This window comes from Taudactylus pleione, unplaced genomic scaffold (genome assembly GCF_031769625.1).
Source record: "Taudactylus pleione unplaced genomic scaffold, aTauple2 ptg000068l, whole genome shotgun sequence".
NCBI classification, from domain to species: domain Eukaryota; kingdom Metazoa; phylum Chordata; class Amphibia; order Anura; family Myobatrachidae; genus Taudactylus; species Taudactylus pleione.
The window spans coordinates 2548928-2693106 of NW_028284470.1; the positions used below are offsets into that span (position 1 = coordinate 2548928).

At 47.2% G+C, this 144179-nt stretch overlaps 1 protein-coding gene across 2 annotated transcripts; it reads right to left on the reverse strand.

Annotated features, from left to right (window-relative positions):
• Positions 1–11644: 11644 nt before the first annotated feature.
• C1QTNF3 (C1q and TNF related 3) lies at positions 11645–120983 on the reverse strand. Of its 2 annotated transcripts, none has more exons than XM_088466962.1 (6): positions 120868–120983; positions 108083–108191; positions 103098–103252; positions 69792–69921; positions 54686–54785; positions 11645–13734 (listed from the first exon to the last, which is right to left on the reverse strand). In XM_088466962.1, the coding sequence occupies exons 1-6, from the start codon at positions 120949–120951 to the stop codon at positions 13575–13577; spliced, it is 738 nt and encodes a 245-aa protein (XP_088323088.1). In that variant the 5' UTR covers positions 120952–120983; the 3' UTR covers positions 11645–13574. The 2 variants fall into 2 exon arrangements, with proteins under 2 accessions (XP_088323088.1, XP_088323087.1); XM_088466961.1 differs by having other exon boundaries at positions 120682–120983.
• Between the last annotated feature and the right edge of the window lie 23196 nt (positions 120984–144179).

Here is a 144179-nt window from a genome sequence, read left to right on the forward strand (position 1 = left end):
TCTCCTAATATCAAGGGGATATCAGTGGGCTACTTGGATTATAAAATATTCTTTACCCTCTCGTCTGCCCACGTCTCCCTTCCTAAACTTTCCCAGCCTCTTTCAACCTATGGCGCATTCTAGATATTGCCAATAGCAACCAATCAGATTCTATAAGGTGCTAGACTAATGTTAAGTAGAATCTGATTGGTTGCTATGGGCAACATCTCCACTTCGAAAAACCCCTAAGACTGAGGCCCTCCCTTTTTATATTTCCCTCTCCCAGGTATTGCTTTTGCACTTCAAGTATAAATTTACCCGGAGATCCAGCAAGGTATGTTACTTAGGCGTTTCTCTCACAAGTCACTACAACACTCTCAGTCGGGAAAATTATCCTTCGCTCATTTTCAGGACCTGTTTAGGTGGCAATCTCTGATAATCTCTTGCCTAGGTGGCATAGCCATCATATAGATGAATCTCCTCCCTCATCTCCTATACCTGTTTCAGACCATGTCGATTAGGGGTCCTGATTTCGTGTTGGCTCAATTGCATAGATGGTTTCTTCAATATGTATGGGAAGGGGAGGGGCTTCCCAGGCATTATGCTATACTGTTATGCATCTCACCTCAGCCAGGTGGTAGTCTAGTTTGCTTCCTCATCTACAATTAGGTGGCTGGCTTTGGAAATGGCAATGTGTACTAGATCCTCATTTATCTCCCTGTTATTCCTTTCCCCTTACAACAGGTCTCACATCCGGTGCTTAGCTTCACTTGTCACCTCTGGGATTACTGCACTCGACATTTTAAACTCCGTTAGTTTCCTTTCCTACTTACTATTCTTTGGGAAACTCCTACCAAGCTGTTATGAATCTAGGGGAAGATTCACCTTAGACTTAAGGTAATAGTGCTGAGAGTTATATGAAGCGATGGGAACAACTGAAAAGGAAGTCCTTGCTGTCAGGAGTAAGGCTGGGTAGCCCAAAGTTGAAGCAATAGTGCTGAGGATTATATGAAGCAATGGGGACAACGGAGAAGATAGTCCTTGTCAGGAGTGAGGCTGGTAGCCCAGTTGCAGCCTTGAGGGCTGATTGATGTTTGGCAAGGTTGTGGTCTGGTAACCAAGTTGCAGCCTTGATGGCTGATTGATACTTTGTGAGGTGATGGTTTGGTGACCACATCGCAGCCTTGTGGGCTGATGTGAACTTGGCTAAGGTGCGGCCTTGGGGCTGAGTTGCAGCCTTGGGGACTGTTGTGAACTTGGCTGAGGTGTGGCCTTGGGGTCGAGTTGCAGCCTTGGGGGCTGTTGTGAACTTGGCTGAGGTGCAGCCTTGGAGCCGAGTTGCATCCTTGGGGGCTGTTATGAACTTGCAAAACAGAAAAACAGCGCTGGATGTTGAGAACATATTATGAAAAACAAGTGGAACGGATTGTGTTAAAACATATAAGAAAAAACAGTTTATTAAAACACAGCTGATATTAAAATCATGCAGATATTACATAAGTAATTACTGAGATGAAATTGTAGATAAATCTCTATAGCAACAAAATTGGACAACACAGGTTTAGTGCTGTAATAGTAAACATCAGGATGAAATTCTCCTAATTCAACAAACACCATTTCCTAGTTTTAGCCTCAATTGTATGGCAGAAAGTCTTAGTGCAACACTTTAGTGCAGTGAAATATGACAGTCTCGTATGGTTACCACTTAAGTCCAACCAAGGGGATTAGTATTACTTCTGCAAGATGGTAGTCCCTTATAACGGAAGAGCTTTGTGGATACGCTGGCTGCGTTCAGGCTGAATGTTGGTTCACTGCAAGTGGAGCAGAGTGTGCCAGGGGAGTTGAGAGAGGCTTGGTCCAGGTGTGTGAAGATGGTATGGAGAAATCCCAATAGTTGAAGAATTGTTCAATGCAGAAAAGGTCCTGATGAGTTTCCCTGTGTGTCCCACAGCTTTATCAAAAAGCTGTGGGACACATGGGGAAACGCATCAGGACCTTTTCTGCATTGAACAATTCTTCAACTATTGGGATTTCTCCATACCATCTTCACACACCTGGACCAAGCCTCTCTCAACTCCCCTGGCACACTCTGCTCCACTTGCAGTGAATCAACCTTCAGCCTGAACGCAGCCAGCGTATCCACAAAGATTATCCGTTATAAGGGACTACCATCTTGCAGAAGTAATCTCTGCTACTAATCCTCTTGGTTGGACTTAAGTGGTAACCATACGAGACTGTCATATTTCACTGCACTAAAGAGTTGCACTAAGACTTTCTGCCATACAATTGAGGCTAAAACTAGGAAAAGGTGTTTGTTGAATTAGGAGAATTTCATCCTGATGTTTACTATTACAGCACTAAACCTGTGTTGTCCAATTTTGTTGCTATAGAGATTTATCTACAATTTCATCTCAGTAATTACTTATGTAATATCTGCATGATTTTAATATCAGCTGTGTTTTAATAAACTGTTTTTTCTTATATATTTTAACACAATCCGTTCCATTTCTTTTTCATAATATGTTTTCAACATCCAGCACTGTTTTTCTGTTTTGCATGTTTTCTTCTTGAGGTTGACTAGCCTCTTATTATACAACTGCTCCAGAAAGGCTATCCTTTGCAGCGCCCATATAGATTTACTTGACAGTTTTTCTATCTTGCTGTTATGAACTTGGCTGAGGTGCGGCCTTGGGGCTGTTGTGAACTTGGCTGAGGTGCGGCCTTGGGGGCTGTTATGAACTTGGCTGAGGTGCGGCCTTGGGGCCGAGTTGCAACCTTCGGGGCTGTTGTGAACTTGGCTGAGGTGCGACCTTGGAGCCAAGTTGCAGCCTTTGGGGCTGTTATGAACTTGGCTGAGGTGCGACCTTGGAGCCGAGTTGCTGCCTTGGGGGCTGTTATGAACTTGGCTGAGGTGCGACCTTGGAGCCGAGTTGCTGCCTTGGGGGCTGTTATGAACTTGGCTGAGGTGCGGCCTTGGGGCCGAGTTGCAACCTTGGGGGCTGTTGTGAACTTGGCTGAGGTGCGACCTTGGAGCCAAATTGCAGCCTTGGGGGCTGTTATGAACTTGGCTGAGGTGCGGCCTTGGAGCCGAGTTGCAGACTTGGGGCTGTTATGAACTTGGCTGAGGTGCGGTCTTGGGGCCGAGTTGCAACCTTGGGGCTGTTGTGAACTTGGCTGAGGTGCGACCTTGGAGCTGAGTTGCAGCCTTGGGGGCTGTTGTGAACTTGGCTGAGGTGCGGCCTTGGGGCCGAGTTGCTGCCTTGGGGGCTGTTATGAACTTGGCTGAGGTGCGGCCTTGGGGCCGAGTTGCAACCTTGGGGGCTGTTGAACTTGGCTGAGGTGTCGTAAAGATAGTTACAGAATGTCCACACAGACACAGAAATGCGGCTGTGACTACTGTAATGATTGATGCAGATTGTTCACTCAGACGCTGAAATGCAACCGAAACTGTAATACACGCTGGACACGAGAAGCTGGAACACACAGGAACAAGAATTCCACACCCAGGAACTGGAAAGCACGAACTGTACTGAATGCTATCACCGGCATCTGATCAACCAGCAAGCGGGAAAGAAAAAGGAGAAGGAACCAATCCGGTCATGGCAGAGATGACAGAGCAGCCAGGTAGGAGGACTTCACAGAGTAGCAGCAAGTCATCCAAGTCTCCTAGCAACGGTCCTGAGAGGCCTGCCCGAAGAACTGTTGTCTGACAAGATGCAGCGGTGGCTTGTGACACAAGCCTCCTGGCCTGTCTTACACATGCTCCCTCCCTTGGCACCGTAGAGGCATTAGTTTGGTACTAGAAGTCTTAGTTAGTGGCTCGTGCTTGCCCTTTCGTCATATTCAATCTAGATTTGAGTTCCCTCAGGCGAATCCTTTTATATGCCTACAGATTAAACACTACTGAGACCCCCCCCCCCCGATGAAGGCACATTGTCCACCATTAGGGGCAGTGTCCTCAGAGCTTCTATTTCCACACTAGTGGAGGAAAATGCTTACAGGGTATATTATAGGTGGGGTCTGGTCCCCAATAGATTGTATAAGAAAACCCTGATTCACCTATAAAGTATGCCTGGAAGGTACAAAGGACATTGCACTGAAATACAATGCTCTATGTTTACCGCCTCAGAGTACATAGAAAACACAAAGTAGTTTGCACAAAGAAATATTTTGTCAGTACTCCTGGGAAACCTTCTTCATCCTTTCCGCTTAAATAATAATGTTCTGCAGATTAAAATGTCATTTATTTGCATGTACAGATGTGACCTCATTTGACTATCCTTCAGGGCGAATATTTACAGTTCATGGCTTTATGTGATATATTAGAGAAAATATGAGATATGGTAAGAACTTACCCTTGTTATCTCTATTTCTACGAAGTCCATAGGGTTCCACAGGATACCTTGGGGTATAGGTGTGACGTCAGTCGCAGGGCACCAAAGAGTTAAGCTTTCAGCCTCCCAGGATGCACTAGGTCCCCCTCCTATACCCCGCCCCCGAGCCAAGGCACCTCAGTTAGTTACCAAGCCATAGGCCGGAGGAGGAGAAGGAAGAGAGAGAACAAAGATCTGGACACATACAAGAATCACATTCTCACCAGAGGGAGACGGAAAACCGGTGACCAGAGCAAAGCCCATCTGCAGCACAGGTGCGACAGGGCGGGAGTCCTGTGGAACCCTATGGACTTCGTAGAAATAGAGATAACAAGGGTAAGTTCTTACCATATCTCATATTTTCTACTTCAGGGTCCATAGGGTATCCACAGGATACCTTGGGGATGTCCCAAAGCAGTATCCTTTAAGGGTGGGGACGCTCCTGTGCAGAAAGGAGAATCCGCCGCCCGAAGGAAGCATCCTGAGAGGCGAAGGTGTCAAACCTGTAATACCTCACGAAGGTATGGACAGAAGACCACGTAGCAGCCTTGCAGATCTGAACTGCCGAGGCACCACGTCGAGCTGCCCACGAAGGACCCACAGACCTAGTGGAATGAGCCTTCAGAGAAGGAGGGACCGGTAGGCCTTCATGAAGATAAGCTTCAGAAATAGCCATACGGATCCAGGCTGCCAAAGTTTGCTTTGAAGCAGGCCAACCCTTTTTACGGAAGCCAAAGAGGACAAACAAAGCGTCCGACTTCCTAAACGAAGAAGTGCGGTCAACATAAGTCCTTAAGGCCCGCACAACATCCAAAGAGGCCTCACCCACGGAAAGACCCGGTGAGTTAAAGGCCGGAACAACTATTTCCTCGTTAATATGAAACTGGGAAACAACTTTGGGAAGAAACTCGGGCCGAGTGCGGAGCACTGCCCTGTTCCCATAAAAAACCAAGAAAGGGGGTCTACAAGAAAGAGCCCCTAACTCAGAAACACGTCTGGCCGAAGCAATGGCCAGAAGGAAAACAGTCTTAGCTGTTAGCCATTTAAGATCCACTGAGCCCAGTGGTTCAAACGGCGGTCCTTGGAGAGCCCTCAGGACCACAGCCAAATCCCAAGGCGCCACAGGTGGAACAAAGGGCGGCTGAATGCGGAGAACACCCTGCATAAAGGTGCGCACATCCGGGATTGTAGCAATCCTACGGTGAAACCAGACAGATAGGGCCGAAACCTGTACCTTCAAAGAAGCAAGGCGAAGCCCATGATCTAGTCCCGCTTGCAGGAAGGCGAGAATCCGAGACAGACGAAACTCCCGCGGTGCATAACCTCTCGGTCGACACCACTGGAAGAACGTATGCCAGACGCGATGGTATATCCTCGCGGAAGACGGTTTCCGAGCTCGTAACATGGTCCGCACCACAGAGCTGGAAAACCCCCGGGACCTCAGCATGGCCGTCTCAACAGCCACGCCGTCAAAGACAGCCGAGTCAGGTCCGGGTGAAGGCAAGGACCCTGAGACAGAAGGTCCGGTCGTAGCGGCAACCGCAGAGGAATGTCCACGGACAGACCCTGAAGGTCTGAGAACCAGTGCCGTCTGGGCCACGCGGGAGCTATCAACAGGAGCGTCCCTCCTTCCTGTTTGAATTTCCGGATTACCCGTGGAAGAAGGGAGACCGGAGGGAACAGGTATGCGAACCGGAACGTCCACCGGACGGACAGAGCATCCACCAGAGACGCCCCTTCGTCTCTTGTGCGAGACCCGTACACCGGCAACTTGTTGTTGTGCCGGGACGCCATGAGGTCGATTTCTGGAAGACCCCACCTGTCCACCAGTAGTTGAAAAACGTCCGGGTGCAGGGACCATTCCCCCGGATGAACGTCCTGGCGACTTAGAAAGTCCGCCTCCCAATTGAGCACTCCCGGGATGAAGACCGCTGATATGGCCGGAAGATTGCGCTCCGCCCAAACCAGGATCCGAGAGACCTCTACGAGAGCCGCCCGACTGCGAGTTCCTCCTTGCCTGTTTATGTAGGCCACGGTGGTAGCGTTGTCCGACTGGACCTGCACCGGGCGACCCTGGAGAAACCGCTGTGCCTGCTGGAGAGCATTGAAGACCGCACGGAGTTCCAAGATATTTATTGGAAGCTCCGCTTCTGTCGGCGTCCACCTGCCCTGGAACAAGTGTGGACCCGAAACTGCTCCCCAGCCCCGAAGACTGGCGTCCGTTGTCAACAGGACCCAATTTGGAACCCAGAACGGACGTCCCTTGTTGAGGTGGGTCGTCTGTAACCACCACGTAAGGGACAGGCGAACCTCCTGGGTGAGCACAATCATCTGGGACTTCAGAGACTGAGTCAGCCCGTTCCACTTGGACAGGATCAGGTGCTGCACAGGTCTGGAGTGAAACTGGGCGTATTCCACCATGTCGAACACCGACACCATGGAGCCCAGTAACCTCATCGCCGAGTGTAAGGACACCCGGCGGCTGTGCAGACAACTGCGCACCCTTGACTGTAAAGCAGAGATCTTGTCCTCCGTCACGAAGATCCTTTGCTGTCCCGAGTCCAATAAGGCTCCAAGATGCAGAATCCTCCGAGACGGGATTAGAGTGGACTTCTGCCAGTTGATTAGCCAGCCGTGCCGTTGCAGCAGTGCAATGGTCAGGTCCAAGTGGCGTAACAGGAGCTCTGGAGATCCTGCCACCAATAACAGGTCGTCCAAATACGGCAACATGCGGACTCCCTGCAGCCGCAGAGAAGCCGCCATGACCGCCATCACCTTGGTGAAAACACGTGGTGCTGTTGCCAGGCCAAAAGGTAACGCCCGAAACTGGAAGTGGTCGCTGCTGATTGCAAACCTGAGGAACTGTTGATGGCGCCAAAGAATAGGGACATGCAGGTAAGCGTCCTGTATGTCCAATGACACCAAGTAGTCCCCAGGTTCCAGCGCCAGAATGATGGACCGTAGGGTCTCCATCCGAAACTTCGGGACCCGCAAAGACTTGTTGAGTGCTTTGAGGTTGAGAATCGGACGATATGACCCATTGGGTTTCTGTACCAAAAATAGATTTGAATAGAAACCCTGGCCCCTCTGGGAGAATGGAACCGCCACTATAACTCCAGCCTGGAGCATAGTGTGCAATACCTTCCGCAGCTCCGTAGCCTTGTTCCGGTCTGATGGGAGACCCGTGGTGAAGAAGCGAGCCGGGGGTCTGTGCCGGAAGGAGAGGGCGTATCCGTGGGAAACCACCTCCAGAACCCAAGTGTCTGTCGTAGTGGTCGACCAACACTGGGCGAACTGTAGCAGGCGGCCTCCCACCCTGGGATCCCCCAAAGGGAGGCCCGGACCGTCAGGCCGCAGGCTTGTCATCTGGCTTGGGGGCCGGACGTCTGGTACTCCATGCCTGCTTCCGGGGCTTGACCGATTTCTTAGGGCCAGCCTGTCGAGGAAACGACTGTGGTTTGGGCCTGCCCTGGGCCCTAGATGACCGAAAGGACGATGGTCCCGAACCAGAAGGAGCAGCGGCCGACGGGAGACAGGCAGATTTGGCTGCCGCCAGCGTGGCCACAATCTTATCCAGATCCGGACCGAAGAGAACTTCTCCGGTAAACGGCAACGCTTCCAGACCTTTCTTGGAATCTGCGTCCGCCTTCCAGGATCGCAGCCACAAGGTGCAACGAGCAGCTACCGCTGCTGAAGAAATTCTAGACACCAGAGTACTAATGTCTAGAGCCGCCTCGTTGATGTAGGTGGCCGAATCACGGAGATTGCCAATCAACTCCGCCTGATCGGCCGGACAGTCGGATTCAAAAGAAGCCTCTAATGAATCCGCCCAGCGCTCCATCGCTCTGGCAACCCAGCAAATGGCCATAGCCGGCCGTGCTGCCCCCCCTGCAAGGGAATAAGCGGACTTCAGGCAGATTTCTACCTTGCGGTCCGTAGCATCCTTAAGGGAGGACATGGATGGCATCGGCAATGTGGCACTACGGACAAGACGGGTCACGTGAGAATCCACCTGTGGAGGGGATTCCCACTTCGCAAAATAATTATCCGCGAACGGATAAGCCACCGCCAGGCGTCTCTGCGGCTGGTATCTTTTGCCAGGTTGTTTCCACGCCTCCTCTAAATGGTCCACCAACTCACCCGAAAGAGGAAAGACTGTGGCATCGCCCTTCACATCTTTGAAAAAGGCATACTTAGATTTAGCCGCTGGGGGAACTTCGTCCTCAATCACCAAGGCTGTGCGGACCGCCCGAATAAGTCCAGGAATATATACTTTGGACTTAGCATCAGCGTCCTTAGTATGGAGAGGTTCCTGATCGTAAGGATCTAGAATCTCCCCATCATCAGACGTCCCTTCGTCATCCTCATAAGGAGCGGACAGAGACGCCACCGGCCTTTTATGAGACCGCATCACAGACTCCCCTTGCAACACATCCGACAAGTGCTGTACAGAACTCGTCAGGGAGTTAACCCACGCTGGCTCCTGAGAACCCGGGAGCGGGGAAATAGGGAGACTGTGGGGTACCACCAATTGTCGTGGGAACCCCTGCATGGGTGACGACACCACAGACTGCTGGGACAAACCCATTGGAGTAAACGCGGGCTGCGGAGCTAACTGGCCCACTAAAGCTGTTAACGCCTGAGCGAAACAAGCCCAGGGCGGCTCCTGTACCGGTGCTGTAACCGTAATAGGCCGCGCCATGGACAAACACTGCCGGCAAAGGCCCTCCGCGCTACCCTCCCCCTCCGCTAACGGTACTTTGCACGTGGTACACTGTAGCCGGAGGGGAAAATCACTTTCAGACATGATGGCACCACGTATGTGACCTCTCTCACCAATTAAGTATTAAATAGGCGAGAGACCACCCTGCAGCACCGCACCGCAAGGGCTTTAGCAGAAAGAACAGGGACAGTAATAAAGCTGACAGTTTAGAGAAGAAAAGATTACAGGCAGCAGCGCTAGCACAGTCACATACAATGCAGAAAAATAACAATTCCTGCACTAACAGCGCTGATCACTCAACTACACAGACACAGGGCCTGGTAGGACACAGCGCTGCATACACAGACCTGACCACAGCGGAGGAGAGGTATGCGGGGGGACCCAGACCACGATGCTTCCTTCCAGCGCTTCCAGCAGCGTTCACCATGCGTTCTGGAGAAGATGGCCGCCGAGGAGCAGAGAGGAGGCTGGCCTGGGGGAGGAGCGCTGCCACAGGACCAGTCGGCAGCATGCAGAGAGGGCTGTGTGCAGCGGGTCAGGCGCCGGCTGTGAGACAGGGAAGGCGCGCTCCCCTGGCATGCATTTAACCCCTGGGACGCCGCAGCGCTACCGCTCTGCTGCGGTCCGCTGTCCCAGGGGGTAGTGGAAGCGCAGGTTGGTCGCCTGGCTCCACGCTGCAGCCAGTCCCCAGGGAGCCCCCTGCCTGGGGACTTAGGACCATGTGATCAGCGGGGACCCACCGCGGGACCCCGCTGCTTACCTCTGTCCCCCTTGAATCCGGCCATGGTCCGGAGCATCTGGGGTCACCGCTAGCTGTGACCCCAGACGCCCACCAGCATCCCCGGATCAGTACCGGCGTTCTGGTACCGGCGGGGTGTAGGGAAGACAGCATGGACGTCAGGACTGACTGTCCATGCTGTTCATCCAGTTGTGCAGCCACAGCTGCATGAAGAATAAGCTTCAGGGGCTCTTCTAGCCCCCACTCCAACAGGTGCACCCGACTCCGGCCGGGCACCAAACTAAACTGAGGTGCCTTGGCTCGGGGGCGGGGTATAGGAGGGGGACCTAGTGCATCCTGGGAGGCTGAAAGCTTAACTCTTTGGTGCCCTGCGACTGACGTCACACCTATACCCCAAGGTATCCTGTGGATACCCTATGGACCCTGAAGTAGAAAAACAACTATCTAATGATTACAAATCAGCGGCGCTGTAGGGAGTTTGCAATTGCGCCTCCTGGAGCTTGCATTGGCGCCTCCTGGAGCTTGCATTGGTGCCTCCTGGAGCTTGCATTGGTGCCTCCTGGAGCTTGCATTGGTGCCTCCTGGATTCAAATGAACCCGGAAATGCTCTGGGAGTGCCCTAAGGCAAAACATCAAACTAGGACCCTGAGCACAATGCAATCCTGATACAAAACGTTTAAAACAAAATGCCGACTTTGGAATATGGGTAGAAAGTTTGGTTCCTGGAACTTTAGTCCTTGCATAGAGAGTTCATGCTGGACACTGCATACAGTGGGGTCTATTCATAGAGCAATGAAAAGCCCTGTTTATCTGAAAAAGGGCCTTTCACTGCTTACAACAATTCATACAGGGGGTTATTCTTTCTCCAGCTACAGTACACCCCCACTTTCTGTATGAATCGCATTACCATACTTTTATATGGTGAATGCGATTCATAGAAGAATGGAAAGCACAGCTTTCCTTTTCTCTGCAGTGTAAAGATTGATGCCATCTCAAGATGGCGTAGTTGGCACAGAGAAACGAAAAGATCAGGGAAGTTGAAAATCTCCCCTGCTCTCTGTCTGGCACTCGGCGTTGGCTCTGCCCTCTTTAGACCAGCGGTCTGACGTGACCTGCTGCAGTCAGTCGCCGGCACATGCACAGGACGTACCTTCTACCGCCTTCACCCTTTGCAGAGAGGACCACAGCTAAAGACAGGACAGACGGAGCCCTGGATACTGCATCGCCGGAAAGGTAAGTATACATAAATTGCAACTTAATCAAGCTGATGCAATATACAGTGAAAAGTAACAATTAATTTACACTAAGCCACTGCATTAATTAAGGGCAACCCTGTGATACCATAATATGCCATCACCCACAGAGTCCTGAGGATGCCATTATAGAAGCGGAGGAAACATACATTTGGTCACCCCTGTCACATTCAGGCAGGTTGTATCTAATAGTGCTCTATCTGGCATGTCAGTTCCTATTCCATCCAGTAAACAGGAAGTAGCTTGTCTGTCAACAATTTAAATATAGATGAGCATTATGGGACCCTGGAAGGCAGGCACTGGGATGTCAGCAACTGTACAAGCTACTTTTTGTGCATGCTGGCAGCACAACTGTACACGTGATGAATTACCACCATGTATACAATTGTACTTCTGGCGCGTCAAATGCTAGAAGTTGTTTTTTGCACTTGCCGACATCCTGGCGCCTCTCTTCTAGGGTCCCCATGATGCTTCCCGTCAGCTGTGGTCTCTTTATGCATTTTGACAGCATGTTAGTTAACCAATAAGTTTACTAACTATCTTGATAACAAATTACTCATACACGTACTATAGTAAGAACACTTTTATTTTTCTGACAAATGTTTTATTTAATGCTTTCAGAAGTACTCTACCTGTATTTGCTCTGAAACACAACACAGTTATCAGTCTTCTCACTTCAGGTGAGATGTAATAAGTCTTGGAGAGAGTGGAGAGATAAAGTACCAACCAATAAGTTCCTAACTGCCACGTGTTTAATAAAAATGACAGGAGCTGATTGGTCGGTACTTTATTTGTCCCCAAGAGTACATATCCCCATTCCTGTCACCTGTGGTCTCTTTATGCATTCTGACTGAACAGTTTGTATATGATTGATAAGCCAAACAGGCCTCATCACTGACTAGCTCCCATTGGCTAGTTTTGGCCAATGAGAGCTAGCTGACAGGAGTCTAGGCACGGGCAAACCTGGCCTGCCTGTCAATCAAAGAGACCCAGCTGATCCCTGTGAGTTTAACCGATCCCCAGCAGCAGAGTTTGGAGCTGGGTAAACTTAATTTTATTGTTTAAAACGGGACACCCGCCCCCCCAGCAGCTTTGGACTGTGCTGCAGCCCCCACCTTGCAACCACCACTGGTCAAAAATATATACATAAAAGTTATCATGCCCTCGTAGACCTCAATATGGTTGAGATGATTTCACATTATATGCAGGTAGATGTTTTGGGAAGCAAAAAAAGAATAACAAGAACACAAATGGGTAGTTTTAACTACTTAACTTTGGATCAGGCATTGTAGTGTGCTTTTAGGGGGAGATGTATCAAACGTTCTAAAGAGGACAAATAGAGAAGTTTGATAGATCTCCCTCTCTATCTTGTACATTTAATCATATCTACCAACATCTGGGAAATGGGAAGAGGGACTCTCCCCTTTCCTGAAGAAGGGTGTGGCCTCGTGGCAAAGGGGCGTGGCATCATGTTAGGCCCTCCCATTTCTATCACTTGGGGTGCATGCCTAGTGCTACCTGATTTGCTGTGCTGACCCCAGACCCCCCCCTCACCCCAACTGTTTAGATGCTGTGCACATGTGAACTGTGCTGTCCCAATAATTCTCCATCACGGGTCACTGTGGCTAGGACAGCGGGACAGTGTCCAGATAGGGGGGTTGGGGGTTATGATATATGTGATCTGTGCTATTATGCATGGCACAGCTGAAATATTCACTGACAGCATGGCAGGGCCGGACTGGCCATCTGGAACTTCTGGCAAATGCCAGAAGGGCCGACGGCCTAATGGGCCGACCGCCTAATGGGCCTATCCGGTATGAAGCCTGGTCGAGCAGCTCCGCCTCCTGGTGCTCTACTCGGCCGGGATAGTGAGAGACAAGGGCAGGTTGCGAGGCCAAGCCCCGTAACTCGCAGCATGCCCCAGTGAAAGTTATCCATGCCCCCTGTGAGATGAGACACATCACTTTTACGCAAGCACTTATGACGTGCTCACAGAGGGCACTGCCACGCTGATCTACAGCCCCAGTCCATCCCTGCAGCCTGGTATGCAGAAAACAATGTCATCACCTCTATCCCAAATATCTTCACTTTGCTCAGGCACCGGTATCCTTTACACATATACTGTATATGTCAATTTTATTATTAGAAACTTGCTTTTTTTTAAGGTTATAGGGGGTATATTATATTTACTATAGTGAGAGTTTTTAGAAGTGGAGATGTTGCCCATAGCAAACAATCACATTCCCAGCTATTATCTTCTAGAAGGTTCTAGATAAATGTTAAGTAGAATCTGATTGGTTGATATGGGCAACATCTCCACTTCTAAGAACCTGCACTTTAGTAAATTGACCCCTTGGTCTTTTATATAGTTGTCGTCGATGTATTTTCCATGGCAACTAGTTTTCCTACGTATGTCGGAATGTTTCTCCCTCTAATTCTACATAATAAATGTGTTCACAACCTGCAAAAAAATAAAAACATAACAGAAGCAATCATAATCCATGTTCTTATTTAGTCTCAAAAAGCAGGAATCCACAGAAAGTGCAGTAACGCTGGTGGTCCCCGTGGAGGGCGCCAGTACCCATTCTAAGCCAGACCTCATCATCCTTCGCCAGTTTGAGCACAGCGCTGTTTCCTGATGTGTCCTGTTTCCCTTTGGACTCATAACTGAAATACAAAGTGGTGCATTAATTCCACAAATATCAACGTCTCATCCATGGCCGATAATATGGGCTATAAAAGATTATAGGGGAGTCGCATCAAACCTCTGAGAGAATTACAGTGGAGAGAGATAAAGTACCAACCAAATAGCTTCTAACTGTCATTCTTCAAACACAGGGTCGTATTCAATTAGACGCGAAAAGCCGAGATCATCGGAAAAGTATCGTGGATCGGGGTTTTTTTGCGTGGCAGAAACTTATCTCCATGTTCAATTCCAGCCAGGATTTGCGTACACGGAAATTCAATGCAATGTAATAGACTAAACAGAGTCGCCTCTGAATAGCAGGAGAAAATAAGTGCAAAATTATTGTTTTGGGGTGCAAAGGTGGGAAAGATCCCTTGGAAAAGCCCCCCAAAGGATAAAAACTTAAGAACACCCCAAAAAAGTACTTTGAATTAGGGGGCGAAAAAGCACAAAATGGGGGGACAAATTCAAAAACTAGCGAAATAAGGTTCTGGGGCTGCTCTAAGAAGGGGTCAAGTGTTTTTGTGGTTACAGATGTTTGTATGGGGGTGGAATTTCACTTTTATTAAAACTTCACTTTTCAAACATTAAAAGATGTTTGCACCCATTGTCAGGTACCCCAAATTTGACAGGACTACTTATTTTCTCCCCAAAATACTGCTTTATGCTATTCATCACCACTTGTGCAAAGACGTTAATAAGAAGCTATTGAAACAACCCTAAAAATAGCTTTATTAGGGCTATTCAGGCACATATACATTTATCCCCAATGTTACTGCATCTTTTTGGGGGGTTCAGGCTGATTTTCCCATTTCTGGCAGCACTTTTGGAATTGAATACAACAAATAGCGGGGGCGCGCACGATAAGTTTCCACATCCAAAACACGCTATGTAGGCTTAAAGTCCGGCATGCAAAACTTTTCCACTGACGCAAAACTAATTGAATACCGCCCACAGCCTGTAACATGACAGTAAGGAGCTGATTTTTATCTTCGTACACTTTGGGGTAAATTTACTAAAGGTTGATTTTGATTAATAAGTGATTTGCATTCGATTTTGCATTTGGGTATTTACTAAAGGCAAAATCAAATGTAAAATCGAACTATAAACAGAGGGCCTGATTCAGAGCCCCTCGTAAGCGGCCGCTCGTTTGCTCTGAGCGATGTTCGCACAACTGTGCATGCGTATAGGTCGTAATGTGCATGCGCAAACCAGTCATTGCGGTCAGAAATCGCGCGCTCGCAAAACAGAGAGGTGCTGCTAATTTGATTGACAGAATGTACCGTTTGTGGGTGGTAACAGGGGAAGGTGCTTGAAAACGGGGAGTGGAGATCCGAATGCAGGCGTGCCTAACGGTCCAAACGGCGTTTAATGGGAGTGCATAATTAGAAAAGGAGCGTCATTGACCACGTCACTTGGTTGTCTTTTAGCTTGAACTGCTCGCAGTGATAGCGGGAAGTAAATCCTACCACAAGCACTGCGAGCAGTTCAGATGCCTTTCGATGTTCCCGATTAATCTAATAAATAACGGAAATGACGTGAGATGCGAACGGCAAAGGGGCGTCTTTACAAAATAGCTAGCGCATTTTTCGGATGCTCGCTCAGACATAGAGGCGTCAACACACCGCAAAGAGCGAGCGCTCAATTTAAATATCCGGCCCCTTTTTAAGAACAAGCGTCCGCAAATAGCGTCTCGGAAAAACATCTGTACTTTTAATAGGCCAACACACAAATCCCTTATTTTCTATGATTCGATTTGAAATCGAACTTCAAATCGAACTTCAAATCCCCTATTGAATAGACCAGCTTCATGCTTTCGATTTCAGCATGAGCAGGTCGAATTTGACACAGATACATGCATACATCATTGAGATGCATGCATGTATCTTACTATAAAATTGCTTAGAAAGAGTTAAATTTAGAAAAAAAATTACGTGGGGTCTCCCCCTAAAACAGAACCAGCCCCAGACTTTTCATAGCCAGTTCTGTTTGTGTAAGTACAGGGAAAAATTGCGTAGGGTTACACTGTACTAAACACAACCAGCACTGGGGTCTGATCCTGTCCTGGTTCTGGAATTACAGGGGAAAAGATTGCGTAGGGTTCTCCTGTAATCTCCAGAACTAGCACCAGACCCTTTCTAGTGGGAGGCTGATGCCACAGCCAGGGACGCTCTTTCACCGGGCCCCCGGGCCGCAGCATTAGCCCTGACCTCTAGTCAGCCTAGGCCAATAAAGTGGTCCCTCTCTCCAGGGCACCCCTGGCCTAGGATGTTCTCTCGGGGCGATCACCGCCACCCCTGGGTGGTGGGTGGTGGGTTGATAGTGTAGGTTTAGTGTAAAAAAATAAGAGTATAAACATTGTCTTTACAGTAGAACTGCAGGTCCCAGCAAGCCTCCCCCGCATGCAGGTACTTGGTTAACCACAAGTACCAGCATGCGGGGCATTAAGGGCCCGCTGGTACCTGTAGTTCACCTGTAAAGAAATGTTTAAATAAACATACACACCATGAAATTAAAGTTTTAATACATACATACACACTCACACATACTCACCTACACATACTTACCTGGACTTGTCCGCTTCTCCCTGTAGGCATCCATGGTCTTCTTAAAATAAATAAATGAATAAAACCGATCCATGCACTGGATAACAACCACGATGGTTGTTACCTCCCGAATGTAGCGCTCAGACACGGCTTCTGCCTTTGTAGATCCATATCTGAGCATTCATTGGCTGAGAGAGGACAGCCTCCACCTTTCTCAGCCAATGAACGGCTCCATCCATTGAAGTCAATGGTGGGAACCGCAAAATAAACTTTAGTTACCCTGCGGCTCTCAATTGACTTCAATGGAGGGAGCCGTTCATTGGCAGGGGCTGACCTCTCTCAGCCAATGAACGCTCACATACGGCTCTATAAAGGCTAGAGCCGCATCTGAGTTCTTCATTCGGGAGATAACAACCATCGTGGTTGTTCTCTGTTGTGTGGCTCGGGTTTATTGATTTTTTTATTTTACAAAGTCCCTGGATGCCTACTTTGGACCGAGGAGGACCAATCCACGCATAGGAGAACATGAGTATGTTTTTTTTAACACAGGTACCGTGTGGATATTCTACTGGAGAAGGGGACCGATGCTACAGGAAATATATAGGTATGAGTTCATGTGTGAGTGCATGTATATTTAATAAACTTATACTGTGTATGGTGTGTGAGTCCTGTGTTTTTTAATATTGCTTTTGCAGTGAAACTACAAGTACCAGCATGCGGGGAAGGCTTGCTGGGACCTGCAGTTCCACAGCAAAAGACAATATTTAAAACTATTTCATATGCACTACACTTACAGTATCAACCCGCCACCCACAACCCAGGGGTGGCGGGGATAGCCCTGGGCTATCAGCCTAGGCCAGGGATGCCCTGGAGAGGGGGACTCTTTATTGGGGGAGTCCTCAACTCCCCTGGGCTGACTAGCGGTCAGGGCTGATGCTGAGGCTGGGGTGAAAGAGCTCCCCTGGCTGTGGTATCAGCCCCCCACTAGAAAAGGTCCGGTGCTGGTTCTGGGAATTACAGGGGAACCCTACGCATATTTTCCCCTGCAATTCCAGAATCAGGACAGGATCAGAGCCCAGTGCTGATTGTGTTCAAGTACAGGGGGAAGCCTACGCAATTTTTCCCCTGTACTTAGACAAGCAGGACTGGCTATGTAAAGTCCGGGGCTGGTTCTGTTTTAGGGGGGACCCCACCTCATTTTTTAAAATAATTTAACTCTTTCGAAGCTTGTTACAGTAAGATACATGCAGGCATCTCACTGATGTTTGCATGTATCTGTGTGAAAACTAACTGTTCATGCTGAAAGTGAAAGTATGAAGCAGTTCTATTCAGTCAGGGATTTGTAGTTCGTTTTTAAGTGGGATTTGCTGTTCAGTTTGTACATGAACATGCCAAATCGAACAGCAAATCACTGTTCAAAACCGAACCAAATCGAATTCGATATAGAAAATACTTTTTAGTAAATGAGGGATTTGAAGAGGGATTTGAACTTTCGATTTGATTCGGTTTGTGGTGAGCTAAATCAAACATCGAATCGAAAGTAAAAATGAATTTTGATAAATATGCTATCTCTATCTCTCCATAGCTTAAGGGTCCTATCCACTACTAGACATTGAAACGAGAGCACGATTACGACATTGTAATCGTGCTGTTGTTTCTATGTCTGTGATGCGCCTACACTGAACATTCAGTCATAGGCACATCCATCATCCCCGCACATGCTGAACCTGACGTGATTGTCAGGTTGACCAGCATATACGGGCGATGACAGATGTTGGAAATGACCATCAGGCGCGTGCATCGCTGGTCGTTTCCGACATAAATGTGCCCGATGCATGCACGATTTGCAGGTGATTGAACTATAACGACGTCGTTATCATTCAATTGCCTGCAAATCTCGCTTAGTGGATAGGGGTCTTTAGTACATCGGCCTCTGTAGTACTTATACATAGGCCGCTCTGACCCTTATGAGGTTGGTACTTTGGCCCTCATTCAGAGTCGGTCGTAAGCGGCCGCTCGGTCCTACGCTTAACGACCGCAAAACTGAAAAAGGAAGCAATCGCACGGCCGGCCGGTCGCAACCAAAGTGACGCCCATACGTGAACAATGTACCTCCTCTAGCTAACGAGTGATAGCAGCTAGCGATCGAGTCAATCGTTGACAGTCGCTGTATGTTAATTTTCTTCTGATGGTTGCGGCCGCTTGTGTTGTGTGCAAATTACTCCAAAAATTACCAAAAAACACATAGAATAAGCCATCCCCATGAAATATATTTATTCTTATTATTCGCTAATGCAAACGCAGCTGAATCAATTACAAGCCAATTAGCAGTGTTATTAGCTACAATAAATGATTATTAGCTGCTTGCATTGTGTGGCTCAAAATAGAAACATCACTCCAAACATCAGTAACATTCGATAGTATCGATTGTACTCTGGGGCTTGAGAGAGCACGTACCCTACCTTAAGCTGTACGATCAGCCAGGCCTCTAAACTGCTCGCAGAGTGACGTTTTACTACTTCCGGCCTTCTATGTCGGTCGTAGCAGGAAATTTATGTACGCCCCTGAAACACCCTGAAAACGGTGAGGAACGCCTGTTTTCAGACCACCACCCCCGTCAACACCCACAAACGGCCTTTCATGTCAATCAACTCTCGGAAGCCACTTCCTGCTCGGAAGCCGTACGATCGACAGCATTTTGGATTGCAAGGTCTCATACGCACATCTGCACAACTATGTATGCATGCATGGTTTGGAAACATCGGATCCGTACGACCAAGCGTCCGCTTACGATTTGACTCTGAATGAGGTCCTTTATCTCTCTCCAAGCTTTTGATAGATACATACTGTATGCCCATTTATTTCCTAAACTGAAATTGAATATAGGCACATTACTGTATTCATTAGGAGGGGGCTTCACGAAATGTACAGTACATTCATAACTGCCAACATTCCAGAATGGAAAATTGAGACCAATTGATCTGATCTGATGTGAATGACTGAAACATTCTCTGTAAAGCACTGCGTAATATGTGTGTGCTATACAAATAAATAACCGGTGGCAGATATTACCTAGGGGCTGCGAGGTTGCGTGCCCGCCCCTCCCCCCACCCAGTAAATTCCTCCACTGTTCAGTGAGCCAGTTCAGTCCACAGTCACGCTGAAGACAGGCAGCCAGAGGGAGGTGTCTCCTCCTGGGACTGCCAGTCTTGTCTGCGATCAGCAGAGAGCGACTTCCAATGGAAGCCCTCCAGGGCTTCTTGGGGCTGCAACCAATGCAGCCCCGAAAGCAGATGTTAGGTGTGCGCATACGCGGCACCACCGCCGCTCATGCACAGGTCCCGATGCCCGCCAGATTCATTGAGCAGGCGCCGGGACCCAGGCTAGCAGCGGCAGCGGCAGCCCCCCCTTAGGCAAGAGGACAGGAGCCGCTGCTGCAAATAACCATTTACAGATAAACATACTGTGTCCCAAAATTAGACAAAACAAACTCAGATCTTCCTAATCTCTGTACGTTTCAGTGGCAAACGCAGGATTTTGAAAGGGGGGTTTCCAAACTGACAGATATATATATATATATATAGTACTTGTGTACTTTACGGACTCATTACCTTATTAAGTGTCCAGCGTCATTCCCTACCATCCAAGTGAGCACAGAGAGGGAATATAACCATGTGGCGAGCGCAGCCGAAAGTTCTCTATAATAAGGTAATGAGTCCGTAAAGTACACAAGTACCATATATATATATATATATATATATATATATACACATATATATATCTCTATCTATCTATCTATCTATCTATCTATATATATATATATATATATATATATATTTTTTTATAGACAGTTCACCATTGCACACACACTGACTACATACTGACACACACACACAAACTGACAGACTACACAATGTCACACACACATCTACTGACACACACACACTGACACACACAAACTGACAAAGACTACACACATCTTTCACTTAAAAAGTTAATGCAGGCAAAGAAATAGAGCATAATTTATTAAAGATTCCCACCTCCCCCACCAACAACCCCCGTCCCCTCACCCGGTAGCCACTCCGCGCTGGCATGACACCACAAACACATCCCCGCCGGCACCTCCTTTCCTCTGCCGCGCATCCCCACATGTAATAAACACACCTGTGGGGCACCGGGGGAAAGCGCCATGGATACAGTCACTGGGCACAGCCTCTCACGATGCACCGTCGGCATAGCCTGGGAAGAGCTACGCACTGCAGCTCTCCCTTCATCAGCTAGCCCAGCCCAGCCAGTGCAAAAAGCCGGCTGCTCCTTCTCTGCGCGCTAATAGAGCGGCGGCCAGGGGGGGTTTCTAGGTACTCGGAAACCTCCCCTGCGTGCGCGGGTGCTTACCAAAGCAACTCGTGTTCCAGACATTTGAACTGTCTTATGAAATCAAAACTTGATTGAGTAATGAAATAACTCTAAGCTGCACAGAAGTAGACAAAACAGTTCTGACTTTTGGGGACTGTCCCACCATCTTGACAATCAGGACTTTTATCCTCACTGCCAGGACTGGTGTTAAGTGCATTCTGCTCAGTCACCAGTGGCTGCCGTTTTAGAAGGCTGGCGGCCACCTCAAAGGGGTATTTATACCCCCTCCCCCCCCACCGCACACCCTGCACCCAAAGCATACTTACCACACTCCAGCAAGTGGGTCCCTCCTCCTATGCGGCGCCATTATCCCAGTGACATCTTTGGGTGGATGGTGCTGCACCATGGCAGCAAAGACTCTGGCCTTTGCTCTCTACTGCGCATGCGCCATTTTCCCAAATATCACTGGGAAGACGATGCTGCAGAGGAGTAGGAACCCGCTTGCGGGAGAAAGGTAAGATGCCCAGTAGAAGGGGGGGTGAGTACGTTACTAAGATGAGGGGGTCCGCTGCACAGGGGAGAGCATGGAGTCCGGACAATCAAATCAGCTCCCAGTAGTTGCTGGTACAAAAAATATATTTTCCCCAAAACTACAGGGGAGAACGTGTCATTCGTTCCTGAATCTGTCACTGCTGCCCATTCTCTGCACTCCCCAGACTCTGTCACTCATACTGTGTCAGACATAAAGTATCGGATGGGCCCCCCATGACTCCCCCAGGCCCTAGGCTCCCACCTAGGTTGCCTTGTTGGTAACCCGGCCCTGGGCTCACATGGTATGCGGATTTGCCAAGTGCCAAAGCTGAGTGGTCTGTAATAATAATAATCTTATAGGGGAGAACAAATGACAATTTCTCACACACTTGTACCATAATAAAGTGTTTTAACTAGGGGTGTGCACCGGCCACTTTTCGTGTTTTGTGTTTTGGTTTTGGATCTGGATTGGTTTTGCTAAAACCACCTTACTGTGTTTTGGGTTCTGGGTTTTGTGTTTTGGATCTGTATTTTTTTGGAAAAAAGCATAAAAACAGCTAAAATCACAGAATTTGTGGGTTTTTCTGTTCCTATGCTATTATTAACCTCAATAACATTAATTTCCACTCATTTCCAGTCTATTCTGAACACCTCACACCTCACAATATTGTTTTTAGGCCAAAAGGTTGCACTGTGGTAGCTGGATGACTATGCTAAGCGACACAAGTGGGCGGCACAAACACGTGGCCCATCTAGGAGTGGCACTCTAGTGGCATACAGGATGGCAGTTTAAAAACTACGCCCCAAACAGTACATAGGGCCTGATTCAGACCCGTTCACCATATGCGTGCGCTCGCAAGAGGCCCGATGTTCTGCGTACGCGCATGCACACACTTCGTTCTGCTTGTGCGTGAACTACTCACTGCGATCGCATACAGCTCGCTCGCCCAGCAAAGGCAGCCCAGGGTAATGAGTGACAGGAGAGGCCATTTGTGGGTGGTAACAGGGGCAGGACACTAATAACGGTTGGAGATGCGAACGCAGGCGTGCCTGGGTGTTTCAACGCCGTTTTAGAGGCATGCATAATAGGCAGCATCATAGTACACGTCACTTGCCATTTTTTTGCACTGATTTCCTTACAATGCTTTCGGTAGGGTAAAGCTACCTCAAGCACTGCGTTAGCATCCGATGGTGCTCGATGTACCAATGTTTTAACACACTTCCTGGAGATGACGTGTTGCTGGTGGGCGGCTCTGCCTGTGTGATTGGGTGTACGCATACATAAAGTGGCCGCACACTAAGACATGGTGGGCGTTCTTATGCCTTGGCCAGTGATCGCTTTCCGTGGTTTCACTTTGAAAAATTTGCATACGCATCTAGCGAGCGTACGTAGATAACGACCGGGTCTGAATCAGGCCCATAATGCAAAGATAAAAAAGAGGTGCAAGATGAAATTGTCCTTGGGCCCTCCCACCCACCCTTATGTTGTATAAACAGGACATGCACACTTTAACAAACCAATCATTTCAGCGCCAGGGTCTGCCACACGACTGTGGCTGAAATTATAGGTTCGTTTGGGCCCCCACAAAACAAGCTGGCAATTAATCTGTCCCTGCACAAACTGGCTCTACGGAGGCAAGATGTCGTCCTCATCCTCCTTATCCACTGATTCCTCACCCTCTTCAGTGTTGTGTACATCCTCATCCTCACAGAGTATTAATTCATCCCCGCTGGAATCCACCACCACAGGTCCCACTGTACTTTCTGGAGGCTGGTCTCCCTGGAAGAATTGATAATTCATTTTGATGAACATCATCTTCTCCACATTTTGTGGAAGCAAACTCCTTGCCTTTCGCTGACAAGGTTCCCGGCTGCACTAAACACTCTTTCGGAGTACACACTGAAGGGGGGGCAACTCAGGTAAAATAGAGCCAGTTTGTACAGGGGCCTCCAAATTGACTCTTTTTCCTGCCAGTACAGGTACGGACTGTCTGACATCCCTACTTGGATGCTGTCACCGATGTAATCTTCCACCATTCTATCAATGGTGACAGTATCATATGCAGTGACAGTAGAAACGTCAGAAATTGTTGCCAGGTCCTTCAGTCCAGACCAGATGTTCAAACTTGGTCCTGTCTGCCCTGCATCACCGCCAGCAGGTTGCTTAGGATACCTAAGTTTTTTCCTGGCAGCCCCAGTTGCGGGAGAAAATGAAGAAGGAGCTGTTGACGTGTCACGATCCGCTTCAGCTGACAGTGTTTTCACCAGTAGGTCTTTGCACCTCTGCAGGCTTGTGTCGGCCGGAAAGAGAGACACCACATAGGCTTTAAACCTAGGATCGAGCACGGTGGCCAAAATTTAGTGGTCTGATTTCAACAGATTGACCATTCGGTTCAATTACCACCAAAGGGCTTCATCCACAAATCCCACATACCGAGCGGAATCGCTCTGTCTTAGCTCCTCCTTCACTTTCTCCAGCTGCTTCTGCAAAAGCCTGATGAGGGGAATGACCTGACTCAAGCTGGCAGTGTCTGAACTGACTTCACGTGTGGCAAGTTCGAAAGGCTGGAGAACCTTGCACAACACGGAAATCATTCTCCACTGTGCTTGAGTCAGGTGCACACCCCCTCCTTTGCCTATGTCATAGGTGGATGTATAGGCTTGAATGGCCTTTTGCTGCTCCTCCATCCTCTGAAGCATATAGAGGGTTGAGTTCCACCACATCACAACCTCTTGCTTCAGGTGATGGCAGGGCAGGTTCAAGAGTGTTTGCTGGCGCTCCAGTCTTCGGCACGCAGTCGCTGAATGGTGAAAGTGAGCAGAAATTTTTCAAACTACCCAAAGCATCTCCTACACGCCCCTGTCACTTTTCAGAAAATTCTGCACCACCAAATTTATTGTGTGAGCAAACCATGGGATGTGCTGGAATTTGCCCAGATGTAATGCCCGCACAATATTAGTGGCACTGTCAGATATCACAAATCCACAGGAGAGTCTAAGTGGGGTAAGCCACTGGGCGATGATTTCCCTCAGTTTCTCTAAGAGGTTGTCGGCGGTGTGCCTCTTACTGAAACCGGTGATACACAGCGTAGCCTGCCTTGGAACGAGCTGGCGTTTCTGATGTGCTGCTACTGGTGATGCTGCTGTTGTTACTGCATAAGGCATCTACCCAGTGGGCTGTCACAGTCATATAGTCCTTTGTCTGCCCTGTTCCACTTTTCCACATGTCCATGGTAAAGTGGACATTGGGTACAACCGCATTTTTCAGGACACTGAGGACACTTTTTCTGACGTTTCTGTACAGTCTCGGTATCGCCTGCCTAGTAAAGTGGAATCTAGATGGGATTTGGTATCGGGGACAAACTACCTCCAATTGTCTAAATCCCACTGTATTAATGGCTGATACCGGACGCATGTCTAACACCAACATAGCTGTCAAGGCCTCAGTTATCCGCTTTGCAACAGGATGACTGCTGTCTTACTTTATCCTCCTCACTAAGGACTGTTTGAGGGTCAAATGTTTAGTAAAAGTAGTGGTGTTTCTACTTCCTCTCTGGGATGATAGGACGACTCCCAGCAGCAGTGGCAGCAGTAGGCGTAGCAATGCAGGATCCACCCGAGGAATCCCGGCTAGGAGAGTCAGTCATGCCAGTGACATGGCCTGCAGGACTACTTCCGATCCTGACTAAGGAGGAAATTGATGAGGAGGGAGTTGACAGTGTGGTTTGCAGGCGCTTGGATACAACAGGACAAAGGGATTTAGGTGTCCCTGGACTGCTTACGGTCTTAGCCACGGTTTCTGAACTTGACAGTAACTTTTTATGAATGCGCTGCAGGTGACGTATAAGGGATGATGGGGGTCAATCAGACCCACTCGCGAGCACAGGATGCTCGCAAGTGGGTCGATGTTCCCCCTCTGCACATGCGCACGACGGAGGGAGCTCCGGCGAGCAACGAGCTTTCCATCACTCCGGGTCTCGTACCAAAGGGGACGTGCTGTCGATGTTGATTGACAGCACGCCCCCTTTGGTGGGCGTGCGGGGGGCGTGCCTGCCAGACGGAGGCGTTCCCATGGGAACGCCTACCGTCTGAAGCCGGCCCCACTGACATCACTAGTGATGTCAGTGGGAGTGATTTTGGCTCTGATAGAGCCAAAATCACTCCAGGGCTTGCGGCAGCGAGACAATACCGCAGGTCTCCGTCACAAGCCCGATGGTCGCGATGGTCAAGACCATCGCGACCATCATCATGGACGCTCGCATATGCTGTGGGTGGTCACCCACAGTTATGCGAGCGGCCAGGAGGCCGCTCCATTTTCATGGAGGAGGGCCCTGATTCAGAGCGAGCGCTCTGGTCAGAGCGTTCGGCTCTGAATCAGGCCCCATGTTCCTAGGTGGGTAACTTCCCTACCCCTACTTATTTCACCTTTACATATGGTACATATGGCAAGACAGTTGTTGTCTGGATTTGGATAGAAATATTTCCAGACCAAAGAAGTGGAATTTTTGGTCTTCTGCCCAGGCATGACCGTGATGGGCTTTTTTCATCCCACGGACAACAACTGTCTCCCCCGGGTGCCTGATTTAAACATTTTAGCCCCGCTCCCTAATAGCGGACCCGGAAATTCCCCGTAAAATCTCCCCGTCCTGCCCACTTCACTATGAAGTGGGCAGGATGCGGGAGACATGCCTACTCTTCCGAGGGTTGTGGGTGGTTACCTGAAAAATCTGGAGCCTCCCGCAACTTCCTGGTATGCGCACTGCGCATGTGCAGATCTAGGGCTGCTATGTTGCTCGTCGCAGTGCCCCAAACGCTGCATCATAATTGACATGCTGCTGGATTTTGGGGTTCGCGAAAGAGTGGCAACAGGAAGAGTTACAGAAAACGGGTGCGCATTGGTCCCGTTTTCTGGGTGTGACGGAGCCGTGCCTGTGTCCCTGAACACAGCTTCACTAGCCCCAGCTGCGTGATTTACCCGGACAACTTGAGTAACCTGATCAGAGGTCTGATGGTCATGTAGTACATCCAATGCTATAGTACCGCCCTTGGACACAACAGAGGATCACAGAAGCCGGCAGTGGACCTCTTTTAATTTAAGGCGCCTGCTGCGTCTTTTGCATACTTTAGCGCACAAAGATGAGGTCGGCGGTGCTCACTCCGTCCATCCACCCCAGAGAACGCAAGCAGCAGCAACGTTCCCAGAGCACAATTAGCATTAGAAACTCAAGGTTGGTGCAACCTCTATAGTCAGAAACGTGAAGTACTTAAATGTTATTTATGTAAGAACCCTGATCAACTAAAGGTCAGCTGACATGTTTGGAATGATTGAAAGAATCAGCTAAAGTAATGTCATTAACAGAAGGTCAAATAAAAGTCCTATAAAGGGGACTGGCAACACTTTAGGTATTGAGGCTGCCTTTAACACCAGCGTCTTCAAAGCATGCATGGTGACCCGAGCCTGGCGCCATGAGTCATATCGCTAATGTTAAAAGCTTTTATTTTCTTTACCAATAAGAAGTAAGATGGAAATAGTTACTTAGGCTAATGAACAGTATATGTTCTCATAAATAATAGTCACCTGCACCGCCCAGTCTACCCTACACTCACCATAATGTATTCTATGTACCTAGGGCCTGATTCAGACCCGTTCGCTATCTGCGTACGCTCGCTGGATGCGTATGCAAATTTGTCAAAGTGACGCCACGGGAAACGATCGCTCGCCAAGGCATAAGCACGCCCACCATGTCTTAGCGAGCGGCCACTTTGTGTATGCGTACGCCCAATCGCACAGGCAGAACCGCCCACCAGAACCACGTCATCTCCAGGAAGTGTATTGAAACATTGGTACATCGAGGACAATCGGAAGTGATCGCAGCGCTTGTGGTTGCTTTACCCTACCGCAAGCTTTGCGAGGAAATCAGTGTAAAAAAAAGGCAAGTGACGTGTACTATGACGCTGCCTGTTAATTATGCATGACTCTAAACGGCATTGAAACACCCAGGCACGACTGCGTTCGCATCTCCAACCCCCATTATTAGTGTCCTGCCCCTGTTACCACCCACAAACGGCCTCTCCTGTCACTCATTACACTGGGCTGTCTTTGCAGGGCGAGCTAGCGGTAAGTAGTTTGCGCACTCACAGAACGAAGCATGCGCATGTGCGTACGCAGAACATTGGGCCGCTTGCGAGCGCACGCATATAGCGAATGGGTCTGAATTAGGGGTTAGCGGGTTCGAATTTCTGAAATCCGAACCCCCCGAGCCCCCACGATCCGAGGCCGATCCGAGTCAGGCTCGACTTTTCCCGCCTGACTCGGATCTGAAATCGATGCAAAACGTCATCATCCCGCCTTCCGGGTCTCGCGGGTTTTGGATCCTATATAAGGTACCCGCGTCGGCACCATTTTCTCACTCGGCTGTGGACAGTGAAGAGGGAGGGTGGGAGTTAGGGCTGGCTGGGCTGTGTAGTGTAGTGTAGTGCAGTGTAGTGTTGTGCTGCGCTGTGCTGCTGTTGTCCATAGGGGCTGTGTCCACTCCTCCAAAGTCCATAGGGGCTGGCTGGACTGTGTTGTGCAGTCAGTTCTCCATAGGGGCTGTGTCCACTCCAAAGTCCTGTGCAGTGTCCCAGTCCTAAAGGGGTGCTGTAGTGTTGTCCAGGGGGTGCTCTGTCCATAAGGGGTGCTCCCCCCAAGTGCAAAAAAAAATAAATATATTTTCTGTGTTTGTGAATTGTGTGCACAGTAGCCGCACGTGCATCAACAAAGTAGTGATAAGCGTGCGCCTGTGTTATAAGTAAAGGGCCGGCTGGCTTGACCGTTAAAGGGTGCTGTAACCCCCAAAGTGCACTCCAAACAAAATAAAGAATATTTTCTGTGTTTGTGAATTGTGTGCACTGTGGCTGCACGTGCATCAACAAAGTAGTGCCAAGCATGCGCCTGTGTCATAAGTAAAGGGCCGGCAGGCTTGACCATTAAAGGGTGCTGTAACCCCCAAAGTGCACTCCAAACAAAATAAAAAATATTTTCTGTATTTGTGAATTGTGTGCACTGTGGCTGCACGTGCATCAACAAAGGAGCAGCGACAAGCGTGCGCCTGTGTCCCATAAGTAAAGAGCCGGCTGGCTCATTTCTTAAAGGGTGGTGTAACCCACAAAGTGCACTAGTCTCCAGCAAAACTAAAAAAATATTTTCTGTGTTTGTGTGCGCATTAGCCACACGTATATATCAAATCAATATAATATAAATGGAGGATCAAACTTTCTCCGATAAAAATAAAATAGGGAAAGATCAAGAACCACTTCCTCCTAGTGCTGAAGCTGCTGCCACTAGTCATGACATAGACGATAACATGCCATCAACGTCGTCTGCCAAGGCCGATGCCCAATGTTATAGTAGACGGCACATACAATCCCAAATAACAAAGTTCAGGAAAATGACCTTAAAATTTTTTTTTAAATCATCTGAAAAGAAACGTAAACTTGCCAATAGGTCTTTCCCTATGTTCATGACTAGTGGTTCAGCTTCACATGACGATGGAAGCCCTCCTCCCACTAAAAAAAATCAAACGAGTTAAGCTGGCAAAAGCACAGCGAAGAACTGTGCGTTCTAAGAAGATATCACAAATCCCCAAGGAGAGTCCAAGTGTGTGGCGGTTGCGATGCCTGACCTTCCCAGCACTGGACGGGAAGAGGTGGCTCTTTCCACCATTTGCACGCCCCCTGCAAGTGCTGAAAGGAGCAACCACAGTCCACTTGCTGATATGCAAATTGAAGATGTCACTGTTGAAGTACAACAGGATGAGGATACTGGTGTAGCTGGCGCTGAGGAGGAAGTTGGCGAGGAGGATTCTGATGGTGATGTGGTTTGTTTAAATCAGGCTCCGGGGGAGACAGTTGTTGTCAGTGGGATGAAAAAGCCCATCACGGTCATGCCTGGGCAGAAGACCAAACATTCCACCTCTTTGGTCTGGCAATATTTCTATCCAATTCCGGCCAACAACTGTCTTGCTATATGTACCATATGTAAAGGTGAAATAAGTAGGGGTAGGGACGTTAACCACCTAGGAACATCCTTCCTTATATGGCACCTGCAGCGCGTTCATAAAAAGTTACTGTCAAGTACAGAAACTTTGGCTAAGACCGTAAGCAGTCCAGGGACACCTAAATCCCGTTGTCCTGTTGTATCCAAGCGCCTGCAAACCACACCGTCAACTCCCTCCTCGTCAATTTCCTCCTTAGTCAGGATCGGAAGTAGTCCTGCAGGCCATGTCTCTGGCATGACTGACTCTCCTATCCGGGATTCCTCCGGAGGATCCTGCATTGCTACGCCTACTGCTGCCGCTGCTGCTGTTGCTGCTGCTGGGAGTCGTTCATCATCCCAGAGAGGAAGTAGAAACACCACTACATTTACTAAACAATTGACCCTCCAACAGTCCTTAGCGAGGAGGATGAAGTACGACAGCAGTCATCCTGAAGCAAAACATATAACTGAGGCCTTGACTGCTATGTTGGTGTTAGACCTGCGTCAGGTATCCGCCATTAGTGCAGTGGGATTTAGACAATTGATGGAGGTAGTGTGTCCCCGGTTCCAAATCCAGTCTAGATTCGAATTCACTAGGCAGGCGATACCGAGACTGTACAGAAACGTCAGAAAAAGTGTCCTCAGTGTCCAGAAAAATGCGGTTGTACCCAATGTCCACTTAACCACGGACATGTGGACAAGTGAAACAGGGCAGACTAAGTACTATATGACTGTGACAGCCCACTGGGTACATGTATCACCTTACGCAGCAACAACAGCAGCGTCACCAGTAGCAGCATCTCAGAAACGCCAGCTCGTTCCAAGGCAGGCTACACTGTGTATCACCGGTTTCAGTAAGAGGCACACCGCCAACAACCTCTTAGAGAAACTGAGGGAAATCATCGCCCAGTGGCTTACCCCACTTAGACTCTCCTGTGGATTTGTGATATCTGACAGTGCCACTAATATTGTGCGGGCATTACATCTGGGCAAATTCCAGCACATCCCATGGTTTGCTCACACAATAAATTTGGTGGTGCAGAATTTTCTGAAAAGCAACAGGGGCGTGCAGGAGACGCTTTGGGTGGCCCGAAAAATTTCTGGCCACTTTCGCCATTCAGCGACTGCGTGCCGAAGTCTGGAGCACCAGCAAACACTCTTGAACCTGCCCTGCCATCACCTGAAGTAAGATGTTGTGACGCGGTGGAACTCAACCCTCTATATGCTTCAGAGGATGGAGGAGCAGCAAAAGGCCATTCAAGCCTATACATCCAGCTATGACATAGGCAAAGGAGGGGGTATGCACCTGACTCAAGCGCAGTGGAGAATGATTTCCGTGTTGTGCAAGGTTCTCCAACCCTTCGAACTTGCCACACGTGAAGTCAGTTCAGACACTGCCAGCTTGAGTCAGGTCATTCCCCTCATCAGGCTTTTGCAGAAGCAGCTTGAGAAAGTGAAGGAGGAGCTAAGATGGAGCGATTCCGCTCGGCATGTGGGACTTGTGGATGAAGCCCTTCATTTGCTTTGCCAGGATTCCAGGGTGGTCAATGTGTTGAAATCAGACCACTAAATTTTGGCCACCGTGCTCGATCCTAGGTTTAAAGCCTATGTGGTGTCTCTCTTTCCGGCCGACACAAGCCTGCAGAGGTGCAAAGACCTACTGGTGAAAACACTGTCAGCTGAAGCGGATCGTGACACGTCAACAGCTCCTTCTTCATTTTCTCCCTCAACTGGGGCTGCCAGGAAAAAAACTTAGGTATCCTAAGCAACCTGCTGGCGGTGATGCAGGGCAGGCAGGACCAAGTTTGGACATCTGGTCTGGACTGAAGGACCTGGCAACAATTTCTGACATGTCTACTGTCACTACATATGATACTGTCACCATTGACAGAATGGTGGAGGATTACATCGGTGACAGCATCCAAGTAGGCATGTCAGACAGTCCGTACCTGTACTGGCAGCAAAAAGAGGCAATATGGAGGCCCCTGTACAAACTGGCTCTATTTTACCTGAGTTGCCCCCCCTCCAGTGTGTACTCCGAAAGAGTGTTTAGTGCAGCCGGGAACCTTGTCAGCGAAAGGCGTAGGAGGCTGCTTCCACAAAATGTGGAGAAGATGATGTTCATAAAAATTAATTACCAACTCTTCCAGGGAGACCAGCCTCCAGAACGTACAGAGGGACCTGTGGTGGTGGATTTCAGCGGGGACGAGTTAATAGTCTGTGAGGATGAGAATGTACACAACACTGAAAAGGGTGAGGATGAGGACGACATCTTGCCTCCGTAGAGCCAGTTTGTGGAGGGACAGATTAATTGCCAGCTTGTTTTGTGGGGGCCCAAACGAACCAATCATTTCAGCCACAGTCGTGTGGCAGACCCTGGCGCTGAAATGATTGGTTTGTTAAAGTGTGCATGTCCTGTTTATACAACATAAGGGTGGGTGGGAGGGCCCAAGGACAATTCCATCTTGCACCTCTTTTTTTTCTTTGCATTATGTACAGTTTGGGGCCTAGTTTTTCAAACTGCCATCCTGTCTGCCACTGCAGTGCCACTCCTAGATGGGCCACGTGTTTGTGCCGGCCACTCGTGTCGTTTAGCATAGCCTTTTGGACATAAAAACACTATTGTGAGGTGTGAGGTGTTCAGAATAGACTGGAAATGAGTGGAAATTAAGGTTATTGAGGTTAATAATAGCATAGGAGCAGAAAAACCAACACATTCTGTGATTTTAGCTGTCTTTATTCTTTTATTTAAAAAAATACAGATCCAAAACACAAAACACAGAACCCAAAACATGGAAGGGTGGTTTTGGCAAAACCATACCAGATCCAAAACACGAAGAAAGATCCAGATCCAAAACCAAAACACAAAACACGAAAAGTGGCCGGTGCACACCCCTAGTCTGAATCAGACCCCTAGCTTTTAAAGCAATCTGAATCATTTATATACAGTATGTTGTAAGGCGCTGCGGAACACTTGTGGCGCCATATAAATAAATTATAATAATAATCATTTAATAATCTCAAAAATGTAGGCAATATTGTGACATTGATAAAAGCTATAGGGTGTGATGTGTGATTCAGAGGTAGATACAGTGTCGATGTTTGCGCAATTATTTGCTACTGTGAAGTTGCGAAAAGTCCTGGAAACCTTTATAGCACTTGTGTTCCCCTGAGTGTACGCAGAGGGCCTGATTAGCCAGTGCACTGCTGAATGCAGATTCCTTATGGTCGGGAATCTGCGCAGGCGACTGACCCGTTCTGCGTATGTGCAGAACGGGTCTGCAATCCCGCACGCTGCAGACTGAGATTCATTGCCAGTCTGCTGCCCTTTCCTGAAACGGAGACATGTTGTCGCTGTTGGGGGGGGTGGGGACATACCAGGCTCTCTGTCAGCTGACAGAGATTTCCTGGCCTCTTTCTCTCATCTACAGCAGCCGGCTTGCGTGACCCCATGGGTCACTTAGCCACCCGATGTTCTCGCTCATTATGCGATGCTGCATTGTACAACGCAGCTCGGATAAGTAATGTATGCGGGCGGCGTGATGCCTCCTGCAGTTTTACCATGCTTGCAATTCCGTCCTCAGCTGAATCAAGCTTCGGGTCCACTTTTGGGCAGGCATTTGAAGCAGTGAAGCAAAACCCTGGGCGTTCCTAGGCGATGCCTGGGAGGAGGCCTGAACAGATTGCAAAAAAGGCCGTCTCGCGAGCGTGTTATGGGAGTGCCACAGGTGTGCCAGTGACCAGCGGCTGCGTTCACAAATGCAGAGCCGCAGCCACAGAGCCCATGTTTAGCCAGAGTCACTGCGCCTGCTAGAGACTGGTGTAAGTGTCAATGGTGAAGACTGCGGTGCGCTGATGGTGAATTGTTTTGGAACCACCAGCAAATTTGCGCTTTCCATGGGGATTGAAAGTGGGTGTCCTCAGGGCTTGTACAGTCCAGTACACGCTATACACAAGGGGAAGGCTGAAGCTGGCATTTGTATATTACAGCCTCTGCGACTCTGCAAAAAGATGCATCCACGCGTGCAATAGCGCCCACCGCTGGTTCAGTATTCTTACCATAAATCACTGATGAAATATAACAATTCATGGGATATATTTATTAAACATCTCTCCCCCAAAGGCCAAGCCAGGGGCATATTAAAAGAGGAAGGGGCCGGGATCACTCCCCGTCCGTGTCCTCCTCCTCTCTCCCTGGCTGCTGTCAGAGCAGCGGTAGACTCCATGCACTAGAGTGTGCCTGGAGTCTACTGCGCATCCGCGGTGATTTCTTACTTTCCCCGATGCCCAAAGCGCTGGGAAAATGGGCCGCGGCTGGCATTTTCCAGGCGTTTTCTGTAGCAATACTTCGTGGGACATCGGAGAAGTAAGTATGAAAAAAAAGTATGGGTGCTCATCCTGCATCCATTACAAATATGCCCCTGGGCCAAGTTGAAATAACAGTTTCTGCATTATTTTGTATAATTGCTATTTAACAAAAGCTGAATGGAAGAGATATCACAGATACAGTATCCATGGTTACCGATATTCTGGCTGCCCCTTCCGGGAGGGAGCAGCTAGATCGGCATGGCAGGCGGCATGGCCAGCACAAGGGGGCAGAGCCGGACAGCTCACTCTCATTTGTGGGCAGAGCAGGGGCAGGGTCTCATCATCGCGTCATTTTGGCCCAGCCCCCGCTATACAATGCTGATATTACAGGCATTGTGAAGCAGGGGGTGGGGCCAAAATGACGTGATTCAGCATGAATCGCGTCACCGCTTTTCCCCGCTGCAGGGTTTCTCAGGTTACCGCAGGGGGGTTAGAGGCTTGCCTGCCTTTCCGGGGGGCTGGGAGTGGCACGCAATTTTCGGGAGGCTCCTGGCCGAATCGGGAGGGTAGGCAAGTGTGTCAGTATCTCCTGCAATCAGCTAAGCAACATGGCTTACCGCAGTCCCCACTTGTTTGAATTTACTGTATCAAGCTCATTGAAGTTTCAAAACTTGGTCCCCCAACCGTTAACGCCATGTTAATATGGCATCAGCCATTGTAGCCTACAGGCTACAATACGGAATTAGTATGATTTACCGGCAGCCGCATGGCGGAAGCCCGGCAGGGGTGCAAATCCCGAAGCTACAAAAGGTAAGTATTAACTATCCTTTTTTTTACCCCCTAACCCTACCCCTCCTTTAGGGGTGCCTAACCCTAACCTCCCCCCCCAAGTGCCTAACCCTAACCCCCCTCTAAGTGCCTAAACCTAACCCCCCTTCACCACAGCCTAAACCTAAGTCTCCCGAGGGGTGCCTAACCCTAACCTCCCCCCCAGGGGTGCCTAACCCTAACCCTGGCCTAACCCCAACGTCCCGGGGGGGTGCCTAACCCTAAGTCCCCCCCCGGGAGCCCCTAAACTAACCCTCCCCCCCCCTCCGTGGCTGTCCGCGCCCGGCTTACCTTCGATCGGTAAGCCGGGTGTTGGGCTCCCGGCGTAGGTCTAATGACAGGCGTCGGGATTTCGATGCCTGGCATTGCGACCGTCGGCTTACTGACTGCATCCCTACAATACTGCAATTGTTTCCAAAGAGGGATCTTTGGATCTTTCAGTAACATGTTACGCTTCCACGTGCACAGCCCCATGGCCGTGTATGCACAGTAGGCCAGGGGCGGGGAACCTTTTTTCTGCCGAGGGCCATTTTGATATATATAACATCATTTGAGGGCCTGGTTCAGGCCATGTCCCTTCTGCATGATATCACACAGGGGCGGGGCCACAATCGCTGGTGATTACAGCAATGCCTGGAGCATCCTGATGATGCTCCAGGAAGCTGTAAGGGCACCACTGTGACCGTCTGAAGCATCCTAAGGACGCTCCAGGGGGCACTGCTGCATAGATTCTGGCTGCAGGGTGCCATTCTAGGCACCCTGCTAGCCAGATGAGGCTAGCAGAAAAAAGCTCAGAGGGCCAGACCAAATGATTCTGAGGGCCTTGTAACGCGCCCCGGGCAGGAGGTTCCCCATCCCTGCAGTAGGCAGACCAGATCGCATGAGTACGGCCCTCGGACAAAGGTGCTCGATTCTGACTTTATGTGGTTACAACGTTTAACTTCAAATCTTTTGATATTTATAGCTTTAAATTAGGGATGTGCAGGCTCGGATAGGTTCGAGTTTGCACGTGGAGTTCGGATTTTTCCCTCCAAAAAAACGGAACTCAGAAAGAGGCAAAACGTCATCTTGCACGGACGAACATCATCATTCCTGGACTTTTGTCCGTGCAAGATGACGTTTAGCCTCTTTCTGAGTTCCGTTTTTTTTGAGGGAAAAATCCGAACTCCGTTTTTTTTGTCGACAGCTCGCCCCGTTTTGTAGGCGGGGCGGGGGGTGGCTACACAAATGGAGGCGTTCCTGAAAGAACGTCTGCCATTTGTGGGCAGCCCCACTGACATCACGAGTGATGTCAGTGGTGCGCTTCCGGCTCTATTAGAGCCGGAAGCTCACTGGGGCTTGCGGCAGACGAGACCCTACCACAAGGGTCTCGTCGCAAGCCCAGATGGTCGCGATGGTCGGGACCATCGTGACCATCACCTGGCTGCTCGTTAAAGCTGTGTGTGGTCACCTACAGCTTAGCAAGCGACCAGAAGGCCGGCTCAAAAAAAAAAACGCCGCTCTGATTCAGGGCCTGAGTCACATGGCCCAAAGTGCATGAACATAAAAGGTAGCAGATACTAATATACCATTTAGGGAAAGGAGAAACCAGTTGCTTTCAAAAAGTAACTCTGTACTAATAGAGTATTAGTCAAATGAATCAAGTATTCATAGGAAGTATTACCTCTGATTACATTACATGTGGTGAAGAAACGCGTCAGTACACATTATTACCATCTTTGAAATTTTATTTTATTACCATTGATTCTTTTGGACCACAGCCTATCACATAAGCAATATATGTATTGTGGGGGATGTAGTTAGCTTCCCGCCCCGCGGCCAGAACACTGGTGCCGGAATCCCGACAGCCGGCATCTCAAACGTAAGTATAGGGGGCCAGGTTAGTTGTTAGCCACAGGGGTGGGGGTTAGGTTTATGCACCATGGAGAGGGGTTAGGCTGCGGGGGGTGGGAGGTTAGTGTTAGGCTGTGGACAGGGGGGCATAGCTTTAGGCACTAAGGGGGGAGGGTTAGGTTTAGGCACTAATGGGTCAGGGTGCAGGGGAGGGAGGGTTAGGATGCAGGAACGGAAGGTTAGGGGATGAAGGGAGGAGGGTTAGGATGATTATGGAGCCCCTGTTGGGATTCTCAGCATCAGGATGCCGCTGTTGGTCTTTTGACAGCTGGCATCTCGACCGCCAGTCTCCCATACCCAACCCGTATTGTGGAGATGGCTGGACAATCAGCATTTGCGATGTCAGGATATTGTACTTATGGGATTTGTTATGCACAGATTTAGATACTTCAACCCAAAGCATTTATTTACTGGAAGTGTAAATGTACACCTGGTTTGCTGCAATTTATAATCAGTGCGCACCTGCACCACCTAATACGGCGGGCATAAAGAACCTGCACCTCCTAATACTGGGGGCATAAAGAACCTGCACCTCCTAATACTGGGGGCATAAAGAACCTGCACCTCCTAATACTGGGGGCATAAAGAACCTGCACCTCCTAATACTGGGGGCATAAAGAACCTGCACCTCCTAATACTGGGGGCATAAAGAACCTGCACCTCCTAATACTGGGGGCATAAAGAACCTGCACCTCCTAATACTGGGGGCATAAAGAACCTGCACCTCCTAATACTGGGGGCATAAAGAACCCGCACCTCCTAATACTGGAGCCATAAAGAACCCGCGCCTCCTAATACTGGGGACATAAAGAACCCGCGCCTCCTAATACTGGGGACATAAAGAACCCGCGCCTCCTAATACTGGGGACATAAAGAACCTGCGCCTCCTAATACTGGGGGCATAAAGAACCTGTGCCCCCTAATACTGGGGACATAAAGAACCATCACCTCCTAATACTGGGGGCATAAAGAACCTGCGCCTCCTAATACTGGGGGCATAAAGAACCTGCACCTCCTAATACTGGGGACATAAAGAACCTGCGCCTCCTAATACTGGGGGCATAAAGAACCTGCACCTCCTAATACTGGGGACATAAAGAACCTGCGCCTCCTAATATTGGGGGCATAAAGAACCTGCACCTCCTAATACTGGGGACATAAAGAACCTGCACCTCCTAATACTGGGGGCATAAAGAACCTGCACCTCCTAATACTGGGGGCATAAAGAACCTGCACCTCCTAATACTGGAGCCATAAAGAACCCGCGCCTCCTAATACTGGGGACATAAAGAACCCGCGCCTCCTAATACTGGGGACATAAAGAACCCGCGCCTCCTAATACTGGGGACATAAAGTACCTGCGCCTCCTAATACTGGGGGCATAAAGAACCTGTGCCCCCTAATACTGGGGACATAAAGAACCATAACCTCCTAATACTGGGGGCATAAAGAACCTGCGCCTCCTAATACTGGGGGCATAAAGAACCTGCACCTCCTAATACTGGGGACATAAAGAACCTGCACCTCCTAATACTGGGGACATAAAGAACCTGCACCTCCTAATACTGGGGGCATAAAGAACCTGCGCCTCCTAATACTGGGGGCATAAAGAACCTGCACCTCCTAATACTGGGGGCATAAAGAACCTGCGCCTCATAATACTGGGGGCATAAAGAACCTGCACCTCCTAATACTGGGGGCATAAAGAACCTGTCCCCTAATACTGGGGGCATAAAGAACCTGCTCCTCCTAATACTGGGGGCATAAAGAACCTGCACCTCCTAATACTGGGGGCATAAAGAACCTGCGCCTCCTAATACTGGGGACATAAAGAACCTGCGCCTCCTAATACTGGGGACATAAAGAACCCGCGCCTCCTAATACTGGGGACATAAAGAACCCGCGCCTCCTAATACTGGGGACATAAAGTACCTGCGCCTCCTAATACTGGGGGCATAAAGAACCTGCGCCTCCTAATACTGGGGTCATAAAGAACCTGCGCCTCCTAATACTGGGGTCATAAAGAACCTGCGCCTCCTAATACTGGGGGCATAAAGAACCTGCACCTCCTAATACTGGGGGCATAAAGAACCTGCACCTCCTAATACTGGGGACATAAAGAACCTGCGCCTCCTAATACTGGGGGCATAAAGAACCTGCACCTCCTAATACTGGGGACATAAAGAACCTGCACCTCCTAATACTGGGGACATAAAGAACCTGCGCCTCCTAATACTGGGGGCATAAAGAACCTGCGCCTCATAATACTGGGGGCATAAAAGAACCTGTGCCTAATACTGGGGGCATAAAGAACCTGTCCCCTAATACTGGGGGCATAAAAGAACCTGCGCCTCCTAATACTGGGGGCATAAAGAACCTGCTCCTCCTAATACTGGGGGCATAAAGAACCTGCACCTCCTAATACTGGGGGCATAAAGAACCTGCGCCTCCTAATACTGGGGACATAAAGAACCTGCTCCTCCTAATACTGGGGACATAAAGAACCTGCGCCTCCTAATAATGGGGTCATAAAGAACCTGCGCCTCCTAATACTGGGGTCATAAAGAACCTGCGCCTCCTAATACTGGGGACATAAAGAACCTGTGCCCCCTAATACTGGGGTCATAAAGAACCTGCGCCTCCTAATACTGGGGTCATAAAGAACCTGCGCCTCCTAATACTGGGGGCATAAAGAATCTGCGCCTCCTAATACTGGGGGCATAAAGAACCTTCGCCTCCTAATACTGGGGACATAAAGAACCTGCGCCTCCTAATACTGGGGACATAAAGAACCTGCGCCTCCTAATACTGGGGGCATAAAGAACCTGTGCCCCCTAATACTGGGGGCAAAAAGAACTTGCGCCTCCTAATACTGGGGACATAAAGAACCCGCGCCTCCTAATACTGGGGGCATAAAGAACCTGTGCCCCCTAATACTGGGGACATAAAGAACCATCACCTCCTAATACTGGGGGCATAAAGAACCTGCGCCTCCTAATACTGGGGGCATAAAGAACCTGTGCCTCCTAATACTGGGGGCAAAAAGAACCTGCACCTCCTAATACTGGGGACATAAAGAACCTGCGCCTCCTAATACTGGGGGCATATAGAACCTGTGCCCCCTAATACTGGGGGCATAAAGAACCTGCACCTCCTAATACTGGGGGCATAAAGAACCTGCGCCTCCTTATACTGGGGACATAAAGAACCTGCGCCTCCTAATACTGGGGGCATAAAGAACCTGTGCCCCCTAATACTGGGGGCATAAAGAACCTGTGCCCCCTAATACTGGGGGCATAAAGAACCAAGCACATTTAAACTTGTGCACAATTCCACATAACCCACAGTTGCATCACCACGCCCTCGCTGTACCTAGCCTATGTGAAAACGCCACGTTACTTCCGGTTACGCCTCTTTGTGGTCATAAGTGAAAATGTCATGTGTATGCTCAGTTCTGGATTATGCCCAGCGCGAAAATACGCAAAATCCCCTCTAAATATTCCACTCTGCATTAGCCCTAATGGCAGCACCGCAACAGGGCATTATCGCATCCTGTGCCAACCACATTCTATAAAATGATAGGTAAAAGCTCATTGGATGCTTTGGGCAGTGGCATATCTATAATGGGTGCAGTGTGTGTGGGGCAGGGGGGCCCCACACTGCACACCCTGCTCCCATATTATTTTAAACTTACCTGTCCGTGGTCCCGCGTTGGGTGTCAGCGCTGCTCAGAACACCGGGAAATGGCCGCCGCGGCCATTTTTCCAGCGTCCTGCGCAGTACACTGCAGGCACACTCTAGTGCCCGGAGTCTACTAAGGCTCCGGTGGCTGGCCAGTCACGTCAGTCGGCTACCAGCCACCAGGGAGGGAGGAGGGGGCCCCGCACAGGGACTGCACATGGCCCCCTCCTCTCTTAAGACGCCCCTGGCTATGGGCTCCACTCTTTATAATGTTTGATAAATCTCCCCACGGGCATATATATAATGGGTGCAGGGTGTGCGGGGCACATGGGCAGCTGGGTCCAGGGGAGCCCACACCGCCCACCCTGCACCCATTTAGTCTGTATACTTACCCGTCCGTTGTTTTCAGACTGTTGCTCTGAGCAACAAAAATCACTGGGAAAATGGCGGCGGGAATTTACCCAGTGTCTCGCGCATGTGCAGTACTGATGTCCCAGGAAAACCGGCACGAGCGCCATTTTCCCAGAGACCAGAGCATGAGCACTAGATTCTGGCACTAAGCCGATCGCCTCGATATCGCTAGAGAGAGGAGGGGGCCCGCACTGAGTGCCTCTTTCAGACCCGCTCGCGAGCGCTATGCACTCGCAAGCGGGTCGATGGTGGCCCAGTGCGCATGCGCACGAGACTCGGATAGCGACGGGCAAACCGTCGCTCCGGGTCTCGTACCAAAGGGGGCATGTTGAGTGACAGCACGCCCCCTTTAGTGGGCGGGCCGGGGGAATGGCTGCCCAAATGGAGGCGTTCCCATGTGAACGCCTCCGTTTGGGCGCAGCCCCACTGACATCACGAGTGATGTCAGTGGGAGAGATTTCGGCCCCAAATCTCTCTGAGGCTTGCGGCAACGAGACCTTACCACAAGGGTCTCATCGCAAGCCTGATGGTCGCGATGGCCTTGACCATCGCGACCATCTTCCTGGCCGCTTGCTATAGCTGTGGGTGGTCACCCACAGCTAAGCGAGCAGCCAGGAGGCCGCTCTAAAGAACAAGAAGGCCGTCAGAGCGTCCGGCTCTGAATCAGGCCCTGAGTCTGCGAGCCCCCTCCTCTCTTAAAATGCCCCTGCTTATTGAGTAATGAAAATTTATTCCTTCAACTTTCCCATTACACTTGGGTCCATTTGGGATTTACATCTCTAAATGAACTAATTAGTAACTATTTATCTGCAGATGTATTTATGTAAATGAGCATCTATCAAATAGTTTATTATTTGGTGAATCATAAGCCATGAATTTACATCTGGATAAATTTGAAGAATATTATTTGATAAAACTAATTGCAACATTTCAGTCATTTGAATAATACTCAATTACTAGTTGATATTTAATGATTATAGTTGCGGTTGGATAGTTAAGGGCTGCATAATGTGGCTCCATTTGCCTTTCCATTAAAGTAAAAGAATTGTAATTGTAACCCACCATTAATGCTGCATTATTTAGGAAAGAACTGGAAAATAACACAATTAAGTTAAAACTCTGCATCCAGGCAGTACAGAGAACGAAGGAATGTTATTAAAAAGATAGAAAAAGCTGTAAAAATGAGACGCTCACTACATGCGACAGTGAAGAGTGAAATGTATAGATCATTATTCTGCTACACACTGTGCAGAATCAGTGGCGTCTCAAGGGAGATTCTGGAGGTGCGGGACGCACCCGGGTGTCACCTGCCGAGAGGTGACACCAAAGTGCCGACTCCCCATCACTGCACTGTAGCATTATGTGCAGCAGTCGGCTCCTGACACAGTGACATACCTCCCAACATGACCCTCTCCAGGAGGGACACAATGCTCTGGTCCTGGACTTCCCTGGTAAGAGGCGGGGCTGCAGCACAAGTTAGAAATTCAAATAGGGGAGTCACACCAACTGTCATTTCACACTCTGCCAAACATCACTGGCTGGGACTCACTGGCAGTTGGTGTGACTCCCCTAATTGAATTTTGGACTGTGCTGCAGCCCCACCTCTGGGAAGTCCAGGACCAGAGCATTGTGTCCCTCCTGTAGAGGGTCATTTTGGGAGGTATGCAGTGAGTAAGCCTGCACTGCAAACACACTAGTCACCTCTGGTCCACCCCCCTACCATCCACATGGACATAGAGGGGGAATATAAACTGTGGTGAGTGATGCGAGCCCGTGAGGGGACAAGTTTCTTCTTCTGGTGACCTTTACGGGCATGGAACTGTACTTCCGCCCTCACCTCACGTCACTTCCAGATCCTTACAATGAAGGGGAAATAAGCTCAATCGTGCTCCCTAACCACATCCCACAGTTTGTGCCCACCCCCTTACCCCGGGCTGCACTTACCTACAATGAACACTTGACAGAAAGGGAAAGCCCAGGGCCCAGGTCTCTCAGTATTCACAGACTGAGAGACCTCCTTGCTGGCAGCTGGCTGGCTCCTCTGAGTCTGACTGCGATACTGCTGTCTATGTCACGGTTGAGCTTATTCCCCCTTCATTGTAAGGACCTGGAAGTGATGTGAGGTGAGGGCGGAAGTGCGGTTCCATGCCCATAAAGTCCACCAAAAGAAGAAACTTGTTCGCTCGCTATGCTTCGGGCACAGTGGCTCACTTTGCTCACCATAGGTTTATATTCACACAGTGTGGCATAAGGAGTAGATTATGAGGTAGGGAGCTCAGTGTGGGGATTTGGGATGGGGAGCACAGTGTGGGATGGGGGTGGGGAAGGGATAGGGAGCACAGTGTGGAGTGGGGAGCACAGTGTGGGATGTATGGGGTAGAGCACAGTATAGGATGTGGGGTGGGGAGCACTGTGTGGGATGTGTGGTGGGGAGCACAGTGTAGGATGTGGGTTGGGGAGCACAGTGTGGGATGGGGAGCACAGTGTGGGATGTGTGGTGGGGAGCACAGTGTGGGATGTGTGGTGAGGAGCACAGTGTAGGATGTGGGGTGAGGAGCACAGTGTAGGATGTGGGGTGAGGAGCACAGTGTGGGATGTGGGGTGAGGAGCACAGTGTGGGATGTGGGGTGAGGAGCACAGTGTGGGATGTGTGGTGGGGAGCACAGTGTAGGATGTGGGGTGGGGAGCACAGTGTAGGATGTGTGGTGGGGAGCACAGTGTGGGATGTGGGTTGGGGAGCACAGTGTAGGATGTGGGGTGGGGAGCACAGTGTGGGATGTGGGAGGGGGAGCACAGTGTGGGATGTGTGGTGGGGAGCACAGTGTGGGATGTGGGTTGGGGAGCACAGTGTGGGATGTGGGGTGAGGAGCACAGTGTGGGATGTGGGATGGGGAGCACAGTGTAGGATGTGGGGTGGGGAGCACAGTGTGGGATGTGGGGTGGGGAGCACAGTGTGGGATGTGTGGTGGGGAGCACAGTGTGGGATGTGGGGTGGGGTGCATAGTGTGGGATGTGGGTTGGGGAGCACAGTGTAGGATGTGGGGTGGGGAGCACAGTGTAGGATGTGGGGTGGGGAGCACAGTGTGGGATGTGGGAGGGGGAGCACAGTGTGGGATGTGTGGTGAGGAGCACAGTGTGGGATGTGGGGTGGGGAGCACAGTGTAGAATGTGGGGTGGGGAGCACAGTGTGGGATGTGTGGTGGGGAGCACAGTGTAGGATGTAGGGTGGGGAGCACAGTGTAGGATGTGTGGTGGGGAGCACAGTGTGGGATGTGGGTTGGGGAGCACAGTGTGGGATGTGGAGCACAGTGTGGGATGTGTGATGGGGAGCACAGTGTGGGATGTGGGGTGAGGAGCACAGTGTAGGATGTGGGGTGAGAAGCACAGTGTGGGATGTGGGGTGAGGAGCACAGTGTGGGATGTGTGGTGAGGAGCACAGTGTGGGATGTGTGGTGGGGAGCACAGTGTAGGATGTGGGGTGGGGAGCACAGTGTAGGATGTGTGGTGGGGAGCACAGTGTGGGATGTGGGTTGGGGAGCACAGTGTAGGATGTGGGGTGAGGAGCACAGTGTGGGATGTGTGGTGAGGAGCACAGTGTAGGATGTGGGATGGGGAGCACAGTGTAGGATGTGGGGTGGGGAGCACAGTGTGGGATGTGGGGTGGGGAGTACAGTGTAGGATGTGTGGTGGGGAGCACAGTGTAGGATGTGGGGTGGGGAGCACAGTGTGGGATGTGTGGTGGGGAGCACAGTTTAGGATGTGGGGTGGGGAGCACAGTGTAGGATGTGTGGTGGGGAGCACAGTGTGGGATGTGTGGTGGGGAGCACAGTGTGGGATGTGGGAGGGGGAGCACAGTGTGGGATGTGTGGTGAGGAGCACTGTGTAGGATGTGTGGTGAGGAGCACAGTGTGGGATGTGGGAGGGGGAGTACAGTGTAGGATGTGGGGTGAGGAGCACAGTGTGGGATGTGTGGTGAGGAGCACAGTGTGGGATGGGGAGCACAATGTGGGATGTGTGGTGAGGAGCACAGTGTGGGATGTGTGGTGGGGAGCACAGTGTAGGATGTGTGGTGGGGAGCACAGTGTGGGATGTGGGAGGGGGAGCACAGTGTGGGATGTGTGGTGAGGAGCACAGTGTAGGATGTGTGGTGGGGTGCACAGTGTAGGATGTGGGGTGAGGAGCACAGTGTGGGATGTGGGTTGGGGAGCACAGTGTGGGATGTGGGTTGGGGAGGAGCACAGTGTGGGATGTGGGATGGGGAGCACAGTGTAGATGTGGGATGAGGGGTGGGGAGCACAGTGTGGGATGTGGGGTAGGGATCACAGTGTGGGATATGTGTTGTGGGGAGCACAGTGTAGGATGTGGGGTGGGGAGCACAGTGTGGGATGTGGGGTAGGGAGCACAGTGTGGGATATGTGTTGGGGGAGCACAGTGTGGGATGTGGGGTGGGGAGCACAGTGTAGATGTGGGATGGTGGTGGGGAGCACAGTGTGGGATGTAGGGTAGGGAGCACAGTGTGGGATATGTGTTGTGGGGAGCACAGTGTAGGATGTGGGGTGGGGAGCACAGTGTGGAATGATGGGAACCGCAATGATGGGAACCGCAGGATAAACTTTAGTTACCTTGCGGCTCTCCATTAAGTTCAATGGAGGGAGACGTTCATTGACTGAGAGGCGGGGCCTGACCTCTCTCAGCCAGTGAACGCTCTGACACGGATCTTCAAAGGATGAAGCCGCATCTGAGCGCTTCATTCGGAAAGGAATAATCATCCTGGTTAGGATGGTAATTGCTTAGTGCGAGGGTCTGGTTTTTTGTGTTGTTATTTTAATAAGACCCATGGATGCCTACTGGACAAGGGGACCACTCCAGGTAATATAGGTGAGTATTGTGTGAGTGTGTATGTATGTATGTATGTATGTATGTATGTATTAAACTTATACTGTGTAAGGTGTGTGTGTTTACTTTATTTCAACATTTTTTTACAGGTGAACTACAGGTCCCAGTGGGCCCTTAATGCCCCGCATGCTGGTACTTGTGGTTCTCCAAGAACCAGCATGCGGGGGAGGCTTGCTGGAATCTGCAGTTCTACTGTAAAGACAATGTTTTTATTCTTCTGTTTTTACACTACACTAACACAATCAACCCGCCACCCACCACCCAGGGGTGGCGGGGATAGCCCCAGGCTATCAGCCTAAGCGAGGGGTGCCCTGGAGAGGGAGACCCCTTTATTGGAGGGGTCTCCAACTCCCAAGGGATCCCTGGCGTGGGCTGACTAGTGGTCAGGGTTGATGCGGCGGCTGGGGGTTACGGTGATAGGGCTCCCCTGGCTGTGGCATCAGTCCCCTGTTAGAAAGGGTCCATGGCTGGTTTTGTGAATTACAGGGAGACCCTATGCAAATTATTCCCTGTAATTCCAGAACCAGGACTGGTTCCCATAGCCCAGTGCTGGTTGGTACTAAGTACAGGGAGACCCTATGCAATTTTTTCCCTCTACTTAGTCAACCAGACCTGGGTTTGAACTAGGGGTGTGCACCGGCCACTTTTCGTGTTTTGTGTTTTGGTTTTGGATCTGGATCTTTCTTCGTGTTTTGGATCTGGATTGGTTTTGCCAAAACCACCCTTCCGTGTTTTGGGTTCTGGGTTTTGTGTTTTGGATCTGTATTTTTTTTAAAAAAAGCATAAAAACAGCTAAAATCACAGAATTTGTTGGTTTCTCTGCTCCTATGCTATTATTAACCTCAATAACCTTAATTTCCACTCATTTCCAGTCTATTCTGAACACCTCACAATAGTGTTTTCATGTCCAAAAGGTTGCACCGAGGTAGCTGGATGACTATGCTAAGCGACACGAGTGGGCGGCACAAACACGTGACCCATCTAGGAGTGACACTGCAGTGGCAGACAGGATGGCAGTTAGAAAAACTAGGCCCCAAACTGTACATAATGCAAAGAAAAAAAAGAAGTGCAAGATGGAATTGTCCTTGGGCCCTCCCACCCACCCTTATGTTGCTTATGTTGTATAAACAGGACATGCACACTTTAACAAATCAATCATTTCAGCGCCAGGGTCTGCCACACAACTGTGGCTGAAATGATTGGTTCGTTTGGGCCCCCACAAAACAAGCTGGCAATTAATGTGTCCCTGCACAAACTGGCTCTACGGAGACAAGATGTCATCCTCATCCTCCTCATCCACCGATTCCTCACCCTCTTCAGTGTGTACATCCTCATCCTCACAGAGTATTAATTCGTCCCTGCTGGAACCACAGGTCCCTCTGTACGTTCTGGAGGCTGGTCTCCCTGGAAGAGTTGATAATTCATTTTATGAACATCATCTTCTCCACATTTTGTGGAAGCAACCTCCTACGCCTTTCGCTGACAAGGTTCCCGGCTGCACTAAACACTCTTTCGGAGTACACACTGGAGGGGGGGCAACTCAGGTAAAATAGAGCCAGTTTGTACAGGGACCTCCAAATTGCTTCTTTTTCCTGCCAGTACAGGTACGGACTGTCTGACATGCCTACTTGGATGCTGTCACCGATGTAATCCTTTAACAGACAGACGCACGCTTGTCGCTGCTGCTTTGAGGATTCAAGTGCGGCTACAGCCCACACAATTCACAAAGACAGAAAAAAGAAGAAGAATATTTTAATTGTTTGTGTAGAACACTTTGAGGTGTCACCACCCTTTAACAGACAGACGCACGCTTGTCGCTGCTGCTTTAAGGATGCAGGTGCGGCTACAGCCCACACATTTCACAAAGACCGAAAAAAAAAAGAACAATATTTTAATTGTTTGTGTAGAACACTTTGAGGTGTCATCACCCTTTAACAGACAGACGCACGCTTGTCGCTGCTGCTTTAAGGATGCAGGTGCGGCTACAGCCCACACAATTCACATAGACAGAAAAAAAAAGAACAATATTTTAATTGTTTCTGTAGCACACTTTGAGGGTGTCACCACCCTTTAACAGACAGACGCACGCTTGTCGCTGCTGCTTTGAGGATGCAAGTGTGGCTAATTCGCACACAAGTCACAAACACAATAAAAAAATAGTTTTTTATTTTTTGGAACACTTTGAGAGTTACACCACCCTTTAACAGACAGACGCACGCTTGTCGCTGCTGCTTTAAGGATGCAGGTGCGGCTACAGCCCACACATTTCACAAAGACCGAAAAAAAAAGAACAATATTTTAATTGTTTGTGTAGAACACTTTGAGGGTGTCACCACCCTTTAACAGACAGACGCACGCTTGTCGCTGCTGCTTTAAGGATGCAGGTGCGGCTACAGCCCACACATTTCACAAAGACCAAAAAAAAAAGAACAATATTTTAATTGTTTGTGTAGCACACTTTGAGGGTGTCACCACCCTTTAACAGACAGACGCACGCTTGTCGCTGCTGCTTTAAGGATGCAGGTGCGGCTACAGCCCACACAATTCACAAAGACAGAAAAAAGAACAATATTTTAATTGTTTGTGTAGCACACTTTGAGGGTGTCACCACCCTTTAACAGACAGACGCACGCTTGTCGCTGCTGCTTTAAGGATGCAGGTGCGGCTACAGCCCACACAATTCACAAAGACAGAAAAAAGAACAATATTTTAATTGTTTGTGTAGCACACTTTGAGGGTGTCACCACCCTTTAACAGACAGACGCACGCTTGTCGCTGCTGCTTTAAGGATGCAGGTGTGGCTACAGCCCACACATTTCACAAAGACCAAAAAAAAAAGAACAATATTTTAATTGTTTGTGTAGCACACTTTGAGGGTGTCACCACCCTTTAACAGACAGACGCACGCTTGTCGCTGCTGCTTTGAGGATGCAAGTGTGGCTACATCGCACACAAGTCACAAACACATTAAAAAAATAGTTTTTTATTTTTTGGAACACTTTGAGAGTTACACCACCCTTTAACAGACAGACGCACGCTTGTCGCTGCTGCTTTAAGGATGCAGGTGAGGCTACAGCCCACACATTTCACAAAGACCGATATTTTAATTGTTTGTGTAGAACACTTTGAGAGGGTGTCACCACCCTTTAACAGACAGACGCACGCTTGTCGCTGCTGCATTGAGGATGCAGGTGGAATCTAGACGGGATTTGGAACCGAGGACACACTACCTCCATCAATTGTCTAAATCCCACTGCACTAATGTCGGATACCGGACGCACGTCTAACACCAACATAGCAGTCAAGGCCTCAGTTATACGTTTTGCTTCAGGATGACTGCTGTCGTACTTCATCCTCATCGCTAGGGACTGTTGGAGGGTCAATTGTTTAGTAAAAGTAGTGATGTTCCTACTTCCTCTCTGGGATGATGAACAACTCCCAGCAGCAGCAACAGCACTAGGAGGAAGAGGTTCTTGATCTTTCCCTATTTTATTTTTATCGGAGAAAGTTTGGTCCTCCATTTATGTTATATTGATATATATACGTGCGGCTAAAGCGCACACAAACACAGAAAATATTATTTTATTTTTGCTGGAGAGTAGTGCACATTGTGGGTTACACCACCCTTTAAGAAATGAGCCAGCTGGCTCTTTACTTATGGGACACAGGCGCACGCTTGGCGCTGCTCCTTTGTTGATGCACGTGCAGCCACAGTGCACACAATTCACAAACACAGAAAATAATTTTTTTTTTGGTTTGGACTGGAGTGTACTTTCGGGGGTTACAGCACCCTTAACGGTCAAGCCAGCCGGCCCTTTACTTATGACACAGGCGCACGCTTGGCACTACTTTGTTGATGCACGTGCGGCTACTGCGCACACAATTCACAAACACAGAAAATAATTTTTTTTTAGGTTTGGACTGGAGTGTACTTTCGGGGGTTACAGCACCCTTAACGGTCAAGCCAGCCGGCCCTTTACTTATGACACAGGCGCACGCTTGGCACTACTTTGTTGATGCACGTGCGGCTACTGCGCACACAATTCACAAACACAGAAAATAATTTTTTTTGGGTTTGGACTGGAGTGTACTTTCGGGGGTTACAGCACCCTTTAACGGTCAAGCCAGCCGGCCCTTTACTTATGACACAGGCGCACGCTTGGCACTACTTTGTTGATGCACGTGCGGCTACTGCGCACACAATTCACAAACACAGAAAATAATTTTTTTTTAGGTTTGGACTGGAGTGTACTTTCGGGGGTTACAGCACCCTTAACGGTCAAGCCAGCCGGCCCTTTACTTATGACACAGGCGCACGCTTGGCACTACTTTGTTGATGCACGTGCGGCTACTGCGCACACAATTCACAAACACAGAAAATAATTTTTTTTTAGGTTTGGACTGGAGTGTACTTTCGGGGGTTACAGCACCCTTAACGGTCAAGCCAGCCGGCCCTTTACTTATGACACAGGCGCACGCTTGGCACTACTTTGTTGATGCACGTGCGGCTACTGCGCACACAATTCACAAACACAGAAAATAATTTTTTTTTGGTTTGGACTGGAGTGTACTTTCGGGGGTTACAGCACCCTTTAACGGTCAAGCCAGCCGGCCCTTTACTTATGACACAGGCGCACGCTTGGCACTACTTTGTTGATGCACGTGCGGCTACTGCGCACACAATTCACAAACACAGAAAATAATTTTTTTTTAGGTTTGGACTGGAGTGTACTTTCGGGGGTTACAGCACCCTTAACGGTCAAGCCAGCCGGCCCTTTACTTATGACACAGGCGCACGCTTGGCACTACTTTGTTGATGCACGTGCGGCTACTGCGCACACAATTCACAAACACAGAAAATAATTTTTTTTTTGGTTTGGACTGGAGTGTACTTTCGGGGGTTACAGCACCCTTAACGGTCAAGCCAGCCGGCCCTTTACTTATGACACAGGCGCACGCTTGGCACTACTTTGTTGATGCACGTGCGGCTACTGCGCACACAATTCACAAACACAGAAAATAATTTTTTTTTAGGTTTGGACTGGAGTGTACTTTCGGGGGTTACAGCACCCTTAACGGTCAAGCCAGCCGGCCCTTTACTTATGACACAGGCGCACGCTTGGCACTACTTTGTTGATGCACGTGCGGCTACTGCGCACACAATTCACAAACACAGAAAATAATTTTTTTTTTGGTTTGGACTGGAGTGTACTTTCGGGGGTTACAGCACCCTTAACGGTCAAGCCAGCCGGCCCTTTACTTATGACACAGGCGCACGCTTGGCACTACTTTGTTGATGCACGTGCGGCTACTGCGCACACAATTCACAAACACAGAAAATAATTTTTTTTTTGGTTTGGACTGGAGTGTACTTTCGGGGGTTACAGCACCCTTAACGGTCAAGCCAGCCGGCCCTTTACTTATGACACAGGCGCACGCTTGGCACTACTTTGTTGATGCACGTGCGGCTACTGCGCACACAATTCACAAACACAGAAAATATATTATTTTTTTAGCACTTGGGGGGAGCACCCCTGATGGACAGAGCACCCCCTGGACAACACTACAGCACTCCTTTAGGACTGGGACACTGCACAGGACTTTGGAGTGGACACAGCCCCTATGGAGAACTGACTGCACAACACAGTCCAGCCAGCCCCTATGGACTTTGAAGTAGTGGACACAGCCCCTATTAACAACAGCAGCACAGCACAACACAGCCAGCCCCTATGGACTTTGAAGTAGTGGACAACAGCAGCACTACACTACACTACACTACACAGCCCTAACTCCCACCCTCCCTCTTCACTGTCCACAGCCGAGTGAGAAAATGGCGCCGACGTGGGTACCTTATATAGGATCCAAAACCCGCGAGACTCGGAAGGCGGGAAGATGACGTTTTGCCTCGATTTCAGAATCCGAGTCAGGCGGGAAAAGTCGAGCCTGACTCGGATCGGACTCGGATCGGGGGGGCTCGGGGGGGTTCGGATTTCAGAAATCCGAACCCGCTCACCCCTAGTTTGAACGGTCCGGGGCTGGTTCTGTTTTGGGAGGGACCTTACATCATTTTTTAAAAACTTTTAACTCTTTATTTACTTTTTACAGCCAGATACGTGCAAGCATCTCACTGATGTCTGCATGTATCTGTGTGAGAACGAACTGCACATGCTGCAAGTGAAAACATGAAGCAGTTCTATGCTGTTGGGGATTTGCAGTTCGGTTTGAAGAGTGATTTGCCGTTCGATTTGTACATGAACATGCCAAATCGAACAGCAAATCACTGTTCAAAACCGACTGAAATCGAATTTGTTTTGCAAATCGCAAAACAAATCGAACTATAGTAAATCTGACAAAATCACTTGTTTTTCAACATTCGATTTGAGTCGGTTTGAGAAGAGCTAAATCACTCGTCAAATCGACCATCAAATTGACCTTTGATAAATTTATCCCATCGCCTCAGCCTATCACAATAGCACCTTTGTGAGGACACTCAGGGTAACGCTGGCGCTGTAGGAGTTTTCAGATTTTTCCAAGCAGGACGTGAACATACGTGAACTACATGAACATAGAATTGCATCCGGTTTGCGTGCAGCTCTAGACCCGATAACTCATATTAGCTCATGAGTAAATAAAAGTGAAAGACTTGCACTTACAGTGACTGCAATTATATACATGTTTCTCTAGATATAGAATATTGGGGCAGATGTATGAAAGCTCTGAAAAGTGATAAAGTGTACAGTGATAATCGACCAATCACTCAGCTCCCAACTGTCATGTTACAGGCTGTGGTTGAAAAATGACAGTTGGGAGCTGATTGGTTGGTCGTTTATCACTCTGCACTTTATCACTTTCCAGAGTTTCATACATCTGCCCCGCTGTATGGTAATCTCTGGAACATTATCTGCAGCTTCAAGAACTAAATAAATGTCAGACCCTCAGAGGAGCAGACGGGAGATCAATGTGTAATGCAGATAGCTGTGTGTGGGATGAAAAATCTATTGTGTTTCTTTAGACAAATTGATTGCTGGCTGTGAGTGCCTGTAATTGACAACTGGCCATAACTATATTTGTGACGATAAGATAAGAGGCGCCAGATTTCTCTGTGTAGCAGTGATAAGAGGCTGGAGATGGTAAACATGAGGGAAGAGGCTGTGAAATTTCACACAAATTGAATTTCACAGCAGAAAAGGTCACACTCACGGGGCATATTTAGGGGTAAATTTACTAAGATGGGAGTTCTATTTAAGAAGTGATGTTGCCCATAGCAACCAATTAGATTCTACTTCTCATTTATCTAGCACCTTCTAGAAGATAATACCTGGAACCTGATTGGTTGCTATGTGCAACATAACTTCTTAGTAGAACTCCCATCTTAGTAAATTTACCCCTTATAATGGGTGCAGGGTGTGCGGTGCACACGGGCCCCTGGGTCACACCCTCACCCATACTTTTTTTATATACTTACCTCTCTGAAGTCCCACGGAGTAGCGCTACACAAAAACGCATGTAAAATGGCCACCGCAGCCATTTTCCTGGCATGTTGTGCATGCGTAGTAGGAAATCACTGGAAAAATGGCTGCCATGCCATTTTCCCATGGCTGCCACGCCATTTTCCCGGTGACCTGCACATGTACAGTAGACTCCGGGCACACTGTAGTGCACGGAGTCTACTGCTGCTGTCAGCCAGGGAGAGAGGAGGGGGCACCAGACGGGAAGTGAACACGGGCCCCCTCCTCTCTTATTACGCCCCTGGTCACACTACTCTGTATTAACAAATTTGCTGGGATGACAGATACAAGCTCATTTAGTTGTGGGGCTGGGGTAGGACCAGCGGAGGCTCCAGAGGTGGGACTGCAGCGCAGTCCAAAATTCAAATAGGGGAGCCACACCAACTGCCACCCCAAATGCTGCCAAACATTGCCGATCGCGACTCGCTGGCAGTTGGTGTGGCTCCCCTATTGAATTTTGGACTGTGCTGCGGCCCCATCTAAGGAGTCGCCACTGAGTAGGACTATATGAACCTGATTCCATCAGCCTTCCGAATAATCCCTGCTGCCGCAGACAGAGCGGGACACAGACACGCAGAGGGTTCTCCTGCTGCGAGCAAGGACGCAGTGGCTAATTTATTTCCTAATCTACACTTTGAGTTGCATTGCCTCTATAGATTTGTATGACCGTGAGAATACATCTGAAGCAAAGATTCAAAAATCATCATCAACTCCAAAACGTCCACCCAGTTTATGTAAGTAGCTAAAGTACTCCAAGGTCTGCGAGATGTATAATAAGATGTATCCCATGAGGCTGGTCATACCCTGGCAGCAGGGCCGCCATCAGGGGGGGACTGCCGGGACTGGAGTCCCGGGCCCGGACACTCAGGGGGCCTGCCCGCTCCTACAGCCCAGCGCCCCATACTACAAACCCTTTGAGTTAAAAGTTACAGGCCCTGTGGCCCGCTCCCAGTGCTAACCTCCCCAGCCGCCGTACCCGCCCCCCTACAAGAGTGACATGCCCAGGGCTGTCCTCCAGCTCTGCCTCCTACCTACGCCATGGATGCTACTGCTCACCGCTGATACCAGACTGCCAATCCGGACTGCACAAGGAACGGGACAAACCTGCGGTTGCCCAGACCTCAGGTATCATACACACCAATCCGACCCCTTTGATTATAGGGTGCACGGATGGGAACCAGGAGGGAAGGACAGGGCAATATTGGACAGGAAAAAGTAACGCTGGAAGGTGTTATTTGTTTATATCCCGCAAAGGTAACCTGTGGAAGGTATATACCTGAATTGGCCACATATACTTTGGAGTAGGTACTATTGCTATCGAGACTTTTTCGGACTGAAATTTTTATAAGGAATACAGAACTTGGACCTTGCGTACAAAAGTGATATATGATATATACAGCAATTAATTTTTATCATTAAATGTTGTTTGTCTTGTATACTATTATTAGGTACTACATACTATACTATTATTAGGTACTGTTAGTTAGAACTGTATACCGCAATTTATAGAATAATTACATGGTTTTATTAATGAAAAATGTATAATTAAACAAAAGTATTGGCTATTATACTGTTATGGATTATTTTACACGCAGGAGCATGCACTGGTAACATTCCTATTTATTTGATAACATCTACAGGTTTTGTAGTTCTACCTGGCCAAAGTACTAGCAGCAACCCATTTAAATTTGTGATCCCTCACCAATTAACGCAGCCTGTATATTCTTATACATATTTTTTTTGTGTGAAATAGGTAGCGAGGGAAGTGGGGGGGAGTGGGGCCTGGGGAAGCTCTGCCTATTTTGTCTGTCCCAGGTCCCACAATTTGTGACGGCAGCTCTGCCTGGCAGACACAGTAAAGGAAATGAACAACTACCTTAATAAATATCCATTATGCCTATAGCTGCTGCGTTTCATGAATGGTCTAGTGGGACTGTCTGGCCTCCAGTGCACTTACCTGAACATGCTGACTATGGTATTGCCATTATGCATGAGGTACACATAGACATCCTCCACCTCTTCATGCTTCAGCATGCTGAAAGTAAAGAAGTACACACCTGTAAGAAAGGAATTAAGAATCATTCATAGAGAATAACATAAGAAAACCCTCACAGTCTCTTGTGGGGGGGCACTTTAGTCTCGCTACACCCAGGGTGGTGATCCAAAATGTGCTGACACCTGTGTCTCAATGTGTGACCCTCAAATGACCACTAACAATTGTTATTGCCAATGAAAATTTTATTACATGGTGAAAAATCATCTGCAGACTGTAAACTTATGCTCAAAAGATGAAGGAAAAAGAAATGAGGGGGAGGATGTCACTGTGAAAATAGAGGGGGTCATTCAGACCCGCTCGCGAGCGCAGGACGCTCGCAAGCGGGACGTTGTTACCCCACTGCGCATGTGCACGACGGAGGGAGCTCCGTCGTGCACATGCGCGAGACCCGGCTAGCGACGGGGTAGCCGTCGCTCCGGGTCTCGCACCAAAGGGGGCGTGCTGTCGATGTTGATTGACAGCATGCCCCCGTTGGTGGGCGTGCCAGGGGCGTGGCTGCCAGATGGAGGCGTTCCCATGGGAACGCCTACCGTCTGAAGCCGGCCCCAGTGACATCACTAGTGATGTCAGTGGGAGTGATTTTGGCTCTGATAGAGCCAAAATCACTCCAGGGCTTGCGGCAAGCCTGATGGTCGCGATGGTCTTGACCATCGCGACCATCATCATGGACGCTTGCATAAGCTGTGGGTGGTCACCCACAGCTATGCGAGCGTTCAGGAGGCCGCTCCATTTTCATGTAGGAGGGCCCTGATTCAGAGCGAGCGCTCTGATCAGAGCGTCCGGCTCTGAATCAGGCCCAGAGTTCAGAGGGGCATTCCAAAGCCTCTCTGCATCATGTGCCATGCGACTGTTGTTGCCATGGTAATCACATCTGTCGAAGCTGAATAATTGAGTAAGACAAGTTCAGTTTAAAATTAAATCACAGCGACGCCATCTTGCGACTGGCCGCAAGACTCCATTTTAGAAATGCGATCGCAAGACGCCATTTTGCGAATGGCCGTCTAAGCGCCATTTTAGATAAACTCACATTTTAGTACATGTGGTGATAATACCATTAGCATCATGCGAAGGCATCTGTGACCATTATCATATGAAGCAAGTGGCCAGGTGACAACTGGCTTGGGTAGATAAGTTTCCTGCATAGTGTTTGTTCACTACGGGTGGTCTGGCTAGAATAAATAAGCAAGCTTCCTGCAGTGACACAGGAAAGGTGGGAGGGCCTGCTGACAGGAGATGTAGAACTAACTGGCCCAGCATGCTAAAATGTTAGAGACAAGGCACTTATCCTCACACACACATTAAATATGTCTTTATATCAAACCCCGAAAACTCACCCATTTCATATTCACACATAAGGTTCCATAAGCATCAAAATGTATGATTCAAGTTGGTTAAGTTAGTTTAAATGCTAAGAAATAAAGTTTTTTGATAACTAAGGTATTATACATGATAAGCAAGGTGTGTTTGGTCTCGTTCTGATGCATACACTTTTTACAGCATCCCGGTGTTATCGGTGGAGAGATCGCATCATGCAAACTCAAGTTACGGATCGCAGAACTTACAAGCAACAAAATGTTTAGCTGATGAAATGTTACAGGAGGCGTTACCAGAAAGACTCCGGCTGTTAGAGGCAGGGAAAGTCTATTTGAAACAACCTGTTAAATGTGCCGTAATATATGCTTCTCCTCTGGGAACCAATGATATCAGCAGGAAATTTCCCCTTTGTCCTGCTTTAGTCTGGGGGGGGAATAAATACATGTGCCCATATACTGGTTTAGGAGTCCATGCTGAAGGTTGTATGTACTAGGGGTCTCTAGTCGGAGGTCTATCTCTGGGTCCGGAGGCGCAGCGTATGTATACTGTACTTGGGTCTGTATTATTTCCTTTTTATGCCTAAATTATGTATGTATAGATTGCGTGTAACTGACTGTACTTTTACCTGAATAATACTTGTGCGTTGGAACCACAGATTCCACTCCTATCTTTATTTGCGGTCATACTGCGTACGCAATTAGCATTGTGTTTAGAGGTTTATAGGAAGGTTTTCAGAAGGTATAGGCAGGGGTATATAGAGGTTCATTTCTAATATTGTTAGTTGGGGCTCGTGAAGAAGTCACTTACCTGCTCACACGGTACATACGGTCATCGATATTTCAGCAAAGGGTGGAGTGGCCACATGCAGGGTTTGCCTGCAACCGCTTTGTGCTGAAAGATCGCTATCCGTCTCCGTGTGAATTAAGGAAGCTGACTAGAATCCAGGGACAAGAGAGGAACAAGTTTGTTTTCCTCTGTTGATAGAACCTTGTGTTTAGAGGGGTGCCGCATTATTGCGTACGCGGCTAAAACGCATTTTTGCGTACGCAGTTAAAAAAGTCATTATACAATTGTGTGGTAGTCGCATAATTGTGTATGCGGCCGTTCGCACAATAGCGTATACGCACTTCCGGTTCTGCTGCCACGTGTTTGAACAAAGCCATTGAGGTTTACATTTTTTTTTTCTATTACCAATATCTGGGTTAAACGTGTATTTTTCTGCGCAGGAAAAAGTGTGTAACAGTGAGTGTATTGTTGGTAGGGGTAATTTATTCCCTAAAGTTAAGGGTATCGTATGATCCTTAAGGGTTAGGTGCAAGGGTTATCCTAGTCGCTAGGTAAGCAGCTTACCGTTCTAAACACAGTAGCAGGTGTACATGTTGTCTTTGTTGTATAGAGGTGCGTGAGAGTGGCCGACACACAAACTCTCATAGGTCTGGAAGTTACCTTACTAAAGCTTATCCGGGTGTGGAAGTGGCCTGCTTCAAATCTTATCCAGGTGTGGAAGTTGCCTTACTAAATCTTATCCAGGTGTGTGGGCGCCGCCGACTTAAATCGTCCACAGGTAAGTGAAAGTGTCTTGATTGTCTTTCACCGGTAGGAGTTGTCTCAGAATGGGAGCCACACAAACAGTAGAGATGTTAAGCAATGATGTGCTGCTAATGGAGGCGCCGATCGGATCGGCCCGTCGTATCATGCATACCAAGTACGGTACTTATGCAATAAGGTATTGTGATATATGGTTTAATATGACGAGGAAGAGTGGTAGACCGTTTCCCAGAATTTGTAGTTTTGACAAAAATGTGTTAGATAATGTCCAGGATCACATCAGTATGGTGCGATCCCGAGAGAAAAAGATTAAGTATTTTGAATGTTTAAAACTATGGCAGCATGAAGGGGATGCTTGGCTTAAAAATGTGCAAACGACGCAAACAAAAATGTAACAAGTAATTTGTACCCCCTCTTAAGTAACCATAAAGAAAATGTTTATGACGTAGATGATGAGCCTATTGTAATGTCTGCCATTTCCCATGCTGTGCAAATGATAGATGCTGCATCACCACAATCACGGGTGGTGCCGCCATCTCCATCGGTAACAGCAAGGGAAGTGTTAATACACTCTGCACCCATTGAGGAAGTTGTTAATACCATACGTAGCAGCAGCAGATTAAACCCCCAGCCAGGTAAACAGGTCAGAGGTAGCAACGCTGCCGGCCTGCATCCCATTCGGACAATAACTGTTCCGAATGGAAATGCGGATGCAAACAGTGTAGTGCCCACTAGGGAAGTAGTAATGCATTGTCCATGGACAAGGGCAGAACTAAATTCCATCATAAATGATTTCCCTGATCCAAAAAAGGAATTAGCCAAATCTCAAAGATTTTTGAGAAATTTGGGTAGTTCTCATGAGCCCACTAATAAAGATTGGCGTGTAGTGTTAAGGGCCTGTCTACCACGCAATACCGACGTGACAAAATTTATCACGGATTGTGTATTGGATGGCGACGTTCCCTTAACAGATCAAGTAAACCAAGGTAACATTTCCCGCATTGTGACTCAATTGGGTATATATTTTCCGGTAGTAGTTAACTGGAACAAAATCTTCACAATCAAACAAAAGGAGAGTGAAACTGCAGAAGACTATTGCGATTGGGCTCTGCAGTCTATCACCCAGTACACTGGGATAGAAGATATTAAAGATAGCATTCACCACAGGGGAATGATAGTCACAATATTGATGGACGGTTTAAAAGAGAATTTAAAAACTCGGGTTCAGACCTCACAGCCTGGCTGGAGGGGACTTACAATAGATAACCTCATAGAGTCTGCCATAGAACATGACAAAAACATCTCAAAAAAGAGGGAGACTCAGAGCGAAAAATTAATGGCTGTCAATATACAAGCTCTGGAGGGAATGACGGTAACACCACAGCCAACAGACACGCTTGCACTTGCACACACACTCATGTCAGAACAAGTTGCTCTCACTAACCCCACTCAACAACAAACACAACTCTATCCCACTAACCCAATGCAACCACAGGTCCCAGGATATCCACCTACTTCTTATCCCCCACAATACCCGTACCCTCCCTATCCTTAGCCCATATCCACCACCTTTACCCTCTGCTCAAACTCCACAACAACACATGCTTTCACCTGAATCACGGACATGTTTTAATTGCAAACAAACAGGACACTTAAGTAGAAACTGCACAGTAAAAAGAGTATGGACCCCACACCAAGGGAAACCTGGGTATCCCCATAAGGGATATGCACAGAGATCAGCAAATATTCAGCAAGCACCAGCTCCAATTGTAGCCGTAAATGCTTTATTGGAGAATGGTAGCCAACGCTAGGGGTCAGGTCATACCTGTAGTCTACAGATAGTCAGGTTAACGGGAAGTACTAGGGAAGAACCGGTCTTGATGGTTGATGTAGCCGGTACTGAATATCCTTTTCTTGTAGACACAGGGGTGACCAAGTCAGTGATGAAATCTCCCGTTAATTTACAGGTGACCAACAAGACAATACCAACAATGGGTGTGACAGGTAGAGTGGAACGTTATCCTTTAACAAAGTCCGCAGAGGTTAGTATTGGGCCGTTGCATACCAGACATTCTTTTCTCCTGGCTGCCGCGGCTCCTACTAACCTGCTGGGCAGAGACTTGTTATGTAAAATGGGATGTGTCATATATTGCACCCCTGATGGTGTATATTTAGATATCCCAGAGAGAATGGTATACGAGGTGCGGGATATGTTAGACACTCCTCAAAGGATAATGTATCACTCTACCGTTTTAAAAGAAAATCCATCACAAGTAGATGAAATGTTGTCCCAAATTCCAGATTCCCTTTGGACAAAAGATGGACAGGACACTGGATTAATGGCAAACGTAAGCCCGGTAATGGTAAACTTAAAAAGCGGTAGGTAAGCTCCAAAAATTCCCCAGTACCCACTAAAACAGGAAGTAGAACTAGGGGTGTTTCTAATAATCGAGCAATTATTGCAACAGGGAATTTTAGTTCGTACAGCTAGTGTAGCCAACAGTCCCATCTTTCAAGTAAAGAAGAGTGGTGGGAGGGGTTATAGGCTGGTGCAAGACCTTAGAGGTGTTAATAAGGTAGTAGAGAGCCAATTCCCTGTAGTGCCGAATCCACCGGTCATCCTGATGCAGATCCCTCCAAATGCAACCCATTTCACTGTCATTGACCTCTGTTCTGCTTTCTTCTCTGTGCCTCTCCATCCTGACTATCAGTACCTATTCGCATTCACATACAGAGGTGTGCAATATACATGGACACGATTGCCCCAAGGTTTCATAGACAGCCCCAGTATTTTCTCCCAGGCATTGCATGACTGTTTACAAGCTTTTCAACCTGCCAATGGATCAGTTCTAATTCAATATGTGGATGATTTATTGCTATGTTCTGACTCTTTTATGTCATGTGTGAATGATACTAAACTTTTGTTACTTCATCTCTCGCATATAGGACACAAAGTGGCTAAGGACAAGTTACAGCCGTGCCAGCCCAGAGTAAAATATTTGGGACACTGCCTAACCCAGGGGTTACGACATCTCACAAATGATAGAATCCAGGCCATACAAAACATGACACTGCCGCAGAATCAACAGCAAATTCGTACCTTCTTGGGAATGTGTGGATATTGCCGAATGTGGATCCCAGGTTTTTCTATTTTGGCCTTGCATTTACAGGAACTAGTCTCTTCCTCAAAGCCCGATCGCGTCACACACACTGAGGAATCAGAACAGGCTTTTCTTAATCTTAAGGATAGCCTGACAAAAGCTCCTGCATTGGGAATATCCGATTATGAAAAACCTTTTGATTTATATTGTACGGAAGCCGATGGTTGTGCTGCAGGTGTCCTTACACAAAAACATGGTGATGCCAGTAGGCCCGTAGCATACTACAGTGCCCAATTGGACACGGTAGCAAGATCACTCCCCACCTGTTTGAGAAGTGTAGCAGCTACCGTTTTATTGGTGAGTAAAAGTGAGGATGTAGTATTGGGCCATGATATGATTGTCTACACTCCCCATGCTGTATCTGCTCTGTTGAACTCAGCTCAAACCAGACACGTCTCCTCGGCTAGGTTCACCAAATGGGAACTAGCCCTAATCGCTCCTGCAAATATTACTGTTAAACGTTGCAGTACGCTGAATCCAGCAACATACCTACCATATGTACAACATGATGTACAAAGGGTGGAAGGAGAGGAGTTGCTGGCGGGAGGTGAGTTCAGCAGACATGATGACACTCACGATTGTATGACATATCTGAATCAGACCTTTACTGCTAGACCTGACATACATGACACATCTTTAGAGAATGTGGATGTGACTTTCTATACGGATGGGAGTTGTCATAGACAAACAGACTCAGGTGAATTATGTACAGGTTATGCTGTTGTAAATGACACAGACATCATGGAAGCTAAACCTCTCAGTCCTCCTCACTCAGCCCAGGTGGCAGAGTTAGTAGCACTGACAAGAGCATGTGAATTGGCAGCAGGCAAATCTGCTAACATTTACACTGACTCGAGGTACGCGTTCGGGGTGGTGCACGATTTTGGGGCTCTATGGCGTCTGAGAAATTTTATGACAGCAGCAGGCACACCAGTTGCACACTCCCGACACATAAAACATCTCTTAGAAGCAATCCAACTGCCCAAGGCAGTGGCAGTAATTAAATGCAAAGCCCACACATGTGAGGATGACCCGGTGTCACTGGGCAACAACAGAGCTGATGAAGATGCAAAATGGGCAGCAGGGTTAAAAATGTCTTCCTTGATTGAAACAATTATGTAATTCCAAACCAGGAGCTGATGGCAGTGCTGATGGAGTGGAGAAAGGAGGAGTGCAATGCCAATCAGGGGAGTGTCTGACCAATCTTAGTACTGTTATTGTTAAGAGAGCTGTCATTCCGGATACTCGGGAAAGGTGTGGAGGTTTATCGTCTGAAGATTCCTGTATTTGTGAGTTTTGTGGGTCCCTAGTTGATGAGAACTGTATCCAACGGTGCCAACCTAAATATAACCCGTACTGGGGAGGGTATCCTTTAGAGGATTATGACAGCATGGTAGGCAAAGTGTTAAATCAAACTGATTGCTGGGTGTGTTCACATGTGCCACAGGGACAGCATAATGTAGGGTTGGTGCCATTTCCGCTGAATATCACGGAAATTTTAGATTTACAAAAAGGGAAAACTTTGGATGGAAAATTCCTCTCATCCAAACCACCTCATTTCAAACTCTATCAATTCCAAGTAGATAGATCACTTTTATATTTGAACATAACCAACCCCAATAAACCCGGAGGTTGGGAAGTGACGGGGAATAATCAGACGATGACCTTCTCACAAAGAGCTGATAATGAGTCCATAAACTATGATCTCTTACGCTCAATTAAATAAAGTGGAAAACATTTTAGGTACCGGTATACATTGAGTTCCACCAAAGAAATGATTGGTAAAGTACCAGATGGTTATTGTGCTAAAATAATACAACCAGAAACTTGCATATACCAGATGGAAGAGCCTGAGATAGGATTGTTTGCAAGGGAAATGTGTTTAATGATAATGTATATTTTATATGTGGAAGAAAAGCGTATAAATGGCTCTCCCCGAGTTCCGAAGGTTTGTGTTATCTGGGAAGAGTAGTCCCAGAAGTTATGACCCTCACACATGTTGAAATGTTGGGAATACATAAAAACACACCGTCACCATATCTTCACACACAATATGAACACAGAGGCAAGAGAAATATGATACCTGGTGATATGCATAAAGCCGCTCAGTTAATCAGTGAGACAACTGGCTTCCAAGTTTTAGTCGCCCTAGATCCCACCAGAATTGCTAGGGGTACATTAAATTTTAGATATATCCAGGAACTTGCTAAATTAATATATAATATCACCGAGATGTACGATGACACATTCAGGTACACGGAGAGAGAATTGCAAGCGTACAAGAAAGAACTAGTGCAACACAGGCTAGTGTTGAATTATTTAACCGCTGTTACTGGAGGGTATTGCGTAACGTTAGCCACCCAATTTGGAGTAAAATGTTGCACTTATGTCACCAATGATACCAGCGACCCTAAGGAGGTGATAGACCAGAAGATGGTTGAGATTCTGCAGCTAAAGTGGGAATTTCGTAAGAACCATAATGCATCAGTGGCTGAAGCAGGAGAAAAGATAGAAGGATGGGTGTCATGGCTGAACCCAGTTAAATGGTTCTCGGGTCTAGGGGAATGGGTCCAGGAAGTGATCGCCAGCATAGGCAAATTCTTGATCCTTATACTGATTGTCATCATAATAATTGGCATATGCGTCCGATGTGTTCCTATTGTGTTGAAGTGTGGAAAATATAAAAATAGAGTAAAACGAAAGAATGAAATTATGATGGTGGTCAGAAATGATAATATGTATACCGAGGTAGATACAGAACTGCATTACAACCCTGAGCTAGGAAGTACCATCATTTAAATGTATAATATTTAGACATGCATAGAAGATATTATTGAAATGTTATTTATAGAACACCTCAGATAATGTAAAGGCTCAAATTCCCCTTCAAGACTGCTGTTATAAGACTGGTGCATTCCCACACCTGTCACATGATCTCCCAAAATCTGCGGTGTGCGTATAATAGTAGTTTTATGTCCCCACCCAGAGACACATTATTGATGGATTAAGGAACACCTTGTGCCATCCCAGAATAACACTAAATAATATGTAAATGTAAGCCTAAAATAAATTTATATAACAGATTGTGATAGCATGTTGTTTGCTATCAAAGGGTGGACTGTCGAAGCTGAATAATTGAGTAAGACAAGTTCAGTTTAAAATTCAATCACAGCGACGCCATCTTGCGACTGCCGCAATACTCCATTTTAGAAATGCGATCGCAAGACGCCATTTTGCGAATGGCCGTCTAAGCGCCATTTTAGATAAACTCACATTTTAGTACATGAGGTGATAATACCATTAGCATCAAGCGAAGGCATCTGTGACCATTATCATATGAAGCAAGTGGCCAGGTGACAACTGGCTTGGGTAGATAAGTTTCCTGCATAGTGTTTGTTCACTACGGGTGGTCTGGCTAGAATAAATAAGCAAGCTTCCTGCAATGACACAGGAAAGGTGGGAGGGCCTGCTGACAGGAGATGTAGAACTATCTGGCCCAGCATGCTAAAATGTTAGAGACAAGGCACTTATCCTCACACACATTAAATATGTCTTTATATCAAACCCCGAATACTCACACATTTCATATTCACACATAAGGTTCCATAAGCATCAAAATGTATGATTCAAGTTGGTTAAGTTAGTTTAAATGCTGAGAAATAAAGGTTTTTGATAACTAAGGTATTATACATGATAAGCAAGGTGTGTTTGGTCTCGTTCTGATGCATACGCTTTTTACAGCATCCCGGTGTTATCGGTGGAGAGATCGCATCATGCAAACTCAAGTTACGGATCGCAGAACTTACAGCAACAAAATGTTTAGCTGATGGAATGTTACAGGAGGCGTTACCAGAAATACTCGGCTGTTAGAGGCAGGGAAAGTCTATTTGAAACAACCTGTTAAATGTGCCATAATATATGCTTCTCCTCTGGGAACCAATGATATCAGCAGGAAATTTCCCCTTTGTCCTGCTTTAGTCTGGGGGGGAATAAATACATGTGCCCATATACTGGTTTAGGAGTCCATGCTGAAGGTTGTATGTACTAGGGGTCTCTAGTCTGAGGTCTTTCTCTGGGTCCGGAGGCGCAGCGTATGTATACTGTACTTGGGTCTGTATTATTTCCTTTTTACGCCTAAATTATGTATCTATAGATTGCGTGTAACTGACTGTACTTTTACCTGAATGATACTTGTGCGTTGGAACCACAAGATTCCACTCCTGTCTTTATTTGCGGTCATACTGCGTACGCAATTAGCATTGTGTTTAGAGGTTTATAGGAAGGTTTTCAAAAGGTATAGGCAGGGATATATAGAGGTTCATTTCTAATATTGTTACATCGTACTCTGGTAATAATGCTGAATTACAGAATTGTATACATCATTAAAAGCAGCCTGAAGAAACAAACCAAGAAAAATAGTAATAATAACCAAGCTTCTTCTTATAGCCTACCACAATGATTTATGTTAAAAAAGGGCACATCCTTTGCTCATGGGATAGCTGCTTTAAGAGTAAATGTAATAACAGTGTTACAGCAGACAATGACTAGTAAATATTTAATGAATAGCACATTGACAATTTCTTCCCAAAGAAAGTATCTTATCGTTTAGCTGACTCAGAACAAAACACTGACAAACTCAGTGATCTGTATGAAATCTGCAGCCCTCGAGAATTATAGGATCTCACAAAACTAAACTTTTCAGATATGAAATGAGTTAAAATACATTGTTCAGTATTACCCTGATATTCCACTGCAGTACTGTACCATTCAACAAGTCAAAAAGCCAGGCCTGGTCATTACACTTTGCATAAAACAACCAATCCACACAGGAGGAATCGGTAAGTAATGCTGGCTGTCCGGATGCCTACTGTCAAAATACCAACAGCGGCATCCCGATGGTTGGTATCCCGACAGGGGTCGGGTAAGTATATTTACACTCCCTTCTCCCCCTAACCCTCCCTTCTTGTAGCCTAACCCTAATCGCCCCCACCCCGCACCCTAACCCTCCCCATTAGTGCCTAAACCTAAGTTTCCCCCCTTTGTGCCTAAACCTAACCCAGCCCCCTTAGTGCCTAACCCTAACCCACCCCCCAGTGGTGCCTGACACTAACCCTCCGTACTAGGGGTGCCTAACCCTAACCTCCCCCCCATTGGTGAATGACACTAACCCTCCCCCCTAGGGGTGCCTAACCCTAACCTCCACCCCAAAACCTAACGCTAACTCTTCTATGCTTCCTAAACATAACCCTCCCCCCCTCTCCACAGCTAACACTAAGGGTGCCCCAGCTTACCTTCGTTCGGGCTGTCGTCCTCCTGGATTCCGGCGTTGGGATTAAAATAGGCATCAGTATTTCAACGCATATCTTAAGTCCCTTGTCGGCCTTCCAGCGTCGGGATTGAGACGCGGCCGTCCCCCAGACTCCAGAGCCAACCAGCTCCTATTGGCGAGCTGACTATCTGCCCACCCAGTGACACAGGAGTCTGGGGGGGGCGGACAGATGGAATACATACGAAATGCTGGCGTTCAGGATCCCGGCGGTCAGAATCCTAACCCTCCCCTGTCCCTATCCTAATCCTCCCTCCCCGGAGCCTGAACCTAACCTCATCCCCAGCTCCTAAACCTAACCTCCCCCTCCCTGCACCCTAAACTTAACCTCCACCTCCCTGCACCCTAAACCTAACCCTCCCCCCTTAGAGCCTAACCTTCCCCCTAACCACAGTACTTACCTTCGGGATCCTGGCGGCCGGGATTCTGACTAGTGTCAGGGTTCTGGCATCGGCATTCTGACCGCCGGAATTGTAGCAATCGGGATATTGACCGCATCCCGGACAAATAATCAGCTAGCCAATGGGAGCTGGTTGGTACCGGAATCCGGGGAGCGAGCTGATCCGGCGCTGCTGTGGTGCACCCGGATTTGCAACCACCACTGATCATTGCTATAAATAAATTTTTGTTATTAACTATTATCATTATTATTGTGCATTTACTGTATATAGTGGCACCATATTATACAGCGAAGTACAGAGAATATTTATTCAATCCCTGCCCAACTGGAGTTACAGTCTAAATTCTCTACCATACAAACTCAATATATTAATATCACCTACTGGCTTTACCTGTTTTTTTAAAGACTTAGGGCCGTATTCAATTAGATTCGCGTACGCGATAAAGTTTTGCCTGCCGTACTTTTTGCCTACATTGCGTATTTTAGCTACGGAAACTTATCGCGCGTACCCGCGATTTGCCCTATTCGATTTCAAAAGACGCGAAAACGCAACACGGCGAAGGCAAAACAGACGAAAAATGCTGACAGAATTGGCGAAATCAGCCTGACACCCCCTAAAAGAACTAACATTGGGGATCAATGTACTTGTCCCCGATTAGCCCTAATAAAGCTATATGGGGTACTTAATGTGTGTCAATTTCTTCTAAATAGCGTCTTTGCACAAGTGGTGAAAAATAGCATTAAGCAGGTTTTTTTGGTGAAAATAAGTAGTCCTGTCAAATTTGGGATACATGAAAATGGGTGCAAGCTTGGTTTAAAGTTGCTAAAGTAAAGTTTAAAAAATTAAAAAAATGCACCTGAAACAAGCACCTGCAATCAAAAAAAACACCTCACCCATACTTGCAGACACCCCAAAAATCTTTTTCGCAACTTTTTAAGTTTGTACCCCCACTCTTCACTTTTTCGCCCCCATTTTCAAAGTGTTTTTTTGGGGTGTTCCTTTTTTTAGATTTTTTTTGATGCAGTTATTCTTTGGGGGGCTGTCCCAAGGGTGCGGAGTGGTTCCCCCACCTTTGCACCCCAAAATAGCGATTTTGCACTTTTTTCCTCCAACTGTTTAGAGGCTAATCTTTTTCGCCAATTACATTGCATTGCGTTTTCGTGTACGCGAAAAGATTTTGCAGTTGAATCCGGAGATTAGCTTCCGCCTGGCGAAAAGTCGCAATCGGCGATATTTGTTTGTGGATTTTAACTTTTCGCTTCTAACTGAATACTGACCTTAATATATTTACTTTCCAAAACAAGTTCAAGTATTTTATTTATTATTATTTCCACAGAACTACTGGTATTTAGTGGAAGAAAATAAAGAAGCATTTCATGGGGGGAAGCAGAATGGAAGACGATCTGCCTTATGGAAAAGGGATTAATATTGCTAATAGGCAATGCTTATTGTATATGAGCATTACAGATGTGCGTGAACAATAAGAGTTCAAGTTGTCTTTCATTAACTATTGACTGTGTTTTGTGTAAATCAGTGAGAGAGGATGTCCACAGGGGCGGAAACAGCGCTTCAGCTGTCTCGCTGGCAGGAGTACAGTATGTGACAGCAATTAGCATTAATGAACTGATCATCGCCCAGTAAAGTCGAAGCTGCGGGAGTTATGTACTGTATACAGTATTTAGTAATGTGAATGAATAAATTGTGTATATCAGTATAATTAATTATAGAATTCAATAATTAAAAAAGTTCTGTATTATAAAATATACATATATGATGTCATTGGTTTACATGGTTTACGTGTGATTTATACCATAATGACAAGAGTGACCTAAATATACTGTAAATGGAGAAAGGGTATGTTATAAAAAGCCGACATTCAGAATGTCGCCATTCATGAAGTGCTGGTCGGCACTTTACTGCATCTCAGCTGACTGCACACATCAGGGTCACAGCGAGAAGATCGCCGACCAGCCGTCCGGTGCAGGTAAGTTTTATTTTATTTATTTTCTATCCTACAGCTCTCCGATCAGCCTGTGGTGGAATTAGACACACTAGGCTGATGACATGCCGAATCTGGGCTTTGCTCTGTGTGTCAGATGTCAAACAGAGCAGAGAAGGAGTTGGAGAATCGGAGGGTAGCCTGCATAACGCTATATGAAGATAGCATTATTATTTCAGGGCTTCCTCCGATATTTTTGTACAATTGAACATTACAATAGTAAATTTAAAGCAGATCACATTTCCCATTACAAAATGTAATCTGTTTACACAAAATATGCAAATTTAAGGGCTTAGAGGAGTTTTTTTATGAAAACTCCTTCAAAAGCCCTTTCATACATTTAGGTTAAACTAAACATCTGTTTTCACACTAATTTAGTAAAAACTTACTGATAAATGAGCAGCATAATCTGTAGCGCACCAGATGTTACTTGCTGTATTCAGCCTACATGAGAATACCCATTCCCACCGCTGTTGATGAAATAGTCCTAGTCATCACTAACACAATTGTGCCAGCCAGAGGCGCCATTCTCATCCTTAAACGCAAAGTACCATATATATTTTCATTTGATTTGCGTTCCGCTTAAAAGACATTTTTACCAAAAAGTGTAATATTTTTGTTTTTTAATTCCCATCCTTTTCCTATACCCCACAACTTGCTGCCTCCTCATTATGGGGCAGATTTACAAAGTTTTTGGAGAGAGATAAAATGGAGAGAGATAAAGTACCAACCAATTAGCTCCTAACTGTCATTTTTTAAACACTCTGTAACATGACAGTTAGGAGCTGACTGGCTGGAACTTTATCTCTCTCCAAGGCTTAGTACTGTACATCTACCCCTATATCCCTACCACTGAAGTATACCCTTCAGCCTGCAAGACGATAGCAAACCCTTTTGGCTGTCTACCTCTATGCTCATTCCTATAATCAAGTTTGAAGAGGGGTGGGGAAGGTATACCGAGTAGAACCGAGCCTGCACATCCCTAGTAGAATGTAGGGGATATATAATTATGCCCCCCCCCCAATGCAGTGACCATGCCCACCCACAATATCATAGGAATGTACACCCTAATAGGGTATAGTCACGCACCCTCCAGTGGCAATGCCCACAAGTACTTGGGCCCCCGAAGTCTTGGTGGACCTGCGTAGAACAATCTCTTGATATAAACACACAGGTGACTCTACTTTTGTTTAATTAGAGAGTAAAAGCCAAAAAAACACAAATAAGCAGTGACATACATTATTTTCTAATTACATACCGGTAACCGGGGCTGAAAACCGCCCGGTCATGACATCAAAAAAGTTTCCAACGTTCGTTTCGACACTGCTGAAAATGATTCCGCTATTGATGTTGCTGAAGTGCGTTGCCATAGACGCCATGAAGGCTACCTGAGGAAGGAGAACCCACGTGCGTTTAGTATGTGTTTGTCACACAGCGGAATAACAAGACTAGGGGGTCTATGTACTAAGCCTTGGAGAGAGATAAAGTGGATGGCGATAAAGTACCAACCAATCAGCTGCTAAATGTAAATTTTCAAACACAGGGCCTGATCAACATTGATCGTAACTGCGATTATGTACGATTTCGGGCGATTGTTGTGTTCTTTGCATGCGTATGCATTGCAGTGCGTGAACACTCCACTACAGGTCCATCGCAGAGTGATTGATAGAAACTAAGTACCACTTGGGGGAGGTGGTTGGTGAAATGCCGGTGTGCCAGTGCGTTTGGCCGCCGTTGCAGAGGCATGCATAAATTAGCCATTGCGATGCCATAGCCAGCTTGGGCTTTCACTGCGTGCGAAGAGGTTAGCAATTCCTGAGTAAGGTCAGAGCTTGTGCAAGTGTGTATGAGGCTGCGATGGTACTCAATGTTACTGATGTTTTCGCAGTCTTGCTAAGTATTACGGTGTGGCATTGCAATCGCACTCATCATATCTTTGCAGTGAGACTGCATGCGTTATCGCTACTTCGATCGAGTTGCGATTTGTACTGAATCAGGCCCATAGTCTGTAAAGTGACCTTTAGGAGCTGATTGGTTGGTACTTTATCTCTATCCATGCCATCACTTTCAAAGGCTTAGTACATAGGATCTCATTCAGAGTCAGTTGTAAGCGGCCGCTCGGTTGTAGGGGAAAGGGGCCGGATATGCAAATGAAGCGATCGCAAGTTGCGTCGCTAAGATGGGATCGTTAAGCTGAACGAGCGAGGGTAAGAAGCGGCCTTAAGACTAAAAACACACCCCCTTCTCGATCACAACACGTCATAAGGATTAATCGAGACCATCGGGAACCATCGGAGCTGATCGCAGAGCTTAAGGCTGACCATACCCTCTCTCAAGAACTACGATCTAGTCAGTGTAAAAACCACCCATGTCACGTGTGCCATCACACTTTGTTAATTATGCACTCCCATAAAACGCCGTTAGCATAGTCAGGCACGCCTGCGTTCGGATCTCCACTCCCCCGTTCACAAGCACATTCCCTGTTACCACCCACAAACGGCTCATTCTGTCACTCAAACTAACAAAACTTCCGATCGCAACAGCTAGTTTGCGCACACGCATTGTGAATCTTACGCATGTGCAGTTTAGCGAACATCGATGGGTACGACCGAGCGGCCGCTTACGACAGACTCTGAATGAGGTCCATAGACCCCTAGGAATAAATGAAGCCAAATTTCCTATGTGTCAGCACTGAAAGAAAAGAGGTTAGGTTTCTGTTATATAGACATTACAATCAAAATTTGTTACTTTTCATGTCCTGTTATTTCCAAAAGTCTAAGACTTTTGGAAATAACCGGACATGAAAAGCGTTACCGCTAGGCTGTTTTAGCGGGGCACGGCGCCCTGCCTTCCTGCTGGAGGGTAAAAAGCACCCTGCTCTCCTTCAGGAGGGCAAAAAGCGCCTTGCCCTCACAGCCTGCAGTTGCCGTCTTCACCCGCGGGTCGCAGTGTCTCACTGGTGGGGAAATGTGCGGTGACCCAGCATCTATTCTCCCTGTCAGCAGCGCTTGAGGGCTGCACGCCGTGTCCGTAAGTGCCGGGCACGCCCCGAAGAGTGACGAAAAGGGTGAAGCGTCTTATAGACACGCCCCCTTTTCAATGGCCATGCCCCCTTTTCAGGATAAGTGGGCAGAATGGGGAGTGAAATGTCAGGAATAGCGTATACGTGGGGTGGGGGTGGCTCCACAGTGATCACCTGCATCTTCCTTCCGGGCCTGTGCGACTGTCATGCCCTCCCCCTGATTAGTCCCTATCTCAGGGGAGATGAGAGCTGTGCAACATTGCCACATGCACCTGTCGCAGGTTGGTGGAACCCAGCACTTCAGTAAATACTGGGCAAGTCCCCAGGGGACATGGCACACTATGAGGGGTTTTCAGAGGCGTCACTAGTGTTGGTGTCACTCGGTGCTATAACTCATGGTGATACCCCCCCCACCAAAAAAAATAAATAAAATTGATGCGCAGCTCCGCAACCTCTCCCCAAATACCAGTCCAGCAGACACATTTACACAATGCCCCCAGTATTGGTGTCCCGTATGTAGTGCCCACAGTAGTGGTGCCCCTTATGCAGTGCCCCTATGCAATGTCCCCAGCGGTAATGACCCCTAATAGTGCCCCCAGCGGTAGTGGTAATGCCCCTTATAGTAGTGCCCTCTATAGTATTAGTGCCCCCTATAGTAGTGACCCCAGTATTAATGCCCTTAGTAGAAATGCCCCTAGTAGTAATGCCCCCATTAGTAGTGTCCCTAGTAGTAATGCCTTCAGTAGTAATGCCCCCTGTAGTAGTGCCATCAAAAGTAATGCTCCCTGTAGTAGTGCCCCCATTAGTAATGCCCCCTAATAGTGCCCACAATGGCAGTGGTAATGCCCCCTATAATATTACCCCCAGAAGTAATGACCCCTATTGTATTGCATAGAGTGTAACAGTGACTGCCAGATAATGCAGAGAGTGTCATGGTAACCGCCAGATAATGCAGAGAGCGTCATGGTAACCGCCAGATAATGCAGAGAGCGTCATGGTAACCGCAGGATAATGCAAAGAGCATCGTAGTAACCGCCAAATAATACAGAGAGCATCGTAGTAACCGCCAGATAATACAGAGAGCATCGTAGTAACCGCCAGATAATACAGAGGGCATCGTAGTAACCGCCAGATAATGCAGAGGGCATCGTAGTAACCGCCAGATAATACAGAGAGCATTGTAGTAACCGCCAAATAATTCAGAGAGCATTGTAGTAACCGCCAGATAATACAGAGAGCATTGTAGTAACCGCCAAATAATTCAGAGAGCATCGTAGTAACCGCCAGATAATACAGAGAGCATCGTAGTAACCGCCAGATAATACAGAGAGCATCGTAGTAACCGCCAGATAATACAGAGAGCATCGTAGTAACCGCCAGATAATACAGAGAGCATCGTAGTAACCGCCAGAAAATACAGAGAGCATCGTAGTAACCGCCAGAAAATACAGAGAGCATCGCAGTAACCGCCAGATAATACAGAGAGCATCGCAGTAACCGCCAGATAATACAGAGAGCATCGCAGTAACCGCCAGATAATACAGAGAGCATCGTAGTAACCGCCAGATAATACAGAGGGCATCGTAGTAACCGCCAGATAATGCAGAGGGCATCGTAGTAACCGCCAGATAATGCAGAGAGCGTCATGGTAACCGCCAGATAATACAGAGAGCGTCATGGTAACCGCCAAATAATTCAGAGAGAATTGTAGTAACCGCCAGATAATACAGAGAGCATCGTAGTAACCGCCAGATAATACAGAGAGCATCGCAGTAACCGCCAGATAATACAGAGAGCATCGTAGTAACCGCCAGATAATACAGAGAGCATCGTAGTAACTGCCAGAAAATACAGAGAGCATCGTAGTAACCGCCACATAATATAGAGAGCATCGTAGTAACTGCCAGAAAATACAGAGAGCATCGTAGTAACCGCCAGATAATACAGAGAGCAACGTAGTAAACGCCAGATAATACAGACAGCATCGCAGTAACCGCCAGATAATACAGAGAGCATCGCAGTAACCGCCAGATAATACAGAGAGCATCGCAGTAACCGCCAGATAATACAGAGAGCATCGTAGTAACCGCCAGATAATACAGAGAGCATCGTAGTAACCGCCAGAAAATACAGAGAGCATCGTAGTAACCGCCAGATAATATAGAGAGCATCGTAGTAACTGCCAGAAAATACAGAGGGCATCGTAGTAACCGCCAGATAATACAGAGAGCATCGTAGTAAACGCCAGATAATACAGACAGCATCGCAGTAACCGCCAGATAATACAGAGAGCATCGCAGTAACCGCCAGATAATACAGAGAGCATCGCAGTAACCGCCAGATAATACAGAGAGCATCGCAGTAACCGCCAAATAATTCAGAGAGCATTGTAGTAACCGCCAGATAATACAGAGAGCATCGTAGTAACCGCCAAATAATTCAGAGAGCATCGTAGTAACCGCCAGATAATACAGAGAGCATCGTAGTAACCGCCAGATAATACAGAGAGCATCGTAGTAACCGCCAGATAATACAGAGAGCATCGTAGTAACCGCCAGATAATACAGAGAGCATCGTAGTAACCGCCAGAAAATACAGAGAGCATCGCAGTAACCGCCAGAAAATACAGAGAGCATCGCAGTAACCGCCAGATAATACAGAGAGCATCGCAGTAACCGCCAGATAATACAGAGAGCATCGCAGTAACCGCCAGATAATACAGAGAGCATCGTAGTAACCGCCAGATAATACAGAGGGCATCGTAGTAACCGCCAGATAATGCAGAGGGCATCGTAGTAACCGCCAGATAATGCAGAGAGCGTCATGGTAACCGCCAGATAATACAGAGAGCGTCATGGTAACCGCCAAATAATTCAGAGAGAATTGTAGTAACCGCCAGATAATACAGAGAGCATCGTAGTAACCGCCAGATAATACAGAGAGCATCGCAGTAACAGCCAGATAATACAGAGAGCATCGTAGTAACCGCCAGATAATACAGAGAGCATCGTAGTAACTGCCAGAAAATACAGAGAGCATCGTAGTAACCGCCAGATAATATAGAGAGCATCGTAGTAACTGCCAGAAAATACAGAGAGCATCGTAGTAACCGCCAGATAATACAGAGAGCATCGTAGTAAACGCCAGATAATACAGACAGCATCGCAGTAACCGCCAGATAATACAGAGAGCATCGCAGTAACCGCCAGATAATACAGAGAGCATCGCAGTAACCGCCAGATAATACAGAGAGCATCGCAGTAACCGCCAGATAATACAGAGAGCATCGCAGTAACCGCCAGATAATACAGAGAGCATCGTAGTAACCGCCAGATAATACAGAGAGCATCGTAGTAACTGCCAGAAAATACAGAGAGCATCGTAGTAACCGCCAGATAATATAGAGAGCATCGTAGTAACTGCCAGAAAATACAGAGGGCATCGTAGTAACCGCCAGATAATACAGAGAGCATCGTAGTAAACGCCAGATAATACAGACAGCATCGCAGTAACCGCCAGATAATACAGAGAGCATTGCAGTAACCGCCAGATAATACAGAGAGCATCGCAGTAACCGCCAGATAATACAGAGAGCATCGCAGTAACCGCCAAATAATTCAGAGAGCATTGTAGTAACCGCCAGATAATACAGAGAGCATTGTAGTAACCGCCAAATAATTCAGAGAGCATCGTAGTAACCGCCAGATAATACAGAGAGCATCGTAGTAACCGCCAGATAATACAGAGAGCATCGTAGTAACCGCCAGATAATACAGAGAGCATCGTAGTAACCGCCAGATAATACAGAGAGCATCGTAGTAACCGCCAGAAAATACAGAGAGCATCGTAGTAACCGCCAGAAAATACAGAGAGCATTGCAGTAACCGCCAGATAATACAGAGAGCATCGCAGTAACCGCCAGATAATACAGAGAGCATCGCAGTAACCGCCAGATAATACAGAGAGCATCGTAGTAACCGCCAGATAATACAGAGGGCATCGTAGTAACCGCCAGATAATGCAGAGGGCATCGTAGTAACCGCCAGATAATGCAGAGAGCGTCATGGTAACCGCCAGATAATACAGAGAGCGTCATGGTAACCGCCAAATAATTCAGAGAGAATTGTAGTAACCGCCAGATAATACAGAGAGCATCGTAGTAACCGCCAGATAATACAGAGAGCATCGCAGTAACCGCCAGATAATACAGAGAGCATCGTAGTAACCGCCAGATAATACAGAGAGCATCGTAGTAACTGCCAGAAAATACAGAGAGCATCGTAGTAACCGCCAGATAATACAGAGAGCATCGCAGTAACAGCCAGATAATACAGAGAGCATCGTAGTAACCGCCAGATAATACAGAGAGCATCGTAGTAACTGCCAGAAAATACAGAGAGCATCGCAGTAACAGCCAGATAATACAGAGAGCATCGTAGTAACCGCCAGATAATATAGAGAGCATCGTAGTAACTGCCAGAAAATACAGAGGGCATCGTAGTAACCGCCAGATAATACAGAGAGCATCGTAGTAAACGCCAGATAATACAGACAGCATCGCAGTAACCGCCAGATAATACAGAGAGCATCGCAGTAACCGCCAGATAATACAGAGAGCATCGTAGTAACCGCCAGATAATACAGAGAGCATCGTAGTAACCGCCAGATAATACAGAGAGCATCGTAGTAACTGCCAGAAAATACAGAGAGCATCGCAGTAACCGCCAGATAATACAGAGAGCATCGTAGTAAACGCCAGATAATACAGACAGCATCGCAGTAACCGCCAGATAATACAGAGAGCATCGCAGTAACCGCCAGATAATACAGAGAGCATCGTAGTAACCGCCAGATAATACAGAGAGCATCGTAGTAACCGCCAGATAATACAGAGAGCATCGTAGTAACTGCCAGAAAATACAGAGAGCATCGCAGTAACCGCCAGATAATACAGAGAGCATCGCAGTAACCGCCAGATAATACAGAGACCATCATTGACCCACATATAACCCATAACATGAATACACCCCTTATACACACAGAAACACAATGAGTATACCAACGCATATACATTAATACACCATCCCCAGCATAGACACTCTCTCCTCACTGAATTAGTTACTTCCCATTACACCTACTGTATACAGTACACCATAGTCACTGTGCTGGCTGCTGCTGCTGTCTCCCAGCTCCTTCTCATCCTCTCTGACTGGGAGGTCAGAGGGTCACGCTGGGAAGAAGCAGGGACAGTGTACAAACTACTTGTCAGTATTCAAGTGTAATCAACAGTATTTGAATACACTTGTAAACTGGCAAATGTTTTGTAGACTGTCCCTGCCTGCTCCCAGCGTGATGATCTGTAAGGCAGGGAGTGAGCTGATTCACTGAAGAGAGGAGGAGCAGGAGCTCAGCTGCCATGATCCACCCCAGCGGCGGCTTCAGTCAGGCTGATCGTCTGTACACTGACAGTAGGTAATCAGCCCCGTGCCTCTAGCGCTCCCTCCCCCCCCACATGTAGGGGACTGTATGAAGAGCACAGCCGCACTTACTGTATAGTAGCTGCCGCTGGCTGTCTCAGTGTGACAGGCGCAGCGGCAGCCGGCAGAATTAAAAGCTGTCTCAGCAGCTGCTGCAGGGAGAGCGCCTCTCCAGCCTGGCGTCTCCCTGCAGTGCAGGCTCTGCTGAGCGGGGGGCGGGGATGAGTCAGATTTTGGTGTCACCCCCTTGGAGGGTGACACTCGGTGCGGCCCGCACCCACCGCACCCCCCTTGTGACACCACTGGGGGTATTTAATATGAAACGTTAACTTCACTGTTGAAGTTAACGTTTCATATCGGAGTTTTTACCTGCGTTAAAGTATCGGGCGCGCTCCCGCTTATCCCCGTATTCAATATAAAATTAACGAAAACGGGAAACTCCGAAGTTGGATTTGCGTAAAGTTACAAATTTTTTCTTAAAAGTTGTAAAAACATGGGGGAACACTATGGGTACCCCCGTTTTAGCCTTTAATTGAAAGTCGGGGATTTAAATAGCCGCAGCAGGTGTTTTTTTTCCTGACATTGAAGAAGTGATGCAGAAGAGCACTTAGGTTATTTTTTTCGTTTTTTTAAGTGGTCCCATCAAATTTGGGGTACATGAAAATGGGTACTAGCATATTTTTATGTCCCTAAAGTAAGTTTTTAAAAATTCTGCATTTGTGCACCTGCCGCTATAATTCTATTCTTCAAAACACCTGCCGCATACATGCAGAATAGCCCTGAACCTATTTCCCTATTGTTAAACAATTTTTTCCTATTTTTTTTTTTTCACCCCAATTTTTAAATACATTTTTTGGGGTGTCCCTATTTTTTTTAAAAACTTTTTTTGACACAGTTCTTTTTTAAATGTTATTCCCAGGGGTGCATGCTATTTTTTTTAAGCCTGCACCCCTAAATCCCAATTCTGCACTTTTTTTCGACACCTATTCAATGGTGAAAAGTAATCCCCGTTTTTTACCAAACACTTTTCAAAACTGCGATAAGTCTTTGAAATTGAATACGGTGTAAAAGTAAAACCTGCGATAATGACGTCATACCTCCGATATTAACGCAAAAACGATGTTTTCGCTTCCATATTGAATACCCCTGTATGTGTAGGGAGACTTTCTCGTGCACATGCTGGATAGAAGTGGCTGTACGCGCTGGATGGATGTGAGGCGCAACATAACATCATGATGTCACATCGCACATGCTGGGGGAGAATGGGAATTAGAAGGACACCAGGAGCTGTGCCATCCATACTGAAGATAAAGCTAACAATTGGATCCAAACTAGGGGTGTGCACTGGCCACTTTTCGTGTTTTGGTTTTGGATCTGGATCTTTCTTCGTGTTTTGGATCTGGATTGGTTTTGCCAAAACCACCCTTCCGTGTTTTGGGTTCTGGGTTTTGGATCTGTATTTTTTTTAAAAAAAGCATTAAAACAGCTAAAATCACAGAATTTGTGGGTTTTTCTGCTCCTATGCTATTATTACCCTCAATAACCTTAATTTCCACTCATTTCCAGTCTATTCTGAACACCTCACAATAGTGTTTTTATGTCCAAAAGGTTGCACCGAGGTAGCTGGATGACTATGCTAAGCGACACGAGTGGGCGGCACAAACACGTGACCCATCTAGGCGTGACACTGCAGTGGCAGACAGGATGGCAGTTTGAAAAACTAGGCCCCAAACTGTACATAATGCAAAGAAAAAAAAGAGGTGCAAGATGGAATTGTCCTTGGGCCCTCCCACCCACTCTTATGTTGTATAAACAGGACATGCACACTTTAAGAAAGCAATCATTTCAGCGCCAGGGTCTGCCACACGACTGTGGCTGAAATGATTGGTTCGTTTGGGCCCCCACAAAACAAGCTGGCAATTAATCTGTCCCTGCACAAACTGACTCTACGGAGGCAAGATGTCGTCCTCATCCTCCTCATCCACCGATTCCTCACCCTCTTCAGTGTTGTGTACATCCTCATCCTCACAGAGTATTAACTCGTCCCCACTGGAATCCACCACCACAGGTCCCTCTGTACGTTCTGGAGGCTGGTCTCCCTGGAAGAGCTGATAATTCATTTTTATGAACATCATCTTCTCCACATTTTGTGGAAACAACCTCCTACGCCTTTCGCTGACAAGGTTCCCGGATGCACTAAACACTCTTTCGGAGTACACACTGGAGGGGGGGCAACTCAGGTAAAATAGAGCCAGTTTGTACAGGGGCCTCCAAATTGCCTCTTTTTCCTGCCAGTACAGGTATGGACTGTCTGACATGCCTACTTGGATGCTGTCACCGATGTAATCCTCCACCATTCTGTCAATGGTGACAGTATCATATGTAGTGACAGTAGACATGTCAGAAATTGTTGCCAGGTCCTTCAGTCCGGACCAGATGTCCAAACTTGGTCCTGCCTGCCCTGCATCACTGCCAGCGGGTTGCTTAGGATACCTAAGTTTTTTCCTGGCAGCCCCAGTTGCGGGAGAAAATGAAGAAGGAGCTGTTGACGTGTCACGTTCTGCTTCAGCTGACAGTGTTTTCACCAGCAGGTCTTTGCACCTCTGCAGGCTTGTGTCGGCCGGAAAGAGAGACACCACATAGGCTTTAAACCTAGAATCGAGCACGGTGGCCAAAATGTAGTGGTCTGATTTCAACAGATTGACCACCCTGGAATCCTGGCAAAGCGAATGAAGGGCTTCATCCACAAGTCCCACATGCCGAGCGGAATCGCTCCGTCTTAGCTCCTCCTTCACTTTCTCCAGCTGCTTCTGCAAAAGCCTGATGAGGGGAATGACCTGACTCAAGCTGGCAGTGTCTGAACTGACTTCACGTGTGGCAAGTTCGAAGGGCTGGAGAACCTTGCACAACACGGAAATCATTCTCCACTGCGCTTGAGTCAGGTGCATACCCCCTCCTTTGCCTATGTCATAGGTGGATGTATAGGCTTGAATGGCCTTTTGCTGCTCCTCCATCCTCTGAAGCATATAGAGGGTTGAGTTCCACCGCGTCACAACCTCTTGCTTCAGGTGATGGTGGGGCAGGTTCAAAAGTGTTTGCTGGCGCTCCAGTCTTCGGCACGCAGTCGCTGAATGGCGAAAGTGGCCAGAAATTTTTCGGGCCACCCAAAGCGCCTCCTGCACACCCCTGTCGCTTTTCAGAAAATTCTGCACCACCAAGTTTATTGTGTGAGCAAAACATGGGACGTGCTGGAATTTGCCCAGATGTAATGCCCGCACAATATTGGTGGCGTTGTCAGATATCACAAATCCCCAGGAGAGTCTAAGTGGGGTAAGCCACTGGGCGATGATTTCCCTCAGTTTCTCTAAGAGGTTGTCGGCGGTGTGCCTCTTACTGAAACCGGTGATACACAGCGTAGCCTGCCTTGGAACGAGCTGGCGTTTCTGAGATGCTGCTACTGGTGACGCTGCTGCTGTTGCTGCGTAAGGTGATACATCTACCCAGTGGGCTGTCACAGTCATATAGTCCTTAGTCTGCCCTGTTCCACTTGTCCACATGTCCGTGGTTAAGTGGACATTGGGTACAACGGCATTTTTCAGGACACTGAGGACACTTTTTCTGACGTTTCTGTACAGTCTCGGTATCGCCTGCCTAGTGAAGTGGAATCTATACGGGATTTGGAACCGGGGACACACTACCTCCATCAATTGTCTAAATCCCACTGCACTAATGGCGGATACCGGACGCACTTCTAACACCAACATAGCAGTCAAGGCCTCAGTTATACGTTTTGCTTCAGGATGACTGCTGTCGTACTTCATCCTCCTCGCTAAGGACTGTTGGAGAGTCAATTGTTTAGTAAAAGTAGTGGTGTTCCTACTTCCTCTCTGGGATGATGAACGACTCCCAGCAGCAGCAACAGCAGCAGCGGCAGCAGTAGGTGTAGCAATGCAGGATCCTCCGGAGGAATCCCGGATAGGAGAGTCAGTCATGCCAGTGACATGGCCTGCAGGACTACTTCCGATCCTGACTAAGGAGGAAATTGACGAGGAGGGAGTTGACGGTGTGGTTTGCAGGCGCTTGGATACAACAGGACAACGGGATTTAGGTGTCCCTGGACTGCTTACGGTCTTAGCCAAAGTTTCTGAACTTGACAGTAACTTTTTATGAACGCGCTGCAGGTGCCGTATAAGGGAGGATGTTCCTAGGTGGTTAACGTCCCTACCCCTACTTATTTCACCTTTACATATGGCAAGACAGTTGTTGTCCGCATTTGGATAGAAATATTGCCAGACCAAAGAGGTGGAATGTTTGGTCTTCTGCCCAGGCATGACCGTGATGGGCTTTTTCATCCCACGGACAACAACTGTCTCCCCCTGAGCCTGATTTAAACAAACCACATCACCATCAGAATCCTCCTCGCCAACTTCCTCCTCAGCGCCAGCTACACCAGTATCCTCATCCTGTTGTACTTCAACAGTGACATCTTCAATTTGCATATCAGCAAGTGGCATCGCAACCACCACCACACTTGGACTCTCCTTGGGGATTTGTGATATCTTCTTAGAACGCACAGTTCTTTGCTGTGCTTTTGCCAGCTTAACTCTTTTGATTTTTTTAGTGGGAGGAGGGCTTCCATCATCATGTGAAGCTGAACCACTAGTCATGAATTAGGGAAAGACCTTAGCCGTTTCTTGCCACTCCGTGTCATAAATGGCATATTGGCAAGTTTACGTTTCTCTTCAGATGATTTAAATGTTTTTTTCAAGGTCATTTTCCTGAACTTTGTCATTTGGGATTGTATGTGCCCTCTACTATGACATTGGGCATCGGCCTTGGCAGACGACGTTGATGGCATGTTATCGTCTATGTCATGACTAGTGGCAGCAGCTTCAGCACTAGGAGTAAGTGGTTCTTGATCTTTCCCTATTTTATTTTTATCAGAGAAAGTTTGGTCCTCCATTTATGTTATATTGATATATACGTGCGGCTAAGGCGCACACAAACACAGAAAGTAATTTTTTACTTTTGGTGGAGACTAGTGCACTTTGTGGGTTACACCACCCTTTAAGAAATGAGCCAGCCGGCCCTTTACTTATGGGACACAGGCGCACGCTTGCCGCTGCTCCTTTGTTAATGCACGTGCAGCCACAGTGCACACAATTCACAAACACAGAAATATATTTTTTTATTTTGTTTGGAGTGCCCTTTGGGGGTTACAGCACCTTTTAGCGGTCAATCCAGCCGGCCCTTTATTTATGGGACACAGGCGCACGCTTGGCACTACTTTGTTGATGCACGTGCGGCTACTGAGCACACAATTCACAAACACAGAAAATATTCTTTTATTTTGTTTGGAGTGCCCTTTCGGGGTTACAGCACCCTTTAGTGGTCAATCCAGCCGGCCCTTTATTTATGGGACACAGGCGCACGCTTGGCACTACTTTGTTGATGCACATGCGGCTACTGCGCACACAATTCACAAACACAGAAAATATTTTTTTATTTGGTTTGGAGTGTACTTTGGGGGTTACAGCACCCTTTAACGGTCAAGCCAGCCGGCCCTTTACTTATGACACAGGCGCACGCTTGGCACTACTTTGTTGATGCACGTGCGGCTACTGAGCACACAATTCACAAACACAGAAAATATTCTTTTATTTTGTTTGGAGTGCCCTTTCGGGGTTACAGCACCCTTTAGCGGTCAATCCAGCCGGCCCTTTATTTATGGGACACAGGCGCACGCTTGGCACTACTTTGTTGATGCACATGCGGCTACTGCGCACACAATTCACAAACACAGAAAATATTTTTTTATTTTGTTTGGAGTGTACTTTGGGGGTTACAGCACCCTTTAACGGTCAAGCCAGCCGGCCCTTTACTTATGACACAGGCGCACACTTGGCACTACTTTGTTGATGCACGTGCGGCTACTGCGCACACAATTTACAAACACAGAAAATATTCTTTTATTTTGTTTGGAGTGCCGTTTGGGGGTTACAGCACCCTTTAGCGGTCAATCCAGCCGGCCCTTTATTTATGGGACACAGGCGCACGCTTGGCACTACTTTGTTGATGCACGTGCGGTCACAGTGCACACAATTCACAAACACAGAAAATATTTTTTTATTTTGTTTGGAGTGTTCTTTGGGGGTTACAGCACCCTTTAACGGTCAAGCCAGCCGGCCCTTTACTTATGACACAGGCGCACGCTTGGCACTAATTTGTTGATGCACGTGCGGCTACTGCGCACACAATTCACAAACACAGAAAATATTTTTTTATTTTGTTTGGAGTGTACTTTGGGGGTTACAGCACCCTTTAACGGTCAAACCAGCCGACCCTTTACTTATGACACAGGCGCACGCTTGGCGCTGCTCCTTTGTTGATGCACGTGCAGCCACAGTGCACACAATTCACAAACACAGAAAAAATATTTTTTTTTTTTGCACTTGGGGGGAGCACCCCTGACGGACAGAGCACCCCCTGGACAGCACTACAGCACCCCTTTAGGATTGGGACACTGCACAGGACTTTGGAGTGGACACAGCCCCTATGGACAACTGACTGCACAACACAGTCCAGCCAGCCCCTATGGACTTTGAAGTAGTGGGCACAACCCCTATGGACAACAGCAGCACAGCGCAGCACAGCACAACACTACACTGCACTACACTACACTACACAGCCCAGCCTGCTCTAACTCCCACCCTCCCTCTTCCCTGTCCACAGCCTAGTGAGAAAATGGCGCCGACGCGGGTACCTTATATAGGTTCCAAAACCCGCGAGACCCGGAAGGCGGGATGATGACGTTTTGCCTCGATTTCAGATCCGAGTCAGGCGGGAGAAGTCGAGCCTGACTCGGATCCGCCTCGGATCGGGGGGGTTCGGATTTCAGAAATCCGAACCCGCTCACCCCTAATCCAAACCTAAGCGCAACCATAGCTGCCCAATTCCACAAGGACTTCTACTGTCACCACACACTAAATACAATAAAACCAAAAAGAATTGAAGCCCTCAGATATAAGCACTGGGAGATAATACACAACAAACCATCTATGGCTCAAACACCATTGGGAAACATAGGAGATGAGCAAGATAAATCTGTCCATCCAAATCTTTTTTCTCCTTCCTCATCGGTGGTTTGGGATAACTTATATAGAAAAATGGGAGTAGAGAGAAATAAAAAAGAAAACAATGTATCGATCCTTTTTTCAACTCAAATGTGGTCACTATAATAAAACTCCAATAATCACTCAACGCACCTTACTCATATAAAAGTAAGTAGGTACCGATTCCGTAGGGCTGCACAGCCGCTATTGTGAAATGAAGCTATTGCTGCAGCCGATGTGTTGTCTTTTGGGATGCCCACTGGCTGCAGCTGTAATCCGCGATGCTGTGTACAAGTGTACCATCGAGCGGACATCAGCCTCACCATCGGACTACTGAGCAATGTCCGACGATATTCAGTTGCAGGTGGCAGTGGAGCTGCATCTGCCACTGCAATCCCTGACACCAGCATGCCGCCAGCATGCCCGTTGACTCAAGCCACACCCCTGTCACTGCCCAGGAACGCCTATCAGATCTGCATAGATCTCTAAGAAGTTCTGTTCTGCATCCAATGGCGAGACCAACATGCACTCGATGTTTTACTTGCGTCCACCACTCAAGCCCTAAGTGAGCTGTTTTGTGTAGATGAAGTGGACAAGTTGGATCCAGGAGTAGAACAGAAATTATATATGTAATATGCTTTGTGAATTTATCAGCGCACTTCTGGAAATTCATTAGTAGGACTGTTTTAATAACTATCTATAACAAAATATATATTTTCCCTTTAACTGCCTAAATATTCTCATATATATATATATATATATATATATATATATATATATATATATATATATACATATTTTTTTTTTACTTGCCAATAAATTTTATATTGTTGATGCACGATGTGTCGCCCTTGCATTCTTCTGTTTTGTTTATATATATACACAGTATCTATGCTAATATATATATATATCTATATATATATATATATATACATTATATATTGTGATAGAAGCACTGGAAAAGTTTGGAATGGCTTCTATATGCGTCCCAGATTCCTGTCTTATGTGTTTTGAAACCCCCAGGAGAAGTCTGTTTGACAAAACAGACTAGAAATGTCGGCTTTGGTGAAAAGCCGGAATGGGTCCTGGGGGTGTTGATGTGAGGAGAGGGAGGGCTCCATCCACAGGCTACTCCAGGCTACTCCTTTCAGTCTGGTAGCAGGCTCATTGGGGCTTGCACCTGGAAATGGCTGATATAAGATGGGTTTAATTGTGGCTGAGGGTCTCACACCTGGGAGAGCAGGCCAGCAGGCTAGCTTGCTCTGAGACACTGTTTATTATAAACCTGTAAGCACTGTGGACGTGAACTTGCTTAGTGTTCTGATAGTGAGGGAATCTGCTGTCTAGTTAGAGCCCAGATGGGCTGGGATTTTGTTTATGTTTTATTTTGTTTATATGTCTGGTACAATAAAGACTGGCCCCATCCAGCTTGCACGAAAACCCCAGAACTGTGTCCTGTTTCTCCTGCTGCTGTGTGTGTAAAGAGGGAGTCCATCTACCCCAGCAGAGGGACCCCTATCCCGACTGTGTCACAATATATACTACCATACTGTACTTGCCACTTTGGAATATTTATTAGAGATGTGCGGGTCCGAATTTCTGAAATCCGATTCACTTTTGTGACCCAGTTCGAACCGAGTCATGGTTTACATCTGTTGCCGGTTCGGGACTCTGGTTTTGGATTCTGACTTTTTAACTGTTTTTATTGATTTTTATCGATCTTATCGTTTTTAATAGTTTTTTTATCGATTTTTATCCAAATCCTAAACCAAAACACAAAGATGAATCCAAAACTAAAACTAGAGGGTCCTCGCACATCTCTTATTTTTTATTACTTTAATGTGTTATATTTTGCAATAAAATTGGATTTATTTAAATATATTTCAGAATACTAATCACTGAGAACAAGAAAATCCCCTGCTATGTCAATTAAAAGGAAAAAAACCTGTAAAGCTTTAATTAGTTACACTGTGGGGGAGGTGATGATGTGATAATGGTGCAGGTTAGTTGGCAGTTTTCTTCCCAGTCATTATCCCCAAGGCTGACAGACAGCCTCCCCCGTACAGCTTCAGATGTGCAAAGCTTTTTTGTTGCCCTGGACACAGGATCTGCCCTCTCTATTATCAGTTCTACACAGCCTGATCCGGAAGGTGTCACATGCATTCTAGGATGTAATGATATTGCTATTGGACACGTTAAAAATTTAGGTCACTGCTCCCCACCAGATGTGACATATTGATTGCTTCATGGGCAATAGAAATCTAATTCTTTGGGCTCTATTTACTACAATCCGCATTGGTAATGCAGATTGTAGTGTGATATTACCGAGTGAATTCGCATTGCGAATTCAGGCAATATCACAGGGATTTACTACAAATCCCTTCCAGGGACAGAGCTTGCGATAAAGCTCTGTCCCTGCGAATCCCCCTCGGAGCCTTATCACGGTATTTTCGCAAAAAATACCGTGATTAAGTGCCCGCGCATGCGCCGACCAGTCGCCTCTGCTACCCCCCACCGGCGCTAAGACCCGCCCCCCGGATCTCGGACCCCCCCTCCACCACCCCCCCCCGCGACCCCCCCCTCCCTTAATAGCACTTACCTGCATGATCCTGGCCTCCGGTGATGTTCTCCATTCCTCCGGTCAGGTGATCAATCACCTGATGACCGGGCCGCAGTGCACTGTCGGAGACCAGCTGACCGGAGGGGAGAACATCACCGGTCCCTGGAGTCAGGTAAGTAAATTTTTTTTTACTATTTTTTTTTTTCTTTTTTTACAGTAATCAGCTTGCGGTCTGGTTTAGACCACGCAGCTGATTACAGGGACCGACTCAGAGAGCAGGGCAGGAGGCCGGTAACTGGGGGAGACCCTGGATAACGCCACCTCCAGGTGGCGTTATTATCACAGGGCTTCCCCCTGTATTTTTTTCACATTTATTTTTAGTAACTCTGGTCGGATCACATTTCCCATTACAGTTATGGGAAATGCGATCTGCTTTACTAAAAATAAGTGATACTTAGGGCTTGGAGTAGAATTTTATGAATTCCACTCTAATTGCCCTATAGTAACTATAGGTGATACTAAAATAATGTGAAAAGGGTGTGAAAACACCCTTTTTCACTTTATTTTAGTAAAAATAATGTTAATTAATAGAGCCCTTTGTGTTTTAATTTGCAAATAAATACACCTGGGTTGTACTTTTGGCTATGCATGTTATATGCAGAAGCGTAGAGAGCTGGGCCGGGCCGCTGTGCTTTTCGTGGGTGTGGCCTAATCACGGGAGGCACAGTAGTGCAACTGAGGGGGAAAAGCAGGACGTAATGTGATGGCAATGCGATAACATTACTGCTGTAGCAGCCCCTCTCCCGGCGACTCACCAATGGTACATCTGAGTGAATAAAAAGTCCTTAGTGCTATGAATTGCTGCGATAAAATCTTTTTTTCTCGTGGGCATAGCTTAATTACAGTAAACATTTTGAAATGGGCAGCACAGACGGTGTAATGGTTAGCATTACTGCCTCACAGCACTGAGGTCGTGGGTTCAATTCCTACTACTGCACTAACTGTGTGGCGTTTGTATATTGTCCCTGTGCTTGCGTGAGTTTCCTGCGGGTACTTCGGTTTCCTCCCACACTCCAAAAATATACTGGTAGGTTAATTGGCTCCCAGCCAAATAGTATGTGTGTAGATTAGAGATGTGCGCCGACCCCCGTGTTTTGGTTTTGGATCTGGATTGGTTTTGCCAAAACCTCACCTCCGTGTTTTGGTTTGGATCAGGATTTTTTCTTAAAAATCATAAAAACAGCTAAAATCACATAAAATAGGCCTGTTTTTGTTCCTACAGTATAATTAACCTCAATAACATTTATTTCCAGTAATCTCCAATCAATTTTGACCACCTCACAATATTATTTGCTTAATCTAATTAAGGCCAAAAGGTTGCATCCAGCTAGCTGGCTGACTAAGCTAAGTGACACAGTGGGCGGCACTAACATGTGGCAGTTCAGTTTCTAATTTCCAACCCGGATACAGTGTGTTATACAGTGTGGGTTGGGTACACCAATAGTGCACTTACTGTGACAGCAGTGTCGGCAGAGCGGTGTTGCTGACAGTGTCCTCAGTACATGGAGTGCTGCAGTACTGGCAGTGTCCTCAGTGAAGGGTACCGGTGATGTCGGCAGTACGGGGGTGCCAGCAGTGTGTTAGTGCTGGCTGTGTCGGCAGTGCGGGTGTGCAGCGTTGTGTTAGTGCAAGTTTGCTGGCTGTGTCGGCAGTGCGGGGGTTGCTGGTGGTGTCCTCAGTACATGGAATGGCAGTGTTCTCAGTGAAGGGTACCGGCGGTGTCGGCAGAGCGGGAGTGCCAGCGGTGTCCTCATTGCAGGTTTGCTGACTGTGTCGGCAGTGCAGGGGTGTTCTCAATGCAAGGTGCCGGCGATGTTGGCAGAGCGGGGGTGCCAGCGGTGTCCTCAGTGCAGGTTTGATGACTGTGTCGGCAGTGCAGGGGTGCTGGTGGTGTCCTCTCTGTGGGAGTGTCGGCAGTGTGGGGGTCGCTGACGGTGTCCTCAGTACGTTGGGCAGCAGTGTCGGCAGCGGGGGGATGCTGCTAGTGGGGGTGCCGGAGGTGTCGGCGGTGTCAGGCGGTGGGGGATGCCGGGCGCCATCTTTTTTTCCTCCTTTGTAGTGTTTTCAATGGGCTTAACGCTGATTGGCTGAGAGCCGTGACAGACGGCTCTCTCAGCCAATCAGCGTTAAGCCCGCTGAAAACAAAACCTCGCGACTCGACAGAGGGGTTGCAAGGTTTTGCCTCAGGTCAGGGATCCGGGGCAGGCAGGGAGAGCTGCGTTCGGATCGCCCTGGATCCCCGAAATTCAGGTGGGTCCAGTTCTCAGGGAACCGGACCTGCTCATCTCTAGTGTAGATGTAGTAGGAAATGTAGGAAATATAGGGCCTGATACAGCAGTGTACGCAATTTCAACTACGTATGCAGAACGGACGATTGTTCAGCACTGTGCATGCATATGCACAGGGATGTAGAGAGCCGAGCCCAGGTGAAGGGGTGTGGCCACGCCTCCTTGAGCCAATAAAAAAGAAATAACACTTTTGCAGCGCGCTGGGGAGGGGGGTGTTGTGAGCCCCTTTGCCCGGCGCAAAGCTAGGGTGGGGCACAAGCAGTGCGATCGCTCCCCCCACAGGCATAGGAGACTGCTGCTCAGCAGCCGTGAGGGGGGGGGGGGGGCAGCGCTGGAAATAGTACCCGCTCCCCCCACCTCTCGGCACCCTGCATATGCACTGCTCTGTGATCGCACAGAGGAATCCGCAAAGAGAATGACAGGCGTTTAGGGGTGGTGACCAGGGGCATATCTATAATGAGTGCAGGGTGTGTGGGCCCACACCGCATACCCTGCATCCATATGTTTAATACTTACCTCTCCACCTCCAGAGTCCCACGTCGGCGCCAGTATCTGTGCTGTCAAAATCGCCTGCCAAATGGTCGCCGTGGCCATTTTCCCGGTGACCAGCACATGTAGACTCTGGGCACACTCTAGTGACCAGAGTCTACAGGTGCGGCACTTGCGCTAAACGCAGTCGGCCCCCTCCTCTGTAGAAAGCGCATACTAATTACCCGGACCCGGGATTGCTGGCGGTGCCCAGGTTCGGCGCTGCTCCCCCTCCCTCTTACCTCACTGGTGTGTGCTGGGCTGCAGTGGGAGACTCTCCTGTCTCACACTCATTGCACCCCACCTCCTGGCTTTGTGCGGGGCTGAGGGGCTCACGCACCCTTTCCTGGTGGTGATGTAGGAGCTGGAGAAACGCAGGCATTTGAGCGCCGTCGCATGGGCGTTCATAAATTAGCCACTGAAATGGCATACACAGCTTGAGCACTCACTGCGTGTGACGAGACTTGTCGTTTCTGCCGATATCAGACCTGCCGATGTGCTTCGATGGTACCGCTGTATGCGCAGGTGTGCAAGGTATTACGGATGTGAGAAGGCAGCGGTGGGAGTCTCTATACTGGCTGAGCTATAGCATATGTTTGCAGCTGCGTTCTGTACTGAATCAGGCCCATAGATTGTAATGTCCAGGGGCTGGTACTGATGTGAATGGACAAATATTTTCTATAAAGCGCTGTGGAAAACGTGTGCGCTATACTGTATAAATAACTAGTAATAAATAAATAATAATAAATAAATAACCACAAGATGACAGTTGATGAACTAATAGGGGAGGGGATTTACATTAAGAAAGAAGTAACAGAGACAGAAAATAAAGCCTAATGTTTAGAAGAAAGATGATCAAAATCGTCAATATAACTAATAGTTATATAGAAAAACTAACAAAAGTTGGGGCAGAGCTGCTCAGGTGCTTGTAGGGATATTTGGGATGACCACCTAGGACTGGAGAAGTTTGTCAGGGTACCACACCTACATGCCAGGGACAAAGGGCGTGCGGATCCTGCTCACCTCTGGATAACACTTTACCTCCCAACATTCTTAATAACAGAATCAAGACCCCTGTGCCTCTAAAAAGGGGGTGTGGCCTCATAGTGAGGGGCGTGGCCTCATGGCATACCCCCATTTTCATCACTCTGGGGGCGAGCCAAGCACTTCTGTAGATGCTAGGCTGTTCCCAGGCTCTCCTCGCATGTGCGCTGCGCCTAATCAACCACTCTTCTGCATAGCTGAGCAGCGGAGAGAGTGCTCTTCCCCAACGCCCTCCCCCCCCCCCCCACCTCAGGACAGAAGCGGGACAGTTGGCAGGTATGCTGTATCACAGATGTAACAACCTGGGAAAGTTAGTGCATATGGGATCAGGTATTGTTCCATGACACTTCCTGTTCCTCTCCGGTCCTGTGCATGCAGAATGGAACTTTTCCCTTTCATTTAATTTGAGTATTCATTGGTCATCATAGTGGCCCAGTGTTAAACATTGCTGTCTGTCATTGGGCTATGGGTTTGATTATGAACAGGGTCCTTTCAAGGGGACGGGATGCATCAAGCAACACATTTTGCATGCAATGCATCCCGCCACTCTTCGCATGCATGTTGGCGCTAATTATGCCAGTATGCATGAAGAAAGTCACAAAGGACGGCTCTCCCGATAAGAGCTGTTCTTTGTGAGAGAGGGACTTCTCGGTCTGTGACCCATAAGCCCCTCTGCACATGTGCAGAACGGCAGCGATCCCTCTCACAGCACTTTGTGGGAAGAAGCAGAGAGGCTTCGATTGGGTAACGCCATTAATAGCTGCGGAAAGCTTTGCTTTCTGAAGCTTGGTGCATATCACAAATGCGGTCAAACCTCCAAAAACTGCATTTTCGAAGGTTTGACCATGTGATTGATGACAGTGCATCCCGCCCTATTTGTTTTTTGCATGTTTTCCCCTCTGGGTGACCCATTTTCCTCTGTGCTTTTCATGTGAATGCAAATGTCCTTAAGTTGTAATCTAAACCAAAATCAAATACGCTTTCTTGTAATTTACATGGCAATGACCTTAGGGCCTGATTCAGTGCATAGCGCTCGCAAGCGGGTCGATGGTGGGCCAGTGCACACGCACGGCGAGTGCAAAAAGCACTTGCTCCGGTTCTCACAGCTCGCTCCATTTTGTAGGCGGGGAGGGGGGTTGGCTGGGCAAGTGGAGGCGTTACTGCAGGAACGCCTACCATTTGTGGGCGGCCCTACTGACATCACTCGTGATGTAAGTAGATGGACTTCCTGCTCTATTAGAGCAGGAGGTCCACTGGGGCTTGCGGCCACGAGACCCTACAGTAAGGGTCTCGTCGCAAGCCCGATGGTCGCGATGGTCTTGACCATCGCGACCATCACTTGGCCGCTCGCATAAGCTGTGGGTGGTCACCCACAGCTATGCGAGCGGCCAGGAGGCCGCAACTTAAAAAACAAGCGCCCACCCTAATTCAGAGCGAGCGCTCACTTTTTTCGAACGGCTCTGAATCAGGCCCTTAATTTGTAATGCAAAGGGAAACCCAAGAGAAATCTTCTTTCAATCACTAGGGTAATCCAAGTGTCATATATAAAAACTCACAAAGTACAGTATTACACGCACAGCTCCGCCATAAAATGATTTCAACAGACTTCCTTTTTCATTTTAGCCAATCACGTGTGGTGAAAAAGCTATCCACAATGTGATTGGCTGATGGAATGAGAAGTGTGTAAATCTACTGGTGATGATTGGTTCTGTAGGAAAGAACTGTAAGTGGTGGCAGACAGCCCTATTTTGGCCACTAGGCTGAAGTAGATGCTGTTTACAGTACAGCATGTGCCTCAACTAAAATAACCAGCACAACATTACTGTAAGTTATGACAAGTTCATCTAAGCAGAGCTAAACATCCAACTAAAGGACCTGATTGTGCTGGCCGCAGTGTCTCTTCTGTAAGACTAAGGGGTATATTTATCAAAGTTCAACTTTGCATTTGATTTTATGTTTGATTTATTGTAGTTCACCTGAAATCGAATCAAATTGAATGTAGAAATCCCTATCAAAATCTCACATTTACAAAAATTAAATATTGTAAGCCTTTTCTAAATCGAATTCGATGTGATTCAATTTTGACTAGTAATTTGATAGTAGTTTCGGAGTTTCATGAATTCTGTCCCCATACTAGTGTAAGGGGACAGCGGGCCATTCCGGGAGTGAAAGGTAAGCAGGGGATATCTGTGATAGTAGTGTATGAGGACAGCGGGCCATTCTGGGAGAGAAAAGTAAGCAGGGGATATCTGTGATACTAGTGTAAGGGGACAGCGGGCCATTCCAGGAGTGAAAGGTAAGCAGGAGATATCTGTGATACTAGTGTATGAGGACAGCAGGCCATTCCAGGAGTGAAAGGTAAGCAGGAGATATCTGTGATACTAGTGTAAGGGGACAGCGGGCCATTCCGTGAGTGAAAGGTAAGCAGGAGATATCTGTGATACTAGTGTAAGGGGACAGCGGGCCATCCGGGAGTGAAAGGTAAGCGGAGATATCTTTGATACTAGTGTAAGGGGACAGCGGGCCATTCCAGGAGTGAAAGGTAAGCAGGAGATATCTGTGATACTAGTGTAAGGGGACAGCGGGCCATTCCAGGAGTGAAAGGTAAGCAGGAGATACAGTATCTGTGATACTAGTGTATGGGGACAGCGGGCCATTCCAGGAGTGAAAGGTAAGCAGGAGATATCTGTGATACTAGTGTAAGGGGACAGCGGGCCATTCCGGGAGTGAAAGGTAAGCAGGAGATATCTGTGATACTAGTGTATGGGGACAGCGGGCCATTCCAGGAGTGAAAGGTAAGCAGGAGATATCTGTGATACTAGTGTAAGGGGACAGCGGGCCATTCCGGGAGAGAAAGGTAAGCAGGAGATATCTGTGATTCTAGTGTATGGGGACAGCGGGCCATTCCGGGAGTGAAAGGTAAGCAGGAGATATCTGTGATTCTAGTGTATGGGGACAGCAGGCCATTCTGGGAGAGAAAGGTAAGCAGGGGATATCTGTGATACCAGTGTATGGGGACAGCGGGCCATTCCAGGAGTGAAAGGTAAGCAGGAGATATCTGTGATACTAGTGTATGGGGACAGCAGGCCATTCCGGGAGTGAAAGGTAAGCAGGAGATATCTGTGATACTAGTGTATGGGGACAGCGGACCATTCTGGGAGAGGAAGGTAAGCAGGACATATCTGTGATATTAGTGTATGGGGACAGCGGGCAATCCGGGAGTGAAAGGTAAGCAGGAGATATCTATGATACTAGTGTAAGGGGACAGCGGGCCATTCTGGGAGAGAAAGGTAAGCAGGGGATATTTGTGATACTAGTGTATGGGGACAGCAGGCCATTCTGGGAGTGAAAGTTAAGCAGGAGATATCAGTGATTCTAGTGTATGGGGACAACAGGCCATTCCGGGAGAAGAAGGTAAGCAGGAGATATCTGTGATACTAGTGTATGGGGACAGCGGGCCATTCCGGGAGTGAAAGTGTGGTACCCCCAAGTTTGTTCCCAAATTGGGGTCCCCCAATATTTTTTTTTATGTATGTACACATAGATATACTGCAGTCCCATTCCACATAATAGGCAGGTATAGTGAACTTTGACTGACCTTGCTCTCCCTGAAGCCCACTGAGCATGTGCAGTCAGCGACCCATTTTAGGAGGGAAAATCCTGCCCCATTGATTGGTAGCCTGGGTGTCCAGGCAGAGATCCCTGTAGGTGTCCTGTTGCTGGGTCCCCTCTGTCCACTCATAGATGCCGGACCAACAGGGAGGAGAGTGAGGGAGAGTTTATAAAACACCTTCCTCAGGGCTGTCAGTGCTGAGTCTGGGAGGAATTTCTGTAGAAAGAGTCTGGGGAAGAATTTCTGGAAAAGGAGTCAGGGAGGATTTGTCTGTGGAGTGCCCCTGGATTTATAAAATAGGGGTACAGAAACCCCTCTCCTTTAAACTTGATTACAAATACTGCACCTGGTATGCTGTCTGTGAGGTGCTACTGTGGAGTGCCCCTGGATCTGTGCAGTAACCCCTCTCATTTATCCTGGATTACAAATACTGTACCTGGTGCTGTCTGTAAGGAATCAGTGGAGTGCCCTTGGAGCTGTAAAAATAAGGATGCTATAACTTTAATGTTGCCCTGGATTACAATTACCAGACTTCACATTAGCCCGGAAGGCTACCTATCCAATCTGCCAGGGGAGGTGCTCTGATGCTGGATGTGAGTCCCTGGAGGAAGCTTGCCTGGGGATTTGCATAGAGCACCCTGCTTTGGAAGAAGCCCCCTCTGAATAAAGGACTGCCTCCCTAAGTGCCTGTTATCAGGAGTCTGCGCATGCTGGGAGAGAAGAGGAGCTGCCTGGGAAGGAGGTCTCATTGCTCCATCGTCGCGGATGAAGCCCCAGCTGAGGAAAAGGTCCCACCAGTGACGAAAACCCTGCTGGCACCCGCACAGGCAGAAGAAAAGACAGCCCCAGAGGAAGAGTGCCTCAGGACCCCTCCTGCTGTTGTGTGTGTTTGCTGGACAGAGCCCCTGTGGAAAGGGATTTTGCACCTGTTGCTCCTTGTAAAATACCTGCCGGAGGCCTGTAGCTGGGAGCTCTGGTGCGGTGCTGTGCATCCCAGAGCTGCCCTGGACATCGGAGGAGGCTGAATAGTCACTGCCAGGGGTGAGATCATACCAAAACCTCCCTATACTCTGTCCCTCCACAGCTCCTATCTTCCCTCCATTAAGGCCCTGCCTCTCTGTACCTATCCTATCCGTGTCCCCTGGGTCTATTGCATTATCCTTTACCTAGTGGCTAAACATGATTAGACTGGGAGACTAGGTTTTATGTAAAAGCTGGGACTGGGGGTTAGTCTCCCACACAACTGGGTATAGAAAGGAGTAATAGTGTCTTAAATTAGGTAAAGTGTGTGTGTAGTGATGAAATAGGGGGGAAGTAAAAGATAGGTCACCCCCTCTTTTCCCCAAGAGTTGTATTGGTGGTCATTTTCTTTCCTGTGAACCTCTGGCTCATGTCCAGGAGGGGACGTGCCTTATGGGTGTCGGCTCATGTCCGATGCCACTGTGGGTGATGTATAAAGGATTTTATGTCTAGCTTTAAAGTAAATGTAATGCCATGTGATATGTATTTGGCTCTGTTTACTGTTTGACTCATGTGTTAGCTTAAGTGGTTGATGGTGGCCCTCCGTGGCCCTTTATCTGTTATAGCACTCTGTAAAGCTGTTCACTGCTCGCTGTTTTATTATTGTCAATGCTGATTAATATTTTGCTTGCATGAAATGTTTGAATCTTTACTGATATTGGGGTTAATATAAATTGTCTCTTATACACTGCTTGGCCCGGTATCCATTTCAAAGTCCATTCATGCTGCTGTAATTTATATTACTTGTGCTGTCATCTCATTAGCAAAAGATGTATGCTTACTGTGAATCCGTTGCTTTGTCAATTCCCATGATGTAATGTACATTACTTGTTTATTTAGCCCTGTGTAACCCAGGCTGGCAATTCTGGTAGTAAAAGTTGCATTATTGTGCTTGGGCCATTTACTCTGCATGAACTGTTAGCCTTACAGCTGGAGAACTACAAGTACCAGCCTAACTTGCATGTGCTTTATTGTGCTTGGGCCATTTACTCTGCGTGAACTGTTAGCCGTTACAGCTGGAGAACTACAAGTACCAGCCTAACTTGCATGTGCTTTATTGTGCTTGGGCCATTTACTCTGCGTGAACTGGTAGCCGTTACAGCTGGAGAACTACAAGTACCAGCCTAACTTGCATGTGCTTTATTGTGCTTGGGCCATTTACTCTGCGTGAACTGGTAGCCGTTACAGCTGGAGAACTACAAGTACCAGCCTAACTTGCATGTGCTTTATTGGGCTTGGGCCATTTACTCTGCATAAACTGTTAGCCGTTACAGCTGGAGAACTACAAGTATCAGCCTAACTTGCGTGTGCTTTATTGAGCTTGGGCCATTTACTCTGCGTGAACTGGTAGCCGTTACAGCTGGAGAACTACAAGTACCAGCCTAAATTGCATGTGCTTTATTGGGCTTGGGCCATAAACTCTGCATGAACTGTTAGCCATTACAGCTGGAGAACTACAAGTACCAGCCTAACTTGCATGTGCTTTATTATGCTTGGGCCATTTACTCTGCATGAACTGTTAGCCATTACAGCCGGAGAACTAAAAGTACCAGCCTAACTTGCATGTGCTTTGTTGAGCTTTGGCCATTTACTCTGCATGAACTGTTAGCCATTACAGCTGGAGAACTACAAGTACAAGCTTGGCCTGCATGTGTGTTTTTCCCCACGTTATTCCTCAGCAAAAAGGGAGCGTTAACACAGACTGTATTTTTAAACTATAGGCTGCTGGTTCACTACTGATATAAGCCTAACCTGCATGTGTTTTCCCCACATTTTTCTCAGCAAAAAGGGAGCGTTAACACAGACTGTATTTCACAGCTACAGACTGCCGGAGCACCCAATGATTCAAGCTAGACCAGCAGGTTTCATATTTAGGTCTCTCATTTGTTTTTTTGGGTAAAGTAAAGTTCTGCAGGAATTGTGGTTCTTGTTGGTTTCACATTGCTTGCCAGCTGGGGTCACCGGTAGATGACGGGGAGGTAATAAATAAAAACCTTGTCATTGAATAGTGTAATTTAATTAATTCCATCTGTATATGGTAAATATCTCCTGTCATTTGTTGTTAAATATTAACAAATAATAAAATTGCGTTGCACATTCCCTCCTGACTGGTCATTGTGTCTGCAAAAGGGGAATTCAGGCTTGCCTTTCTGTCACGGTGTGTCCTATCTGAATACGGGGAAATCGGCCACTGAAGCAAATCGAACACACCTGAACCTGGTGCTAGTGGTGCAGCACTGTACAAACCAGTCAGTACATCTCAAAAGGTAAGCAGGAGATATCTGTGATACTAGTGTATGGGGACAGTGGGCCATTCCGGGAGAGAAAGGTAAGCAGAGGATATCTGTGATACTAGTGTATGAGGACAGCGGGCCATTCTGGGAGAGAAAGGTAAGCAGAGGATATCTGTGATACTAGTGTATGGGGACAGCAGGCCATTCTGGGAGAGAAAGGTAAGCGGAGGATATGTGTGATACTAGTGTATGGGGACAGCGGGCCATTCTGGGAGTGAAAGGTAAGCAGGAGATATCTGTGATACTAGTGTATGGGGACAGCGGGCCATTCCGGGAGAGAAAGGTAAGCAGAGGATATCTGTGATACTAGTGTATGAGGACAGCGGGCCATTCTGGGAGAGAAAGGTAAGCAGGGAATATCTGTGATACTAGTGTATGGGGACAGCAGGCCATTCTGGGAGAGAAAGGTAAATGGAGGATATCTGTGATACTAGTGTATGGGGTCAGCGGGCCATTCCGGGAGTGAAAAGTAAGCAGGAGATATTTGTGATACTAGTCTATGGGGACAGGGGGCCATTCCGGGAGAGAAAGGTAAGCAGGGGATAACTGTGATAATAGTGTATGGGGACAGCGGGCCATTCCGGGAGAGGAAGGTAAGCAGGAGATATCTGTGATACTAGTGTATGTGGACAGCGGGCCATCCCGGGAGAGGAAGGCAAGCAGGAGATATCTGTGATACTAGTGTATGGGGACAGTGGGCCATTCTGTGAGAGGAAGGTAAGCAGGAGATATCTGTGATACTTGTGTATGAAGACAGCGGGTGATATTGGGAGTGAAAGATAAGCAGGAGATATCGTTGATACTAGTGTATGGGGACAGCAGGCCATTCTGGGAGAGAAAGGTAAGCAGGGGATATCTGTGATACTAGTGTATGGGGACAGCGGGCCATTCCGGGAGTGAAAGTTAAGCTGGAGATATCTGTGATACTAGTGTATGGGGACAGCGGGCCATTCTGGGAGAGAAAGGTAAGCAGGGGATATCTGTGATACTAGTGTATGGGGACAGCGGGCCATTCTGGAAGAGAAAGATAAGCAGGGGATATCTGTGATACTAGTGTATGGGGACAGCGGGCCATTCTGGGAGCGAAAGGTAAGCAGGAGATATCTGTGATACTAGTGTATGTGGACAGCGGGCCATTCCGGGAGAGGAAGGTTAGCAGGAGATATCTGTGATACTAGTATATGGGGACAGTGTGCCATTTCGGGAGAAGAAGGTAAGCAGGAGATATCTGTGATACTAGTGTATGGGAACAGCGGGCCATTCCGGGAAAGCAAGGTAAGCAGGAGATATCTGTGATACTAGTGTATGGGGACAGCGGGCCATTCCGGAAGAGAAAGGTAAGCGGAGGATATGTGTGATACTAGTGTATGGGGACAGCGGGCCATTCTGGGAGTGAAAGGTAAGCAGGAGATATCTGTGATACTAGTGTATGGGGACAGCGGGCCATTCCGGGAGAGAAAGGTAAGCAGAGGATATCTGTGATACTAGTGTATGAGGACAGCGGGCCATTCTGGGAGCGAAAGGTAAGCAGGAGATATCTGTGATACTAGTGTATATAGACAGCGGGCCATTCCGGGAGAGGAAGGTAAGCAGGAGATATCTGTGATAATAGTGTATGGGGACAGCGGGCCATTCCGGGAGAGGAAGGTAAGCAGGAGATATCTGTGATACTTGTGTACGAAGACAGCGGGTGATATTGGGAGTGAAAGATAAGCAGGAGATATCTGTGATACTAGTGTATGGGGACAGCAGGCCATTCTGGGAGAGAAAGGTAAGCAGGGGATATCTGTGATACTAGTGTATGGGGACAGCGTTCCATTCCGGGAGTGAAAGTTAAGCTGGAGATATCTGTGATACTAGTGTATGGGGACAGCGGGCCATTCTGGGAGAGAAAGGTAAGCAGGGGATATCTGTGATACTAGTGTATGGGGACAGCGGGCCATTCTGGAAGAGAAAGATAAGCAGGGGATATCTGTGATACTAGTGTATGGGGACAGCGGGCCATTCTGGGAGCGAAAGGTAAGCAGGAGATATCTGTGATACTAGTGTATGTGGACAGCGGGCCATTCCGGGAGAGGAAGGTTAGCAGGAGATATCTGTGATACTAGTATATGGGGACAGTGTGCCATTTCGGGAGAAGAAGGTAAGCAGGAGATATCTGTGATACAAGTGTATGGGAACAGCGGGCCATTCCGGGAAAGCATGGTAAGCAGGAGATATCTGTGATACTAGTGTATGGGGACATCGGGCCATTCCGGGAGAGAAAGGTAAGCAGGAGATATCTGTAATTCTAGTGTATGGGGAAAGCGAGCCATTCTGGGAGAGAAAGGTAAGCAGGAGATATCTGTGATACTAGTGTATGGGGGCTGCAGGCACATCGGGAGTGAAAGGTAAGCAGGAGATATCTGTGATACTAGTGTATGGGGACAGCGGGCCAATCCGGGAGTGAAAGGTAAGCAGGAGATATCTGTGATACTAGTGTATGGGGACAGTGGGCCATTCCAGGAGTGAATGGGAAGCAGGAGATATCTGTGATACTAGTGTATGGGGACAGTGGGCCATTCCAGGAGTGAATGGGAAGCAGGAGATATCTGTGATACTAGTGTATGGGGACAGCGGGCCATTCCGGGAGAGGAAGGTAAGCAGGAGATATCTGTGATACTAGTGTATGAGGACAGCGGGCCATTCCGGGAGAGGAAGGTAAGCAGGAGATATCTGTGATACTAGTGTATGGGGACAGTGGGCCTTTCCGGGAGAGGAAGGTAAGTAGAAATTAAGTAATGATGAATAGACCCCATAATGTGAAAACACCCATTTTCACATTATTTTTGTGAAAAAAGAGATTGATAAATAGGGCCATCAGTGAGAGGAGTCTTACAGATGTCTCTACCAAGAGAGGTGGACTAGAACCATGTCTTCTTGCTTGTCTAAACCTCATTTTTTACAGGTTTTCTATGTGAAAGCATTAGGTAAATGTTTGTGTACCATGGAGAATCTTGTAGTGGAGAAGGTAGGGGGCTGAAGTTGCAAAGGGCTATTACTCATATTTCATGTTTAGGTTCCTACAGGGAGGCTTTAAATCTCTAATGCCAGGTACACACTAGACAATATGTCATCCGATCTGTAAACTTAATGTCACTGATGATGCAAGCTCCCGTGCGCCAACAGCGGCATCACTCCCATTGGACCTGCATGAAGGTCCGAAGAGTGACATCTTTAGCAAGGGCCATGCTGCAGAATGCAGCAAGGCCCCCGCTGTAGCTGCCGGCATCGGCAAGTGTGTATGCACTTGCCGATGCCAGCAACCCACCGGGTGCCGCCGCTTAATGAGGTCAGTACACTAGACATCGTCTAGTGTGTACCGCACTTAACAAATATGGCCATTGAGCATACTTCTGTGCATGCACAGCACCATCATGACACTGTGTTAGAGCTGGGAAATTGCCATTGATCCATCCTGGCAGAGTCCCTATTGAGTTTAAGAGAGGAGGGGGCCAGTTTGCAGCCTCCACTTTGTCCCAGAGTCTACTGCGCATGCGCAGGTCTCCGGGAACATGATGCCCACGCTGTGTTCTCTGAGTAGATACTGGGTTTTTTGTTGACTCAGGGCATCTGCCTGGGGCGTACATACACTCTGCCACACCATCGCCAATATATTCCAACAAATGTCACAAGGAAACTCTGGACTGCCATATATATCCTCCATTCCCGCTTACCCCCATGATAACCAGCTATAAATGTCTGCTATATTGAGGTGTGGTCCTGCAGATCAGTAGAGGAGAGCTTGCTGCTTAGGATTGGTCTGCTTTCTATGTGTCATGAACCGTATGGGAAAAGCCAGGGGGTAGGGTGGCTAGGGCACAAGCAGGTGAGTGACAGCTAGGTCTCCCTATTGCGCCCAAACCCAGGTTTGGCTAAACCTGCCTAGTGGCGCAGAGTCTAACTCACTTGGTGGTCTTCACCAGTGACCCCCTCCAGTTGGGATATGGGTTTCGCTGCACCAAGTGAGCAGGTCGCGGCCCTCTGGACAGGTACCAGGGAGTGGCAGGAAGACCGGAACTATATTAGAATGAATATTTGAACACAGGAGATCAGCGAATGAACTGAATACTTGAACACAGGAGATGAACTGAATACTTGAACACAGGAGTTAAACTGAAAACTTTAACACAGGAGTTGAACTGAATACTTGAACACAGGAATTAAACTGAATACTTGAACACAGGAGAATATACTGGAATTGCTAGAGGTCCAGCTGAAAGCTAACTAGCAATTAGCATGAAAGCTGACACCACAGTAGCACAGGGAGGCTGCAAGAGAGCCAAGCAGTACACTAAAAAACAACATAGGAATTTACAAGAAACACTGGAGTTCGGTGAGAGCTGAAGTAATACGCAGGGAATTAGCATAGAAGCTAATATAAGTAACACTGGTAGTCAATGTGAGGGCTGAAACAACATACTGTAGATACTTTGTGGGAGACACGGGAGAGCATGATAATAACTGGAACAGCGAAGTTGAACAGCAGTTTCCTGTTAATGGAGTCAGACTTAAATACTCCTGGATAGCTGGTCATTGGATCAGAGGATCAGCTGAGTGACCACAAGACTACCATTTGGATAGACTAGTCAGGTGATAAGGACCAACATGGCTGCACCCATGCCCGGCACCCCGGAATCCAGGACGCACGCCCTAGCAGACCCCGGGGAGAATACTCAGACACCACTCACCTCCACTCCCAGCGACTGAACACCTAAGCCCAAGGATGCTGGCGCGGAAATGAGTAGCAGGCCGATCCCAGGCCGCATCCTGACACTATGACTCTGACACACAGAGATACACACTAAGGACCTGGCTCAGAGGTGGACGCAGTATCTATGCTGCACGCAGTCGGCCAATGTTTTAAGTTTGCGCAAGTGTCCGAGTTGCACTGAGCAAGTGTCCCTATGGCTACCGCATGGAGATGCAGAATGAATTTGGAGTGTGGATTTTAGTAGGCATTCCTGAGAGGTAACAGGGGGGTGGTAAGGCAGACGTGGGCCTGTTGCCGACTGTGTCTAAAGACGTAGTAGCGCTGACACAGAACGCCATGTTTAGATGGCGTAACTGCGCCTACCATAGGGCTGGTGCAAGTTTCAATGGTGCGTCTGAGGATGTACCAAGAAAGATTTGCACCGCTGCAAGTGGGCGTCTCAGTATTAGTAAAATCAGCCAAGGCATTAGCATAAAGACGCGGATGCAGCAGATGACGCAGCCGAGTCTACGTCCACCTCTGCATTGAGGCACGAATACTTACCATGGATGGATAGTCGGTAAAGGAACACAATAAAATGCCCTAAGTGTCCTTAAACTTAAAGCTTTCCTTGACACCTTATTTGCTAAAGCAACTGTACAATAATGCACCGAGATTGAATGAAATACTGTATCTATTAATTGTCTACAAGCGCTGCGTAACAACGGAGACCCTACAGTACCTGCAGCCGACCAGAAGGGCTTTATGACAATGTAATAGGTATACAGAGGTCACTATGAAAACAATCTGTCACCTGCAGTTCTGGGGGAACACCTGGATGTCCCTTTTCTCCTTTTAGTCCAATGTTTCCACGTTCCCCTCTTGGGCCCATATCTCCTTTATCACCCCGTTCACCTTTTCCTCCTTCTTGCCCTGTTGCACCATTGTTTCCATTATTCCCGGGGTTGCCTGGACATTGATAACAATTAAATCATTGTAAGACATTATATTTTCAACTTTTTGAAAAATAGCTTAAGAGCAGAAAACTCTCAGAGCTGCGATAATGTGAATGATTGAATTTGAAAACATTCAGTACAACTTTTACAGAGAGACGTCAGACTCCTGCATCACATTATTCCATGACACTACAATAATTGCCTTTAGCATCATCATAAGAGCCAAACAACGTAAATGTACACGTATAGAAGATACTTTAATTTACAGGAGGCATTTACATCCAAAAAATAGAGAATAATTTAAATAATAACCACAGATATATATATATATATATATATATATATATAAGAACACAATTTAATAAAATACATATAAAAAATTAGAACAATGGTAATCAAATAAATATACCCTGGTACAAGTTCCGCACATATATATACTGTATATATATATATACATATACATACATATGTATGTGTATCCTACACCTGAGGCACCAACTGCATATAACCAGCACTCCGGATACGTTTAACGTGTGTAAAAATCCTCTATTCACACAGTATGCAGTCGGGAAGCCAGCGGACCTAATCCTGACAGCCGGCTTCCCGACTGCTTAATCCCGGCGAGGGTTAAATGACAGGCATCTAAATCTAGACACCTGTCATATTAGCGACGCCGGGAGACCGGCGCCCGGCATCCCGATCAAAGGGACGCCGGGCGCCGAGCACGGATAGCCGCGGGGGGGAGGGTTAGGTTTAGGGATCCCGTGGGAGACTTAGCGTTAGGCACCCCAGGGGGGAGGTTAGGGTTAGACACCCCCTCATGGAAGGGGGGTTAGTTTTAGGCACTTAGAGGGGGGAGTAGGGTGAGGCATCCCCCCGGGGGACTTAGGTTTAGGTGGTGGGGAAGGGGGGGTTAGGTTTAGGCACTTAGAGGGGGGATTAGGGTTAGGCACTGGGGGGAAAGGTTAGGGTTAGGCACCCCTAAGGGAGGGTTAGGGTTAGGCGGTAGAATTAGGTTAGACAATACTTACCTTGGAAGATCGGGATTTCCTCCTCTGCTGGGATGCCGCTGTCGGGATTCCAACCGCCGGGCATGGGTCTAGTGGTAAATCATACCGATTCCATTCACACACAGAGGATATTGAATCCTAAGATTTGCAACAGAGTGTACTTATAGTAATTGTTAAAGTTCCTTCGGTTAGTTGCGGCTTGGATGATATCTTTGAAAAATTCAAATGGAAACAGCAAATATTGCAATCACGTGTACAGAACCGGCACCGACAAATCTTTAGATAGTAAATCCTTATGGTGCATACACACGGTCAGATTTTACTTCAGAAAAAAAATCGTTGAAACGTTCATATCTGTAGGAAAATCTGACATATCTGACATGCCTGGACGATGAACGATGCGTGTTCCCAATGGTAAGATAACGATATCTGGCATCTGATGTGTTTGCAGTCAGACTTGGACGATTCCATTCATTTTAATGTAGTCAAAAATCGTTTAATCGTTCAAATCATTCAAATCTTTGGTAAAATCGTTCAAATCGTTCAATCGTTCATCTGACAGATCTGACAAATCTGACCGTGTGTATGCACCATTAGAGAGAGATTGATACAGTCTCAAATGTTGAAGCCACTTGTATGTTATCAGCAGTAGTAGAATAAAGCCAAATATTTTGTTTGAAAATGCACCCGCCAGTCTGTCTCGTAGATGGCTTCTGGTATTAGCTGCCCTTGTGGAATTACAGTGGGCGCCGGGACTCTCAGCGCATGGTATCAGTCAGTGTCCAGGCAGCGTCTGCACGCAAATCACACCGGCCAGTTGTGACTGCGGCAAACAAGCTTACCTCAAGGGGAAACAGTGTCCCAATAATAGAAACTGATTGTAGTCTGAGAGTTACTCAAGCCAGCAGGGAGTGTTCCACAGAAACCCGAAGGAAGGTCCAGCGTATCGTGGCTACAAAATTAAAGAAGCTCTTTATTATTATGCCGCAAACGTGTAGCAGTGGATGCCACAGGATGCCACAGGATACCACAGGATGCCACAGGATACCACAGGATGCCACTGGACTTCCTTGGACTTGCTAACGCGTTTCTTCGCACCTGGCAATCATCCCTCTGGGAGATCCCATTAGGAAGTTCAAAAAGTAGGAAATTGTGCTAGAATAGGACTTACACCGCATTACCAGTTACACAGTCCATAGTCTAGCTCAGGAGCGGCACCTCAAGTGTCTGTAATTCCCCTAGACCACAGGTTCCCAAACTCAGGAGCTCATTGAGACCCGCTCAATAGATGCGTTCTTTCGCTCCCAGCATATGCAAATTCAAGTGACGGCGCGGCATGCGTTCATATGGCAAGGCATAATCACGCCTTCTATGTCTTGGCGTGCAATCACTTTGTGTATGCAGACGCCCACCAACCTGTCTTAAGACGACCACTAATGCGCGTCATCTCCGGGAAGTGTATGCAAGCATTGGTACATCAGGTACCATTGGAAGCAAATGCAGTGCTTGAGGTTGACTATACACTACCTCAAGCACTGTGATCACTTCAGTGTGAAATACAACCAGATGACGTGTAAACTGACACTTCCTTTTAATTATGCACATTTACACTCCCCCGTTTCTAGTAGCCAGCCCCTGTTACCACCCAGAAACGGCATTTCCTGCCACTTACTCTGCTGGGTTGTCTATGCTTGTTGAGCGAACGCTTCCCTATCTTTCGCAGTGGTTTGCGCATGCGCACTGCGATGCATATGCACAATGCGAACCATCGCCAGCTACGAGCGAACGCTTCTTAGCGACCAGGTCTGAATCAGGTCCTCGGTCCTCAAGACCCCAAACAGTGCATGTTTTCCAGATTTCCTTACAGAATCACAAGTGATATAATTAGCTCCACCTGCAAATCTTCTAAAATGTGAGTAATGAATACACCTGTACACCTGCTGGGTGACCTGGAAAACATGAACTGTGTGGGGTCCTGAGGACAGAGTTTGAGAACTACTGCTCTAGACCATACTTGTTGATTAAAATATAAAGAGAATCTTCAGTACCACAACTTTTATCACTGCACAAGCAGAGCGACAGTATATATAATGATTGCTATATACACTTTGCGCATTGTTGGACTGAGTCATAAAGGGCCCACCGGGGGATGCAGTGATAGGGGTCTATGCTTAAAGGGTGTAGTCATCCACCAAAGGGGGTGTGGCCAACCCCCACAGTTGTTTGGCTAGCCATTTGGCAAATCTTGTTGTAGTTTCTATAGAAGCAAACCAAGAAACAATGTTTATCAGTGGTCCTGTAACAGTTCATGTGGGCATTATACAAAGGTGCAGTAGCTATAGAGTGCTGGAAATTTGGTACGTTTTGATCAGGGATGTGCAGAAAAGGTAGACAGGGGAGGCAGTGCCTCACCTGCCATACTCTTTTTAGAATAATACAAAGAAGATATTTATAATATTTTCTTTAAATTTTTATAATCAAATCTCTGGTGTATATGAGTATATGTATATAAGTATGACAGGAAAGGCTATGCCTCACCTGAACGCACATCACTGATAGGCTTATATTAGCCAACGCCATCTAAAGAAGGCATTGCCCACCACATCCAACCCCCGGAATGTATCGCATTCCGGGGCTTGGTGCATATGAGAATTTTCGGGTGTTTGACCGCATTTCTGACATTGATGCATCCTGCCCCCTATCCCACTATCTAACAGTTTCTTTTTTCTGTTACCGTACTTATCAGTCTAGGCAGAATATATCAAGCGCTGCATTTTAAATGCGATACAGTACATCCCGCCACTTACCGTATGTATAGCAGAGTTTATTAACACCATATGCATGTAGTTTTGTGATTAAAATCACAAATGGTTTCAAATAAGTGCTGTCCTTTGTGAAATGAGGACTTCTGGGTTTACGACCCGGGAGTCCTACCTCAGGGCCGCCTTCAGGGTAGGATTCCCTAAACTGTGCCCCTCCACCTAGTGCAGCAAGCCTTCCCTGCCCTAACCCTCTACTTCAGCCAGCTTTCCCTGCCCCTTGCTCCCCTACTTCAGCCAGCCTTCCCTGTTCTGTGCTCACCCTAAACCAGTCCAGCCTTCCCTGCCCTCTGCCCCCCCCTATTCCAGCCAGTATTCCATGCCCTGCCCCCCTCCCCAGTCCATCCTTCCCTGCCCTGTGCCTCCCCCCTAGTGTACCTAGCCTTCCTGCCACCCCTAGTTCAGCCAGCTTTCCCTGCCCTGTGCCCCCCAATTAAGCCTTCCCTGTGCCCTCCCAGACCAGGCTTCCCAGCCCTGTGCCACCCATGCCCATCCTGCCTTCCCCACCCCAAACTTTGAGAATATTTAAGCTGGGTTATGCACTAATTGATGTCCAACCCCCCTGTGTAGCTCCACCCACATTATACACAGCTCCACCCACCTCTGCACCATCCCCCGGGGAGGCCCTTCCTTCTTTGTCAGTTACCGGGCCCCATGATTTCAGATGGCAGCCCTGGTCCTACTGCACCTTAGGCCAGCGCATGCGTGAGCCACGTGGGACCCTGGGAGAGATTCTATTGGGTCCCTCTTGGGGGTTTTTCCAAAAAGAAACCCATAGGCTTCTATTGGGCAATGCCATCTGTATATTGATACACATTGGTAATGCGGTCATAGTGCTGCGCTGGCGTATACATTTAATTTAGTTACGTGTATACCACTAGTCTTTTGTTTTGGGTTATAAGTCTTTTTTTATTAGTTTTTCTGTATTGATTCTTGGCAGGTACATTGTTGTTAGAATCCAGTATTCACATATCTGATTATTGCATTACATTAAATGTACTGTCTCATAATTACCTGGGATACCAGATGGTCCAGGCAAACCAGGAGGTCCTGGAATTGGGGGGTGATATCTATATCCAGAATCCCCTCTGCAGCAGGTATTACAGTCTGGTTGTTGAGGTGGCTGAAGAACATAAATAAATATTGTCATATCTCCAAATAGTGGACATCACAAGTATTTCAAAATCAAACAGGCCTAGCTAAGCAATGAAAGTAAATATATATATTGTGACATTGGCTGTACAAAGTTGAAACATTTCTTCCAGCAGTTCCAGTTAATGCACAGATATGTGACATTGCTGCGGACTGAGGGCCTGATTCAGAGCCGCTCGTAAGCGGCCGCTCGTTCGCTCTGAGCGATGTTCGCACAACTGCGCATGCATATGAGTCGTAATGCGCATGCGCAAACCAGTCATTGCAGTCGGAAATCGTGTGCTCGCAAAACAGCAAGGGGCTGTTAATTTGATTGACAGAATGTACCGTTTTTGGGCGGTAACAGGGGAAGGTGCTTGAAAACGGGGGAGTGGAGATCCGAACGCAGGCGTGCCAAACGGTCAAAAGGGCGTTTAATGGGAGTGCATAATTAGTAAAGGAGCGTCATTGACCACGTCACTTGGTTGTCTTTTAGCCTGAACTGCTCGCAGTGATTGCGGTAGGAAAATCCTACCACAACAACTGCAAGCAGTTCTGATGCCTTTCGATGTTCCCGATTAATCTAATAAATACCGGAGATGACGTGTGATGCGAACGGCAAAGGAGCGTCTTTACAAAATAGCGAGCGCATTTTTCGTTCGCTTGCTCAGACATAGAGGCGTCAAGAAACCACAAAGAGCGAGAACTCAATTTAAATAGCCGGCCCCTTTTTTGGAACGACCGTCCGCAAATAGCGTCCGGCTCTGAATCAGGCCCTGAATTATATGAGCACTGAAGAAGTTATTTATGTTAGTATATTTATTTACCCATTAGAAGTCTAGTGGGGGTCTGTTCCCATCTCGTACCCTATAATGCCTGCATGAGTTGAGTCCAAGAACGATTCAAGTTGGGTGATGAAAAAACAGATTAAGATACCAACACTTATAAACCTTATATTGCATGTAGGTACATAGCTAGTTGAACCTCACATTATGTTTTTGGACTTATGTTATCCTACAATTTTTCCAGACACTAAGAAACATATTCTGCAACATGTTATTGGCCCAGACACACACATACACATACACACACACACACACACACACACACACCTGAATATTTGAAATATGCAAAATATATGAAAATCAACACAGTATTTAAAAGGGAGTAAAATAAAGAAAAGAAAAGTAAATAGCCAACGGGTAGAAGCATGACCTAGCAATGGCTAAACCGAATAAGGATAGTTGTCAAATATGGAGATTTAGGAGTATATTTGCTAAGGTGAGAGTTTTTAGAAGATAATTGCTAGAATCTGATTGGTTGCTATGGGCAACATCTCCACTTCTAAAACTCTCACTTTAATAAATTTACACCAATAGTATCTACCAACGAGATGCTGTTGTCCAGAGATTACTTGTTTGAGGTTGTTACCACAAACATGCCAGATTCAAATAAGCAATTGGGTATAAGAAAGACAGATACGCACATGCAACCACAGGGTTCTGAGTTGAATATGGCCTGCTAATTCACAAGATATGAGTCTACCCCAAAAGGCATCTTGGATGCATTATAAAAGCTGCATGAAAGATCCATTTTAAATGCTAAGGTGTTTCTGCTTTGGAAAAGAGCAAAAAGCTATACTGGAGGGACAGACTGAATGAGTTTTACACAAAACTGCATGCAGCAGCATCTTTTGCCGGTTGCCAAACTACCAGTTTATGCAAATGCCATCTGTGCACATCCATGTGGCCGAATGTGCAAGAACTGAGACACCCACTTCCAGTACCCATGTACACTGTAGTAACGATTGGTGCACCCTTATACCCCACCAACGTTAACACTATCAAAACTTGAAACAGCCCTATGGCAGGTAGTTTGTCTCTCTGACCACAGCCTCCAATACTTGTGGCTTCTCATCTGGGTATGCAGCGGCTTCCGCTCACACCCGCAACAACCCCATTACATGCCTTAAATTGGACATTTTTTGGGTGCCATCGTCCAGTCACAGCCCAGGAATGCCTATTATTTATCCACCTTGCTGATACCATCTGAATCTATCGTAGCAGCACCTTTGTGTATATACACTGGGCCTGACTCAGAGATGAACGCAATGCTTGTCGCTGCTGCTATCCTATATGCAGCGGGCATGCGAAAGTTTGCTAATAACTCAGCAACTGTCTCTTGCACAAAGATGACCACCTCTGGGGTCTCACATCCGCCGCTTAGGAACACAATCAAAAATATTGGAAGCAATCGGTCGCACATCCAACTAAGCCTATGCTGTCTCAAAATGAGAGTCTCACATAAGATGCCTGGGGCCTCTTTAGCTGCGAAGGTGGTCGCAGAGGCTCAAAAGGGCAAGGCCAGAATATGGTTGCGATAAGTCTGCGTTTTCCTTGTCACCGAATGTTACCTCCCCCAAACGCTGACTTCCTGTCACTCACTTTACGAATAAATCCTCTCTGCGACAGCCATCGTACACTAATCGCTGCACGTGTGGCTGTGGCACATGCACAGTAGCCAAAATTCTCTAAACTGCGTCCTACATTGACATTGCATGCACCTCTGAATAAGGCCCGCTTTGCGTACGCATGCGCCGTAGGGTTTTCAGAAATGTTCTCGCAGTTGCAAATAATCACTGAACTACTTGAACATCGGCTATTATCTTCTAGAAGGTGAGAGATAAATAAAAATTAGACTCTTGATTGGTTGCTATGGGCAACATCTCCACTTCTCAAAACCCGCATTTTAGTAAATATGTCCCTCAGAGTCTACTGCACATGCACAGATTTCCAGGAATATGTGGTGGGTGCCATGTTTTTCTTCTGCGCATACGCAGATCTACTAGAGAATGGTGTGAGTGCAGGGTGTGCGGTGTGGGCCCCCCTTGGACCCATTATAAATATAATCCTTAGGGAAATAGGCATTTAATTGATTCTTGTGTATTGAAGGTAACATTGATGGCAACATCGATGTTAAGCCATCGATATCCCATGCAAAGTTAGTTGTCAAGTCAGAGAAAATGACTGTTGCAGGAGTAGTCAGAAGCAAAGCAAGGGGACGCTGACTGGGGCAGGGATATAAAACAGTCAGAGGCAGCACTTGAAGACTAGGGCAGGGATATTCAGAAGCCAGAGTAAAATGGCAGTGCCCCTGCTTCACGATGCTGACAGACTATGGACCTGATTCAGACCCGCTCACTAGGATGCGATTGCTCGTAGATGGCCGACTTTCACATTCTGCGCATGCGTACGCATCGCAGTGTGCGTGCGCGAACCAGTGCGGGACATCAGGAAGCGTTCGCTCGCCGAGCATAGACAGCCCAGCAGAGTGAGTGACAAGAGAAGCCGTTTGTGGGTGGTGACAGGGGCTGGCCACTAGAAACGGGGGAGTGGAGGTGCGAACGCAGGCGTGCCTGAGCGTCTTAGCTAGAGATGTGCACCGATCCCCGTTTTTTGGTTTTGGTTTTGGATCTGGATTTTCCCTGGTTTTGGATCTGGAACTGGTTTTGGATTTTTTTCCGTGGTGTTTTGTTTTTCGGTTTTGGTTTTGGATCTGCACTTTTTCTTAAAATATCATTAACAGCTAAAATCACATAAAATGGGCCTTTTTTTGTTCCTGCAGTATTATTAACCTCAATAACATTTATTTCCAATAATTTCCAATCAATTTTGACCACCTCACAATATTATTTTTTTCATCTAGTTAAGGCCAAAAAGTTGCATCCAGCTAGCTGGCTGACTAAGCTAAGCGACACAGTGGGCGGCACTAACATGTGGCAAGTTCCAACACAGATACAGTGTGTTATACAGTGTGGGTTGAATACACCAATAGTGCACTTACTGTGACAGCAGTGTTGGCAGTTCAGGATGCTGGCGGTGTCCCCAATGCGAGAGTGCCAGTGGTGTCCTCAATGTGGAAGTGCCATCAGTGTTGCAGTGTGGAGGTGTTGGCAGAGTGGGGGCCCTGGCAGTGTCCTGAGTGCAAAGTGCCGGCAGCGGTGTCCTCAGTGCAGGAGTGCTGACAGTGTCGGCTGTGCAGGGATGCCCTCGGTGTGGCAGTAGCGGCAGTGTGGGGTCGATGACAGAGTCCTCAATACATGGGGCAGTAGTGCAGGGGTGCTGGCAGTGTCCTCAGTGAAGGATACCAGTGATGTCGGCAGTGCGGGGGTTCCAGTGGTACAGGTTTGCTGGCTGTGTCAGCAGTGCGGGGGTTGCTGACGGTGTCCTCAGTACATGGAATGGCAGTGCTGCAGTGCTGGCAGTGTCCTCAGTGAAGGGTACCGGCGATGTCGGCAGTGCGGGGGTGCCAGCACTGTCCTCAGTGCAGGTTTGCTGACTGTGTCGGCAGTGCAGGGGTGTTCTCAATGCAGGGTGCCGGCGGTGTTGGCAGAACGGGGGTGCCAGCGGTGTCCTCAGTGCATGTGTGCTGACAGTGTCAACAGTGCAGGAGTGCCGGTGGTGTCCTCAGTGTGGGAGTGTCGGCAGTGCGGGGGTCACTGACGGTGTCCTCAGTACGTGGGGCAGCAGTGCCGGAGTGCTGGCAGTGCTGGCAGCAGTGTTGGCTCAGATCACCCTGGATGCCTGAAATTCGAGTGGGTTCGGTTCTCTGAGAACCAAACCCGCTCATCCCTAGTCTTAACACCTGGTTGTATTTTACAAGTGCTCGCAGTGCTTGCGGTAGGGTATAGTCAACCTCAAGTGCTGCGAATGTATCCGATGGTACCTGATGTACTAATGGTTGCATACACTTCCTGGAGATGACTTGCGCAAGTGGACATCTTAAGACTGGCTGGTGGGCGTCTACATACACAAAGCGATCGCACGCCAAGACATAGTGGCCGTGCTTATGCCTTGTCGTGCAATCGCCTGCTTGCCGTCACTTAACCGAATTTGCATAGGCTGGGAGCGAGGGTACGCGTCTAGCGAGCGGGTCTGAATCGGGCCCTATCTCTCCAAGGAGAATTACCTCTTTGAGCTGCTTGTCCGGGGACAGTTTTCTACCAAGTAGCTAAAGTGCTACGAATAGCAGTCGTAGGCTTGAGAAGTAATTACTTGGTGACTAACAGGCTTTGAAATGTCACTGAAAATACTTTATGTCATCTACGCACCATGTAATTTTTATTGAAGGAAATACCCACAATGCTACTTATCTGTGTTCTCAGAGTTAGGAAAAAATATTAATAGCTGTTTCTTAATGGAAAGATTATCAGCCTCTTTCCTACCATGTTCCCCTTATAACTGTAACTGTAATGGTTTACCAAGAAACACATCGCTAAATGTTTGATAAATGCCTCTTTTGATTTTCCCATATACTTTGTTTTCTACTTTGTTTTATTTATTCTTTTTTAGTTACATTTAAAAGGCTAAAGTATCTATTGCATTTCCCAGGAAATATTTGTCTCAGACAATAGTATTTAATTTTTTTAATATTGACCATGTTCTCAGCAATGGTCGCTGTGTAAATTAAATGTAATTAAATATATTTTATTGTTAATATAGACAGAATGGAAGAAGATAGATATAGTAATTTTTTACATTTTATGTATGATAGTGGAACTGGAACGTGGGTCATGCATTGCACACAGGCACCCAGAGCTGTCTGGCGAAACCGTATCAAGCCGTAACAGGACTCTTAAGCTGGGTACACACTAGAGCAGAGGTTCTCAAACTCGATCCTCAGGACCCAACACAGGTCACCCAGCAGGTGCACAGGTGCAGTCATTACTCACAAACACATTTTAAAAAATCCACAGGTGGAGCACCTGTGATTCTGGGAGGAGACATAGAAAACATGCACTGTTTGAGGTTCTGAGGACCAAGCTTGACAACCTCTGCACTAGGCGATGTATGTACCCAGCAGTGCGACCGGCGACCCCTTTGCTGACTGGTGGACATGTCGGGTGGCCGGTACTCACTAGACGACCGGTGCCTGCCCGATATGTTGGCTGCTGCCGCATCCCACTGCATGGGGTCATCAGCCACATCGTCAGGTCGGCCCTACATGCAGGCTGACCTGATGTGATTGACAACCCCACAGAAGCACACACCGGAGGACATAGATCATACACACTAGACGATTTTGAACGTTATGTCATTCCGATGAGTCGGAACCGGGCATATCGTGTGTACTCAGCTTTACTGCTGCCAGGCAGCTGAGTATCACTGTCTGCTCCAGTGATAACTCATTAGTAAATAGTGATAAGAGGTATTCTCTGGAAGGAAAAAGGTCTCCATCTAAGTCAATAGCAGCCCTCTGATTGAAGACCTCACCCAGGGCCGTTCATTCCATGAGGTGAGGTGAGAACCACCCTATGGGAGACAGAGACTAGTGGCTCACCCTGACATTGTATTAAGAGTTGATTGACAGCACAAATGGAGGCGGTGAATGAGGGGGTAGATACATGTTCTTGGACCTGGTACTGTATCTCCATAACATTGAGCCTTCTAAATATAACTTCTGAACATACTGTATATTCTACTGGTTTTGGAACTGCCCCTGAGAAACCAGTCCATGTTTTCTTTTGGAGAACTACAAGTTGAAATGAGAGAAAACAATAAGAAGTTACTACAAAGTAGGGTGGCCAATTGTCAGTCCCATTTCAATACTCTGGACCAATACGGGATCGGGGTTGTATGCATCGATTCAGAAGAATATCTCACTAACAATATTGATAATTGAAACAAAAATATACTAATATTAAGATGTTCCACATGCGCAGTAGAAATCTTCACTAGATCTGGGGCTGGCGCTGCTGCTCTGAGAGTCCCTGAGAGGCTGGGAGAGCCTATTAGAAGACACTGTCAAGTTCTCTCAGAGATTCTTAGGGCAACCACCAAGGAGATGCAGGAAAATAGGTAAGGCGGAAGCAGACGGGGCAGTTAAAGTTAGATAAATGTGAAATTTGGAAGTGATCCACCAATGTATCATCCAGGCCATGCCATGTGAAATATTGCATCATCTAGGGTCAAAATATTGATGGATTTGGAATGTCAAGAATCGATGCCCCTCCCTACTGCAAAGTCCAGCCTCTTACCACATGAGGACCCATTTCTCCGCTTCATTTCATCTTTCCCATTTCTCTCCTGAAACACTGCCCAGTTTAGTCTCGTCTAGGTACTACATTAATTAGGACAGTGAGGGGACATTTGACCAGGATCGGTATGAATGACCGCCGGACCTATGTCGGGCGGTTCAAATCCCAACGCCGGAAGACTGGCAGCAGTGAAGATCCCAACAGGTAAGTATACTAACTAACCTAACCCTCTCCCCCCCAACCCTAACCATCTCTTAGGGGTGCCTAACCCTAACCTCCCCCCCAGTGCCTAACCCTAACCTCCCCATAAGTGCCTAAACCTAACCTCCCCACCCCTGCAGCCTAAGCCTAGCCCTCCCGGGGGGGGTGCCTAACACTAACCTCCCCCCGGGGGTGCATAACCCTAACCCCCCCCTTCCCCTAGCCTAACCCTCCCAGGGGGATGCCTAACCCTAAGTCCCCCCCGGGAGCCCCTAACCTAACTCTCCCCACCCCCGCGGCTGTCCACGCCCGGCTTACCTTCGTTCGGTATGCTGGGCGTCATGCTCCCAGGCTAGGTATAATGATAGGTATCGGGATTTCGACACCTATCATTAGTCCCCTGTTGGGATTGCATGGTCGGGAAGCCAGTGGTCGGCATTTCGACCTTCGTCTTCCTGGCTGCATCCCCATTTGACCCTGTCATTATTGCATGTGCCACTTACAATTCAGTGTTTCCCTTTTTTTTTATTACATTTGCAGGTGTCATAGTAACAGTATAGGCTGAGACATGGCTTCCTCCTCCTCCAACAATCTGTAAAAAGCACACTGGAATCTAGAGAACAATCCCTTATATGTGTCCTGCTTTACGTGTCCCCAGTCGCACCCCAACCACACAGCAGAAGGAATTAATGCTGTCATTGTACAAGCTCTTTACATTAACTATAAATTCTGCAAAATACACTTGTAAGAATCAAATGGGAGCAAAAGCATAACACATAGATTTGCATCTTTTGCAAAATGTCCTCTTTGCAAATCGCTGTATGTAGTACAGTGTGACAGTCTCCCTGCTGTAGGGCCTCATTCAGAGATTTATGCTAATGCAATAGCAGCTGCGATTCCGCACGGTTCGCAATTGCACAAATATGCTAATGTTTCCAAAGCTTACTCGAGCATACGGACACTCAGTGCTGCCTACTCATATCCGTCCAACAAAGCACCCTAGCGTAAACATCGGGAACATTGACACAAATCCGGCAACCATGCACCAAACTCGTCAAGTCTGACCTGGCTCACACACAGCACCTCTCCTAACACGCAGAGGAAATTGCAATAGCTAAGTTATGCATGCCCACAAAATGGAGTATAAATGGCCAGACGCACCTGCGTTTGCCTAGCTATACCCCATTACCTCCCCCAAACGCTGACTACCCGTCACTTGCTTTGCGATTGACTCCTCTGAGTGTAGGCGCAAAATAATCATTGTGCACTCACAGTGCGGCTTACATGCATGCGCAATGGCAAACAATCGCTCAATCTCCGTAAATATCGCCATTGTTTCTGTCTCTCTGAATAAGGCCCTTATTCTATTGTTGCAGAGTAGCTGATGTTATGCCTCGTTGGGGGGGGGGGGGGTGGCTGGCCAAACGGAGACGTTCCCAAAGGAACGCCTGCCGTTTGGGAGCGGCCCCACTGACATCACGACATCACGAGTGATGTCAGTGGTGAGCTTCCGGCTCTATTAGAGCCGGAAGCTCGCTGGGGCTTGCGGGAACGAGACCCTACCACAAGGGTCTCGTCGCAAGCCCAATGGTCATGATGGTCGCGACCATCACCTGGCCGCTCGCAAAAGCTGTGGGTGGTCAGTCACAGCTATGCGAGCGGCCAGGAGGCCGGTTATAAAAATAAAAGCGGCCACCCTGATTCAGAGTGAGCGCTCGCTTTATGCGAGCGGCTCTGAATCAGGCCCATAGTTTCTAGGGAAAGTAGCCAGGAAGTCTCCCTAACGGGTTCCACTGGTCTACTAAGGCTGCTTCCCACTTTTGCTACAATTAAATAATATAATTAGTAAGTGTTTATTCTTTTTATTATTATATAACTGAGCCCAAAAGGCCACCAATGTGGAAGTAATTATGGGCACGTTAAGTAAGATAACAGCTGCCAATTAGCTTTGCCTCCCTTCTTAGTGGTGTAAATTTCCTGGCTTCTCAGTGAGAAGTGTATAATTTTAAACAGGAGGTTTGTTGGCTACAAGTGACTTGGGATCTTTACATAGCAACATATGTCTGTAAAGTATCAGATAAGGACTTATCTAGTTACTCCGGTGTTAGAAGAAACTTGAGCTTATACTTTATAGTTTCTCTCAGTAATAAGAGGAAGCAGCTGTTTTCTTTTTACTCTCAGGGAAGGACTCACTAAAGCTGGGTACACACGATAAGATATGTCCTACAATATATCGGTCAGAAGCGGGTCGGAACGATATATATCGTGATGATCGTATAGTGTGTATGCCCGATCGCACGTTAGCAGAGGTCATTCATCACATCGTCCAGTCTGCTGTGCTGCACAACAGATGGGACAATGATGTTACAGATGAACGATATATCGGCTCGATATATCATTCCATCACGTGGGTTAGTATGCTGGGTACTCATCGCATCGTGTGTACTCAGCTTAAGAACATTAATATGTCACCTAGCAGCATCAAAACATTTCTTTAGACTTTTCAATCTATAGGAAAGGTTAAAGAAGCAGAATGTTGCAATAATGTAACTAATGTTACTATAATGACATTTGCAGACCAGGCAAACAATGGGGGTCATTCAGACCCACTCGCGAGCGGCAGTACGCTCGCAAGTGGGTCGATGGTCCCCACTGCACATGCGCACGACGGAGGGAGCTCCGTCGTGCGCATGCGAGAGACCCGGCAAGCGAAGGACTTTCCATCGCTCCGGGTCTCGTACCAAAGGGGACGTGCTGTCGATGTTGATTGACAGCACGCCCCCTTTGGTGGGTGTGCCGGGGGCGTGCCTGCCAGACGGAGGCGTACCCATGGGAACGCCTACCGTCTGAAGCCGGCCCCACTGACATCACTAGTGATGTCAGTGGGAGTGATTTTGGCTCTGATAGAGCCAAAATCACTCCTGGGCTTGTGGTTGAGAAACCCGACCACAGGGTTTCACTCGCAAGACCGATGGTCGCGATGGTCAAGACCATCGCGACCATCTTGTTGGACGCTCGTATATGCTGTGGGTGGTGACCCACAGCTATACGAGCGTCCAGGAGGACGCTCCATTTTAATGGAGGAGGGCCCTGATTCAGAGCGAGCGCTCTGGTCAGAGCGTCCGGCTCTGAATCAGGGCCAATATACGCTGCTAATTATTCTGTTGTTTAGAACAGCAGTACTGTATATATTTCTACTATACATACTGTACATATAATATGTGCATTTAAGAATTGTTCTCATGTATTGAGTATGTGTTAATACAATGAAAGCTTGGAGACAACAGAAACAGATGGAAATTTAAATAAAAAATTATTAGTTAATGTTTCAAGTATTTTTGTCTGATTTACTAAATTGATGATGATCTTATCTTACATAATGGAAAAATTCTGGAAAAATAATCTTCAATAGAAAGGTTACACCCCCTAGTAAAATCATAATGGTCAACTCCCTAGTACCGCCTGTTGTTCGTGGGTTCCTTACCCCCATGTAGCCTGACTGTAGAGGTACTGAGAATTCTGCAAGTTTAGTGGCATGGAAAATATCCTCATTGGTCAATGATGCGATGAGTGAGTGAGTGAGTGAGTGAGTGAGTGAGTGAGTATGGCAGGGTCCTGGTTTGGGACATCTACTAGCCTGCTACATTTCTATAGTGCAGACTTATTTGTTAAACATTATTCTGTCAAGTTGCTCTTAATGATGAAATCATATAGTAAGGAAGACACAAAGAACTTAACAGATTATACTCAGCATTTAACTAGAACTTTCTAGAAGATAATAGCTAGAATCTGATTGGTTGTTATAGGCAACATCACTTTTAAAACTCACTTCTAAAAACTCTCACTTTAGTAAATTTACCCCTAGCTATTATCTTCTAGCAGGTGCTAGTTAAATGTTAAGTAGAATCTGATTGGTTGCTATGGGCAATATCTCCACTTCTAAAAACTCTCACTTTAGTAAATTTACCCCTTATGGGTTTATTTATCAAGGAGGCATAACTCCTTTTTCCAATGTTTTCACCCAAAAAAGGGGTTATCACCGTTTCTCCTTGTTTAAAAAGATGAATCCACCAAGAAATCACTGACTTCTCCGACTGTTCCTCTAACATTTCCTCATATCACAGTCCCCATAGCCTGCATAACACTGTGAAGATGAGGAATGTATTAAACTGCGAAAAGCTGAGCTTTTCACAGTTTAAGAACAAAAAATAATGCCACCTCAGTATACTCAGTACTGTGCATATGTAAACTTTACTACTCACGCTAGAGCAGTACAGTGTGAAGTGTAAGTTTGGACTGGGCGTGGCCATCTTTATCGTATCGCGCTATCATGCATGCACAATTAAGAATCTGTACTTTAATGCCTTAATGGCTGTTTCATGGCTGCACAATAGACCCTCTGATTTCCCTACACTTTGCACACGGAGACTATGGGGGAGATGTATCGAGCCTTCTAAAAAGTGGTGAGGACAGGTGGAGATTAGAGAAGTTGCCATAGCAGCCAATCAGCTTCTACCTATCATTTTATAGAATGTACTGTACTTGATAGAAGCTGATTGGTTGCTATGGGGAAATTATCCACTAGTCCACTCTTTAGATGGCTTGATACATCTCCTCCTATGTTGTTAAAGAGCAATGGTAAAATATTCAGTACCACTGCAGTATCCAGCGATACTTAATGTTAAGTCGACGATAAGCAAATCCCTAAATGATTAAACACAATAAGAAGGAAGGAATAAAAGAACCTAATATTAATAAGATATTTCAAATATTTAAGTTGATCTGACCAATAAACAAAATACATCAATTGCAGAACTGCCCATGAACATATAAAGTGAAACAATCGTGCGACATGAACCATCTGCAGTCCACGCAAGCTGTGCCATGCTTAGTTTCAGTTTTCCCAATGCAATAAAACAGTGATAGAAGCCTGTACACACTGAGCCTGCTGGTCCCTGAGCACCACATGTCTGAATTGTGAGAGAAATATTCAGAGTTCAAAAAGTCCTTTGTGCAAGGAAGAAAGGTTCCTATACATCCAGATACTGTAAACCAACTATCATCGATAACATAACAGGGTCATAAAAATACATTGGAAGGTCACGGAATATGCTAACAATGAATGAGACAAACAACCGTTTTTTTAAATCCTATCTAACAGTTCTGAAACTTCCATTAAACTGTAGCACTAACTGCACCCATTCTCCAGAGGAAGTATAACACAGAGAAGATGAATGCAGAGTACCTGGACTCTGTGTGAGGTCTGTTCTAGATCATCTACCTCTGGATTCATCAACACCTTTTGTGAAGTGGTATTAAGGGAAATCGCCTCAATCAGGAGATTCTGCTCTCCTACCACAACTCTATGGCCCGTCCGTTGTTGACGACTCCCAACTACCTTGGCCACCGGTTTATTAGATCTTCTCCTCACCTCCATTTGTTCATCTTGGCAGAGGCAAAATGGTAGAGTAAATAAAGGCAGCAGCCACCAGATGTGAAGTCGCTGGGAAGCCATATAGATACCGAATCCAAGCAGGGAGCTGCAGTCTGCTCAAGAAGCTCTTGAAAAATGTGCCTTTACCAAGTTTTATACTAGAGGCAGCTGGGAAACAGCCTTAACTGCAAAATCAGCCATGTCTCAAGGAAAATATTAGTCACCCCTCGACTATGAGCAGAGAAATTGATTTTAATGCTCATATAACATATTACCATGGATATAATTTATGATATTTATGGGTGTCAAACCCTTCCTGACTTTTTTCTTTTTTGGCTCCTGGTTTGGAGACATAAAAATAAAATAAAAAATTTGGCCATGGAACTAATCGGATTTTGTCCCTCGTTAGACATGGACCTTCTGGGTACAGCTTGGAACAAAGCATAATTTATCACGGCCAAAAAATTCACATATGTGTTTCTCGTCACACATAAAATAATTTAAGAATGAATCAGCAAACTGGTTTGTAACTGTCTACAAAACATTTTAACACATTTTATGTTAGAAGCAGCTTTTTATATTATCTAAATAATGTGTCTCTTTACTTTTCTATTTTTTTTTCTTTTTGATTTATTTATTTTTTTATTTTTATTTTTTTACATAATCTTAGAAGTGGATACTGAATGATTTATCTGCCTGAAATGACCTGTTTGTCTCATCGCTCATCGTCTTCTAATCACTAGAATGGGTGTAAGGGTCAAGCGCTAAACCAAATAACTCAATTCAGCAGGGTGAGCAAGGACACGTTTGTCAATAAAAAATTAAGAGCTCTGTCATGGTAATAGATGCAAAAAAAGACTTACTTATAGCTCTGGGGCCCTTGTTTTGCTGTACAGAGCTACTCGTTCCACTATGTAAATGAAAATATAAAGATTAAAAAGATGTAAAGCAAAAACACAACTTTTATATATGAAGAAATGAGGAAGATATAATATAAACATTTTATTAGATCTATCTTTTTTCACATCTAAAATAATTTGTATTTATTTATTTAATTAATTAATTAATTAAACTGAACCACATTCAATTTAAAATCCTACAGGTTGAAAAAAATAATTTTAGTAGAAAATTACTTTTTCTAGTTTCTTGTTAATGGCCAAACAGGGCTTTTTGGCATGATTTGAGGATAGGTGTATGTGGACACATCGGTATGTGATGTACAAACCAGTGGTTATCTTTGTATAAGATGCTCATAAAAGGTAAATTAACTGAAAGTCTATATTTATAATAAATAGAGATGTGCAGTTCTGTTCTCCAGAAATCCGAATCCACCCGAATTTTGTGAATCCGGACAGTGGTTCTGATCTCCTGAAGAGATCTGGACAGATCTGAGACACGGTTCTGATCTTCCCACGGTACAGAATTAAAATTTTAATTCCAAATTATGGGTTTGGGATTGCAAAAATAACATGATTGGTTTTTGTTTTGTTTTTTTAAACCAGATCCAAAATCAAAACACTTGAGGGTGGCTTAGCAAAACCAAAATCAAAACACAAAGATTAATCCAGATCCAAATCCAAAACACGGGGGTCATCTTACATCTCTAATAATAAATCCCTTTTAGGATCATAGGCTTATTTTAGTGTGGTCATATACAGTAGCTGTAGGGTGCAAATTTATTTAGGGCATGAAAAATAGCAACAATGGAAAGACACTTCGAAAGGAGCTACAGTATGGTCATTCATAAATATTTTTTAGCATGAAAGAAGCTATTTCCAGTATATCCTGGGAAAGCCAAGATCTGTGATGTGCAATGTTCAATTGAATCAAATAGGAAGTTGAAGAATATTTAATCCACTCAAAAGCACAATTGGTCTAAAATGGGTGTTGACACAATTGTGAACTACAAAGAAAGTACAGTATTTGCCAAAGACGCTGCATAATGTATGGCGCCATATCTCCAACTTTTGTACAGCAGCAATTATATGTAGGTATGGCCACAACCAGGACTCCTGTACCTTGCAGTTAAAGCGGTTAGGTTAGATACCAACACAACCCATCCCACCCAAACAGTACTATCAGACCAAAATGAACATTAAAACAAAAACTTTATTAGCACTGAGTGCTTAATGCTTGCTTGCTTTGCAAGCTATTATATAAAGCAGACCTCCGATTATAGCCAGATTAAAAATGGGGTAGGGGGAGCTACAGCTCCAGGCCTCCCAATTAAAATGGGAACCATTGTCATGGCAGTCTAATGATGAACAGCCAGATATCATAGGTTATAAATTTAACATTTCTAGTTTTCTCACAAAATGATGAAATTTTTCTATTTTTATGTATATAACCACCTGCCTGGCGACCACACCAGGCTGGGCTTTCCCAGAAAATGTTCCCGCAGTCGCCAGTATCAGAGTGACCTCACGGCCCCTTTGCACCTTCAGATCCTCCCCCAGTGTCTGCTGATCACTGCTGGGTGCTGTAACCAGCCAGCTCGGCGGAACCCCCACCCGACGGCTGTTCATCTCTTGAGCCACCAAGGTAATGTAAGCCGCTGTCACCAGCTGAACCCGGAAGAGACCAACAACAAAGGAAAACGACATGGACAGCAGTGATACCGGGCCCAGGGACAAAGCAGTAGATAGTGCAGGACTACCAAGTGAGTCTCCGTAGTGGAGGGGACACCCAGTGCCCGGCTCTCACAAGAACAAACTGCCGCATCCCCTCCCAAGACATCAGCTCCGTGAGAACCAGGCCCTGGGGGACCTCTGCAACAAGGCCGGACCCGAGGTTTGCTTGAAATCCAGAGAGTCAGCTAAGTCTGTAGCCCCTACATTTCATATACGCTGACTAGCTTCTCTTACCAGCATGATATCTGGCCCCCCTGTAACACTGTCTGAGTGCACAAACTTTCCTTTACTTACCATTACCATTAGCAGGACACAGCTTAAACTGCAATATAGAATTACACAAGTGGCTTTCCTCTAATGTATAAAAATAGGCTGGTAGTAATAACAACAATCGTGCCTTTTTTCATTTTCTCCGAGCTGCACTGTTCTAAAAGCAGAGATCATTAATGAACAATAGATATGGGCACAAATGGACTTGAATGACACTATTGTTTTTTCAGCAATTGAAGTACAATACAGTAGTTATGTACACACAGACTTGATAGATTTTATGTTTGTTTATGTTTATGTTTATCCATGCATGCTTTGGGCATAGCCCACAACTGTTTGTTTTATCTTGACAATATCAGTAAAGTGATATACAATTTAACCAGTATACTAGTATACTACTGTGTATTTAGAGGACTAGAGGTTTATCATACTAATTATTCAATTTACTCATATTATAAAACAGCATCAGAACACACAAAGAAAGAGTGCAGCACATTATCTGTACTATTTACATTCCCCAGAAGAAGAAGAAGACCACAAGCTGGTTGAAACGCTTTGGAAAAGGACATACTATGCTAGCATTGCAGCAGTCACGTGACCGGCCAAACCTGGAAGAGACCAACAGCAGAGGAAAACGACACGGACAACAGTGGTACCGGGCCCTGGGATGAAGCAATAGACGGCATAAGGAATACCAGGTGAGTCCCCATAATGGAGGGGACACACTGTGCCCAGCTCTCACAAACCCAAACCGGCCGCATGCCCTCCTAAGACATCAGCCGCACCTCCGTGAGAACCAGGCCCTGGGGGATGACTGCAACAAGGCCGGACCCGAGGCTTGGTTGAAATCCCGAGAGGCAGCTAAGTCTGGAGCCCCTGCATTTCATATGCTCTGAAGAGCTTCTATTACCAGCATGATAAATGGCCCCCTGTAGCACTGTCTGAGTGCACAAACTTTCCTTTACTTATCATTAGTGGGAATCTGCTTAAACTGCAATAAAGAATTACACAAGTGACTTTCTTCTACATATAAAAATAGGCTGGAAGTAATAACAATTTTTTTTTTTTACTGGTTAAATTGTATATCACTTTACTGATGTTGTCTTCTCTGCAGCTGCTGGTGAATTTTAGCAGAGGAGCTGCTGTCCCCTGTGTATACCCGGTGGCTGCAGAGAAGAGCAGCCGACAGTCAATCCAGTCTTCCACCAGTGGCCCTACAGAGTCGCACATGCCCTGGTCTGGCCGGGCATCCTCACCTCACTGCTCCTCCACACCCTCACGCTGTGCAACTCTCAGACCGGTCCCCTCTCCTCGGGCCAGGATCAACTGCCCCTCATCCCGGGCTTCACACTGGAGAGCAGTGAGCAGGACACCCAGCTGTCAGAGAGCGATGAGTGCAGGTGACCAAGGGCAGCCACCTCCAGCTCCACTTGTATGGGCTGTACCTGCGGCTGGACAGCAAACAGCCACTGGCCTTCACCGAGGTGTGCCTGGAGGACACCCGAGACCTGCTACACGATGCCTGGCAGACGCTGCACTTGGCGGCTATTCATTGTGTAGACTGACCTCCATCACACACTGCTGACACCTACCAACATAGGTTCTGCCAATAGCGTATAGGCTTATAGGTAACATTACAGAAGTCTTATAAAGACAGATGCTTAATGAGATGAATCAACCTGAGACACACTCTGTACAGCATTAAACAACATGCAAGAATATTAATAAATATATAGATAGGATGCTGTCTATCTCACAGCAATTAACTTTGGTAGGCATCCAAGCAGACAACTACAAGGTTGCAATGGTGATATTGCAAAGCCTTATGCCAGAGTATGATTTTCTTGTAGTGGCTTTGGAGTCATGTACTGTGAAGCTATCAATAGAGATTGTTCGGGCCAAGCTGCTGCAGTTTCAAGAGCACATACCTGCTCAGAGCATTGTAAATTCTAAAAAGCTCAAGTCCAAGTTCTTCAAGTGTCACAAGTTGGGAAACAAGGCCTCAGAATGTAGAGCAAGTGAACCAAGTGGTATTTTGTCCTGCAAGCATGACAGAAATAATGAGTCAGCATGTCAGAATGTAGCAGACAGACACTGCAAAGAGTGCTGGTACATGGACTCAGGAGCCATGAGGCACTTTAGCTGTAATGAAAGTATGTTCAAGTAACTAAAGTCATATGAGCATGTAAATGTCAGAGGAATAGGAGATAAAGGGGTCTAGTTACTAAGCAGTGTTAGGAGACAGAGTGGAAAGTGATAAGTCTTTGATAAGGTGCCAGCCAATCAGTTCCCAACTGTCATTTTTCAAACACAGCCTGTGAGATGACAGTTGGGAGTTGTCAACACATTTCACTTTGTCTCCTAACTCTGCTTAGTAACTAGATCCCTATGTCTTAAATACCACAAAATACAATTACTTTGCACTTGAGGATCAAGGGTGAAACAGTTGCCACAAAACTTTTGTACAAGATCTCGGAACCAGTCTGAGTGCCATCATTGTACTGGAAAAGAAGTGATACAAGGTCCAATTTGCAGAGGGACAGTGTGTTGTGTACAGTAAAACAGGGACTGTCAGTGTCCAGAGCAAGAGCACCATTGAAACTAGTGCACACAGACGTATTGACAGATTTAATTTGGGTCAATGCATGGTAACTGCTAATTCATGACACTCATAGATGATGCTACAAGGATGATGCACAAATATGTCCTAAAAACCAAGAGTGAAGTAACAAGTAAGTTTGCAGAGTACAAGAATCTAGTAGAAACTCAAACAAGCTTGAAAATATAAGTGTTGAGGTCTGATAACAGTGGAGAATATGAGAACTGAGATCTAGCTTTCTTTCTAAAGAGGAATGACACACAAAATCAGCTGATGATTGCCTACACACTTGAACAAAATGGCATGAGTGAGAGGGCAAACAGAACAATCATTCAAAAAGCAAGGACTATTTTAAGTGATGCAGGTCTAGACAAGAGATTCTGGGCAGTAGCAGTCCTAACTGCAGTATAATTCAAAAGTGAACACCTGCAGTAGCAGTCAAAGACAAAACACCATTGGAGGCATGGTCCTGTAAAGGCCAAGTGTCAGTCATTTTCTTATATTTGCATGCAGAACATATTCCCATATTCCTAAGGAGAAGGACTACAAACTAGATCTCAAGTCCATCTCATACATTATGCTTGGATATTGTCAAGAAGTAAAGGTTACATATTGTGGGACATTGACAATCAGAATCTTGTGAAGTCAAGAGATATAATGTTTCATGAAGCAGTGTCACAAGCCGCTGGTCACTTTCTCTATGTGTCCCAGTTGTTACTAAGCAAATGGGACACAGTGTCTTCTGGCCGCAGGATCTGATGGTCCTGAAGGCCACCCGGCAACGGGGATGCGGGGCCACGACAGCACCTGCAGTTGCCAGGAGACAAGGATGTCGGGTGGCAGTGGGGGTTGCTGGGGCTGTGTGGTAGCTGCTTCTAATTAACTTCTAAGGCTTTCACTCAGAGGCTGCTGCTGAATGGTGGGCTTCTCTGGTAAAAGGTGGTCAGTCCAACCCCTCCCTGCCAGTTATAGTTTATACCTCGCGTGTAGACCCTGGTCCCTGTTCGTGTTCCAGAAGAACCTCTGTCAGTCTGAATTTTTCCTGACTCTGCGGACTTTGCCTATCTTTTTGTTGGCAGAGAGTACTGCTCGTGCCCTTGCCACTCCTCATCCACCTCAGAGCCGCTACCTCTCACCACTCACTTCCACCACAGAGCTGCGATTTCTACCCACAACCTAATCACATTATTGCTTTATCTGTACTGCAATCTCTGCCACGGCCTAGCCACCCCACATCAGCTGAAAGTTATGTCCTTCATCTCCGGCCTTGCCACACACTTAAGTCTCTAACCCATGTCCTCAGTCCTCTGCTTCACTGTGTCATTCCACCTCTGAGCCTAGTCCGCGGTCTAACCATTCAGCCTTCCACACTCCATATAACTACATTTGTCTGCTGTTTCTGTTTTTCATTAAGTTCCTGCCTCCAGACACTAGCCACACTCACTGCTAGCGATCACCTGAACTACCATGTAAGCCTCTACTCATTCAGGTGATCATAACAAGCAGCTTCAATTAAAGACAAGCTAGGTGCTACAAAACCACAAAAACTTGTGATGCTGGATATGCCAATAGCTGGAAGCGTGCTAGATTGATTAAAACCACAGATACAGGTGATCAACTCCAGAGCAGGAGCTCTAGGAGGTGCAAGAAAGAATACAATTAAAAATTTGTCAACTTTTGTCTGCTGTGAACCTCAATTTATAAAAAGTTGATCAGCGATTGGACAACAATGACGCATGGACTATTGTGGATAGACTGAGCAACCACAAAACAGTCAAAAACAAGAGGGTCTTCTGCAAGAAATTAAACACAGATAGAAGTCTTGCTCACTACAAACAGTAGTTGCCTAGGATTATACACAGAAATCAGGCATTGACTAGGGAGAGATCTACTCATCTATTGCAAGGTACAGTACAGTATCATGCCTGCTATGTTTGATTTACTGTTATACCAACTAGATTTTGATTCAGCCTTCTTAATCAGTGGGTTAGCTGAGGAAATCTACATGAAGCCAATGTTAATGCATTTCCAGAGGGGGATGTACGTCTGCTAAAAAAAAAGTATGTCTGTTAAAGACATAAGCTAAAGCAAAGAGGCCACTGCTGGTACAGATGAGCGGGTTTGGATCAAGGAGATCCGAACCCACCCGAATTTGGGGGATACGGGGCGATCCGAGCACAGCTCGGATCTCCCTGCCTAGCCCCGGATCCCTGACCCAAGGTAAAACCTTTGCGACTCCTCTGTCGAGTCGCAAGGTTTTGTTTTCAGCGGGCTTAACGCTGATTGGCTGAGAGAGCTGTCTGCCAGAGCCGTCTGTCAGCGTTAAGCCCATTGAAAACAGCACAAAAGAAGAAAAAGAAGATGGCACCCATCATCCCCCGCCCCCAGCACCACCCGCTGCCGACACCGCCGGCAACCCCACTGGCAGCATCCCCCGCTGCCGACACCACCACTGCCGACACTCCTGCACTACTGCCCAATGTACTGAGGGCACTGTCAGTGACCCCCACACTGCCGACACTCCCACACTGAGGACACCGCTGGCACCCCCACTCTGCCGTCACCGCCGGCAAACCTGCACTAAAGACACCGCTGGCACCCCCGCACTGCCGACACAGCCAGCAAATCTGCACTAATACACCGCTGGCACCCCGCACTGCCGACACAGCCAGCAAACCTGCACTAAGATACCACTAGCACCCCCGCACTGCTGACACAGCAAGCAAACCTGCACTAAGACACCGCTGGCACCCACACACTGCCGACACTGCCAGCAAACCTGCACTAAAGACACCGCTGGCACCCCTGCACTGCCGACACAGCCAGCAAACCTGTACTAGGACACCGCTCTGCCGTCACCGCCGGCACCCTGCGTTGAGATCACCTCTGTACTGCCGACACAGTCAACAAACCTGCAATGAGGACACCGCTGGCACCCTCACACTGCCAACACAGCGAGCAAACCTGCACTAAAGACACTGCTGGCACCCCCGCACTGCCGACACAGCCAGCAAACCTGTACTAGGACACCGCTGCCGACATCACCAGTACCCTTCACTGATGACACTGCCAGCACCGCAGCACTGCCATTCCATGTACTGAGGAGGACACCGTCAGCAACCCCGCTCTGCCAACACTGCTGTCACAGTACAGTAAGTGCACTATTGGTATATCCAACCCACACTGTGTAACCCACTGTATCCGTGTTGGAAATTAGAAACTGAAGTGCCACACGTTAGTGCCGCCCACTGTGTCACTTAGCTTAGTCAGCCAGCTAGCTGGATGCAACCTTTTGGCCTTAACTAGATGAAGCAAATAATATTGGGAGGTATTAAAATTGATTGGAAATTACTGGAAATAAATGTTATTGAGGTTAATTATACTGTAGGAACAAAAACAGGCCCATTTTATGTGATTTTAGCTGTTTTTATGATTTTTTAAGAAAAAATCCAGATCCAAAACCAAAACACGAAAACAAAACACGGAGGTGAGGTTTTGGCAAAACCAATCCAGATCCAAAACCAGGGTAAATCCAGATCCAAAACCAAAACACGGGGGTCGGTGCACATCTGTACTGTTTATACTACAAATGGAAGGAAAAGCTTATTCATCGTAGTTGTGTATGTAGATGATTTGTTGCTCGGTGTCCAGAAGAGGCAGATAGCTGAAGTGAGGATATTGCTAAGTGACAGGTTCAAACTTATACCCCTTTTATAAAACCCAGGTTATTGCAGGGTTAACCCGGGCAGCTCCCTGGTGTAAAAGGGGAGAGGGTTGGATCGCCAGGTCGAGTGCCCCGGCAATCCAACCCAGGTAAATAGCAGGGTTTAACACGGGTTTAGCACGTGAAACCCTGCTGTGAGAACAGTGCACTCCGGGTCACGATGACCTGGAGTGTGCTGCAAGCCGGCCGATTGGTCCGGCTTCAGTGGCGCTTGGAGATGACGTCATCTCCAAGCGTCCACTTTCATGCTGGGAAAGCTGGGTCTATGCAGACCCGACTCCGGTGTGAGCGGCGCCGACTTGGGAATATCCCGAGTCGGCGCCGGCTAAATTGTGGGTCTGATCCGGATAGGAACTGTGGGCCTGATTCAGAGCTGAACGCTCTGACCAGAGCGCTCGCTCTGAATCAGGGCCGTCCCAGCTAAATTTGGAGCGGCCTCCTGGCCGCTCGCATAGCTGTGGGTGACCACCCACAGCTTATGCGAGCAGCCAAAAAGATGGTCGCGATGGTCAAAGACCATCGCGACCATCGGGCTTGCGACGAGACCCTGTGGTAGGGTCTCGCTTCCGCAAGCCCAGGAGTGATTTTGGCTCTATCAGAGCCAAAATCACTTCCACTGACATCATTACTGATGTCAGTGGGGCCGGACTCAGACGGTAGGCGTTCCCATGGGAACGTCTCCGTCTGGCAGTCACGCCCCGGCACGCCCACCAAAGGGGGCGTGCTGTCAATCAACATCGACAGCACGCCCCCTTTGGTGCGAGACTCGGAGCGACTAAGAGCCCATCGCTATCCGGGTCTCGCGCATACGCACGACGGAGCTCCCTCCATCGTGCGCATGCGCAGTGGGGCAACATCGACCCGTTTGCGAGCGTCCTTTGCTCGCGAACGGGTCTGAATGACCCCCTCTGTTCCAACTCCGGGTCAGACCCGGAATTTTGGTGGAAAAGAGGTATTAGAGACCTGGGCCTGCATACCAATTGTTGGTTCTGAGGATTGTACAAGATTTGAATGCTGGACTGACTTAAACAACCTACTCATGCCCTGTCTACCACAGAAGCTGAGTATATGGCTGAGTAAATTTCATGTCAGACCCTTAGTGAAGATAATAACAAAAAGGAAAAGTAGAGTTTGGTGGGGTGCACTGTCTGGATCTTACATTACATATCTTCAAATGTAATAAAGGCTCAGATGAAAATATATTATATAATTATTAGTATTCTTTAAAATACTATGTTCAAGATATTACAGGCAAAATATATAAAACAAATATAGAGTAGGGGATAAATTTACTAGGATGGAAGTTCTATTTAAGAAGTGATGGTGCCCATAGCAACCAATCAGATTAAACTTCTCATTTATCTAGCACCTTCTGGAAGATAATACCTGGAATCTAATAGGTTGCTATGGGCAACATCACTTCTTAATAGAACTCCTATCTTAGTAAATTTACCCCTAGATGTGTGAAAAGAGTAAGAACTGTGGACCTCATTCAGAGCCGGACGCTATTTGCGCTCGCTCGTTCAGAAAAAAAGGGTGGCTATTCAAATGAACCGTTCGCTCTTTGCGTTCGGTTCACGCCTCTAGGTCTGAACGAGCGAACAAAACATGCGGTCGTTTTTTGGAAAACTACACCCCCTGGCCGCTCGCATCCTACGTCATGTCCGCTATTTATTAGATTAATCAAGTACATCGACCAGCATATGAACTGCTCGCTATTCTTGTGGTTGGTTTTTCCTACCGCAATCTTGCGAGCAGTTCTGACTATAAAATAACCCAGTGACGTGGTCGATGACGCTGCTGTATTAATTATGCACACCCTTAAAACGCCCGTTTTGACCTTTAAGTGCGCCTGCGTTCGGATCTCCACTCCCCGTTTTCAAGCACCTTCCCCTGTTACCACCCACATACGCCTCCTCCTGTCACTCAAAATAGCAGGCATTCGCTATTTAGCGAACAAACGATTTTCGGCCGCACTGACTGGTTCGCGCATGCGTATTACGATCCGTACGCATGCGCAGTTGTGCAAACATCACTCGGAACGAACGAGCGGCCGCTTACGAGCGGCTCTGAATCAGGCCCTGTGTTTTAAAATATTCCTTGTTCTGCTGGTCTAATACCTACAGTATAGAATAAATCTTCGTGCTTCATGGACGTTTGGCTTCTAGGCTTATTGTTGCAAATACTCCCTCTACAAATGTTGTCTACAGAAATAATCTGAGACAGTCTAATTGAATAGTAAGATTTGGGTTAAATTTGTTATTGTACTACAATCTTTCTGAATAGGAGTGAATTAATTGCCCTTATAGAGAATCAATCACCTGATATCCACGGATCGCCCCGATAATTGTAACTTGTGTGGGGGCGACCGAGGGTTAAATATTGCTCGGTCGGGCATACCGGGTTGTGCAGCATGCCCGTCCGATGCGATATTTAAGAGGTGAACTGTCGGCCGCATGGGGCTGTGTGGTGTCGCTCCCTTTAGCAGAGTTCGGAGTAATGTGTATATGTGGTACAGCACAAAGCACTTACACATTTTTGTTTCATGAAAACAGATATGAATATGTGTGTGCTGGTCATATTTCTACTGATGATCACAATGGAAAGATGTTAGGCATTTTACTAAGGTAATAAAAAAAATTGCAAATCACTCAAATTTACAGTAGAATGAATTACTAAACTGAACATCGTCACACAGACTAACACAATATTGCTGTAACTGCCTCCAAGTCCAGTTTGGTAACAGCCAGTTGGCAATCTTAGCTGCAATTTACACAGATACAGTAGGACCCGCGGTGGGCTAAAGAGAACTGGCATCGCCCGAGGAGTTATGAGATTACACATCAAAAGCTGCTGGATTCTGTCACCATCCATCAGAAAACACATAATAATACAATGCGAATCCACCGGCCTCCGACTGTTACTATAACAGTATTTACTAAGCCTCTGTGAAGCAATAGTTCTATATATAACAGGTTATTCGTCATGAGAACTGTTAAAAAATAGGAAATTTGCCGGGCGCTGTGGTATGAATATTGAAATCTAGGTACAGCTCACCTGAAGGGGTGGCTAACCCCTGATAAGAAAAGGAAATATACAAAGGAAGGGAGCGCACAGGGACCACTGACTAAAGAGAAACAGAAAATCTTTTTGTATCAGGATATCTGTTTTGCTTTTTATGATTGGTCATTCAACCTCAAACACTATTCAAATATTTTCTCATTAGCTATAAGATCCTCTGGGTTACATATTAGAGAAAAGAGACAAAAATGTACTAAATCTTAGAGAGTAATAAAGTGGAGAGTGATAAAGTACCAACCAATCAGCTCCTGACGGTCATGTTACAGGCTGTGTTTGAAAAATGACAGTTAGGAGCTGATTGGTTGGTACTTTATCAATCTCCACTTTATCACTCTCCAAGACTTAGTACATCTCCCCCAATGACTGGAGAGGGGGAATTTTTAGGGGCAATTTTTTAGACAGTGTAGAAGGGCACACAGCCATTTCCATTTGGAATAAAGGCCTATTTTTGCACCACCTCTGATCTGGCAGAAATTGTGTCTCTCCCTAGACTTTTAATCCCTTTGTTGCATATACATCTAAACATGGCCGCTGGCATCAGGCAACTCTGGAAAAAGTTGCTGACCGCAACACGTCCGGGACATGTCTGCCTTTGGCTAGCCAACCCTCCGTTACCCCCCAGAAATGTGCCTACTGAAATTATTCCTCTCTGCATCCAAATTTGCCATCGGCACGCATGCACAGTACGACTCGGATGTACGTGCAAACTGAAAACATTGTCCGCTTGCAGGCAACATCGACACCACGTCCACGAATCAGACCCTACTCATCTACTTAATATTTATATAGTCTATATGTGTTTTTTTCTCAAAGTGGATTGTCTGACCCAAGCACTGTGCTAATCAATTTTTTTTATTGCTGTTAATGATTAATAAATAATTATAATTCTGTGCCATGTCATTGACTGCCATGGCAACCACAGTCACATGGCACATGTAGTAGTGAGCAGAGAGGCTTTGGAATGCCATTCCGACGTCTGTCTGAATTGTACACTATGATATCTTTTACTTTTTCACTGCCTCTGCTATCAAATGGCATGCTGAGAGATGTGTGTACAGTGGGATGTAATCAGGATGCCGGCGGTTGAAATGCCGACCACCAGAATCCTGCCACTGAAAGCCCGGCATGGGACTAAATACCGATGCCTATCATTAGCCCCACGTAAAAATCCCGATGCCCGGCATACCGAATGTAGGTTAGCTGGGCTTCGCGACGGAGGGGGGTTAGCTTTAGGCACCCCTGGGGGGATTTAGGGTTAGGCACCCCATCGGAAGGGTTAGGTTTAGGCTAGGGAAAGGGGGGTTAGGGTTAGGCACCCCCTGGGACTGTTAGGTTTAAGGTGCGGGGAGGGGGGGAGTTAGGGTTGGGCACCACGGAGGGGACTTAGGGTTAGGCACCACCCCCCGAGTCTTAGGGTTAGGCACCCCCAAGGAAGGGTTAGGGTTAGGGGGGGAGTTGGAAGGGTTAAAGATACTTATGAGTAATAGCTTTTCACTATGACTATATTACTAATGTACATACAGTATAGTGTAAGGATACTGAATTTAAACCTCTATATGCTCCTGCCTATACCTTCTAAAAGCCTGTCTATACCTTCTAAAATTGACGCTATTTGCGTACGCAGTAATACAGTAAAATAAAGACTTCAGACCTTGAACATGTGTCTCCAAAGCACAAGGTATTATTCAAGCAAAGTACAGTTAGTTACACGCTGTGATCTAAGTACAATTTAGCGCAAAGAAATTATACAGAAATTATACAGACCCAAGATACAGTTATACATACGCACGCGCATTGGGACCAGTTACCGGCATCCATAAGAAACCTCCATCAACAGCATCAGCATGAAGACTCCAGATTGGGGTCAGAACTAGGGGTGAGCGGGTTCGGATTTCTGAAATCCGAACCCCCCCGAGCCCCCCCGATCCGAGTCCGATCCGAGTCAGGCTCGACTTTTCCCGCCTGACTCGGATCTGACATCGAGGCAAAACGTCATCATCCCGCCTTCCGAGTCTCGCGGGTTTTGGATCCTATATAAGGTACCCGCGTCGGCGCCATTTTCTCACTCGGCTGTGGACAGTGAAGAGGGAGGGTGGGAGTTAGTGCTGTGTAGTGTAGTGTAGTGTAGTGCTGCTGTTGTCCACTACTTCAAAGTCCATAGGGGCTGGCTGTGTTGTGCTGTGCTGCTGTTGTTAATAGGGGCTGTGTCCACTACTTCAAAGTCCATAGGGGCTGGCTGGACTGTGTTGTGCAGTCAGTTCCAAAGTCCTGTGCAGTGTCCCAGTCCTAAAGGGGTGCTGTAGTGTTGTCCAGGGGGTGCTCTGTCCATCAGGGGTGCTCCCCCCAAGTGCTAAAAAAATAATATATTTTCTGTGTTTGTGAATTGTGTGCGCAGTAGCCGCACGTGCATCAACAAAGTAGTGCCAAGCGTGCGCCTGTGTCATAAGTAAAGGGCCGGCTGGCTTGACCGTTAAGGGTGCTGTAACCCCCGAAAGTACACTCCAGTCCAAACCAAAAAAAAAATTATTTTCTGTGTTTGTGAATTGTGTGCGCAGTAGCCGCACGTGCATCAACAAAGTAGTGCCAAGCGTGCGCCTGTGTCATAAGTAAAGGGCCGGCTGGCTTGACCGTTAAGGGTGCTGTAACCCCCGAAAGTACACTCCAGTCCAAACCTAAAAAAAAATTATTTTCTGTGTTTGTGAATTGTGTGCGCAGTAGCCGCACGTGCATCAACAAAGTAGTGCCAAGCGTGCGCCTGTGTCATAAGTAAAGGGCCGGCTGGCTTGACCGTTAAAGGGTGCTGTAACCCCCGAAAGTACACTCCAGTCCAAACCAAAAAAAAATTATTTTCTGTGTTTGTGAATTGTGTGCGCAGTAGCCGCACGTGCATCAACAAAGTAGTGCCAAGCGTGCGCCTGTGTCATAAGTAAAGGGCCGGCTGGCTTGACCGTTAAGGGTGCTGTAACCCCCGAAAGTACACTCCAGTCCAAACCTAAAAAAAAATTATTTTCTGTGTTTGTGAATTGTGTGCGCAGTAGCCGCACGTGCATCAACAAAGTAGTGCCAAGAGTGCCCCTGTGTCATAAGTAAAGGGCCGGCTGGCTTGACCGTTAAAGGGTGCTGTAACCCCCGAAAGTACACTCCAGTCCAAACCAAAAAAAAATTATTTTCTGTGTTTGTGAATTGTGTGCGCAGTAGCCGCACGTGCATCAACAAAGTAGTGCCAAGCGTGCGCCTGTGTCATAAGTAAAGGGCCGGCTGGCTTGACCGTTAAAGGGTGCTGTAACCCCTGAAAGTACACTCCAGTCCAAACCAAAAAAAAATTATTTTCTGTGTTTGTGAATTGTGTGCGCAGTAGCCGCACGTGCATCAACAAAGTAGTGTCAAGCGTTCGCCTGTGTCATAAGTAAAGGGCCGGCTGGCTTGACCGTTAAGGGTGCTGTAACCCCCGAAAGTACACTCCAGTCCAAACCAAAAAAAAAATTATTTTCTGTGTTTGTGAATTGTGTGCGCAGTAGCCGCACGTGCATCAACAAAGTAGTGCCAAGCGTGCGCCTGTGTCATAAGTAAAGGGCCGGCTGGCTTGACCGTTAAGGGTGCTGTAACCCCCGAAAGTACACTCCAGTCCAAACCAAAAAAAAAATTATTTTCTGTGTTTGTGAATTGTGTGCGCAGTAGCCGCACGTGCATCAACAAAGTAGTGCCAAGCGTGCGCCTGTGTCATAAGTAAAGGGCCGGCTGGCTTGACCGTTAAAGGGTGCTGTAACCCCTGAAAGTACACTCCAGTCCAAACCAAAAAAAAATTATTTTCTGTGTTTGTGAATTGTGTGCGCAGTAGCCGCACGTGCATCAACAAAGTAGTGTCAAGCGTTCGCCTGTGTCATAAGTAAAGGGCCGGCTGGCTTGACCGTTAAGGGTGCTGTAACCCCCGAAAGTACACTCCAGTCCAAACCAAAAAAAAAATTATTTTCTGTGTTTGTGAATTGTGTGCGCAGTAGCCGCACGTGCATCAACAAAGTAGTGCCAAGCGTGCGCCTGTGTCATAAGTAAAGGGCCGGCTGGCTTGACCGTTAAGGGTGCTGTAACCCCCGAAAGTACACTCCAGTCCAAACCTAAAAAAAAATTATTTTCTGTGTTTGTGAATTGTGTGCGCAGTAGCCGCACGTGCATCAACAAAGTAGTGCCAAGCGTGCGCCTGTGTCATAAGTAAAGGGCCGGCTGGCTTGACCGTTAAAGGGTGCTGTAACCCCCGAAAGTACACTCCAGTTCAAACCTAAAAAAAAATTATTTTCTGTGTTTGTGAATTGTGTGCGCAGTAGCCGCACGTGCATCAACAAAGTAGTGCCAAGCGTGCGCCTGTGTCATAAGTAAAGGGCCGGCTGGCTTGACCGTTAAAGGGTGCTGTAACCCCCGAAAGTACACTCCAGTCCAAACCTAAAAAAAAATTATTTTCTGTGTTTGTGAATTGTGTGCGCAGTAGCCGCACGTGCATCAACAAAGTAGTGTCAAGCGTTCGCCTGTGTCATAAGTAAAGGGCCGGCTGGCTTGACCGTTAAGGGTGCTGTAACCCCCGAAAGTACACTCCAGTCCAAACCAAAAAAAAAATTATTTTCTGTGTTTGTGAATTGTGTGCGCAGTAGCCGCACGTGCATCAACAAAGTAGTGCCAAGCGTGCGCCTGTGTCATAAGTAAAGGGCCGGCTGGCTTGACCGTTAAGGGTGCTGTAACCCCCGAAAGTACACTCCAGTCCAAACCAAAAAAAAAATTATTTTCTGTGTTTGTGAATTGTGTGCGCAGTAGCCGCACGTGCATCAACAAAGTAGTGCCAAGCGTGCGCCTGTGTCATAAGTAAAGGGCCGGCTGGCTTGACCGTTAAGGGTGCTGTAACCCCCGAAAGTACACTCCAGTCCAAACCTAAAAAAAAATTATTTTCTGTGTTTGTGAATTGTGTGCGCAGTAGCCGCACGTGCATCAACAAAGTAGTGCCAAGCGTGCGCCTGTGTCATAAGTAAAGGGCCGGCTGGCTTGACCGTTAAAGGGTGCTGTAACCCCCGAAAGTACACTCCAGTCCAAACCTAAAAAAAAATTATTTTCTGTGTTTGTGAATTGTGTGCGCAGTAGCCGCACGTGCATCAACAAAGTAGTGCCAAGCGTGCGCCTGTGTCATAAGTAAAGGGCCGGCTGGCTTGACCGTTAAAGGGTGCTGTAACCCCCGAAAGTACACTCCAGTCCAAACCTAAAAAAAAATTATTTTCTGTGTTTGTGAATTGTGTGCGCAGTAGCCGCACGTGCATCAACAAAGTAGTGCCAAGCGTGCGCCTGTGTCATAAGTAAAGGGCCGGCTGGCTTGACCGTTAAGGGTGCTGTAACCCCCGAAAGTACACTCCAGTCCAAACCTAAAAAAAAATTATTTTCTGTGTTTGTGAATTGTGTGCGCAGTAGCCGCACGTGCATCAACAAAGTAGTGCCAAGAGTGCGCCTGTGTCATAAGTAAAGGGCCGGCTGGCTTGACCGTTAAAGGGTGCTGTAACCCCCGAAAGTACACTCCAGTCCAAACCAAAAAAAAATTATTTTCTGTGTTTGTGAATTGTGTGCGCAGTAGCCGCACGTGCATCAACAAAGTAGTGCCAAGCGTGCGCCTGTGTCATAAGTAAAGGGCCGGCTGGCTTGACCGTTAAAGGGTGCTGTAACCTCTGAAAGTACACTCCAGTCCAAACCAAAAAAAAATTATTTTCTGTGTTTGTGAATTGTGTGCGCAGTAGCCGCACGTGCATCAACAAAGTAGTGCCAAGCGTGCGCCTGTGTCATAAGTAAAGGGCCGGCTGGCTTGACCGTTAAGGGTGCTGTAACTCCCGAAAGTACACTCCAGTCCAAACCAAAAAAAAAATTATTTTCTGTGTTTGTGAATTGTGTGCGCAGTAGCCGCACGTGCATCAACAAAGTAGTGCCAAGCGTGCGCCTGTGTCATAAGTAAAGGGCCGGCTGGCTTGACCGTTAAGGGTGCTGTAACCCCCGAAAGTACACTCCAGTCCAAACCAAAAAAAAAATTATTTTCTGTGTTTGTGAATTGTGTGCGCAGTAGCCGCACGTGCATCAACAAAGTAGTGCCAAGAGTGCGCCTGTGTCATAAGTAAAGGGCCGGCTGGCTTGACCGTTAAAGGGTGCTGTAACCCACAAAGTACACTCCAGTCCGAACCAAAAAAAAATTTATTTTCTGTGTTTAGCCGCACGTATATATCAAATCGATATAACATAAATGGAGGACCAAACTTTCTCCGATAAAAATAAAATAGAGAAAGATCAAGAACCACTTCCTCCTAGTGCTGAAGCTGCTGCCACTAGTCATGACATAGACGATAACATGCCATCAACGTCGTCTGCCAAGGCCGATGCCCAATGTCATAGTAGAGGGCACATACAATCCCAAATGGCAAAGTTCAGGAAAATGACCTTGAAAAAGACATTTAAATCAGCTGAAGAGAAACGTAAACTTGCCAATATGCCATTTACGACACGGAGTGGCAAGGAACGGCTAAGGTCGATCCCTAGTATGTTCATGACTAGTGGTTCAGCTTCACATGACGATGGAAGCACTCCTCCCACTAAAAAAATCAAAAGAGTTAAGCTGGCAAAAGCACAGCGAAGAACTGTGCTTTCTAAGAAGATATCACAAATCCCCAAAGAGAGTCCAAGTGTGGTGGTGGTTGCGATGCCTGACCTTCCCAGCACTGGACGGGAAGAGGTGGCTCTTTCCACCATTTGCACGCCCCCTGCAAGTGCTGAAAGGAGCACCCACAGTCCACTTGCTGATATGCAAATTGAAGATGTCACTGTTGAAGTACAACAGGATGAGGATACTGGTGTAGCTGGCGCTGAGGAGGAAGTTGGCGAGGAGGATTCTGATGGTGATGTGGTTTGTTTAAATCAGGCTCCGGGGGAGACAGTTGTTGTCCGTGGGATGAAAAAGCCCATCACGGTCATGCCTGGGCAGAAGACCAAACATTCCACCTCTTTGGTCTGGCAATATTTCTATCCAAATCCGGACAACAACTGTCTTGCCATATGTACCATATGTAAAGGTGAAATAAGTAGGGGTAGGGACGTCAACCACCTAGGAACATCCTCCCTTATACGGCACCTGCAGCGCGTTCATAAAAAGTTACTGTCAAGTTCAGAAACTTTGGCTCAGACCGTAAGCAGTCCAGGGACACCTAAATCCCGTTGTCCTGTTGTATCCAAGCGCCTGCAAACCACACCGTCAACTCCCTCCTCGTCAATTTCCTCCTTAGTCAGGATCGGAAGTAGTCCTGCAGGCCATATCACTGGCATGACTGACTCTCCTATCCGGGATTCCTCCGGAGGATCCTGCATTGCTACGCCTACTGCTGCCGCTGCCGCTGCTGCTGTTGCTGCTGCTGCTGGGAGTCGTTCATCATCCCAGAGAGGAAGTAGGAACACCACTACTTTTACTAAACAATTGACCCTCCAACAGTCCTTAGCGAGGAGGATGAAGTACGACAGCAGTCATCCTGAAGCAAAACGTATAACTGAGGCCTTGACTGCTATGTTGGTGTTAGACGTGCGTCCGGTATCCGCCATTAGTGCAGTGGGATTTAGACAATTGATGGAGGTAGTGTGTCCCCGGTTCCAAATCCCGTCTAGATTCCACTTCACTAGGCAGGCGATACCGAGACTGTACAGAAACGTCAGAAAAAGTGTCCTCAGTGTCCTGAAAAATGCCGTTGTACACAATGTCCACTTAACCACGGACATGTGGACAAGTGGAACAGGGCAGACTAAGGACTATATGACTGTGACAGCCCACTGGGTAGATGTATCACCTTACGCAGCAACAGCAGCAGCGTCACCAGTAGCAGCATCTCAGAAACGCCAGCTCGTTACAAGGCAGGCTACGCTGTGTATCACCGGTTTCAGTAAGAGGCACACCGCCGACAACCTCTTAGAGAAACTGAGGGAAATCATCGCCCAGTGGCTTACCCCACTTAGACTCTCCTGGGGATTTGTGATATCTGACAACGCCACCAATATTGTGCGGGCATTACATCTGGGCAAATTCCAGCACGTCCCATGTTTTGCTCACACAATAAACTTGGTGGTGCAGAATTTTCTGAAAAGCGACAGGGGCGTGCAGGAGACGCTTTGGGTGGCCCGAAAAATTTCTGGCCACTTTCGCCATTCAGCGACTGCGTGCCGAAGACTGGAGCGCCAGCAAACACTCTTGAACCTGCCCCGCCATCACCTGAAGCAAGAGGTTGTGACGCGGTGGAACTCAACCCTCTATATGCTTCAGAGGATGGAGGAGCAGCAAAAGGCCATACAAGCCTATACATCCACCTATGACATAGGCAAAGGAGGGGGTATGCACCTGACTCAAGCGCAGTGGAGAATGATTTCCGTGTTGTGCAAGGTTCTTCAGCCCTTCGAACTTGCCACACGTGAAGTCAGTTCAGACACTGCCAGCTTGAGTCAGGTCATTCCCCTCATCAGGCTTTTGCAGAAGCAGCTGGAGAAAGTGAAGGAGGAGCTAAGACGGAGCGATTCCGCTCGGCATGTGGGACTTGTGGATGAAGCCCTTCATTCGCTTTGCCAGGATTCCAGGGTGGTCAATCTGTTGAAATCAGACCACTACATTTTGGCCACCGTGCTCGATCCTAGGTTTAAAGCCTATGTGGTGTCTCTCTTTCCGGCCGACACAAGCCTGCAGAGGTGCAAAGACCTGCTGGTGAACACACTGTCAGCTGAAGCGGAACGTGACACGTCAACGGCTCCTTCTTCATTTTCTCCCGCAACTGGGGCTGCCAGGAAAAAACTTAGGTATCCTAAGCAACCCGCTGGCGGTGATGCAGGGCAGGCAGGACCAAGTTTGGACATCTGGTCCGGACTGAAGGACCTGGCAACAATTTCTGACATGTCTACTGTCACTGCATATGATACTGTCACCATTGACAGAATGGTGGAGGATTACATCGGTGACAGCATCCAAGTAGGCATGTCAGACAGTCCATACCTGTACTGGCAGGAAAAAGAGGCAATTTGGAGGCCCCTGTACAAACTGGCTCTATTTTACCTGAGTTGCCCCCCCTCCAGTGTGTACTCCGAAAGAGTGTTTAGTGCAGCCGGGAACCTTGTCAGCGAAAGGCGTAGGAGGTTGCTTCCACAGAATGTGGAGAAGATGATGTTCATCAAAATGAATTATCAGCTCTTCCAGGGAGACCAGCCTCCAGAAGGTACAGAGGGACCTGTGGTGGTGGATTCAAGTGGGGACGAGTTAATACTTTGTGAGGATGAGGATGTACACACTGAAGAGGGTGAGGAATCGGTGGATGAGGAGGATGAGGATGACATCTTGCCTCCGTAGAGCCAGTTTGTGCAGGGACACATTAATTGCCAGCTTGTTTTGTGGGGGCCCAAACGAACCAATCATTTCAGCCACAGTTGTGTGGCAGACCCTGGCGCTGAAATGATTGATTTGTTAAAGTGTGCATGTCCTGTTTATACAACATAAGGGTGGGTGGGAGGGCCCAAGGACAATTCCATCTTGCACCTCTTTTTTTCTTTGCATTATGTACAGTTTGGGGCCTAGTTTTTCTAACTGCCATCCTGCCTGCCACTGCAGTGTCACTCCTAGATGGGTCACGTGTTTGTGCCGCCCACTCGTGTCGCTTAGCATAGTCATCCAGCTACCTCGGTGCAACCTTTTGGACATAAAAACACTATTGTGAGGTGTGAGGTGTTCAGAATAGACTGGAAATGAGTGGAAATTAAGGTTATTGAGGTTAATAATAGCATAGGAGCAGAAAAACCTACAAATTCTGTGATTTTAGCTGTTTTTATGCTTTTTTTCAAAAAAATACAGATCCAAAACACAAAACCCAGAACCCAAAACACGGAAGGGTGGTTTTGGCAAAACCAATCCAGATCCAAAACACGAAGAAAGATCCAGATCCAAAACCAAAACACAAAACACGAAAAGTGGCCGGTGCACACCCCTAGTCAGAACACACATATATATACCCTTAAAGAACTAGACAATACAATAGAGAAGTTTGGCATTGTTTCATTGGTTCCCAGTGTGGGTGCATCTGTTACAGGATATTTAACAGGTTGATTTAAATGGACACAGACCAGCCTCCAACAGCCTTTTAGGGGTATTCAATATGGAGCGAAAACTCAGTTTTTGCGATATTTTCGCACCAATGACGTCATTTTCGGAGGTTTTGGTTTTACACCGTATTCAATTTCAAAGACTTTTCGCAGGTTCGAAAAGTCTTTGAAAAAAAAACGGTGATAACTTTTCACCACTGAATAGGTGGCGAAAAAAAGTGCAGAATTGGGGTTTAGGGGTGCAGGCTTAAAAAAAATAGCCTGCACCCTTCAGGATGACCCCTTGAAACGATCTGTGTAAAAAAAAAAAAATCGGGACACCCCAAAAAAAGCACTTTGAATTTGGGGGCCAAAAAAAAAATGTTGGGGGACAAAGTTAAAAAATAGTGAACTTGTCTCTGGGAGGGTCCCCAAGTATGCCCCAGGTGCTTTTTTCATTGCAGCTGCTTGCGGCAGGTGGGTTTTTCACGATTTTTTCAAGTCACTTTACCAACTTTAAAATATGCTGACCCCCATTTTCAAGTACCCCAAATTTGCTGGGCATGGTTATTTTTCCCCAAAAAAAATTCTAAATACTCTTCTGCATCATTTTCTTCAAAGTCGCATTTATGCACTTGCCGCGGCTATTAGAAACTCCTACTTCCTTCAGTAGTTAAAAATGGGGGTACCCATAGTGATCCCCCATGTCTACACATCTTTAGGGGGTCCCTAGAATATTTCCCGAAAATTCCCGTTTTTATTGAACCTGTAAAAAAAGTAGCAAAAATGTACAAAAAAAATGACATAAGGTCCCCCCCAAAAGCCAAACCAGCCCCAGGCTTGCCAGCCAGTGGTGGTTTCTAAAAATACGGGGAACAAAATGTATAGGGTTCCACCGTAT

Excerpts from the sequence above, each read along its gene's own strand:
- C1QTNF3 (XM_088466961.1), bottom strand. The coding sequence starts at position 120,951 with ATGGCTTCCCAGCGACTTCACATCTGGTGGCTGCTGCCTTTATTTACT. Across the intron at positions 103,253-108,082 it reads TGGACCATCTGGTATCCCAG|GCAACCCCGGGAATAATGGA; the intron begins GTAATTATGAGA and ends ATCAATGTCCAG. Across the intron at positions 69,922-103,097 it reads GTGTTCCCCCAGAACTGCAG|GTAGCCTTCATGGCGTCTAT; the intron begins GTGACAGATTGT and ends CTCCTTCCTCAG.